At 51.1% G+C, this 142262-nt stretch overlaps 2 protein-coding genes and 3 long non-coding RNA genes across 10 annotated transcripts; 1 reads left to right on the top strand and 4 right to left on the bottom strand.

Moving 5' to 3' along the window:
* Positions 1-7802: 7802 nt before the first annotated feature.
* Positions 7803-8320, bottom strand: LOC101279930 (calmodulin-binding transcription activator 1-like). Its single transcript, XM_049706913.1, has one exon. It carries the CDS (start codon positions 8288-8290, stop codon positions 8048-8050), a length of 243 nt encoding a protein of 80 aa, XP_049562870.1. The 5' UTR covers positions 8291-8320; the 3' UTR covers positions 7803-8047.
* A 15884-nt stretch (positions 8321-24204) lies between these two features.
* On the bottom strand, positions 24205-119833 carry ACTN1 (actinin alpha 1). Of its 4 annotated transcripts, none has more exons than XM_033432442.2 (22): positions 119349-119833; positions 67098-67212; positions 62992-63111; positions 54990-55076; positions 53108-53195; positions 52496-52574; positions 48820-48901; positions 47509-47594; positions 40949-41041; positions 39377-39607; positions 37591-37738; positions 34511-34661; positions 33944-34052; positions 33324-33464; positions 32308-32490; positions 31882-32016; positions 30640-30819; positions 29750-29896; positions 28716-28796; positions 28178-28243; positions 26797-26955; positions 24205-24911 (listed from the first exon to the last, which is right to left on the bottom strand). In XM_033432442.2, the coding sequence occupies exons 1-22, from the start codon at positions 119451-119453 to the stop codon at positions 24753-24755; spliced, it is 2745 nt and encodes a 914-aa protein (XP_033288333.1). In that variant the 5' UTR covers positions 119454-119833; the 3' UTR covers positions 24205-24752. The 4 variants fall into 4 exon arrangements, with proteins under 4 accessions (XP_033288333.1, XP_033288534.1, XP_033288457.1 ...); XM_033432643.2 differs by lacking the exon at positions 119349-119833 and adding an exon at positions 104995-105015; XM_033432566.2 differs by lacking the exon at positions 28716-28796.
* On the bottom strand, positions 72568-86912 carry LOC117202340 (uncharacterized). The gene is made up of 2 exons (XR_004484641.2): positions 86417-86912; positions 72568-85735 (listed from the first exon to the last, which is right to left on the bottom strand). It is a non-coding gene; the product is annotated as an uncharacterized LOC117202340 (long non-coding RNA).
* On the top strand, positions 87193-90725 carry LOC117202344 (uncharacterized). 2 transcript variants are annotated; one of them, XR_004484651.2, is made up of 2 exons: positions 87193-87295; positions 90224-90725. It is a non-coding gene; the product is annotated as an uncharacterized LOC117202344 (long non-coding RNA). The 2 variants fall into 2 exon arrangements; XR_007476045.1 differs by lacking the exon at positions 90224-90725 and adding an exon at positions 89242-89891 and having other exon boundaries at positions 87204-87295.
* LOC125963691 (uncharacterized) lies at positions 87294-95308 on the bottom strand. 2 transcript variants are annotated; one of them, XR_007476043.1, is made up of 3 exons: positions 91007-95308; positions 90483-90586; positions 87294-88699 (listed from the first exon to the last, which is right to left on the bottom strand). It is a non-coding gene; the product is annotated as an uncharacterized LOC125963691 (long non-coding RNA). The 2 variants fall into 2 exon arrangements; XR_007476044.1 differs by having other exon boundaries at positions 92315-95304.
* Positions 119834-142262: the final 22429 nt, after the last annotated feature.

The raw sequence follows: 142262 nt of genomic DNA on the forward strand, positions 1-142262 counted from the left end.
GGGTGGGCTCATTGGTCCTCATCCACAGCTCATTACACTTTTACCTCCCATCTTCTGAGAACCCTGTGAGCTCAGCTCTGCCCCAGGAACTGCAGAGGGGACCCGAGAGATAGAAAACAGCTTCCCTGGCCTCAGGAGGGCTGCTCAGCCTCCTGAATGTCAAGATGGACATTCAAGGCAGCCAGAAACCACATGCATGCCCCAGACCCCCAAGAACAAGCCCTGGAAGGGCAGCACACGTGCACAGTTTGGAACGGAGAGTGTAGAGGGTCAGAAATGACCTCTCCAGTGGGGGTACTCAGGCGGGGAGAGGTTATAGCACCCTTCGAATACTCCAGAGGCAGAGAAACCTCAGATGAGAATCAAAAAGAACGACTACATTTCATCAATGCTAAGATGTACTTTTTTTTCATATTTTATTACCTCTGAAAGCTGAGTGTATCTCACAATTGCTGGCAGGTCAATTTATCTGGCAGGTTTTTTCTTTCTCCCTTTCCTTCTCTCTTTTCTCTTTCTTTCCTTCATTTCTTTCTTTGATGCCTCTTAAAAATTTTTTATTGAGGTATAATTGACAAATAAAGTTGTAAGATATTTAAAGTGTACAATAAGCACACATACATTATGAAAGGATTCCCCTCGAAAGATGCTTCTTAAAATTGATGGCATGTTAGACTCAATGAAATACGTTATTTACTGAGCCCTGAATATGTTGCAGGCACCATGTTGGTCAATTAGCATTCATTATCATACAACTTATTACAGATGAGGAAAGTGACTCAGAGAAGTTAAGTAACTTTCCCGAGGTCACACAGCTAGTAAGCAGCGAAGCAGGATTCACACTCAGGTTTGCTGCTCCCCAATGCCCCTGTGGTTCCCACCACATTGTCCCAGCCTCCCTCCTTCTAGATGAAACGAGGGGGTAAGGTCAAATCCAGGTTGTTATTTTTGTCTTGGATCTGTATGTCCTGGATGATTCTCCTGGGTAGGTTACTCCATCAGCTCTACTTGGATCCTTACTATTCAGCTCCAAGCTCAGAAGCTTAGGAAGCCCTAGCTCATGGCTCACAACTCACCTGGCTCTGGGGCAGCAGCACAGACATCCCTGGCCTGTCTCCACCTCCCGTCTTCCCCAGCTCTAATTTTGGGTTTCCTGTTGCCTTCCCAGGCTCACTGGGTGCTTTCCTGGCCAAGCCTACCCCCTGCTCCTCCGCCCACCCCAGATTCTGGGGAAAGAGGCTAAAGGAACTCCACACGGTGGAAGTTTGGGGAAAGACACTGTTGCTGGTTGTCTCAACAGACTGAAACTGACAGGATGACCAGGCCAGGGCTCCCACTTTCAAAACAGCCCATGACAGAAGAGGCCACTGGGAAGGCCTGCCTGGGTTCCAGCCCTGGGGGAGCCAGTAGGATTGGAGGTCAAACCAGGGTGAAGCGAGGGGACAAGTCCCAAAGAGTCTGAGGGACCCCTCTCCTTTCTCCTCCTCTATGCTGCAGCCACCCACGCCCCCAAGGACCTGACATCACCCCCCAGGCCCACGCCCCACACCTCGGGCTCCAGCTTTGCCTGTGTGTTCAATTTCCCCCTGCCAGGCCCTGAAGTTTATGTGGACCCGAAGTCGATGCTTTGGGTCTCAAATCTTTGCTGGAAGACTGCTGCCTCTAGGCAGCCTTCAGCCCTCCCAGGCCCACCGGTCCCCTTCCCCTCGGCCAGAACACACCTCGCTGACTAGTTCTCACCTGTACCACCATGTGGCTTTGTTACTCTCCTTGGCTTGTGGACAAAAAAAGCTGCCTGCCATTTCAGTAAACAGGCTGCCCGCCACCAAGCCACCAGCCACTGCAGCTGCCCCCAACAGGTGCACGCTGAGGGGAATTCGGGGGTCGGAGAGAAACAGGATACCGGCCCCAGATAGCTGAGGTGCATATCAAAGGAATGATTTCAGTGAGCCCAGACTCTTGCATCTTCCCCTACAGAGAAAATCTCTAAAATCATTAACTTGAGGTGCCTGCTTTTGCGATTAGCAGTAATCTTTTGATGTCTGACTACATGTTTGTTTGTTTGTTTTTCAGCAAAAACTGTATATCCCATCTCCTCCCTTACCTGTTTGGAACAGTTCCTCAGAGCCAGCTATCTGAGAGGCTGCATTCCGGGCTATAGACCTCAGTAGGGTCCCCGAATGAAACATAACTCTCAACTTTTAGTTTGTGCATTTTTTTTTAGTCAACAGGCTCAACAGATATTTGTACCTACAATAGGTGGACACTGTTCTAAGTGCTGAGGTGACCACAGAGGGGACGCGGAGCAGAAGCAGACACGGTGGAGGGCTGCACGCGGCAGCAGCGCTGCCAGGGAGCGGGCTCACACCGCCGGAGAGCAGCAGTGGGACCTCCGCTCTACCCTACGGTCTCAGTTGGAACTCAGCCCTGCTGGGAGGATTTACTCCATGGAAATCAGCAAACCAGGACTTTTTTTCCCCCTAAACAGCAAGTTGTTAAAGATGGACTTAGCAGGCCACTGTGGGAGGAGAATGATGAGGGCCATGGGCCTAGGGTGAGCCACTGGTTTGGGCTCCCCCTAAAAACACACCCTGAGACAAGGATTTAGGAAGAAGTGGTTTATTCCAAAAGTGATCTCAGGGGACAACAGCAGTGAGGCAGGGAAGGGAAGGAACTTATTTAAGGGGGTATTACAAGGCATTTTGCCGACATGGGCAACCAGAGCTCAATCCTGGGGACCACACAGTGAGGAGAGAACTCAGTCCCCCACCCGCCATGATGAAGCTGGGGCGTTTATTCACCCCGGTGAGTCTTTGGTCGGCACTGACTCCCTGGCTCCTTGGACCCAGCCTACTCCTGCCTTCCGGAGACGATAAATCCCCCAGGGCAGAGACTCTGCTATTCCGTCTACGGAGGTTCCTGAGACTCCTTCAGGGAATCCATGAAATCAAAACTATTTCTATAACAACACTAAGATGTTAGCATTGTGCCTTCTCATTCTCTCATGGGTCTGCGGTAGAATTTTCTAGAGGCTACATGACATGTAATATTGCAGTAGATTGAAAGCAGAAGCAAATGTGAGTGTCCAGCTGTTCTTCTAAGCCAGACATTAAAGAGATTTGTAAAATTGTAGAAAAAAATACTGATCTTCTCACTACTAACGTTTTTTGTTTGGGAAGATAAAATTATTTTTCTTAAAAAGTATTTCATAAATTGACAATATTTACATTCTTTGTTATTTTTAATCAATAAATTCTATTTTAAATTTTTCTTAGTTTTCAGTTATAATATGGTAAACACTGTTAAAAACAACAGAACAGGCCCAAAATGGAGTCACTTATACTAAGCCACATATCACCAAATTAAGACTTAAATACTTGGGACTTCCCTGGTGGCACAGTGGTTAAGAATCCGCCTGCCAATGCAGGGGACACGGGTTCGAGCCCTGGCCCGGGAAGATCTCACATGCCGCAGAGCAACTAAACCCGTGCGCCACAGCTACTGAGCCTGTGCTCTAGAGCCTGAGAGCCACAACTTCTGAGCCCACGTGCTGCAAGTACTGAAACCTGTGCACCTAGAGCCTGTGCTCCACAACAAGCAAAGCCACCGCAATGAGAAGCCCACGCACCACAACGAACAGTAGCCCCTGCTCGCCACAACTAGAGAAAGCCTGCGCACAGCAACGAAGACCCAACACAGCCAAAAATAAATAAATAAATTTATAAAATTTTTTTTAAAAGACTTAAATACTTAATTACTCTCCCAGAAATGGAATCTTAAACCAGTCAATCAGGAATCACCTCCTCACCACTAGGGAGGTGATGTGCCTGGTAGACCCCTGCCATCCCCTAGAGGAAAGTAACCTTGCTACAACCAATCCACTTTTTGCTAGTATAACTCCTTTGTCCTGCTCCCTTCTGCCTATAAAATGTTTCATCTTGTACAGCTCCTGATACATGGTCTGTTGCCCAATTCATGAATAATAAGATCTTTAAAATGTACTCAGTTGAATTTTGTTTAAACAACATTGGTAGATATAACCCATACAAACAAAAGCATTTGCGGGTTCACAATTCTTTAAGAGTGTAAACGAGCCCTGAGACCAAAAAGCTTGAGAACTGAGGAGTTACTGTCTAATGGATAAAGTTCCAGTTGGGGGAAGATGAGAAAGTTCTTGGAGGTGGATGGTGGTGATGGCTGTGCAATAATGCAAATGTACTTCGTGCTACAGCACTTTACACTTACACTTTAGGGCTTCCCTGGTGGCGCAGTGGTTAAGAATCCTCCTGCCAACGCAGGGGACACGGGTTCAAGCCCTGGTCAGGGAAGATCCCACATGCCGCGGAGCAACTAAGCCCGTGCGCCACAACGACTGAGCCTGTGCTCTACAGCCCGTGCTCCACAATGAGAGAAGCCACCGCAATGAGAAGCCCGTGCACCGCAACGAAGAGTCACCCCCGCTTGCCACAACTAGAGAAAGCCTGCGCTCAGCAGTAAAGATCCAACACAGCCAAAAATAAATAAAAATAAAAAATTTATAAACTTACACTTTAACATAATTTAAATGGTAAATTTTGTTATGTGTATTGAACCACAATTAAGAGAAAAAAGGGGGAAAAAAGTCTGAGAATCACTATAGGCTCAGCTCAAGGAACAAACTGCAGGTGTGTTGTGGTGACCATGAAGAGAAGGTTCTTTGGGGAGAATGAGGCCTGAAACTTTAAAAACTAGGAACATGCCAGATGATTGCTTCATGCATCATTATCTCCTCTTTCATCAACCCCATTTTATAGATGAGGAAACTGAGGCTCAGAGAGTTGGAAAGATTTGCCCAGGGTTAGTACCCTTGGGATTTGAGCCCAGGCAGGATGGTCTGACCCTACTGGATCCTCAGTCCCCCAGGTCACAGTCCACCTAGACCAGGAGCTCAGCTCCAACTGAGCAAGTCTTTGTCATGACAATATGTAACTTAACCCAAGGCAAACAGTCTCTATTTAAAAGGAAATACCCTGGGCTTCCCCGGTGGCGCAGTGGTTGAGAGTCCGCCTGCCGATGCAGGGGACATGGGTTCATGCCCCGGTCCGGGAAGATCCCACATGCCGTGGAGCGGCTGGGCCCGTGAGCCATGGCCGCTGAGCCTGTGCTCCACAACGGGAGAGGCCCATGTACGCAAAAAAAAAAAAAAAAAAAAAAAAAAAAGGAAATACCGCATTCCCACTACAAAGCTGTTTTGCAAGATGCTTTGTCATTTTCCCAGATCTTTGAGCCTTACCTCAAGTGCTTAACAAAGTCTCAGCAGGGGACCAGATTGGTTGCAATACAAAAACCCCATCACCAAGTTCTGGGGACAGAAGCCGAGCACACAGGTCAACAGAGACACTATGGCGGCAGCTTCTCTTATTGAGTCCAAGCTCACACTGCTCGTCTCACAACAGACCAATAAGTCAGGAGACAAGGTGCTGAGGCAAGGAATAGTGACTTTATTCAGAAAGCCGGCAGACCGAGAAGATGGCGGACTAGTGTCCCCAGGAAAACATCTTCTTGGGGTCTGGATGCCAATGTCATAAGATAGAGAGGCAGAGGAGGTGAGGAAGTAAAGTAAAAATGCCATTAGTTTTGCCTGGCTTGACCAGCATAGGGAGGGGATATGTTAATTTTTTCTTTTCTGCAGCCATTCACAGGCGGGCAGGGTCAGATTGTCTCCCTGCGAGCTGAACAAAGGCACTTTAGTTTAACATTCAGGCACAGGGGCAGGGTTCCCTGAGGCAGGCCATTATGTATGATTATAATAACAGAAGCAACAAAAAGCAAAGTTTAAAGCCAAAGAAACAGATCCAACGTGGAGTCAGATTTGCTCTTCCCTGTTACACGTGTACCTGCAGCTGTCAGCCCAGAGGAGCAAGCCAGGCTGCTGGGACTGTTAGCTGTTGATTCTACTTCAGAGGCAGCAAAAACTAAGAAAGGTACACTCTCTACTGCAGCCGTGGTGTCTGTTCCATCTCCACTAGAGGAATGTGACCAGGGCCGTGGGCCCAGGGAGACCACAGGGCTATGTGGCCAGGCTGAACTTGGTCCTCATCACTGTGCTTATAGATACTTTGATGAGATTTGAAAGGAAAGTTCATCACACAGTTAAAATCTGAGGCCCGTTATGAGACCATAGAACCTATGATAATTGAATTAAAATGCTAATTAATCCTGCAGTGATTTTGTGATGCATTCATTGGTTAAATGTAAACTCTTAAAATGTGGGCAATTTTGTAACCCCAGTTTCTTTCAGTCTCCCTCTCTCCATCTCTCTCTCCACATATGTGTGGGGATGTGTTTATAAATACACACATAAGTATACATGTATATACACACACATATATGTATATATGTTACACATTTATATATACGTCATAGCCTTCAGAATCTAGCTGACCCAAGGGGGTGGTCAGGAGAAGGGACAGTCCCAGGTGGCCCACCACCCCAGTGCCTTCTCCAGGCGGAATCCCAGCTTGCCAGCCTGGAACCCACAGACAGCAGGCCACACAATATACAAGAGCCTGCTAGAGGCCAGTGTTTCTGGTTTCCACCTAGGATTAGTCCTCTGGGGCTGCAAAGTTGGGTGTAAGCCCCCACTGTGAAGATGGGACCACCTCCCAGCCCAGCACACAGAAACTACCAGGGCCTCTGATCCCCTGCCTCTGGTCTAATGGAGAAAATTGCAAATAAATAGTGAAAACAGCGCCACATACAAGATTGTTTCACGTAGGTTATCTCACTTCATCCCCCCAGGAACCCCACTGAGGTATCGTTGAAACTGTGCAACCCAGATTGGGACTTGAACCCATGGTCTTTTAACTGAGATCACACACCAGGTCTCAGGACTTAATGAAGCTCAGGTTCTTGATGTCTCGTCACAGAAAGAATTCAGTGAGGGACAAAGTGATAGGTAAGAAGTGGATTGATTTAGAGAGAAACACACTCGACAGACAGAGTGTAGACCATCTCAGAAGGCCAGAGTGGCACCAGGGTATGGGGTTGTCAGTTTTTATAGGGTGGGTAATTTCATAGGCTAATGAGTGGGAGGAATATCCCAGCTATTTTGGGGAAGAGGCGGCGATTTCCAGAAATTGGGCCACCGCCCACTTTTTCACCTTTATATACTTGGCCTTGGAACTGTCATGGCGCCTGTGGGTGTGTCATTTAGCTTGCTGATGTGTTACAATGAAGGTATACCGAGCCTCAAGGTCTAGTGGAAGTTGACGCATCCTCCATCTTGGACCTATTTGGTTCTAATGGATTTATGTCATTCTTTTCAAGGTTGTGCCCCACCCCCTTCCCTCCTGTTTCACTGTTACACCACTATAGAGAAGAGATCAGGAAATGGGAAATTGAGAGAAAGTGTCAGAGCTGGGATTTGAGTCCAGACCGGGCTCTAAAACCCTCACCCTTACCTCTGAACCCAGCTGCTGCTCCACGTGAAGAACTGTACAAGTGACCCCTATTTAGGTGGCCTGCAATATTTTCTATTTCTTTCTGTGGGAAAGGCAATTGATTTTTTTCGGTTATTTTATTTTTATTTTATTTTTATTTTTAAAACTGAAATGAATTTTAATACAGAAAATGAAGACAGCGTTTTGCAAATTTATCGCTCACAGGGGTATCTCTATTTGAGGAAATCAGCGTGTTACACTTTGAGAGATGAAATGTTACAGCTTGTACACCAAAATCAAAAAATGAAATTAAATTTAAAAATGAAATGGTTACCAAGGTAATGCAGGTCAGGGGATCAAAGGTGAAGGGTCACACATCATTAAAAAGAAATCTAGGGCTTCCCTGGTGGCGCAGTGGTTGAGAGTCTGCCTGCCGATGCAGGGGACACGGGTTCGTGCCCCGGTCCGGGAAGATCGCACATGCCGCGGAGCGGCTGGGCCTGTGAGCCATGGCTGCTGAGCCTGCGCGTCCGGAGCCTGTGCTCCGCAACGGGAGAGGCCACAACAGTGAGAGGCCTGAGTATTGCAAAAAAAAAAAAAAAAAAAAGAAATCCAAAAGGACGGCTGCATCATGAGCCCTCACTAGTGTTCCAACGGTGCCTCTCTTTGGGAAAACTTGAACATTTCGGCAGACATTCAAGCAGTTTTTTCGGTAAAAAGATTTTTACATGACAACTACTGCTGTTCCCATGGCCATTTTCTATAGGTGGCACGGTGTTGAGGACACAGTAGGTGCTGGTTCCGCACAATACACTTTGGGAAACGCTCTTCCGGCTTGTTTTCGGCAGCCGTTTCCCCTCCGCCCGCCACATCCTCCTCCTCCTCACGACCGCGACCCCGAGCGCCCGGGTACCGCTGCTGCCGCCAGCCCGCCGACCCTGCTGCTGCCGCACACCCGCTCAGTTATTATTTTAAAAGGAGCCTTTTCTAATGGAGAAGTTGGAAAAGTATAAATAGTTATAGACAGCATGATACCAAAACCAAGCAGGACCCTAGGGGGCCCTCCCAGATACAAAAGCCTTTCTGGGCCCCCCTTTCTCATTTGCAGAAAAAGGCTTTGGTTTCCTAGACCTTACCTGAGTTCCAAAGAGCAGAATCAACCAGTACTAATTAGGGAAGTGAGGGAATGGAGAAACCAAGGAAAAACAGGCAAGAAACAATAGTGCAGAGATAAAATAGAGTCCTAGTTCCTCCTCAAGGGATGTACACAACAATCTAATACATATCTTTGGGTTGTTCTGCAGGAACTAAGGCCCCCACCCAGGAGGAGGATGGTAAGTACATGCTGAGACCCCAGACTGACTGGAACCAGAAGGCTGATGACTGAGATTCCTGGAACACTGCCCTGTTACCTCACCACCAACCAATCAGAAGAAAGTCACACACCTGCAGCCCTCACCCCAAATGTTGCCTTTAAAATCTCTTCCCTGGGGGAGGGGGGGATGAATTGGGAGATTGGGATTGACATATATACACTATTGATACTATGCATAAAATAGGTAACTAATGAGAACCTACTGTGTAGCACAGGGAACTCTACTCAGTGCTCTGTGGTGACCTAAATGAGAAGGAAATCCAAAAAAAGAGGGGATGTATGTATACGTATAGCTGATTCACTTTGCTGTACAGTATAAAGTAACACAATATTATAAAGCAACTATACTCCAATAAAAATTAAAAAAAAGAAAACTCTTCCCTGAAAACCCTCAGGGAGTTTAGGTCTTTTGAACACAAGCCTCCCATTCTCCTTGCTTGGCCCTTGAAATAAACATTTCTCTGCTTCAAACTCTGAGTTTTGGTTGTTTGGCCCCAGTGTGTGTGTTGGGCACACAAACTTGAGTTGGACAACAATACCACCACTCAGAAGTAAACACTGAACATTTGGGGTATGTTTCCTGTATATAGTCATTCACTGATGTATAAGGTCAATGTTGGGATAGAATGTATTTGCTCTTGTTAAAAAATGGACTGAGCTATTACAAATTTTATGAGTTTATCTGAGGAAAAATTGATTCAAACTGGGCAGCATCTCATCTAGCAGAGAGAAAGGAGCTCTGAGGAGCTGTACAAAGTGAGAATTCTATAGGCAGAAGGGAGCAGGGACAAGGAAGTTAAACCAGACAAAAAAAGCAGATTGGCTATTGCAAGGCCTCTTTCCTTTAGGGGATGGCAGGGGTCTGCCATGCAGATCACCTCCCTACTGCTGATCACGTGAGTCCTGATTGACTGGTTTAAAAGTCCATCTCTGGGAGAGGCCAAAACTATAATTAAGTCTCAGTTTGGTGACATGGGGCTTTGAAACAGGAGAGAAGGGGGCAGGGCACAACATTTAAAGAACGACATAACCATAGGACATGACAAAAACTGGTTAGAACTAACTAGATCCAAGATGGCGGAAGATCTGACTTCCAGTGAACCTTGAGCCTCACTGTACACTCACTGTAATGCATTAGCTAAATGACACACCTGCCAGCGCCGTGACAGTTCTGAGGCCGACCGCCAAAGATCAAAAAGGCCGACCGCCAAAGATCAATTCCTGGATATCTCTGCCCCCTTCCCCCAAATACTTGGAATAATCCTCCCCCTCATTAGCCTACAGAATTACCCAGCCCGTAAAACCTAACCACACCATATTTCAGGGCCTCTCACCTTCTGAGATGGCCCACTCCCTGTCTGTGGAGTGTGTTTCTCTCTAAATAAATGCACTTCTTACCTATCACTTTGTCTCTCACTGAATTCTTTCTGCGATGAGACATCAAGAACCTGAGCTTCATTAAGTCCTGAGACCAGGTGTGTGAGCTCAGTTAAAAGACCGTGAGTTCAAGTCCCAATCTGAGTTGCACCGTTTCAGCTTTGCATAAGTGACTCCACTTTGGGCCTGTTGTCTTGCTTTTAACAAACCCCATGAGGAAACGGAGGTTAAGAGAATTAATTAAGTTGCCCAAAGTCACACAGACAGGAAGGGACAGAGCCTGGGAGTTGAACATAAGCAGCTAGGCTCTGGAGCCTGTGCTTTCAAGTGACAGGGTTCAGGACATGCTACCCTTAAATACAGCATCTGGCATATTGAACATGCCAAGCTGAAGGATTTGAGAAATTGTACGTGCAGGAAGGACTTTCTGACCTTCCCCGGAAGCACGTGAAAAAAAAAAACCGTGTGAGAGGTGCCCTCCCTATGCCCAGAGGAAAAGAGCACCCTTATCTTTGAAGATGAAGGGACAGAGAGAGGAATCTGAAGGAACAGGCCTTGCTAAGTTTCCCCTAGTTTACTACACTTCCCTCATACTTTCTGTCCTTTCATATTTCTCCACAATTTTCCATTCATCAAACCTACTATAAAAGTGTTCAGGTTTAACCATTTCTTTAGGTCGTCATTTTGCTTACGAAGGCTCTCAGGTCACGTAAAATGTATATTAAATAAATGCATATACTTTTCTCTGGTTCATCTGTCTTTTGTTACATGGCCCCCAGCTCAGAGTCCAGAATTTAGAGGGGTAGAAGGAAAGGTATTTTTCCTCCCCTACATGACTCTACAATTTCCTTTATATCCTATTTTGCGCATTCCTCCATGCCATCATGCATTCTTCTCCGACATTTGTGTAATACTTTGTATTTCTTAGTGAGCAAGGTTTAACCACACCACCCAAAAAACAAACCAAAAGACAAAAAAAAACTCTCAGCATCAGTCTGACACCTGACTTCAGCCTTTCTCAAATCAGCGTCCTTAGACCTTCCCAAGTTCAGGAATCAGAAATCCTATGAGTATTTTTAAGTTTTGTGTTCGTTGTAATAAATAATCTTAAGATTTTTTTACAAGTTCTAAAGGTGAGGTTTTTATATCGATATTTCACAACTGAAAGACACTTAAAGTTGAATTAGCCCTTACATTTTCAAGTCAGAATTTCTCAAACTGGGTTCTGGGAGGTTTTCTTAAAAATCTGTGAGAACGTGTTCCTTTTAAATGAAATTATTGCTCCCGGTGAACTAGCCTGTTTTCCTGAGGATTGCCCAATATGTGCTTTCCCCCAGATGAAAAGTATTTTAACATATGTCATTGTAAAAATAACACTCGCTTCATATAAAAAAAAAAATCAGATAATACAAATGGTATAAAGAGGAAGTTGTAAGGGGGCACACCCTAAAGAAAGGAGAGCTATGGCGGGCGAGGGGGAGTGAGGGGAGCCCGAGGGGTCCTGGGGGTGGGGAGGAAGTCCTCCTGGTTATGAAAGCGAAGGCGGGGGTGGGGATCCTCTTGCAGGCAAGGCTCCTACTTAGGGACCCAGTGCCTGGGCAGGAACAGCCGGTTTGGCCACCACCCCCAGCCTCTGGTACACCAGGGCCAGGCGGCCCCAGAATTCACCCTCGGCTCCCAGTGTTACCAAACCCAAATCGGGTCCCACGTAAATCACATACACATTCTGGCAACTGCCAGAGGCCGGGCATCGGGTGAAGCAGAAGCCGAGAACCTACTGCTCCTGCCGCCAGCTCTGTCCTTCCGCAGGCCTCCCCTCCCGGCACGCACAGCTCACAGAAACTCCCGGGCCCTCTCTGGCTGGAGGGCCTGGACCCCTGGGGCGCAGACGAGGGGTGGGCACACATTGCCCCCTCGGGCCCTCAGGGCCCAGCCACGGAGGCAGCCCCTTCCCCACGCAGCCCTGTTCACAGAACCGGGTCGGAGGACTCACAGGCTCTGTCTTCTGCCCAGATAACTGAAGGTCTAGGCAGGGACCCCAAGACCCTTGAGGCCTTGAGCCTGGATGAACATCAGGCCTGTGGCCACAGCCCCAGAGGGCTTTCCCAACTCCCCGGGGCCCAAATTGAAAAGCTGGCCTCCCTGCTCCCAGCCTGCCTCGGAGTTTTCCTGCTGCTCCTGTGCTCCTGGGTTTACCTGGTGGGAGCTCTTCACTGCAGAGAGTGTGTCCTGATTTGACGGCACTTGTGGGCTCCCCTGAAAAGCAGCCCCACAGCGACCAGGACTTGGCTCCCAAAACGCTTGTTACAGCACCTCGTCTTCCCCTGTGAGTCCTTTCCCAGGGACTAGCTGCTCCAGATCCCAGGATTGATGCCACCCTAGTGACGCCTGGGGCAGCTGCTCTGCAGGCCCACCAAACGCTCACTCAAGCCTGCTCGCGGCAGGTGGGGTGAGTCAGCTCAACAATATTGAAAACCCAGTCCCCCAAAGCCGAGTTCCTCTGCTGAGTTTATGATTAACCTCTCTATGCAAAACTTTATTGCCTTTCTTGTCCCACCCCTGTACCCTCAGGATTGAGGAGTATCAAAGAAAACGGGGATTGAAACTGAGCAGGATCCTGTGAAGCCCTCCCAGGTACAAAAGCCCCCCTTTCTCATTTGCAGAAAAAGGCTTTTAGTCTCCTAGACCTTCCCTGAGTTCCAAAGAGCAGGTTCAGCCACTTACTAATTAGGGAAGTGAGGGGATGCAGAAACCAAGGGAAAGCAGGCGAGAAACAATAGTGCAGAGACAAAAGAGTCCTAGCTTCTCCTCAAGGGATGTACATAACAATCTGATATATATCTATGAGTTGTTCTGCGGGAACTAAGGCCCCTACCCATGTGGAGGATGGTAACTACATGCTGAGACCTCACCTGCAGCCCTCACCCCAAATGTCGCCTTTAAAAATGCTTCCCTGAAAACCCTCAGAGAGTTTGGGGTCTTTTGAGCATAAGCTGCCCATTCACCTTGCTTGGTCCTTGCGATAAACCTTTTTCTGCTCCAAACTCCGACACTTCGGTTTGTTTGGCCTCACTGTGTATCGGGCACACAAACTTGGGTTCAACAAGGATGCCGTCCTGTGCTTTCTCCGTGCCTCCTGCCAGACAACACAAAGGTCCCCAACAATGCCAAGGTGCTTGATTTCCATGGGGGTGCAGGGGAGGGGAAAAAATCTTTTTTTCCTCTACCCTTCTTAGGTTCATTGTACAGGGGCCCTGTATATTATACTAACAAAGGACAGACTAACAAGAGAAAAATAAACAAGTTTAACATGTGCACCCCACTTGCACATGGAAGCTCACAGAGTTGAGTAACTCAAAAGAGTGGTTAGAACTTGGGCTTGTGTAGCATCTTAACAAAAGAACAATAAATTTTTAGAGACCTGACATGCAGCTTGATATCAATAAAACAAACAACGCAATCCAAAATGGACAGAAGACCTAAACAGACATTTCTCCAAAGAAGATATACAGATTGCCAACAAACACACGAAAGGGTGCTCAACATCACTAACCATTAGAGAAATGCAAATCAAAACTACAATGAGGTATCACCTCACACCAGTCAGAATAGCCATCGTCAAAAAATCTACAAACAGTAAATGCTGGAGAGGGTGTGGAGAAGAGGGAACCCTCTTGCACTGTTGGTGGGAATGTAAATTGATACAGCCACTATGGAGAACAGTATGGAGGTTCCTTAAAAAATTAAAAATAGAACTACCATACGACCCAGCAATCCCAGTACTGGGCATATACCCTGAGAAAACCATAATTCAAAAACAATCATGTACCACAATGTTCATCGCAGCACTATTTACAATAGCCAGGACATGGAAGCAACCTAAGTGCCCATCGACAGATGAATGGATAAAGAAGATGTGGCGCATATGTACAATGGAATATCACTCAGCCGTAAAAAGAAACAAAACTGAGTTATTTGTAGTGAGGTGGATGGACCTAGAGTCTGTCATACAGAGTGAAGTAAGTCAGAAAGAGAAAAACAAATATCATATGCTAACACATATATATGGAATCTAAAAAAAAAAAAAAAGGTTCTGATGAACCTAGGGGCAGGACAGGAATAAAGATGCAGACATAGAGAATGTACTTGAGGACACGGGGAGGGGTAAGGGTAAGCTGGACGAAGTGAGAGAGTTGCACTGACATATATACACTACCAAATGTAAAATAGATAGCTAGTGGGAAGCAGCCGCATAGCACAGGGAGATCAGCTCCATGCTTTGTGACCACCTAGAGGGGTGGGTTAGGGAGGGTGGGAGGGAGATATGGGGATGTACATATATACATATATCTGATTCACTTTGTTATACAGCAGAAACTACACAACATTTTAAAGCAATTATACTCCAATAAAGATGTTAGGGGGGCTTCCCTGGTGGTGCAGTGGTTAAGAATCCACCTGCCAATGCAGGGGACACGGGTTTGAGCCCTGGGCTGGGAAGATCCCTCCTGCCGCAGAGCAACTAATCCCGTGCGCCACAACTACTGAGCCTGCGCTCTAGAGCCCATGAGCCACAGCTACTGAAGCCCGCGTGCCTAGAGCCCGTGCTCCGCAACAAGAGAAGCCACCGCAATGAGAAGCCCACGCACCGCAACGAAGTGTAGCCCCCGCTCACCGCAACTAGAGAAAGCCTGAACGCAGCAACAAAGACCCAGCACAGCCAAAAATAAATAAATAAATAAATTTATTTAAAAAAAAAAGATGTTAAAAAAATTTTTTTTAGAGAAGTGATAAGACACAGGAAAAGGACTGAGTTTCTAGGGTGGAAAATTGTGGGAAGGCAAATATATGGGGAAGCCAATGGTAGCTAAGAGCTAGTTTTAGCAAGGTTTGTGTGTAGATTCCTCTGATGCTGTCTCTGGGCTGCTGAGGGTCTAGGGTTGCAGCCAGTGATTAACTTCTGGACTTCCTGGTAGAGAGTAAAATTTACAAATGATACATACATTTACAAATTTATGTCCTGCTTTTAGGCACATAGGAGAAGGGAAGAGAGCTTTTCTTGTATCTTCTTCTCAATTGCCTTCAGTTCAAAATAATCCTTATGTCAAAGTGGCATATTTTGGAGTGGCATCAGGGACTACCCACCATGATGAGTGCCAATGAAAGGAGCCTCAAAATAGAAGAAAGGAGAGGAGGGATTTCTTCTCTCTTGGAAGTTCACACCTTGGCATCTTCATCTGCAAATTGGGGCCACCAACCTCCAAGAGTCACCAAGGACGGGAAATGAGATTGCGTCTGTGAGCACCTACCAAAATGCTTGGCATGTAGACATTAGTTTGAATTAGAATATATGACTATTATAAAGTTCTTTCTTATGTCCTGACAAATTATCCCTCCTATTAATGAGGAGATCTTAATCTAATGCTTCCCAAAGTGTGGCCCGTGACCCTGCTTGGACTACTTACTAGATTCTACCCATAATGTCCCGGGGACAGATTCCCAGTTGTCTTTGCTCCTCTTAGACCCACTCAATCACAATCTTAGGGGACAGAGCCCTGGATTCTGCATCTTTGACAAACTCCCTAAACAATTCTTGGGCATAGCAAAGTTTGAGTACCACTGGTAAAGTGAATGAAACATTGCTTCTGGAGACTAGAGAGACCTGGGTTCAAATCTCAGCTTGGCCACTAACTTAAGGTTTCTATGCCTTGGTTTCCTGATTTTTTAAATGGGGTAATAATAGTATGTGTGACGATTAAATGCGGAGAAATCGCTTAAGACTTGGGCCAGCACAAAGTAAGTGTCAAAAAGTGTTAGTCATTGTTTTTCTCCTGCTAAGTGTTGCTTCTGCTGTCCCTCTGTGGCACAGACCATGGCCCCCAACATCCCAGGAACAGCCCAGCTGGGACCCGCTGGGAGCAGTGCAAAAGAAAGCAAGGAGGATGTGAGGGCGCCTGCTCGGGTCTTGCTCCCTGCTCCTCTAAAACTGGGAAACGCTGTAAGGACACATCTGGCCACTGGAGGGCAGCATCCACCTAGCTAATTTTAAGAACAGCTTTCTCAAAAAGCAGCTTTCTGGTAGCGGTGTGGGGAAGGTGGAAGGAAGCCTTAATGGGGGCTTACTGGACACTGGATTAGTTGCTTCATTCTAGAATTTCATTTACACCCACCCTACTCTAGGCAACCCTTAGTGAATAGATGCATTCTAAAAGACAACCTATAAAGAGAAGTTTTACGTAAAGAACCCTATTTTCCCATTGCCTTGAACTATAAAATGAAAATTTTGATCCTAACTCTGGGCTCTCCCACAGGTGCCCAGTGACAGTCTTCTGAGTGCCCACATGCCTGACCACCAGGACTCCTCACACCTCCCCAAGGCATGCAGGAATCTCCCTATTTTCCAATCCTGCCAGCTGCTGGCTGCACATGAAGAAACACGTAGGCAGCCCAGAGAGAGGCGGCAGCCCCCTTCCCACACCCTTGGTGTTCCCTTCTCAACGCGGCAGCAAGGACAGTTTCTGCAGCCGGCAGGTCCAAGTGCTCTAGTACTGTGTGAGCACAAGGCATGGGGCCCCTGGGCGCCCATCTCAAGAGTCTCAGGTGAAGTCACTCTCCCAAGCATGTCCCCAAGAATGGTCTGTGTCTTAGTTTGGGTTACTTACCCCCAAGGAAAGCTCTAGACGATGGTGTGCTGTGAACTCACTGGACTGAAGCAGGACAGCATGTTTGAGAATGAAGTCCATCCAGAGAAACTAGGTCCTGCTGGCAGCATGTAAGCCCCTGCCTCAGGCATTACTTCCTGACACTTCAGTTATCCAGGCCAGTAAATCACCCTCGGCCTTACCAGCTTGGGTTGGGTTTTGTGGCTCTTGGTCTAGAAGGGTCCTAACCAAATACACAACCTAATATCATCCTCAAATGACGCTGGGTTGAGTACATGCATGAGATATTACATCTAATCATCTCAGGCTGATTGTGTATGAGACCAAAATATCCTTTTCTCTCTCTCCATCCCCCCTTTCTCCTCCCACCCACCTTGGCTCCAAGCTTGGCTGTTCTGGACAGAGCAGGAAAAGGAAAATGTGTCACGAGGTACCAGGATCCAGCTCATCTCACTCACAGGCTTGAGCTGACATGGGGCTAGGTCTCTCCCCCACTGCAGCATTGCTTCATTTTGTCTGTTAAAGACCAGCTTTCCATGCTTCTCCCGCAATTGGCAGAGAATGTGGGCACAAGCATCTTCTGAGTTTCCAAGCTATTGGTCCAGCCCAAGATCAATTTAACTCTTTGGAGCTGCTTCTCCATACTGTTCGCTCGTATTAAGTTGGGGATATTCTTGGTCTCCTTTCCAGGGTATCTCCCACATCCTGTTTATGTTTAGACCCACTTCCAGGGTTTTACATGCATTCCCATGAAATGTAACCTTATAAGATTACTCCCATCATTACTGCCTGTTGAGATCTTTTGAGATCCTAATTCTCTCATTTACCTTATAGGCTTCATAGCACCTGTGGGGTTGATGAGTCCAAGTCAGTAGGACTTAAACAAAACAGAACTAACAATCGGTCCTTACAGCCTATAGCAACCTCCCAGAAGTCATCAGATTCATAAGGCAGCACACTCTGGGCACGCTTTTTTTAACGCAGCCACTTAGCACTGCAGTGGGACTCTCTATCGTCCCCACCAGGAATAGAGGAGACGCTGCTTGTCTGAATTTCAGAGAGGACTGAGACATCTTTTTTTTTTTTTGCGGTACGCGGGCCTCTCACTGCTGTGGCCTCTCCCGTTGCGGAGCACAGGCTCCGGACGCGCAGGCTCAGCGGCCATGGCTCACGGGCCTAGCCGCTCTGCGGCATGTGGGATCTTCCCGGACCAGGGCACGAACCCACGTCCCCTGCATCGGCAGGTGGACTCTCAACCACTGCGCCACCAGGGAATCCCAGGACTGAGACATCTTTATATTGCTCTTTCTGAAGAGCCCAGTACCAACCCCAAAAGAAGACAATGTTAGTCAAGCAGCACCTGCTCTTCACGGAACCGGGCTGCACCCAGGGATGGCTGCATCCTTTTACAAGTGTTTACAAACCCTCTTTCAAATAGCTTGCTTTCAGAAGCCATCTTCCCAGGTATTAAGAGTTTGCAAAATCTCTCTTGCACTTTCTGTTGGAAAAGTAGGATTCAAGGAGATGTCTAAGAAAAACAGGATAATGAGAAATGGAAGATGCTAGAGAGGGGCGATTAGAGACCATCTGTTAAAGTAATCTGTGATAAGAACGGAGGTTTTACATTGGCTGAGAACCTCTTAGCTTGCCAAATTACAGAGAGTAGGTTTAGGATGAATCTTTCTTTTGTGCTCTCATCAAAAATAGAATCCAGAAGGTTGGGGAGTTGACAGGTAATCTAATCTGTTCCGTGGGCCATATTTCATTGAATCTAAACTATGGCCAGATTTAGAAGACGCTCCATTATTTTATAAACCATCAAGAAAGAAAATGTGTAACCAACGAAACTGTCATACAATGCTTTCTTATCATTCTTTTATTTTGTACTTATGTGCATTATGTACTTATTGAACGAGCTCTTTTAGACTTTAAACGTTTTTATCATCTGTCACTCTTGTGCAGAGATAAAAAAGAAAGTATGAGCAAAACAAATTTGCTAAAACTTCTCAAACGCAGAGTCCAACTCTTCTGAATTCCTTGTCACAGTCTTTAAGTGCATTTTCCACATGTCATTTCGATCCATAGCATTAAAAAGGCAGCTTTTCATAAGAGAGAGCTCCACTATGACCTCCAGATCGTCTTTCTGTATATCCATTCTGCAGGCTTTGATCCTGGTGCCTGATCTTACTAGAAGGTGTTAATGGAAGTTTGAGACAAAACCAGGACTCACTTTCCTACTTCAAAAGGGCAGGCAGTGACTCTAGGTCATGACTGCCACCTTGCCAACAGCAATGGTAGGATACCATTAATTCTAAGGTGAGATTGGTCATAAGCTACATCCCAATCTCAGAGATGTGAAAATTGATAATGAACTGAGGTAGCTCTTATAAGGCCGCCTTTTGAGTTATCTGTCCCACCCATCTCCTGACGGATGGCCTCAGCCTCATCCACGGGTAGGCATCACTGTGTCAGACCAGGCCAGGCTGGGCCAAGTGGGTCCTGCAATCTTGGAATTGGGACTAGCTTCTTGTGTAGAGGAAAACACTGGGGTACATGGGGTCAGCCTCTCCCACCACAGGGGTCACGACCAGAGAGAGCTGTGCCTGACAGAGGAGCGAACCTCCCACACAGAGAGGGGCCGAGATGAGACGGAGAGATGGCAGGCTCTTGGCTTCCCGAGGGCTTTCTGGGGGCTGTGGTCAGTCCCTGCCTGAAGCTGGGCTGCTGCCTAGGCCCTGGGCTCTGGAGACACCCTGAAGCCCATTTCCCCTTTGTCTCTAAGCCGGCGAGGTGGTCCAGTCACTAGCAAAGTGTCCCACTGCAGCACCTTAGCTGTGCCTGCTGAGACAGGGGCTGCCGCACCACTCTCGGGGCTCTGAAAGCCTCCACGGTCACAGAGTGGCTTCTAGGGCTATAGTTTAGCTGAAGGACCCTATCCCACCATGTCTGAGTGTCCTGTTATCTCTGGGCCCTCTCTGCCTCGACGTAGGCTTCCAGCTTTGATGTCCAGGTTTGCCCGGTGCTAGGTGAGAGGGGTGTCTGTCCAGTGCCATCCTCCAGGGCACTGCATGCAGACAAGGTTCTTCAATGGTTTTAGTGGCAGTGCTGGTGCTTAGTTACCTCTCTTCTGTCCCCCTAGGGGGTGAAGGAGCAGCCTATGACCTCGGGGCAGACTTGTCCGTGTGAGGTCATCTACCCCATCGGGGGTTAAGCCCACAGCCTTCATCCCCTCAGCCAGTGCCACTAACCAGGTGAGCTAATCAGCCTACCCACCTCCTGCTGGGCCTAATCATTCTGGCCCTTTTGGAGTTTCAGAGCTTTGAAGTTTCCATCTCCCTCCTCTGCAGACTGGCGATGTTAGGGTTAGGAGTTCTGGTCCAGTAGCTGTGACAGCCTCCCAGGGATGACGTTGCAAGTTCAGGCCTCTGAAGCTAGGGTGGTTTCTCCAAAGCCTCAAGCCTGTAACGTGGGTCACTGGCGTCAGGGAGGCAGCCAGGCTTCCCAGAGGCCTGGATAATGGAGCAAGTATTAGTGTCCTATTGTTGCTGTAACAAATTACCACAAATGTAGTGGCTTAAAATATGAATTTATTATCTTACAGTTCAGAAACCCAGAATGGGCCAGCAGGGTTGCATTCCCTCTGGAGGCTCTAGGGGAGAGTTCATCTCCTTGCCTGTTCCAGCTTCTAGAGGACAGTGCCTTCCTTGGCTTGTGGCCTCATGTCATTCCAACCTCCACCTCCATCATCACATCTTCTGACATTGCTGGCCTGGCTCCCTCTTAGTAAGAGCCCAACCAGATAATCCAGAATAACCTCCCCATTAAGTACCTTAACTCAATTACCCTCTGCGAAGTCCCATTTGCCATGTAAAGTAACATGGTCACAGGTCCCAGGGATTAGGACATGGACATCTTGTGGGGACCGTTATTCAGTCCACCACAGAGTTCAAAGACTAGAAGAGGACTCCTCTTTTGTTTAATTTTTTTTCCTTTTTTTTTAAAGATGTTGGGGGTAGGAGTTTATTAATTAATTAATTTATTTTTGCTGTGTTGGGTCTTCGTTTCTGTGCAAGGGCTTTCTCTAGTTGTGGCAAGCGGGGGCCACTCTTCATCGCGGTGCACGGGCCTCTCTTGTTGCGGAGCACAGGCTCCAGACACGCAGGCTCAGTAGTTGTGGCTCACGGGCCTAGTTGCTCCGCAGCATGTGGGATCCTCCCAGACCAGGGCTCGAACCCGTGTCCCCTACATTAGCAGGCAGATTCTCAACCACTGCGCCACCAGGGAAGCCCCTAGAAGAGGACTCCTCTTAATGGTATTTTCCTAGATGTACATGATATGTTATCACCTGAACCTTTGACCCCAAAAGCCAGCAATGAGTAGTAAAGGGACTTGAAATCGCCTATTTAGAAATAAGTAAACAGATGAAGTAAATCAAACTCTTAGTACTAATACTTTGGAGGTGTTCAGCAGTTTGTAAGCATCATGACAACCAGTGGGTTAATTTAAGGTGACTGAACACGGCAGAGAACCCGGCATATATTAGCTTTGTGGTTTTTCATCTGAAATGTATAATTGAAATGAGACGTGTGATTTTAATTCTGGAGGTGTAAGAGAATTGTTAGTAAACAGCTTTGAACTGCTCCAGAGAACGTGACTTACTACATTTATAATATTTCAACTGCTTTGTGCTGAGTGAAACTTTGCCGCTTGGATTTGAATCTTCCTGGGTTGGGAGTCTGATGTCCTGGAAAGAATTACTAAAACTTATAAATACATTTAAAATATTTAAAGGAATTTAATGAAATTTGCAAGTGGGGTTGTTTGGGGGGATTAAATCTGTTAAATGTATGAATGATTAGGACAAGAGCGTTTTTATTTTTACAGAAAAATTACATTATCAATAAAACAAGATGTCCATGATGACCTTAAAAGCTTAAGAAATCAATTTTTAAGATTTTACTTCTTTAACAGATTGAAAATTAATTTAATTATAGTCATTTGCACACATACAAGCACCCTTGAACACTGAGAAACTCAAACTCTTGAAGGCTGTGGAATAACTCTGTAAACACACTTCATTCAAATGACTCACACATTCTTTTAAAAATGGATCGTATCTCTGGAAATTGAAGCTTTTTTAAAAAAAAATATTTTGGCCACACCACATGGCATGTGGGATTGAACCCACATCCCCTGCAGTGGGAGCATGGAGTCTTAACCAGGAAGTCCCTGGAATTGAAGCTTATTAAAGAACTTACACCCTGAGTTTAGGAAACTTTCTGGTTGGAACAGTTTCACTCTCCTCAACTCCTATACCACCTTGCCCTTGGGTAGACTTGCATGTAAATACCTAGAACAACGTATCTTGCTTATCGGCCTCTCTCCAAAGACTTTGAGGGCAGGCTCTGGCCTTTTTCCACAGTTTTCCCCACAGAGCTGCAGTCAGAGCAGACCCACCTTGAGCATTTACTGGCTTACCAGCCAGTGGTAAAACCTGTAGGAATGTTTACCAAGGCAAAAGCCAACCTCTCTCCCCATGTCTTTTCTCCTGAGCAGTCTTGCCTCTTTCCCAGGGCAGGGGTGTTCCAGAAACTCATAGAACTAATTCCTAAACAAGAGGGCCTCACACTGAAGAACTTATCTTTGGCTCCAGTTCAGTAAGTTCTGATTTAGGCTTAGTCCTCTTATATGAGGGGACATACCACGTTGAGGGTTCTCTTTTTAAGAGATCCTTCAAGCGAATCCCTTGAAACTTAAAATAAGATTGACAGCTAACATTTATATGCACTAATATTTTAGGAGCTCTGTGTATTACAGCATCAACTTTCCAACAGCACTATTATTCCCTGTTAACAGATAAGGGAACTGTAGTGCACAGTTAACCATTTTGTAAATGGCAGTCATGAATTTAAACACTGGCAGTCAGACTCCACAGACCCAACTCCCTGTAACCACTACACCAAACTGTTTTGCTCCTAGACACAGCCAGAACTGGAACACAGACCTTTAGCTTCCATTGCTAAGTTACATTTCTGTAAATCACTGCACTGTTACTATTACTGGTACCATTATCGGCAGTCTTCATTGCCTGATAACCTCGAGGAGGAAACACAGGTAAGGGGAAAAAACAGGAGAAGCTACAGAAGTGCAAACAGATGTCCCAGGGACCTTGTTATAAGGCAGATTCTGATTCAGGAAGGTCTGGGGTGGGGCCTGAGAGCCTGCATTTCCAACAAGCTCCAGGTGATGCTGGACAGCGGCCGTCTGCGGAACAGTCTGAATAGCAAGGGACGAGATGCCTCTGAGAATGTGTCCCCTGTGACAAAAATAAAAGGAAGGGGGGCATATAGATGTTACAGAGCTGTTTGATGCTGTGGGAGACAAATGAAGGTAGAGTCTACTTTTAACTCATAGGAGCCTCGTGAGGAAACGACCTTCTCCTTTTAAAAACGAAACTGAAGTGTAAGAAGATGGAATGCGCCAAGGTCAAGAGCATATTAGGGGTGGTCCAGGTGCCCCCACACCATCGACCCCACACACACTTCTGTAAAACAGTAAGCAAGGAGCAAGCAAAGAGCTGACATGGGAGTGCTGTTGCTTTAATATGGTGTGTGCCAAGCAGCATCAAAGTGGTCCAAGCTTGCCAATTTTCTCCTGACCGTTTTTTTTTTAGTGTTGCTTTTTAAAAATAATTAATTAATTTATTTTATTTTTGGCCGCGAGGGTCTTGGGTCTTCGTTGCTGCGTGCGGGCTTTCTCTAGTTGCGGCGAGCGGGGGCTACTCTTTGCTGCGGTGCGCGGGCTTCTCATTGCAGTGGCTTCTCTTATTGCGGAGCAGGGGTTCTAGGCGTGCGGGCATCAGTAGTTGTGGCTCGGGGGCTCTAGAGCGCAGGCTCAGTAGTTGTGGCGCACGGGCTTAGCTGCTCTGCGGCCTGTGGGATCTTCCCCAACCAGGGATCGAACCGTGTCCCCTGTATTGGCAGGCGGATTCTTAATCACTGCCCCATCAGGGAAGCCCCTGTCCTGACCTTTTTTTTTTTTTTTTTTTTGCGGTACGCGGGCCTCTCACTGTTGTGGCCTCTCCCGTCGTGGAGCACAGGCTCCGGACGCGCAGGCTCCGCGGCCATGGCTCACGGGCCCAGCCGCTCCACGGCATGTGGGATCCTCCCGGACCAGGGCACGAACCCGTGTCCCCTGCATCGGCAGGCGGACTCTCAACCACTGCGCCACCAGGGAAGCCCCTGACCATTTTTAATGAGCAATATTAAAAAAAAAAAAAAAAAGTGTGTGCTTATAAATAGGCTAATTACACCTCTGGACTTAAAAATGAGAAGACAAGCCACATAAATTCTCTTCCTTAAAAAAACAGCCATTTCAAAAGATTTTCTTTAATATCATAAAATATTTTCATGGACAGGTGAGCTAGCAAACACACATGCACCAATGTGCCTTTGACAAGATTATCCCCTACCCTCACCCCCCCACTCCACATCAAGGTGGACATGAGATTGGAGAAATGAATACAGCAGATGGTACAGATAGAAAAAAAAAATCGATAAAAAGGATGGATATAACATTGTGCTTGGTTATTTTCCTATGTCACAACAAAACAAAACATTTCGGTGCAAATAGTTAATTTTTCCTCTTTTCCATTTAAGTCTGGTGGAGAAAAAAATACTTTTTCTATAATAAAATATGTGGTTTTTTACTTTTTCTAATGTAACTTTTTTTCTTTTTTGCAGAAAATAATTTTGTAAACTGTCACTTCGCGGTCTGGGAGGCTCGATGCCACTTGGGTCCAGCTCGCCCCTTTGGAGGCGGAGCGCAAACCAAACCTGGGCGGGAGAGGGGGGACAGCTGAGGCGCAGGGCTGGGCGCGCATGGCGGACGGGGGCAAGGGCGTGGGCCGGCAGGAGGGGGTTAGAGGTCACTCTCGCCGTACAGCGCCGTGGAGAAGGACATGTAGTCCAGAGCACCTGGCACGGCGTCGGGGCCGGTGTAGGGGGCCATTCGCGCGATGCAGTACTCAGCCTGGTCAGGCGGCAGCTCACGGCGCAGCTCGTCCACAGTGATGTAGTTCTGCGGAGAGAGCGCGGTCAGGACGGCGGGTCAGGGCGGCCATAAAGCAAAGCGGCCGCAAAGGCCAGAGGCCGTAAACCTCACTCGTGACATTAGGTACCCTGTTCCATCCCCGTTCTGGCCCTGTCCTCATACTTCTGGATATAGAAATACGTGTGTGTGTGTTGTGTATAAACACACACGCACACGTGTATTACACATTCATATGTATGTATATATGTGTATGTATATAAATATATACGATATACATACATATACACAAATATAACCATATACATGTGTAATAAATATATACGATATATATGCATATACACATATATAACCGTATACATGTGTATATAAATACGTATGCTATATATACATATACACATATATAACCGTATACATGTGTGTATATAAATATATGATATATATACATATATAACCATATACATATGTGTGTATATAAATATGTACGATATATACATATAACGTGTGTACACACATGTATATTGCACATATATATGTATGTGTGTGTATATAAATACATATGATATATATACATATACACATATATAACCATGCACGTGTGTGTGTGTGTGCGTGTGTGTGTATTTAAGTCCCCTTATAAGTTTTCCACTTCTATAACTACTTGAGGCGGTTTCCAAGCTAACTGGAAGTGCTAACTGCACCTGTAATCTTTCCACGTATCGCTCTAGCCCGCCCCGGCCACAGGCAGGATCAGCAGCACCGTATCTGGTGGGACAGAGTAGGGCCCCCCACACCCACTCAGCTGGGCTCCAAGGACATCACCCAACTCCTGCAAATTACATGAGCATCAATCATCATCAGATAGCATCATCGCCACAGACAGCTATCCGAACCGTGTTTGCGAAATTTGGACCTGACCCCACCTGGCCTGGCTCCCAGTCTGGGTCTCTGCTTTCTCCCCGCCTTGGGCTCGCCCATGAAAGGCTACTTGGAAGCTACTTCTTTTGGGAGCTTGAGGCTCCACAGGAGCTCAGGGGCTCTGACCCACAAGGCGGGACCCCGTCCTATGCCCTACTTCTGCCAGAGCCCCCAGGAGCCAGTCTGAAGGAGGGAGGGGCTGGCCCTCAGGTCACTTCAAAAGTCAGAAGACCAGGTCCCTTTCTGGGCCCCGGAGACCTCCTCTACAAAATGAGTCCCTTCAAGGAGGCGGCTTCTCAGGGTCCTTCCAGCTCCAAAGTGCTGACTCTAACACGCTGTCCTCGAACTTAAGTCAGACCTTTAGGAACCACTTTGTGGGTTGAGTCTTTATTTCCATATAGATTAAAACATTGCAGAAACTATACTCCCTATTGGCTAAGGAAGGATGGCATAAGGATTATCCTGTGAATTTTTCAGAAAGGGAATCTGGCCTCTAGATGTCTCTGCCCCCAAATTCCCCTGGATGCTCCCACGTTTCCACTGTCAAGCAGTGCACTGCAGGGAACTTGGGAGATTTGGAAAATTGAAGCTGACTGCTGCTCAGGGTAGAAAAATGAGACACACGCTTCCTTCCTGCTCCCTACCTATATGCCATACCTTGTGCCCAGAATGATATAGGGGCGAAGTCCAAGTTCCCAGATGGACCTTCCATCACCCACTCACACACTCCACCTGACTGGACTGCCCTCCACCACCCATCATTTCGTCACCAGTATCTCATCACAAGTATGACATGCAGTGTCCCTGGCAGGGGACCCCCTTAAGCTAATGCTGTGTCCTAATGCCTTAGCTGATCCCAAGACATTACAGAAATGGGTAGAGGTGACAGCAAGGAGGCCCGGGGGTGGGGGGGGGAAGGAGGAGCAGTGGAGGTGCTCACGACCACCCCTCCAGGTCAGTCCGCCCCAGCATGGTGCCCACACCACAGCAGACCCACCTTATCCCCGGCCAGGATCTTGAAGGAAGCCATGACTTGGTCTGCTGTATCTGTGTCAGCCGTCTCACGGGACATAAAGTCGATGAAGGCCTGGAACGTCACTACCCCTAGGCGGTTGGGGTCCACAATGCTCATGATGCGGGCAAATTCTGCCTCTCCCTGGAGGGAAGAGCCAATCCCAGGCCTGTCATCCTCTCAGCCACGGTCTCCTCTCTCTATGGACCTCAAGCCCCTGCGGGCTCGGAGTAGCCTGAGGCTATTAGAGAGGGCAAAGCAGACCCCTGACCTAACCTGGGTTGTCTTGAGAGCATGATAGGAACATAATACCCAATAGTGAAGATCCAGTTCAGGCTTCCCACCCTCTACGGATGCCCTGATTCCTCTTGGAGCAAAAATGATAACGCTGATAATAATTAATGACAGCAACGGCTAACACTCCCATAGCATATACTATATACCAGGCACTATTCTAAGTGCTGTGTATAATTCATTTAACCCTCCTCACAACCATATGAGGTAGGTATTTATTTTATTATTTCCATCAGGTTCCCAGATGAGAAACCTAAGGCCCAGATAGGCTTAGTGACTTGCCCAAGGTCACACAGCCAGTAGGTAGAAGAGCTGAGACTTGAACTTGGGTGGTCTGCCTCCACCACACTGTACTTTCTATGTGTCAGACATGGGCACAGCACTCACGTGAGTTCCTTCACTTAACCATTACAACAGTAGGGCAGGGCTCCCCTCACCTTATCCGGGCCCCCAAGCTGGTGATGGCAGAGCTGGGATTTATTCCTGGGTTCCCTGTTTCTAAAGCCTGTGCCCCTGCCCCTCTGCTGGGCAGCCCATGGGCTCTGCACTCTGCACCACAGCCCAGGCGTCGCCGGGCTGCCTGGCTGAGGCCCCTGTCCCGCTCAGAAGGCCGGCACGAGGGCTGGCAGCTGAGAAGGTTGGGGAGGGGCTTGAGGAAACGGCAAAGGGGCAGCAGGCCTTGCTGGAGCCATCACACGGGCAGAGGTGGAAATCTCCACGCCTCATGCGAGATGAAGCAGGACCAAGCCCCACCCAGAGTGCCCACCACCAGTCCTTCCTGGCAGCCTTGGGGTCAGCCCCACCATCCACAGTGGGAGAGAAAAGGCCCACGTCCACTGTAAATATCAAAAGATAAACCAGCAGAGAGAGGCGAGAAGGCCAGGTCTCTGGGACACACACAGGCCCTGCGGCTGGGCTCAGCCTTCAGGGCACCATCTTCCCCATGGACCAGAATCTTGAGGCCCCTCTGGGGAGGGCACCCTGAGCCTGAGGGCCTCCAGCCCGCCACGGCCAGGACTCGGCCTCTCGAGTCAGCTGGCTGCCCCTGGCCAGAGAGTGGGGTTTACATTACCATGTTGTAACCCATGGAGATAAGGCAGGCGCGGAAATCATCCGTGTCCATCATGCCTGTCTTCTTCTGTGGGGCCAGTGGCACCGAGACACAAGGAGGAAGGGCCGGCCGAGGGCCAGGAAGACATGGCCCAGGTGGCCAGAGGGGAGGTCGAGGTGTACGGTTTGGGGGTCAGGAAGGGGACAGGAACGTAGGAGGAGCAGATGCAAATACACATCCGGGGGAAAAGTCCACAGGAAGGAGGAAGACAGAGCAGGGAGATGCAAAAATCCGTCCACAGGATGGAGAGCGGCGAGGAGAGAGGAAGGTGGGCACCGAGCAGGTTCCCACGAAAGACAACCGAGGGCAGAGGTCGGAGTAGTGGGGGGAGGAGCCCGACACGGGCCAGGGGGGGGACAGCAGGAGAAGACGAGCCCCGCGGCCCACAGGGAAGGGGAGACAGGGAGATCCAGACAGAGAGAGAAAAGAAAAAGGAGAAACGCGTTATTTCTCGCCCCGGACGCCACCCCTGAGCGTGCTCCATGCAGGAGGCGAGTACCTGGGGGTCGTTGCCAATATCATAACCCAAGCTGATGAGGCAGGCTTTGAACTCCTCGGGACCCAGCGTGCCGGAGTGATCCTGGGGCCGCCGTGCGCCAGCCAGCGAGCCATGCGGTGCCAGGGAGGTGGAGGCCGTGAGGGGAGGGGTGGGCCATGCCCCGGTGGAGGGTAGCGAGTGTGGGGAGACACAGGGACAAAGGCATGCGGATGGGGAGGGCGGAGGGTGGAGGGTCGGGGGAGGAGGGGAAATAAAAGTGCACACGGTTAGACACACAGACGAGGCCCAGGGGCCCTCTCCCTGGCACACTCAGCCCTGCTCCGGAAGGCAGGCCACAGGGGAGCACGGTGAGCCACAGGGGTAAGCAGCTGCCTCACAAGTGCCCAGCCCACCTTCGGCCCTGCTGCCCAGACCGGGGTTTCCAGGAGGGTTCCACCCACCCAGGTGCCTGGAGGGCAGTGAAGCAGGCAGGGGGGGTGGGCAGCACCTAAGACCATGCTCCCACCCCCTGTGGCCACCGCAAAGCCCCAGGGCACTGGGAGGGGCAGCCCACGCAGAACTGTCCTGTCCCAGAGCGAGGAGGAGAACCCAGGACTGACAGCTCTGACAGCCCCGCAGAGTGTCCCAAAGGCTACACCGGGGCGGGGGGGCGGGAGCCCCTGCTCTGTCCTGAGGCAGAAGCAAGGGATGGTCCCCACAGCCAGGGGACAGCAGGCCTTCCTTTGAGGCGATGGCAGCCTGGCTCCCGGGGGTTGACTCCTGGTCGCAGGAGACCAAGGGTCAGGGGTCAAAGGCTCTCTCCTTAGCTCACAGTGCGAGCACTCTCTCCAGGAAAGCGGGGAAGCTCATGGGACACCAGGACAGCTTCGAAGACTTGCGGCGCAGAGTCAGGGCAGGCTGACAGCAGTTCCTCCCGGCCACCCACCTCCCCTACTTGCCCAGGAAGCAGGGCCACGTGCTGGGCAGTGCCCTCCAGGGCCCTGGGGCAGGAGGGGCTGGGGCTGCCCTAAGCGAGTGCAGGGGGCGGGGCTCACCCGGTCAAAGTGGTTGAAGGAAGCCCGGAACTCGTTCATCTGCTCCTGGCTGATGCCCTTGGCATCCCTGGTCAGGATCTGGTTCTCCACCTCGTTGATGGTCCTGGCGATGGTGGTGAGCAGCTGCTCCCAGCCCACGCGGATGTGCTGGGGGTGGGCAGGGCCTGTCAGCAAAGGGGTCCCAGGCCTGGGCCACCCCTGCCTGCTCCTTCCCCTGACCATCAAAATGGCCAAAGCAATCGAACCAGGCCTTCTGTCCAGATTTACAGTGTCACCAGAGGGCAGGGGAGCCAGGACAAGGACAACCACCAGGACAGAGGACCCTGATGATGAAGGGGGAAGCACAGGAGGGTGGCGGCCCCTGCTCGGGATGGCAGAGACCAGAAGGACCAGTGTGGTCAGGTCAGGAAGGAGGGCGAAGTTGGCAGCAGGAAAAACTAAAGGACAAAAAAGTGGGTAATTCCCTGCATATCCAACTCCATAACCTCACACACATGCCTTCACGGTCAAAACAAGTAGGTCATTTAGAAAGCAGATGGCAAGCCAGTGTTTGGAGACCACCAGTCTCAGAATCACCAGGCTGTCTGTTAAAAATTTAGATTCCTGAGCCCCATTCCAGACCTAGTGAATCAAATTCTGGAGACGGGGCCTGGAAATCTGCATTCTCAACAAGCTCCTCGGGAAATTCAGAAGGCACTGAGGACGGAAGACCCAGAGCTCCAGGAGTGAGGAGAAGCGAGTAGCCCCTCACTTAAAAGCCAGAGTTTATCCTACTATGGCCAGTTTGCTTGGATGATGGGTAACCCCCCACCACTACCCCAGCCCAGGATGGTGAAACAGAAGGGGATCTGGGGGTCCCTCTCTGGAGAAGCAAGGCTGGTGCCACCCACCTCCATGGTGTAGTTGGTGTGCTTGTTGTCGAAGATGAGTGCTTCCTGGATGAGCTGGTGGTCGCCCTCCAGCTGGTCGATCTTGGGCTTGTAGTTGACGATGCTCTTCTCGTATTGCCGCAGGTGGCTGAGCTGGTCCTCCAGGGTCCCATGCATCTCAATGGAGATCCTCCCAATCTCCTGCTCACCCGGGAAGGAGGCCCTTGTCAGACCGCCCCACTCTGGGCCCCTGGGGTGGAGATTGGGGCCCCCAGGTCATTGACCAACCCCTCAGATGATTCTTGGCATGGAAACAGCATCATAAAGGATAATGTTATCACCGGCTGAATATCTCCTGTCTCTCGGGCACTTCTGAGCCTCAGGAAGGGGATGCGAGGTCAGTTGCTAACGTAAATGTTCACTCCTCTGCTCCAACTCCCTTTTCAAGCCTAATCCCGGCTACCGTCCATCTCAGGCGCTCTCCCACTGAGCTGGGTCCCTCACAGACTCAGCGCACCTCACCTACCTTCTCAATGGCCGTGCTCCTGCTGTTCTGTTCCTAGGATGCCTGCCTTGCCCACCTCAATCCCACCTGTCCCCGTGGTCCAGGACTAGTCCCCGTTTCTGGCAGTCTTTCATCCATGTAAGCACACCTTGCTTGTAAAAGCACCTTCTGTGCGCTCAGTTCAACTCAGCAAATATATCCCGAGCACCTACTACGCACAATGTGCTAATAAAGCAGGTGGGGGTGGGATGCAGGGAAGACACGAACATGAACTCGACGTGGTCTCCGCCCTCAGGGAGCTCAGAGGGACACCATGCTCTAACCCACACAGTGTCCCTTCCTTATCTACATCACCCCCATACCTGGCCCCACAATTCAGCAAAAAATTCCACGCTTGCCCAAAGCTTGGTTCTCTCTCTGGGGAGATCACCCTGTCTGACCAAGCTCACGACTCAGGAGGAAGGGAGACCTGGTCAGCCACATAAGCCAGAGGGCAAGCAGAGTCAGTCGCCTAGGCACCGCTCCTTCTGTGGGAAGGACTTAGTGGTGTCCCTGTGTGGGTCTTTGCTCTCAAACCAGACACCGGAATCACCCCACAGGCCTTCCTCGCATAGACTCCACCCCCACCCACAGGGCAGCAGACCAGACTCCACAGTCCCCACAGGTCCCATCCCAGAGAAGACAGGGCAAGCCTGAATGGCTGGGATGGTGCTGGGAAGGGTGGAAACCCTCTCCCTGCTTCCCACGATGGGCCCCACCTCCATCTTGGTCTGGATCCAGGGCCCGATGACGTTGGCCTGGGCCGCAAACTGCTTGCGTAGCCTCTCGTTGTGCTGCTGGCGGGCGTGCTCCTCCATCAGAGCCTGGTCCCTCCGAGGCACCAGCTGCCGTACCTGGGGCAGGAACAATCATGGGACACTGGGATGGGCCGGCCATCTGCCCCCACTTCAGAAGAGGAAATGGAAGAGCCGTGAAGGGAAGGGGCCAGTCAGTAATAGAGTGAACACATTGACCTGTTCTAGAAATTCAGCCATTCATTCACTTGACAGATACTGAGCACTTACTATGTGACAATGAAATCAATGAAAAGTCAGTGAAAATCAACAACACACACAGACAAACATCCCCGCCCCTCTGAAACTTACAGTGGCTCCGCCAACACCCCAGCCAGCCCTTGGACTCACGTGGTCCCATTTGCCGTTGATCTCCTGAGGCGTGATGGTTGTGTAGGGGTTGGTGCCCGCCATGTTGACGTGGTAGGTCTGGACAATCTTGGACACCTCGTTGTGGATGCCTAGGATGGCCAGGCGCTCCTTGTCAGCATCGGGGAGGGTGGCCTTGAACTGCTCATGGGCTGTGGTCAGTCCCTGGACATAGACGGGCATGCAGGAGAAGCAGTGACTGGGAGGGAAGTCCTTCCCACTCACTGGTGCCTCCCGTGGGCAAGAGGAGACCAGGGAGACCTGCAGGCCCCAGGGTAGAGGTGGGTGGAGGGGCCACCGGAGGCCGGCCGCACACCAGCTGGGAGGCGCAGCGGTATCAAGCCAGGGCTCTCGCGGCGGAGCCCCAGGACGGCCGGGCTGGCCATGGGAAGGTGCCGACAGCTTCACGCTCAGGACTGGTGAAGTCAGCAGCAACCCCCCGGGGGGCGCTCACCACCCCACAGTCAGGTCAGGGACAAGGGGTGCTCCAGGTCTGCTCCTCGGGTGACCTCCCCCAACACACGTTCCTCAGCACTTTGCAAAACCTTTTTCGTCTGACACTCTGCAGCTGTACAAAAGAACAGCTTATTGCTATGAAATGGGCTCCTAGATAATTGTTAGGTTAAAAATATAAGGCTCAGGATACAGTACAGAATAAACTTTTTGCATTAAAAAAGGGGTGTGGAGAAGAACATGTTAATAAATAAATGTGCTTGCCTATGCAGAGACCATGTGGTCATACTGCTCACCTCTGGGGAGGGGCACTCGGGGCTGGGGGACAAGGAAGGGAACTCATTGCTTAGCCTTTTTAGCTTTTAGATTTTATACCATGTGCATATATGACTGAGTCAAAATAAATAAAATGCAAAGCTTTCGAATCTATAACATCCTGGGGATGCTAGCCTCAGTCCTCTCCTCACAGGGGCAGTCCTGCAGGAGTGTGGGCCGTGGGCAGCTGGGGAGCCGGCCTCTGGGGGCGAGGGGGGGCGGCAGCACACCTGGATCTCCTCGATAGTGTGCACGATGAAGGTGTCCTGCAGGTCCTCCATGGCCCCCTCCATCCAGTTGTTGAAGGGTGCGGCCCGCTTGGCATATTCCAAGTACAGCTGGTCAATGGTCTCCAGCAGTTTTTCTGTCCGCTGGGAGTGCCAATGGCATGGAGGTGGGGAGGTGTTTAGCAAAGTCATGTCCAGAATCACCGCGTCCCCCCACCCCTATTCCCAACAGCCTTCGAGATCCTCCCGGCCAGCCCAAAGGGGTTCAGGTCTGGAAGCACAAGACTAACTCAGACAGAAAGAACAGGCTCTCTCTGAGGTGCTGGTTCTTAATATGGGGTGTACGGACCACCCCCAAACTGAGTCACCCAGCCTGGGCCCCAGAGAGTATGGTTTGGAGAACAAGAAGGTTCTCAGCCGGGGTGGGGCTGAGTACACTAAACCGGGAGGATGGGATATGATTAGGACATCTCCATCAGGGCAAAGGTCAAGTCCAGGGTCAATGTGAGCCTTCCAGAGGCAGGCCAGGCCTGGGGAAGGTCCGGGGAACCCAGTGGAGCCTCTCAGCCCAGAGCAAAGAGAGTTGCTGAAGGCAGGCCTCCGCCTCCCTCCGGGGCCCTCACCTCCAGAGCTTCCCTCCGCTTCTGGGTTAGGGCCCCCAGATTGTCCCACTGGTCACAGATCCTTTGGCACCGGGCGTTGACACTGGGTGAGTCGTAATAGTCCAGCTCACTGGGAGGGAGGAGACAGGAGGAGTCAGATGACCCAGGTGACTTCCGTGGCCTGCTCTCCTCTCCCTGGGGCTGGGGCGCTGCTGGCACTGGAAGGCCAGGTGTGCTCGCTTCATGAAGGCCTTCCAGGACTCCCCTCCCACTCTCAACTCCTTGGCTTTCAGGAGACCACTGGCAGGAGACCAGCGAAGGCCAGTTCTCCTCTGCAAGGGCCCCCACCCCAACCCTGCAAAAATGCCCAACGACAGGAAGCCACTAAGGCCAGCCGAGAGCTCAGAGCCAAGACTTGGTCATCCTCTGGTCCCACACCAGTCACAGGTGAGGACCGAAGGCCTGGGACAGGACGCTCACAGGCTATTCCCCACCTGGGGGGAACGTCCTTAGCCTTCTGTACTGATGACTTTTCAGGCCACGCTCCCACCTCCCACAGCGCCCCTGTGCCCGCTGGGCCGGGCCTACTTGAGCTCCTGCGCAATGGCGGCGATCTGCTCCACGCGGTCCTGGTGGGCGGCCAGGTCGCTCTCGAAGGCCTCGTGCTTCTTGAGCAGGGCCTTGATCTCCGAGAGGGTGGCCGTCTCGTAATCCTTCTGTCGCAGCATGGCCTCTTTGCCTGGAGTCACAGACAGGGCACGAGGCTGGGCGGGAGCCGGGAGGTCCCACCTTCTTGACCCCAACTACCCACCCCTCAGGGCCCGGGAGCTCCACTTCCGGTACATCCCGAGGAGGCGTGCCCTATGCGATGATCAATTATCTGCAGTCCGAGAAAGCAGATGTGCAACCGGAACACCCATCCACGATGGGGCAGGGGCGGGAAAGTCACTACTTTCCATGGAGTATGTCAGGGCCATCGGGCGTGGTGATGTACAAAGGCTATGCCGGACCAGGAGGGGAAGTTAGGGCATAACATGAACTTTATAAACAGCAGGAAACGATGATCTATGCCTGTGGTATAACCAGGGAAAAACAAGCCAAGCCCCTCAAGGATACTCCATCTTTAGTTTCTCCAGTTATAGTTGCTGGTCCCCAGCAGCCCAGCAGGGACCCCTCCCCTCAGTTACGCTCAGTGTGGGTAGCATGTCCAGTGCACTCTGCACATAAGCCATCAGTGGCCAGAACCTTCTCCCATCATCAGGTGCACTGCCCCCCCTTTTTAGGGGCAAGGCACACTTGGATTTCTTGGAGTTTTGTTTCCCAGGAGAAAAAGGGGATGAGAAATGACCTCCCAGACTGTTGTTAGACAATGGTTATCAGCTACCCTGGGAAGCAGCTGCTGCAGGGCAGGGGCTGACCTGGCCTTGCCTGCACTCCCACCTCCTGTGTTTGCACCCATCAGGGACGCTCAGCCCCTCTCAGTAAACAAAGGCTGGGCTGTGAGGCGAGGGCTTCTTTCCTTCTCTTTACTCTTTTTTCTTTGTCAGAATAATAATATGACAAGTTTAGGGAAAAAATATCACAGATGAGCCTACTTATCTACTCCTTTTCAGTCCTGCCTTATATGGATGTTGTGTTAAAACCATCAGGTGTATATAAATAAGGTTTCCTGCTTTTAAAATACTCAGCAGCACGTCATCAGTTTCTACTCTGGCTCCAGCGGCTTTTACATGAGCCACTCTGACGGCTGCATAACATTCTGTCGCGTGGCCGAACCGTCACTGGCGTAACCACTCATTGCCCTACCGTGGGGCGTTCAGGGCCCTCAGCTTGCACTACTGTAGATGGTCTCATCGCAAACATCCCAGACACGTGACTTCGGCCATGCTTAGGGTTAATTTTTTAGACAGTCTCAAGAAATGGAATTCCCGGGTAAGCGGGCAATAACGCTGTCGAGCGTGAGTACGTGTAGCTAGACTGCTGTGCCCAGCAGCTGTGCCGGCATCTACAGGCATGCCAGCACCTCTCATGACCTTGCTGGTGGCTGGCAAGCTGGCGGGGCCAATCCTTGCTCTGTACCTTTTGGCAAGCTGTTCCTGGGCTCCGGAGAGGACACGATAGGAGCATGTGGGTGAACAGGTGCAATTTCCACCATCCCCCTTCTACTCCGCACATCCACGCTTGGATAAACAGCTCCGTACATGCACAGTGGAATGTGGGGCAGCAACCTCATATCACTGTATACACAGCTCAGCAAACCCCCTCTGCGGAGCCAGGCACGTTCCTATCCCCAACCAAGCCGCGCTACCCCCAAGTGGCCGTCCCTACTCGTCTCCAGCCTAATGTCTGACGATCACAACAGAGCTGGGTGGGGGTGTCTTAGGGCACTGAGCTCCACTGGCCAGTTGGTCTGCCCCAGGGTCTCCAGCTGAAAAGGCTGCATGGCCCTAGGAGATCGGCGGCATGGCCCCCTCTCCAGCCCCAGCCCAGGTTCTGAGGAAAAGACCATTCCAGGTATGATCTTCTCTCTTTGGAGTTAACCTTAGCTACCAACAAGCAGACATCAGACATGGCCCCAAGAACCTCCAGGTCAGAGTGATGGAGACACACAGGTGCTAAGGCCAGGGCTCCAGGGTACTACAATGGGAGGCCAGAAACAGGAAAAGGGCAGGCATTGGAGGGAAGATATCAAGGGCTACCATTTACTGAGCGTGTTACATGGGCCAGGCACTTGACTAAGCATAAAATGCACTTACGATGTGTAAGCATACAACAACCCCATGAGGAGGTATGCTGAGTTGAATAGTGTCCCCCCAAAACGCATGTCCAACCCAGAACCTCAGAATCTGACCTTATTTGGAAATAGGGTCTTTGCAGATGTAATTAGTTAAGATGAGGTCATACTGGATTAGGGTGGGCCCTAAATGCAATGACTGGTGTCTTTAGTAGAAAACTGAAAGGCAGACTGAGTCACAGAGACCCAGAGAGAAGCAGCCACGTGGTGATGGAGGCAGAGATTGGAGTGATGCTGCCACCAGGCAAGGAACACCGAGGACTGCCAGCAACCACCAGACGTGGGGAGGAAGCATTGGACAACCTCCCCCTCAAACCCTCCAGAAGGAGCCAACCCTGATGACAATTCACTTTAGGACTTCTCGTCTCCTGAATTGTGAGAGAACGCATTTCTGTCCTGTTCAACCACCCAGTTGATGGTAAATTGCAGCCCTAGGAAACTAATCCGGGAGGGTACATCATCACCTGCATGTAACAGACAAGGAAACAAGACCACTGGTCCAAGTTACACTGCTTCAAGGTGGCAATGTCGGGGTTTGAACCCCAACCTAATTCAGGGAAGAAGAAATCATTATAGTGACAAGAATAATTAACACATATATAGCATTGTACTATGCCGGGAACTCTTTTCCGTGCATCTAATGTATTAAGTCATTTAACCCTCATAAACCTATGAGGTTGGTACTATTATTGTCCCCACTTTACAAATGAGAAAACTGAGGCAACCAAAAGGCTGATGAACTTGCCTAATGTCAAGGAACTAGCAAGAGACAAAACAAAACAAATAAAAAACAAGAAAAAAAGGAGTTGTGGCTGGTGGTTCAGCATGAAAGCCAGACCCTTGGAGTCGGGGGCAGGGGCTAGGCTGGCCTTACCATCCGTCCAGGCCTCGTGGATGGAGGCCTTCTGCCGGAACTTCTCTGCCAGGTGGTCGAGCCGCTCCAGCCTCCGGATCTCATTCAGCAGCCACTCCTCATAGCCCTTCTCTGCCTGCTCCAGGCAACCCCATGCGTTGTTGATGTCCTGTTAAGGATGGGAGGCACAGGGTCAGCCCGCCTGGCCCCCCGAGACCCCAGAGCTGCTCCGTGCCTTCCAGGAGGAGCCTCCTCCCCATCTCAGCCATCCCCGTCCAGCCTGCACGGTGTTTCCCAGGGCTCCCGGGCACCAGGCCTCCTGGACAGAGAGTGGGGCTGCCCAGCTACGGGGTGTTGGGTGTGTAGCTCAGTGGGCAGAAAGCCCAAGGCCCTCTGTGCTCCAGGACTGGCTTCTGACAGGATTCTGAGCAATCACAGAGCTCACAGGGCCAGCCAGGGAGACAGAGCAACAGACTGAACGAGGCAGACAGGTGTGGGAGCCTCCCAGCCTTCCCACATTTCTGGGTCCACTCATGGGCCCCAGCCTCCAGGCCCTGGGCAATAATAGCCTGGAGCCTGTAGGGACCCTGGCCTGGGTGAGCCAGCCAGGAGCTGCCCAGAGATAGTGACAGGTACTGAGCATAAACCCACAGGCCTTCAGACAGGGAGCCACTGCCAGGGCCATCCCCTACAGTTAGCACAAGGGCACCCCTGGGCAGTGATGGCTGACCCAGCTCAAGTGCCACCCAGGTCCCTGCCATGTGGCAGGGGCCACACTGCATCCACCCAGAGGAGGGGCTTTAAAGCACAGAGCACCCTCCAGATAGCAGCAGCTCTGGCCATCTAAAAACTGCTGATTCATCCTGTAAAAGGATGCTGTTTTCCAAACTGCATGTACAACGTCACAGCCTTTTCCCTGTCCCCCAGAGTCCCCCCAGGATCCTGCTTCCTTTTCCAATGCTGTCTGCATGCTTCTCCCCGTCCCTTCCATTCCTGCCTTATGTGCTCATGTCTCCTCATCAACTCTCCATTGCAAAGGGCAAAAGCTCTACCCTGTTGAATTTTAAATTTTCTTTTACATGTTTCCCTGGCTCATAAAATTTCTCACGTTCTGCGGAGACGGTAAAGAGGGAAAAATAACAAAAAGTGACATAAATGAAGAAAACTTTATGACATGGAAACCTGGTCACAATATATTGTTGTTGCTTTTAAAGCAGCTTATTAATTAAAACATGCTTTAGGATTCCCTTAAAAATTATATTTACAGAGACTAAAAGAATCTCTTTCCCCCCCAACATCTTTTAAGTTGATCCTGGGTAGTAAGATTATGAATAATTTCTATTTTCTGAATTTTGCTTATTTATACCTTTGAAATATCCTACCAAAAAAATTACTTAAGGTAATAAAAACAATTTTTAAGTAAGATTCCATTAAAGTGAAAATTAACCTTATTGCTATTATACCCTATTTGGTTCAACATGTCAAGAGGGATTTTGTTTGCAAAGATGATTTTTCTGAGGGGTAGGGAGGAAGGTGCTGGGGGCAGATCCAAGTGGATGTTCAGGGGTCTGGAAGGGCAAGTCTGACCCGGAATGGTGAGGAGAGAAGGGGCTCTGTTCCTGGGGAGGGAGGGAACCCCACATGGCTGAGTGTGGGCTGGAGCCTGGGCGGTCACCTGGAAGGGAGAACTGGTCTCTGGAGCAGGGTGGGCAGGTAGAGAGCACGCGCCCCCGCCCTGCCCCACTCACGATGCGGCATTTGATGGTGAGCCGGCACAGCTCAGGGTGGGGGCAGCCCGGGTGCTCACCGAGACCATCCTGCCCTCGGAGGGCATGAAGGCGGGCCGGTTGCTGAGCCGCAGCTTGGTCTGCAGCGTGTTGAAGTTGATCTCCAGCTGGCACTTCTCCTGCACCTTGGGCGGCTTGTGCAGGCGCCGGTAGTCCCGGAAGTCCTCCAGCTTCTGCTGCATGGCGTGCATGGTGTTCTCGGGTACCCGGTTCTCCAGCCACGGGATGGTGCGGCGGATCCACTCCAGCAGCTGGAGGTAGCGGGGGAGGATGCTGGGATGGGGGCAAGGACTGGCCTCCCTCTCCTCCTGATGCTGGGGGGGCATCTCTCCTGACGGCACGCTCTTTCCCAACTACCCCCCCAGGCCACTCGGCCAGGTTCCAGGGCATTCCCTCTGAGAATCAAAGGCCTCATGAAGCCTGGCCGCTAGGGTATGTTAACTCACAGCCAGCATCACTCAACCTCCCTGCTCTGCCAAGGGGAGACCTGGGGGCAAGATGGCTCAGCTAAGAGCAGGAGACCCGAGTTCTATTTCTAGGTCTACTACCTGGCTGGGCCTCAGTTGCCTCATCTTATCATGAAGGTGTGAACACTCATTCCCTGAGGCCCCTGCCACCTGACCTTCTAGGATTCTAGAATGTGGGTCCCTGACTCAAAAAGGAAGAGGCTGGCCTCTGGGGCACAGGCAGGGATTGTTTTCCTCGATGAGGTGATGGAAGAGGAGTGGAAGTGATGAGAGGAAAGACGTGATCCCCTGCAGGGTACCGGGCACGTGGCCTGAACTAACTCATCTGAATGATGGCGAGAGCTACGTTGTCATGGGGTTAAGTACTGTGATCCTGCCTCAGGTGGCGGAGGAGGTAACCAAGGCACTGTGAGGTTCTGTGACTTGCCAAGGTGGCCAAGGTGGAATGGTAGCACAGGGATTAAACCCAGGCACCTGGGCACCAGAACTTGGGTTGTCAGTACGCTGGATGGCAGATCTGATCTACCGAGAGGCCGGGCTGAGCTGCTCAGGGGCTGAATTCCTCTAAGGAAGAAGCAAGTGGAGCTCTAACCCAAACGCAGCCGAGGGCAGAACAGCAGATCCAGTCCTGTCCCCTCCTGCCCCCTGGGTGGGCCCAGCTGCTAAGCTAGCCTGAGCCAGCACTGATTTCTCCCCCGTTCATATCCTCTCAGAACCGCATACTCCTTTTCTAGTCCAAGCGAAACCCCCAGCACAACAGTACACTCACTGGTCTCGAAAGGCCTCCGAGGTCCCTTAGCACAGCTCTCACTTGTTAAGTGAAAAAAAAAACAAGACCCAGAGAGGGGAAGGGATTTCCCAGGCTTACTCTCGGTGACAGAAAAAGCCTGGAACTCGGCTCTCCAAAGCCCAGATTGGCCCCGGACCCACCCTCTGCTTTCTGGGAGAGCAGAAGCAGAGCCGAAGCCGCCCTAGGAGGACTGCTGGGGATGAGGGATGACACCCAGCCTGGGACTGTGCCTGGGCACAGATGTGGAGGTACGGGTTCTGGGGCCCCCTCGTCTCTCAGGGCAGGGTGGCGGGGCCTTGCTGGGGCCAGGCCGGGAGAACCCAGAGGGAACCCACATCGCTGGCCAGCTTTTCGTAGTCTTCCATGAGGCGCTCATTCTCCTGGTTGACGGCCAGCACCTTGCAGATGCGATTGGCGGCTGTCTCGGCCTGGCAACAAGACAGAGAGGGACACGGTCAGCCTCACGACAGCGGGAGCGCCTGGCACACGCCTGCGGTGACAACGTCTCCCCCCGCCCCTGCAGATCACGCGGTTGGAAGGCACCTCCCAAGACTCTGAATTCACAGGCTCCTCGCCATCCTCTCTGCCAGCCCGGGCCGGTCCCACAGATCAAGTGAGCCCAGACGGAGATCTTAGCGGCTGAACTGGGGGCCCCTGAAGAAGAGCCTAAGTTTGAGATCCAACATGTATGTTGGAAAGAAACTAATCCAATGACTGGTAGAATCGAAATACTCAGCTCAGGTGGAGGGGTGAGAAAATCCATGCCCATCCTGGAATTCCAAACTGGAGACCCTGGGACTCCCAAGGCTCAGGCTTTCAGACTGGCTTTGCCAGCATCTTGGAGATGCAGGAATTCCAATCTGGGAGTCCTAGAATAAGGTGCTGATAAGGAGCGGGGCCTCTCAGGACCCCTGCAGAATCTCTCTAGGCTCCTGGCCCAAAGCCCAAAGAACTTTAAGAGAAGCTGCAGGAATTAAGGATCAACCCAGCATAGGCAGGATGTCCAGAAAGCAGGCACGGGCACCTCTGGGAAAGCTAAGCACACACTCCACACCGAGTGCTGGGCCAGCAGACACCCGATGTGGGCCTTGGTGGCAAGAGGAACTAACTAGGACTGAACAGCAATCAGATACAAAAGGCCCAGCAACCCCAGGGGGCACTGCTTCTCCCGCTTACAGGGCACTGTGCACCCGACACCGGCAGGGGCCAGGCGCTCCTAAACCCACTTCGCTCAGGTGATCTTTGAATGCAGTTCTTGTGCACATCCTAACCCAGCTGCAAGGGGAGGGGAACCCGAAGCCATTGTGGGGGTCCTGTGATAGGAAGATGGCCTAAGGGTGGCAGCAGATAATGCCAATGAGCAAACAGACAAGCATCCTGGGGCCCTGGAGAAGGGTGACCCTGCAGATGGCAAAGGTTTAAGGCGGAGAAAGATGGGACCTTGCGCCCGGTTGATGAACAAGACAAAACGGGTTTCACGGGTTTCAACTGCAGCAAGAGAAACTGAGGCCAGGCATCAAGAAGTTCCTGAGAATGACGGTGCTTTGACTTGGGAAGGAACAACGGAGAAGATGTAAATGCTTTTTCATTGCAGAACTCTGCAAATAGAACACACGCCCACCCAATCATGTGATGCGTGGGTGACTGCCAGGTGTGTGTGCGAGGGGGCAGGATGAGATCACCATAAAGGTTCTTCCAAGCTCCAAGCGAAGACACTGCACCCTCCAGGGCGAGGTTTCAGGGCGGGTGGGCCTCCAGTGGGAGAGCTGTGGGCGTGGCCAGAGGGGGAGCTGAGAGTCCCAGGTCTCAAGAAACTGAGACAAGCAGTCAATCCTTAGATCCTCACCCACTGCGCCCCAACCTAACTCTGTCCTGGAGATGCCAAGGCCACTTCTCATAGGACCATCAGGAACTCCTGACAAATCGTCCTTCCTCTAAGGAACCAACAAGCAACCATGGGGGATCCCAAGAGGCCACAAGGAGAGAAATTCCTTCCTGGAGCCCGTCCCAGAAGATGTGGGGCCCCGGAACGAACAGGGTCATGGGAACTGGGCTGATGTCCCCATGAAGCTGCCCCAGGAATCTGCCTGGAGTCACCGGGGCCACTTCCCTTGAAGGCTGGGGAGGGGACCCGGGGGAGGCCAGTGCTCTCCCGTGTGCTGACATGTATGTAAGACTGTGGGGTGGCTGCAAAGCCCCCAGCCCAACGTGCTGACCAAGCAAGTAAGGATCACAGGTAGCCCCTACTCGTCGGCAAGACGCAGCTGCCACTGTGATGGCAAATGGATCAAGCCCACCTTCATCGTGTTCTCCTCCTGAGTCATCTTGAGATCCTGGGCTCAGAGGCCGTAAGCTTTGATTTGTGTGTCAATCTGTGAACTTGGTGGACTGAGTGAGGCCTGTGCTCATGGGATTCTGGAAGGCATGTCCCGCGGGCCTTAAGGGCCTTGGCCGTCCCTCAGAGGCCCCAGGGTCAAAGGGGGCTCCTTTTGGATGAAGTCTAGGGGAGTTCCCGGGTGGGCCTCCTGGGGACTTTTTATAAAGATCATCAAATGGGCTGAGAAAATATTTTATAGAAACAGGCCAAAGGATGACTTCCAAGTGCCAAAGGAAAAGATTACTAGAAATTTGTGTTGACCCTTCCATGGTTTGTTTTTTTGTTTTTTATGACCCACTTTAAGGTGTATTGTTATACATTGTAACACAAAACGTGCTTAGTTTTATATTAGTTATTTGTTTCTAAGTTACGGATTATTAGCCCCGGAGCGCTTAGCTATCCTCAAATGAAACCCTCAGCTATTCCAGGCCAAACTGCCACTCTACTAATCAGCATCAAATTAGCTGGTACAGGTACAGTCTGGAGAGGAAGCAGCCTCCATGCCGGTGACATCCAACAGCCACATGAGGCCAAATGACGCGCCACGGCGCTGCCACCCACCACCTACAGTCATGCGAGTGCCACGAAGATCTCATCTGTGACATTTTTCGTCAAAAATTTCCCAAATCTAGCTAGAATTGCCCATTTCCTTCCTCCCACAGCTTCCCACTGCCTCGTCTTTCTCCATGTCCCAAGTCAGCTCCCTGCCCTGGTGTCCCTGCCAGCGAGGCCCCCAGACACAAGGGAGCCAACCCCGCGGCGCTCAGCCCTGACCCCAGCGACCGACTCTGGCTTTGCCTCCAATCCTCACTCCAGGCAGCGGGACGGACGTGCTCTCCTCTGGAGGCTGCACCGTCACACCATGGAGCGTCGCACAAGCTGTGACCACCTTCCTCCACCTTCCCTGAGCCTTTCAGTTGCAGATCCCCACCACTCAACCCTTAAGAGACTCAGGCTCCAGTGTCTCCTGCTCGAGAAAGCCTCCACGCCCCGCAGCCCTGCAGCGCCCCTCCCCTGCTCAGCTCTGCAGCAGAGCAGGGATTAGGCCACAGCATCACGAGCTTGTTTATTAAGAGCTTTCCCGGATGGACCATGAATCCCTTGAGGGCAGGAACGGGGTTTCTTTCCCTTAGAAGATTCACAGCTGGTGACAAATGGAAGGCTGCGAACAGCATCATCTACTCCTAAAAGCATCCAGAACCCCCTACAGCAAATCCGGTTCGTGCCCCAAAAGGCCGTTTCTCAGAAACAGTTCCCAACAGGCCATGAATGTTAAAGCAACAAAGTACACAAACAAACGCTGGTTGCCACAAGCCATTCTAAACCCCTCCAGGGGAAGAGGAGGGGAGAGGAAAGCTGAGAAAGAATGAGAACCAAAACCAACGCGTCAGACAGGAGTTGGTCCTCGTCTGACTAGGCACGTCCATCACACACGCTGGCATCCGTACAAGTGCAGTACCCACACAGCACACAAACACGTGTACACCTGCACGCACGCGTGTATTAGACTCGGCTGTCTTTCTAATTCCACCGCCCAAGGCTTGATAAGAGAAAGACAGTGAAGAGGATGCAGGGCACTGGGCGTGGGTTTCAAGGACACTTTCCCCCACTGGCTCCAGACACGGAGACAGTCAAGACAAGAAGAGTCTATGAGTCTGAAAGACTCCTCCTTCTTCCACGGGAGAGGGGCAAGATTCCCCTCCCACCAGCCTGCTGAGCTGTAAGCAGTTGCCTGACTCCTTCGATGTGGGATGGGAGGGGCAGCTCTGGGTGAGGCTCCTGACCCAGGACGTGAGAGGAACACACCCCCATCCCCACCCCCCCACCCCATCCCCCCAGCTGGTGACCTTGTCCTCATGTATGGACAAAAGGAGCATGAAATGATTGCAACAAGGATGAGTGAGAGGGAATAGGGCATGGGGGGAGGTGGTATGAGATTTGGGAGGGAGAAAAGCAGGCTGCTTCACACACTCACACACACGCACGCACGCGCACATGCACACACACGCGCGCACACACACACACACACGCGCGCGCACACACACGCTCCCTTCCGAGCATCACCAGCCAGGACACAGGGAAGGCTTCAGAGACAGGGAAGGCCAGTGTCAACGGGCATGAAGCCCAGGAGAGAACCCTGCAGGAGCAGGGGAGGAGGAAGGAGAGCTGGAAAGAGGGGAAAGACCACGGCCGAGAGCTCAGCCTAGCCCTGGGTGCAGGCAAGACTCTGTGCGGTTCTCAGGGCTAGAGGCCCAGTGAGGCAAGTAGATAGATGGTGCGCACATCCTGCCTAAAAGGTGGGGTATAAGAGGGGCCAGAAGAAGCTGACAAGAAAGAGCAGCAGCAGAGGTGGGACAAAGAGAAAGAAGCAGCAAGAGGCAGGCCAGAGAAGAGGCTGAAAGGGCTGGGCCTCCTGGGGAGGCTGGGACACCCAGGATGGGGAGCCTCCAGGCGGGGCTGTTTCCTGTCGGGCAGTACCCATGAGGCCTGGAAGGAAAGTGAGGAAGGTCTTGGGTGCCCATCCAGGCAGGGCATGGGGCGCCTCTATTGCAAAACTGTCATACTTATTCTGTTAGAAGACATTTTTACTGCCATTTGCAAGATTATTTTTGTAAAAAATATTCAAATCTTCATGGTCGATGGTGCACACAGGGCACCCCTGGGTAGTATGCAACCTGCACCACTGTCCCTGGCAGGCCTGGTTGGGAAGGATCAGGCAGGACTCTGAGCCTCTGGACTGGACACCGGGGGGAAGGCAGAAGACTTCACCCTGCCCTGGCTGCTGGGTAATGTGAGAGGGTAGCCTTGCTTAAGTAGATGGAGGGAGAGAGAGAGACGTGAGGAGGTGCTGGATATTTAAGAGAATAGGCAGGAAGCAGAGCCAAGAACTGTGCCGCCTGGGATAAGGGCTCTCAGCTCAGTCCAGGGGAGGAGCCGAGACCGCAAGCTTCTCTCCCGTTTGTGGCACCTATTATGCCAGCGTGTAGGGACAGAGATGCAGGCCATCCAGAGGCTGGCGTTCTCAGGCATCTTTAAGTGTCCTGGCCAAAGCTCAGAGAGCATCTTGCCCTCCTACAAGGGGCTGGGGTTGCGGTAAGGGGAGGGGGGCTTTTCTAATCCCGCCTTTCATTCCACGGGCTGCAGTTCCAAGGGGCTGCGGCTGGAGTATCCAGGGCGGATGGAAGAGATGGGCAAAAGGGCGCTGGGAGAGAGGGCGAGGCAGAGGGAGAGCTCACCTTCTGCGCACCGAGAAGGCGTGGCAGTGACATGAAACATTAGGTCACATGGCCTTCCCATCCGGCCTTAGCGTGCCTACACATCTGCACAGAGAAGGAGAAGAGGTTGAGAGAAGAAAGTAGGCAGCAGCGGCGCAGAACAAACCCAAACAGCCATGGTGGACAGAGCACACAAGACAGACAGACAATGAGGGAATGGGCAGAAAGAGAAAATGAGATGATGGGAGGAGAAAGGGGCTGGGGTGGGAGAGAGATAGGGAAGAGGTGGGGAAAAAGGGGTGGGGAGAGGGGGGCTGGGGAAGGCTGAGCAGAGGGTTGGGGAGGCAGGAGCATCGCCCCATCATGCATTTCAAAACAGGCCACTCAGACTCCATGCAGAGGGTGGGAAATTTGCCTGAGTATGTGGCAGCTCCAAGGCCCAGAGCTGAGAGGGCCAAGCCTGTGGTCTGTCGTCATAGCGACCTGGATGTTGTGCTTCTAGGGTCCTGCCTGTGAGGGGACCTGGGGGAGGGGCGCCTGCCACCCGAGCTAAGCCTGCTAATGAAAATATTCAAATCTTCAGTGTCTGCAGTGTGAATGATGCCTTTGTGGAGTGAAGAACCTGCACAACTGGACTTTAACCTCAGGCCTCCCTGGGCAAACCTGGGTCAGGACACGTGAAGTGTTCACCGCAGCCCACCCTTTCCCATCGTCTCCCCAAGGGGTTGTGCAGAATGACCCCGCACGGGGGCCCCAAGCAAGATATAGAAGGCACCAAGGCCCAACAGGGCTGTGGACAGATTTGCTAAACCACGCCTGTGAGCGGGAGAAAGGCGGGGGCTTCGTGACGCCTCTGCAGAACAGGTCGGTGAAGACAGGCGGCGCCTCCCCAGATCTGCCTCTGTAAGGGACGCCTGCTGCTCTGTTAAAGCTAAAGCCTCAACAGCAGTGGGCACAGAGGGGCTGCTGCCCACAGCGCTTCCAGACCTCCAGAACCACCCCTGGCTGATCTCACCAATGCCGCCCTTCCTGCTGAAGCCCGCCATCCGGGTCCCAGAAGGTGAGCGCTTTCCCAGTGTTCTCCAAGGCAGTAGAGGAAGATGAGAGAAAGCAGAGGGGCGGGTGGGAGAGGAGTTGAGCAAGAATAACATGCCACGTTGGCACCGGGGGCTGCCGCTACCGAAGAGACAGACCATCGGACCCTGTCGACAAGGAGAGGTGGGGAGAGGAGGGGCGGGAGGGCATGGCTTGGGGTCTGGCATGAGGTGTGCTGGGCAAGGAAGGAGCAGGGGGCCCTGGGTACCTTCTGGGCTCCAGAGAAGGCGTGGTAGAAGCTGGACACGTAAGTCATGATGGCTTTCTCATCCGGGCGGGCTGTTCCGACGATGTCTGTCAAGAAAAATCTGGAGTTAAAGCCAGCTGGTGAACACATGATACGCTTCCTGATGTGATGGGGAAAGCAGCTCTCAGAACCACCAAGTCTTCTTGCCAAGACGCTGAGCCTGCATCTAACCAGCCATCTGGCATCAGCTTCCACTTACGGGAATGCGAGAGGTAGAGGAAGGAGTGAAATGGTACCCGAGGAAGGAAACAGACAAACCAGAGTAAGGGGTACTCGGGACAGCTGGTCTGGGTTCTACAACAAGTTCAATGCCAGGAATGAAAGGGGTCGGAGGGAAGAGAAAAGTGCGACAGATTAGAAAAGACACAAGAAATAGAACAACGAAATGCCACGTGCAGACTCTGTTTGCATCTGGATCAAAACAAAGCAACTAAAAAGAAATAATGGGGAAATTCGATTCTGAACCAGGCAGCAGATGTATCAAGAATTATTGTCAATTTGCTTGATGTGAAAATTATTTTATGATTGCATAAGAAAATATTGCTATTTTTAAGGTATGTAATCTGAAGTATGTAGTAGTGAGATGCTGTGATGTCTGAGACTTGCTTTAAAATTTCAACAAAGAAAACAAAAGTGAAAAAAAAAGGAAGTGTGACAAAACCTCAGTAACTGTTCTATCTGGATGGTGGGTACAGGGAAGCTAATTATATTATTCTCCCTGCTTTTGCATGTTTGAAATTGGCCTTACAACTTGACAGACATTGTCACAAACTATCATATCTTCCATCTGTTCTCCTAAGGGCCCATCCATCTTTCCAAAAAGTCATTTGTATTTCCACAAGTGCCCTCTCTCCCACTCCCTTTCCCCTGTGAAGTCAGGTATGTATATAGACCCCAAACTCAAGTCACCCCTTTGAGTTACTCATCACTGCAAGCTCCCATGTGTGTCCATGATGCACATGATAATAAACTTTTTTTCCCTCCCCTACAACCACAAAGGACCACTGCACTCCACCCCGGCACCCCCTACCCCGACTCCAAGGCCAAGCTGAGGACCATGCTCGGGCCGCCCTTTTCGACACCAGCTACCACTTCTCCCTCCAAACCTCAGGGAATCTGTCTGTGGAATCCCTGAGAAACAACTGACCCCCTGGCTCCCCAGATGAAGACCAAGCCTTCTCCCTTCTGGCCTCAGGTGCGGGGCCCGCCCTTCCTGGCCGCTGGCCGCAGCCGGGAGAAGAGCCGAAGGCCCAGAAGGAAAGCGCCTTTCACCTTCTGCATCCAACATCTTGGGGATGTCCAGGTACTTCTCCGCCACATCGAAGGCCGTGTTCAGGTTTGTAAGTGGGTCGTCCTAGGGGGAGAAGAAGAAGAAGGCGGGTGAGAGGCACAAGAAGTCTCTGGCTACCCCCATCTCGATGATCACCAAGACTGGGGACTGCCACATGCCGCGGAGCAACGGAGAGCGCCACAACTACTGAACCTGTGCTCTACAGCCCGCGAGCCACAACTGCTGAGCCTGAGTGCTGCAACTACTGAAGCCCGCGCACCTAGAGCCCGTGCTCCAGAGCAAGAGAAGCCACCACAGTGAGATGCCCAAGCACTGCAACAAAGAGTAGCCCCTGCTTGCCTCAACTAGAGAAGAGAAAGGAAAGGAAAGGAAAAAGGAAAAAGGAAAAAGGAAAGGAAAGGAAAAAGGAAAGGAAAAAGGAAAGGAAAGGAAAGGAAAAAGGAAAGGAAAGGAAAGGAAGAAGGAAGGAAGGAAGGAAGGAAGGAAAGAAAGAAAGAAAGAAGGAAAGAAGGAAAGAAAGAAAGAAAGAAATGCAAGCTAAGACCAGGCACTGGCCTGGGAGCCATCAGTCTTGGCTTCTGGTTTCAGCTCCACCACCAGCCAGCTAGCTGGACTGGTAAGTAACCTAACCTCAGTGTCCCCACCGGTTACTCAAGAGTTGGCCTAGGAGCTCTCAAGCCCCTTTGGCGCTCATATGAAATGTGGGGCTCCTTCAAACAGCTACAGTCTTCTGACTACATTCTGGCTCTGCTATCTTCTCAAGAAAACTTATTGGGGATCGGTGAGGAGGTGGAGTAATCGGAACCCTCGTGCACTGTTGGTGGGATTGTAAAATGGTGCAGCTGCTGTGGAAAACAGTATGGAGGTTCCTCAAAAAGTTAAACAAAGAACTACTATATGACTCAGCAATTCCACTCCTGGGTCTATACCCCAAAGGATTGAAAGCAGGGACTCAAATAATTTGTACACCCACATTCACAGCAGCATTATACACAATAGCCAAAAGGTGGAAATAACTCAAACGTCCACTGACAGATAAATAGATATGGAATATTATTCTGCCGTAAAAAGAAAAGAGATCCTGAGACGGGCATACTACAACATAGACAACCTGGAAAACATTATGCTAAGTGAACTAAGTCAGAATCAAAGGGACAAATATTATATGATGCCACTTATATAGGCACCTACAAGAGTGGTCAAATTCAGATACAGAAAGTAGAGTGCCAGGGACTGGCGGAAGGGGGAGTGGAGAAGGATGGCTTAAAGGGTTCAGAATTTTAGTCTTGCAAGATGAAGAGTTCTGGAGTTGGGTGGTGGTGACGGGTGCACACCGGTGTGAATGTACTTAATGCCACTGAACTGTGCACTTAAAAATGGTTCAAGTGGTACTTTAAAAATTATGTATATTTTACCAAATAAAAAAAAAATTTTAATGTGGAAAAAAACCCATAACTTAGTCGGGGGAGTTCCTCGCTGGACCTCCCACTCGATTCTTGGTTCCCAGACTAACCCAAAGCAAATGGCTTTGTCAGCCTACCACTCAGCTTCCGCGTTTGCCAAGGTGAGAGTCACAGGGTACAAAAGGATAAATCCATTCATCTGGGACGTGTTCAGGAAGAAACTGCTCAAAATAGAGAAGGTGGAGTCCTTCTGGGAAAGTCTCTGACAGCTTCCAGAATAATAAAAAACCACTGTCAAGCAGCAACAGTCATTTCCGTCCAGGCCCTCGGCCATCCTCAGGCCCCGGGTGCACACCCACCTGCCCCCCTCGATTCCCAGGGACCGCCAGGCCCCCCACGCCCACCTAGAGCGGGTGCCGGAAGGAAGTGCTTCCCGGTCACAGCCCTTGGCTCTCCCCTGTTCCCAAGCACCAGAGGCTCTGGCAACCTCTGTGCTTTCTGGAAAGAATCCATGGTTCAGTGGGAACAGGTCTGTGCTGTTTCTGGATTGTACTGTTGCTACTGAATTAAAGAGAAGGGGAGACAGACACAGAGAGACAGGGAGAAATGAAAAGACAAAGAGAGGGACAGAGGGTGGGGAGAGGCTGGCCGGGAATGAGACAAAGGCCCCTGGACTCTCACCTCCCAAAAGGCTGAGGCTCCTGGAGTCGGGGGGTGGGGCGGGGGCCGAGACTGAAAAGCCACAGTCAGCACGGACCCCACTTTATATGGGGGTGAGGAACAGCTGTGCACTGGCTGGCTGCTGCCCACCCCGGCCCCCCAAGCAGGGACACAGGCACATGCACACCTGTCACCACAGGGCATCGGCTGACCGCTAGGGTGGTACGTGATGATGATACCTTTAAAGAAAGTGTCCGCCTCTAGGATTCCCCCACCTTGGCCCCTGTCTGGTTTGGCCACACAGCTTTCAGGTGGGTCAGGGGCGTTCCCAAATCGATATTTTTTCTCTTTGCAAAGTGGCTGAGTTAGAGGGCTGGGACCCCCCCCATCCCCCAAGAGGTCAGCTGGACCCTCGTCCACATACACCTGGATACCGCCACGCACAGGGCCAGGCAGCGGGGCTCTCTCCTTTGGCAGGTGGGCTTTTCCAGGTGGGCAGAGGCCCAGCCTCAAGTTTCAGGCCCAGCTTGGGGTTTCTGGAGGGGATAGAAAACTACTCCTTTCCTCCCTCACAAATCCTTTTTGGCGGTTCACCCCACCACACACACCCCAAAAGGAGGTTCAGATGCCACAGAGCTGCTGCTGCACCAGCAACATGAAGCCTTGCTTGGCCACAGAGGCAAGGTGGGGGACTTCACTGAACACTGAGCTCTCCAAGTGTCAAGGTCAAGGAGACAAATACCAGAACGGTCATTCCTAGAAGCCCTTTGCCAAGAGATTCAAGGACCAACAGGTGACATTCCAACCCGAGCTCCAGACCATATACCGGGGGCACAAGGAGGGCTCCATGGGTGGCCTCTCCCAGGATGTCTGCACCACAGGGCCTCCTGGTGCTGGGATGGGCTGAGACGGAGGATGCCGAGTACAGTCACGGTGTCCCAGACAGACCTCTCCCAGGTCAGGCCAGCAGCTTTAACCAGCCCGGACACTAAGAACCATCACGAGGCTAGACACACAGCTCCCACCTCCCGGTCTGTTCCTCGACATCTTGTGGCTCAAGAAAAGCCCCAGCAACTTCACACCAAAAGCACAGATGAATCAAGCAGCCCTAAAATCCCCAGCCAAACGTCAGCGATGGGGGAAAGCAAATCATGGCGGGAAGCTGCCCAGGACTGTAGAGCAAGTCTCGGACAAGGCTGGGACAGATGTCTCTAAAAATACGCAATATCTTAAATGATGGAAGTAACATATGCACCCTGCACAACCCAGAAAAACAGAAGGGGAAAAGGCCACTTGGTATCCCTTCATCCTAACAATTGCTTTCGTGGTTCTGATATTTCTCCTGGCAGGTTGGGCACATCAGCAAGTACCTATGTGCTATGCACATACATACTCAGGCAGCCCTGATAGAGCAGGTGTTTTACTCTTACTTCTAGAAGGGTTGTCTCCTCAGCTCGTCTAAGGAGACTTCACACTGGGCCATGGGCTCTCAGAACAGGGGGCCCAGTCCTGCCCATCCCCCACCCACCCAAGGGGGACCAGTCGGTAGGAGCTGCTGGGGGAGGGGGCAGGAGGGTCAGGTGAGCACACGAACCTTCCGCAGCTTCCCGTAGTCAATCAGCTCAGGCCGGTGTCGGTGAATCAAGGCACAGAAGCCGAGGCCGTCCTTCCAGCTACCCGGGGGAGAGAAGGGGGGGCAAGCTGGTGAGTCGGGCCAAGCGGTAGGGGCAAAGCACTAAGCAGGGGTCTTCTTTTTTCCAGAGATGAGTACATAACCCTTCAGAGCAGGAGCTGGGAGAAGATACCATGGGAAGGAACTGTCTTCCTGCCACGATCCCAGGCACTGGGGTACAACACTGTGGGGCTTGGTAAGTTGAGACACACCTGCCACATCCAACCCTACCCGCCCCCAAGGTCCAGGGCCCTCGTCTGCTCTGTTCCAGAGCCCCAGGCTAGAACTTCCCAGACACGCTCCTTGGGGGTCTCCAAGGGCATCAACAAAAGGTGTATCAGGCAGTAGCTAGGAGGGACAGGGCTCCTCTCCAGGAGGAAGGGGGCATCAAACGGCGACACTCCCTTCCCAGAAAAGCGACTTCTTCCCCAAGTGTCTTTGTTCTGTTCTAGAGCTAAGACTGACCCAGCCAAGGGGGTCCTTGGGGGAAGCAGCCCAGGTTCTGCAAGGGTCCCTCAGACCCCAGCCACTCACCTTATGTGGAAGTTCTGGATGTTGACGTTTTTGTAAGGGGCTGTCTTTCTCTGACACCACAAGAGCAGCCCTTCCTTCGCTGAAGTCTCTGTGGGGAAGAGAATGACGGGCAGAGAGGTCAATGGCTGGCTTGGTGGAGGGAGGGGCGTGGGCTCATGGAGGTCCCACTGTGACCACAGGGTCCATGCTCTTTCACACAGGGGGTCCACACAAAGACCCCTAGATTTCAACCCTGCTGCTACCAGGCCAAAATTCTACTTCCTTGACAAAGTTCGAGAACTTATTTGAGAAACATAGAAGTAAGCTAGGAAGCGTTTCATAACTGGCCACCTTACACATTTAAATACTGAGAAAATGGCTTTTCAAACTTTCAGAATATCTCCCCGTCACTCCCTTTTATGCAAAGAAATGGCAACAATACAAAATAAGCTGGCAACTTATGTCAGGTGGCCACTTTGGGGAGGAAGGTTTGATTGGTCTGTGAAATCTGAAATTCATGAATCTTCAGATAGGGGCCCCATGTACCCTGTGGAGGGCACACAGCCATGTGGGAAGAAAGCATTAGGACTTCCGGTTGCATTTAGTGTTCATCTAAAAAAAAAATGGTTTCCTTATATTTAATGCATGGATCAACACTGTTGCTGTGTGTAAAGCAGACATGTATCAGTAAGATAGGGCAGGTATCTGAGAGGACCCCAGAGGCTCCCAGCCCAGGAGGGCTGCAAACTGCACCGCCCCCATGTGTTCATGGCTGTGAATTGCGGGTTATAGTACTCAGTAAAGTGGGTTTGTGGATGATCTCATTTACTTTCGATTCACAAAATGGACTTTAAAATGATGTTAAACAATTCCTGCAAAGATAATATAATAATTCAAGCACAAGAAAACGATTAAAAAATCAGCAAAGCTAACGCTTCTGCTTTTAGTTCAAGCTCTTTGTCAGTCACATGACAAGATGAAAAAACGATTTAATCAGAACTGACAAGATGTCTACCCAAAAGAATAAACTCATCAAGAAAGCTATTTGAAAACCAGATTTATATCTATTATCACTAACAAGCACCATGCCCTAAGTGACTCCTGAGGGTATCTTTTTAACCACTTCAGCCCTAAATACCAGGTATCTATAAACCAAACTTAGAATTTCACATTGCTGTATCACCAAGTGTCAAACCAAGATTTCCATAACAAAGCAATTTAATCCACATTGTTCTCATTAAAAATTATTTTGAACAAAAATCTTTTCAAGATTTGATTTCTAGGCCATTAAAATGAATTAAAAATATTTTTAAAATATCTCCACCTCATCTTTAAAAAAATTTGGTTTGGTGTGTTTTATAATATGCATAGAAATACATGCATATAATTTAGTGCAAAATAAATACACACGTATCAGACATAAAGCTCAAAAACTGCTGGAGTGTGAAATCAAAAGTTTAGAGAGATCACTGCCCCAGACCATGGTGGCCCCTTGCAGATCTACAAGGTGGCCACCAGAGGGTGCTATGGGAGCAAAGTGGAGGACCTGGTGTCCGCTCACCCTCCTGTCACTCCCTCCTGACTGCTATTCCCCTACCCTTTCAGATTTAACAACCCAAGAGCCAAGTGGGGTGTCTCCAATACACTTCCCCACAGCAACCTTGGGCTTTCTAAGTGAGGGGTTTCTCTGGGGCCAACACATCTATGGGGACCAGCACTCCAAACAGTTCTTACTTCCCTGTAGACTAGGAGAGCGCACAGATGCCAGCGATGGGTAAGCGGCCCAGGATGTGGCCCATGATCAAGGCCCTGTTGCCCCGGGGATCAGGGAGGAAGACGTGATGGTGAAGGCACGGGAGAGGTGAAAGCCTGGGGATGGCACGGAACAGAGCAGAAGGCCTACCTTCCACGGAGATGTCCTGGATGGCAAAGCGGAGGATGATGGTCCAGATCATGCCCAGGGTCATTTTCACATTCCCATCCACGATTTCTACAGACACAGCAGTAGGACACATTAAGAGGAGTCTCAGCAGGAACAGAGTCCACACTCCCTGAGTGCCCATGTCACTCCGTGAGCCACTTAGGACGTCAATGACCACAAACTCCACTTCTAGAGGGAAGTCTAAAAATTAGTGCAATTACATGTCACAGGTGTCAGGAAGGAAGTCTACTTGGGGGTGTCTTGGGGGCACCAGGAGAGTGGTCAATTCGACTGGGTACAACAGGAAAGGCAACAGAGAAGGGGGTGTCTTAAACCCTGAGTGGTGCCCACCAGCCTAACAGAGAAGAGGGACAGAATTTCTATACCATCACAAATGTCCTGGCACCTCTGTGAGCTGAGGACCTCTGGGCAAGCACAGCTCTCAGAACAGGCATCCACAGCTGGAAAGCCAGTGCAGGCAACAGAAATTAACCAACCCGACAAAGGTTTATAAACTGCCACTGGAAGGATCCACTAACTCACAAATCAAGTTCACGATGCCACTAGCTGGGTATTTTTTAATAAAAAACAAACAACAGCTTCAAGATCACAATTAAGAGGTACCCCACTATGGGTTTCCCTGGTGGCACAGTGGTTAAGAATCCACCTGCCAATGCAAGGGACACGGGTTCGAGCCCTGGTCCGGGAAGATCCCACATGCCACGGAGCAACTAAGCCCGTGCGCCACAACTACTGAGCCTGCGCTCTAGAGCCCGCGAGCCACAATTACTAAAGCCCGCGTGCCTAGAGCCTGTGCCCCGCAACAAGAGAAGCCACCTCAATGAGAAGCCCACGCACCGCAACGAAGAGGAGCCCCCGCTCACTGCAGCTAGAGAAAGCCTGCTCACAGCAATGAAGACCCAACGCAGCTAAAAATTTTTTTAAAATGAATAAAATCTATCTTTAAAAAAAAAGAGATACCCCACTAAATTCAGTCTAAGCAGCACTTTCTAGACTTTTTAAAAAATGTTATAAATTCTATGAAGTAATTTTTTTTTTTTCTGTACCAGACTCAAAGGCAGGGAATACAAAGATATATAAGCCCTGTCTGCAAGGAGCCTAAGACATGGAGTCATTTATAGTCTTGGGGGTTGAGAAGGGTAACAATCAAATGCAGACTCCTTACCCTCACCTGCTTCCAGGCCAGAAGATGGTAACCTGGCCCCATGGCGAGGTGCTCTCAGTTAAGACTCAGGCATACAAAGAATATCTCGTTTTTTCCTACCTGCAACACTAGTTTTAGGGGAGACCCAACAAAACCATAAGAAGGGGCAACTTCCAGGGACTCCTAATCCCCTGAGCCCACATCCATTTGGGTTTGCTTCCCACAAAACAAACCCCTTAAACAAGAGTGGATTCCACTAAGGAAATTAAGATCTCATCCCCTTCCTCAAAAGGGAGGGCAAAATTGCATGCAAGGTGAAGGCACTGAGCAGTGATGCCTGGCCACAGCAGCTTCTGGTGGGGACAGTGGGTAAGTCTGCTGAACCTGCATCAGGGTGCTGAGTAAAGGAAGCACAGTGTCCACTTCAGACTTGGGACAGGATGTGACTCTTCCTGTAAAGAAGGGGGTTTGAATGCCCCTCCCAGAACCCTAGGCATCCGCAGGACAATGATCCAAGTCAGAGAACCTGAGTTAGAGAGACAGAGAGACGTAGCAGCATACGACCATCCTCCTTAATAACTAAAACAGCCAGCTGCACTTTGCAGAGCAGGCTTGCGGGGAGCGGGAGTAGAGTCAGTTAATCAGTCAAGAATCAGTTCCTTGGGGCTTCCCTGGTGGCGCAGTGGTTGAGAGTCTGCCTGCCGATGCAGGGGACACGGGTTCATGCCCCGGTCTGGGAAGATCCCACATGCCGCAGAGCAGCTGGGCCCGTGAGCCATGGCCGCTGAGCCTGCGCATCCGGAGCTTGTGCTCTGCAACGGGAGAGGCCACAGCAGTGAGAGGCCCTCGTAACGCAAAAAAAAAAAAAAAAAGAATCAGTTCCTTGTAAAGCAACTATACTCCAAGGAAAATTGAAAAAAAAAAAAAGAACCAGTTCCTAAAAGTTTGATATTTTTAAAATGCCCTTTCATTTGTGACTCCCAATGGTTTTGCATCTGTAATGTTCAAAGTGTTTATATAAATTGATAAAAGTCTAAACTCATAATACATAAGTAGGCAAAAGACATGAATACACTTCACAAAACACGAAATACAAATAACCCATTTGTAAGAATGTCAATCTCGCTTGGAATTAAAGTTATAAGATACCATTTCCCAGTTATTAAATTAGCAAAGTTGAAAAACAGCAAACACACACCAGGGTGGTAATAAGGCTACCATACTGTGGCTAGAAGTTTTTAAAAAAACAAAAAACACCTTTCTGGGAAATAACGTGGCAATAGGGAGCAAGCATCTTGAAGTTGCTCAACTTTTTGAGAAAAAAATTCTCTCTCTAGCCCAAGCCAGTGGAGTGAAATACAGAGTAAGGTTGCTGTGAAGGCCCTTGCTGCCAGGGTATTTATCATGACCACACACTGGAAACCCTGTGGAGGTGCAAAGTACGAGGCATGACTGAGCAAATCCCCAGACTTGTCACCTCTCTGCTCAAAACCTCCACTCGGAGCCAAAGGCAGTGGCTGGTGGGGCCTCTGGGACCCCTCCTCCCTCTACCCCTCCAGTCACACGGCCTCCCTGCAGCTCTCCCTGGTCCTGGGATACCCCTCACCTCCCTCCTGTTTCCACTCACCCTTCATCTTCTCACTGAGACCTTCCTGGACCTCCCATTTTACTTTTCTACAACCGACATATATATTTTCTTCTCCCTCTTCTAGAACGTAAGCTCCCTGAGGGTAAAGATTTTTTGTTTTGCATCACTGCTTAAGAGCCCAGCATTGTCCCTGACACAGAAAAGGCCCTCCATCGACATTTGTTGAATGAATGAACACATGAATGAATGAATGAATAGGACACTAGAGGACACTAACCACAGGTGGGCGAGCGGGCAGAGAACATAAGAGCACTTGGGCTCCTCCAGGACTGCACCCAGGTCTGGAACAGAGCACAGCTGTGCTCACCAAATACACAATTAGAACATAATTAAAAATGATGTTCACAAGTTTTTAATGACTTGGGGCCAGTGTCCCCACCCCCAGCTGCCCCATGTGTGAAGATCAAAATATCCCAGCCGGGCTTCCCTGGAGGCGCAGTGGTTGAGAGTTTGCCTGCCGATGCAGGGGACACGGGTTCATGCCCCGGTCTGGGAGGATCCCACATGCCGCAGAGCGGCTGGGCCCGTGAGCCATGGCCGCTGAGCCTGTGCGTCCGGAGCCTGTGCTCCGCAATGGGAGAGGCCACAACAGTGAGAGGCCCACATACTGCAAAAAAAAAAAAAAAATCCCAGCCTCCTGCTGACCTTGAGCTCAGTGTCCTCCCAGCACCAAGGAAGACAAGGCAGCTTCTTCTCTGGGTCTTGCCTACTTACGTCTCTCCTCCTTCCACAGAAACACCCAAGCCCTGGGGGTGTTGCTTACTGAATTCTAACTCCTACCAAAGAAGCAGTTTCACTCCAGAAAAAAGAGGGGCCAAGGACAGGCAAAGAGAGTGGTGTGTGTACAGTTAACAGCCCATGTACCACCCATCCCCAGGGCCCACCTGCTTCCCCACACACCCTCAGAGTGTAACCCTCCCCAGAGGGCTCTCCTGCCCTGGTCCCGAGAACGGTAGATCCTTTCCCCAGGCATCTCTGTTTGGAGTAAGGCTGCCCATCTCATAGGCATCTATATGGCCTGAAATGCTGGGTCCAAAAGAAGGGTTCCAAGGCCACAACTGGGCCCCTGGGGGAAAAACCACGACACTAGATTAACAATGTCTGGGACTTCCCTGGCGGTCCAGTGGTTAAGACTTTGCCTTCCAATGCAGAGGGTGTGGGTTCGATCCCTGGTTGGGGAGCTAAGATCCCACGTGGCTTGTGGCAAAAAACCAAAACATAAAACAGAAGCAATATTGTAACAAATTCAATAAGGACTTTAAAAATGGCCCACATCAAAACAATCTTTAAAAAACCAAGCCAAACCAAAAAAGCAGTGTCGCTGTGGCTGTGGGAAGAAGCCATTCCTAGACCACAGCTACCTGTGAAGCTGTTCACATCCTGATTTTACTCAGAACCTGCCTGGCCCCTGGCCCCAGTCCGGGGAGGCAGTCACTGAGCAGTATTCAGACGGTGGAATGAATGATGCCGAAGGAACTCCACGTGATAGAAACTAGAACCCTGGGGGTCACCACCTCCCAAGACCATTGGGTTTAGCTACTGCACCCGCCGCCCCCTCCATCCTAAGGACAGATGCTAAATCTTCGAGCCCACCCCCAAGCTCTAGCGCCCAAAGCCATCAAGCTTTCCCTGCCTCAAGATCTTCAAAGGAAAAATCCTTCTCAGGTGCCCTCACCTGGTTAAATCCCACCACTCACCCACGTCAAGTCCCAACCCCGTGAAGTCTAGACATTCTAGAATCAAGTATCACACAAGAAATCCCAAGGATCTATTCTAACCCCTGCCGCGGTGTGGATGCTTCTTGCCCCTGGCCTCCATCTTTGGGGGCAGGGAGCCCGTACCTTTCCCAGAGCACCCACTGCATCCCCTGAGGTTCTGTATGTTATCCACAGTCAGCCTGCCCACAGGGTCTCCCTTCCGGGCCTGGTTCTGCATGTCAGAGTCAGTCAGAGTCGAGACCTTGCCCACGTGATAACCCTTCAAAGGTCTGGGGCCTTTCACCTGGGCTGGGCCTGGTCCCCAGGGCACCCCAGCCAGAACAACCGGCAACATCTCCCCCACCCCAACCCCAAGAGGGCTCCTTCCAGGTGATCCATTCCACTGCCTTTTATAGTCTACAGCAGTAAGCTTCACTTCATTAAAATAAACAAAGCCCATTCAGGGCCTCATCCAGTTTCCTGGCTCAGCAGAGCGGCCGTCCTGGCATGATCTTGGTGCTCAGCTTTTTTTTGTTTTCTTTTTTTAAATTTATTGGAGTGTAGTTGACTTACAATGTTGCGTTAGTTTCAGGTGTACCCCAAAGTGATTCAGTTATACATGTACATATATTCATTCTCTTTCAGATTCTTTTCCTATATAGGTTATCATTTCAGCTTGAAACGGGAGGGAGGATCTCAGAGGGAAGGCTTGGCCTGAAGGCAGCGAGAAGGTAGGGAATGGCTCATTTTAAGGAGGCTTTAGAAATCTTTTGAGAAGCGAGGCTGGTGCCGAAGGAGCTAGAGAACTCTGGCCAGCTAGGTTAGGTGACTCCCCAGAGATCAGAGGGGGGTCGTGAGCGTTCACACCCATGTCAGTCTTTGCTCCTTACCCCTCTGTCGAGACAACACAGCCAGCTTGACCTGCCACTTCAGAGCTGAGGAAAATCAGACATGAAATTTCTGTCCTGGGCCCCTGCAGAGGAGGCAGCAAAGCCTTGGGGTGATGGGAGAGCTTCAGACCTCAGCTCCAGAGCCCAAACCCCCAGGGTTTACTGGCTCTGCCATATGGAAGCAGTCTGGCCCAGAGCCTGTACTACACACTTCCATTCCATCAGCTTCTTCGAGCCTCAGTTTCCTTGACTGCAGAATGTGGCTGGTGACATGACAAGCCTGTTAAAGTATCCTGTCTAGTCAGCCACAGATCTGGAACTCAGCAAGTGCTATTCTCGCCCATCTTCTCCTTTCTTCCTCCCCTTTGGTATTCAGAGTCTTTACAAATATATTTTTTTAGGTAGTTGTTAAATGTTCCTTTCTAAAAATCTGGATTTCTGGCTTCTTTTGAAAAATTGGAAGATCTAGCAATGCTTGAAGAGTATTCCAACACAGCAACAACTGACCAGATCTACATGGCAGCTGCCCTGCTTAGAAGGGCATGTTCTCCCCTCTTCTCCCCACTCATCCCTATCGCTCACCCCAGCCCACATCATACGTCCTCTACTTCCCTGTTCCACTGAGCATCTGAGCTTGCACCAGACGACCTGAGTGGCAATTTCTTTGGCTTCCCATACCTGCTTGGTTGAAACTTTTTCTGCCAAGTCTTTTATTTTTTTATTTATTTATTTATTTTTTTTGCGGTACGCGGGCCTCTCACTGTTGTGGCCTCTCCCGTTGCGGAGCACGGGCTCCGGACGCACAGGCTCAGCGGCCACGGCTCACGGGCCCAGCCGCTCCGCGGCATGTGGGATCTTCCCGGACCGGGGCACAAACCCGTGTCCCCTGCATCGGCAGGCAGACTCTCAACCACTGCGCCACCAGGGAAGCCCATTCTGCCAAGTCTTGATTCCTCCCTAAGAGAACAAACTATTCTTTTCTTCTTAAGAGGCAGCGATTATTTTCCCACTCACAGAGCGAAGTATCCTGCTACGCACAAGCCCTTCGAACGTTTACTGAGCACTGACTGTGCGCATCACGCTGCTAGGAGCTGGGGCCACAAGGATGTAGAAGACGTGATCCCTGCCTCACAGCTGAGGGGTGGGATGCATAAGGCACCACCTGTGATGGCCTCAAGTACTAGCCTGAGTCCCTGGTAAGGCAGGGGTCAGCAAGCTTTTCCTGTAAAGGGCCTGATAGGAAATATTTTCGGCTTTGCAGGCCATATGGTCTCTGTCGCAACTATTCAATTCCGCCTGTAGCAGGAAAGCAGCCAATGATATGTAAACAAATGGGTATGGCCGTGTTCCCCTAGTTACAAAAACCCAGGTCAGCCAGGTTGGACCCCGTGGACTGCAGTCTGCCAACCGCTGTGCTCCAATTTCTCAGTTTGATGTTGATATATCAAATCCCTCAATTTCTAGAAAAAAAGAGGACTTTAAAGTCATCAACCGGAGAAGAGATCAGCTCCTACGGATTTACTGAAGCAAGACCCTCCAACCTCTGCAAGGAAAGGCCACCCTCTGGGGTATTTCTCTGGAGTCACTCAGACCTGAATTTGAGTTCTGGCTTTACCACTTGCTGATGATGGGACTTGGGACAAGTTAATCTTGTCAGGCATGTATTTTCCTTTTGTAAAATGGGGATAATAATTAGAGCCACCTCATAGGTGAGGGTGAAATGAGATCACTGGTGCAAAGGGCTTCAGCACAGTACCTGCTGCAGAGCAAGTGATCAGTAATCACAGCCAGGCTTGTATCTACAGTGAAGAAGTGAATGAATGGAGATGGTGTCTCACTCACCTTCTGATCTCTGGCACCATACAGCAGATGCCCAATGCATTGCAGAATCCCTAGGACACAGTTCTGACGGGGCCTAGTTATGGTATTTTATTCTCATCACCTCACGACCCTCCCTAAATCCTTCAGAACCATCACAGCGCACACAAGAAATTGTGCAACCTCCTTTTAACCATTAAGAACATGCTAATAATGGTTTAGACAATTTTTTTAAATTGAAGTAAAGTTGATTTACAATCTTGTGTTGGTTTCAGGTGTATAAAGAATTTTTTTGTAAGTAAAGGGCAGAGAGTCAAGAAGCTGCTCTACAGGGAAATGATATTAGAAATGTTCCTAAAGGCGTGTAGACAGCCATCCTGCAGGGGGCTGCCTCCACCCAGCCAGTGTCTGCACGCTCTCCCCAGACCGCAGAACTCTCTGCTTGGGACAGTGCAGTGCAGCCAGGCCTGTGGAAGAGGGAGGTGGCATTCCACATAGGTATATCCCACAGCGCTAGGATTCCGCGGAGGGGTTGCCAAGGTGCTGAGATTGGATGGAAAGTGCTGTTTTTACATGAAGGATCCACGGGGTCGACCAGATGGAGGTGCTGGGAGCCCTACTTCCAAATGCCCCCAGGGATGTCTAGAAGTGGGTGGGACATAAGAGTGGGTCTACGAGTCAGGCTGGAAAAGGCCAAAAGAAGCAGGAAGTTGTGGGGTGGGGAGAATCCCACTCCGGGGGGCAGCCAGGGGCAGGCCTTACTCACCTTCAGCTCCTATGGACACCAGCTTGACCCCCTTGCTGGCTATGAAGTCCAGGGCCTTGTTGACATTGGAGATCTTGTGCACCCTCATTTTGCCTCTCTCCGGCTTGGCCAAGCGTTCACCTGAACACAGACCGAGAGGGAGGGACAGGAAGTGAGATGCTATTCTCCGACTTCTCAGGTCTAAACTGCTTGCAGCCACTCAACAAGTCTGTATCAAGCCCCTAACATATGCCAAAGACTTGGCTGTGTGCTGGGAATGCGGGGGTGCACAGAACAGTTTGCTGCCTTCATACACTTATGGTCCAGGAGGAGAGACAGATCTTCATCAGAGAAACACATAAATGAACAAGCAGCCAGAGAGTAAATGCTTAAAATAAATGCTTTAAAAGAGACACAGCAGAGGAGGGCAGGCAGGAGGGCGAAAGAATTGTGAGGTGGTCAGGGGAGGCCTCTGAGTGGGAGGCAGCCAGGCCCAGACTGCAGGGAATGGTGACCAAGGCAGAAGGAACAGCATATGCAAAGGCCCCGAACTCCTAGCCTAGATTGTTCTGGCCTGGGGGAGCGTCTGGGTCACTCTAGAGTATTCTGGAAAAGTTCCCTGTGCTCTGCCAGAGTCCTCTCTCATTTGAGCACCACTGCTCTTGTCCGGTTACTGCCTCCCAGGGGTACCCTCGGCTCAGCTCTGAGTCAACCCCCCACCGTCACTCCACAGCCACTCCCCCACCCCACCCCACCCCTCCAGCTTCCCCAGGGGAGCCCCTGCTGCTCAGGCTTTTCGGTCAGAAGCTGCCGGGAAACAGGTGTTGAGGAGCAGGTTCTCCAAACACCCTGTTAAGAGCATAGACCAGAGGTGTCCAGGGACCTCCTGAAACCATCTGAAAAATGCATATGTACAACATGTGTGCCCATATCTGGGGAAGGGGCGCACAGCGTTCAGAGTCTCTAAGAGGTCAGGGACCCTAAAAGGCTGAGAACCACCATCCTAGGACCTGAAATTCAGGACCTTGCACCTGCCACGGTCTCCAGCCCAGCCCAGCAGTGCCCTCCCCGCTCCCTTCCGAGCACATCGACAGTCTGGCTGAGAGATCTCGAGGGGCAGGGTGGCCCTGATGCTGGGCCATGCCCACCCTGTCAGAGCGGCATTTCTCTGGGGGGCCTCCCAACTCCCCAGGGGGCCCCCCAGCTTCTAGAGAACAGAATTCCTGCCACAGATGTCATTTGGCCGAGCAGCTCCCAGGGAAGCACAGCTGGGTTTTTATTATTAAATCAAGACTTTCCGCTCACGGCTTTCCCAAGGCTGTGGCCATTGCCCCCGTCTCTGGCAAGGAACCCTACCGCCCTCCTGAGCAGATGAGATGCCGCAGGGCTCCCCTCCGATAGGATGGATGGAGGCAGCACCTCGTGCCCCCTAGAGCCCCAGCCCTTAGGTCCTGCTAAGCCTGAGTTCGCCAGCCAGCCCACCAGCCACGTACACTGGCTGGAACGGGGCTTCTCCAAGACAGTGGAGGCAGCAAGGATAGTGGTTCTGGGACTTCAATCAGCACAGAACCACCAGGAGGACCTGCTAACCGCAGACATCCAGTCCCCTTCCCCTGCTTCCTGAGTTTCTGATTTAGGAGGTCTGGGGTGTGGGCTGGGAACCTGCATGTGGCCAAGCAGTCCTGCTGATTCTGCTGGGTGGTCCAGGGACCACACTCAGAGGACCTCTGCAGGGAGCACCCTCTTCCTTTCTCCTGTTATCCTACCCATCTCCAGAAACGCTCAAGGAGGAAAAGGCAACATCTCGGTGACTCAATCTCTCCCCGCCCCACAGATGTGCACAGGCCGGCCCGTTCAGTGAGAGCATCTGGTGGGTATGCAGAAAAGTCCAGCGGGCAGTCAGTCACTCTAATATTTGTTGAGCATCACCTACGTGCCAAGTACAGGTCTAAGCACTTGGGATACAGATGAGACTGTCCCCACCCTAAGGGGCTCAGTGCGCAGTGGGGAGAAAACACATGAGCCAAAAATGATCCTGCTGCATGGCAAATGACACACTAGAGGAATCAACAGCCTGTTCTAGGAGCCCAGAGGAGGGCAGCCACTCAAAGCACGAGTGGGGGTGGGGGGTGGGGGGCGGTGGTAGTCAGGGAAGCCTTCCTGGAGGAAACGCCTAAGCTGAGTTTTGAAGAATGAAAAAGAACAATGCCAGGTTTGTTTAAACTAAGAAATGTTGGAAGAGAGGTCGGGAAAGACACTCTAAAAAGCAGAGGAGAACATATGGCAGTTCCTAAAAAAATTAAATATAGAATTACTCAAGGACCCAGCAATTCCACTTCTGGGTACATACGCAAGAGAACTGAAAGCACAGACTTGAACAGATATCTGTACACCATGTTCTTAGCGGCATTATTCACAATAGCCAAAAGGTGGGAACAACTCAAGTGTGAATTGACAGATGACTGAATAAACAAAATGTGGGATATGTATACACGATGGAATATTATTTGGCCTTAAAAAGGAAGGAAATTCTCATACATGCTACTTCATGGAGGAACTATGAGGACATTATGCTAAATGAAATAAGCCAGTCACAAAAGGACACATACTATGATTCCACTAATACGAGGAACCTAGAACAGAATCTGTGAATCAAGTTCACAGAGACAGAAAGCAGGATGGTGGTGGGCAGGGCTGCGGCAGGGAGAAGGGAACGGGCAGCTGGCATTGAATCGTATGGGGCCACAGTGTGGAATGCTGAAAAAGTCTGGAGATGGGTGGTGGTGACGGTTGCCCAACAATGTGAATGTACTTAATGCCTCTGTGTACATTTTAAAACGATCAAAATGGTAAATTTTATGTTATGTATATCTTACCACACACACACACACCCCACCCCACCCCACAGATTTCACCTGCAATGAAAATATTTTCAAGTATTGGGGAGTGGGGGAAGGCAGTCGGAGCTTGTGCAAAAGCACAGAAAACAGAGAGCGTGCCGTCTGGGGAGGACTGCGTGTGCCCCCAGTGTGGCAGAGGGTCTGAAGTCTGACACATTGTGGGGAATAGTTAGTTGAAAACACAGCAGGTGCCAGCTCATGAAGGATCCTGCTAGCTATGCTAAGGAATGTGGGCTGCAGGCGCAAAGCCCCAGAGAGGCAATGAAAAGTTTCAAGCAGGGAACAGCGCGACCATATTTGGGCCGTTGGACGGACCCTCTGGCTGCGTGTGGGTAACGGAGGGCGGTGGGAAGGGAGAAGCTGGGAGGAGGGGTCAAAGGCCTCTGGACATTATCTAGGTGACAGCTGACGCAGGCGCACTGACACCGTGAGGTAGCAGAGGTAAAAGAAGGATGATAGAAGGAAACAGAATGAATGAAACTTGAATGCCAAAGAGCAAAGGCATTGAACCCTGGGGCACATGTGGGGGAAGATGCCCAGTGCGACGCAGTGTTTAAAAGGAGGCTCCAGGGAGAAGGCTGGCCTGAGACTAGCCTAGGACCGGCGGCAAGGTGGAAGGTAAAGTGGAGAAAGCAGCCAAGATCCTCCAGTGCACAAGCTAGAATCTCGGGCCCTCCAACCTTTAAGGGATGGTGGAGGACAGGTATTCATAAGAAAGAGGAGATATGCATTGGAGAGGAGCTGTCCCTCCGGATATCTGGACACCCAAATTCCAAGCTGGGGGCTGGATAAGGGACTGGAATCACCTGGATACAGGTAGCCGTGGAGCCAGTGTTTGGAGATGGTCAGCCATGGTTGCTTTCCTGACCACAGAGTCCCAGCATTTGGAGAAGAGACCTCAGAGACCATCCTTCAAACCCCTCTTTATGCAAATGAGGATGCTGAGGCAGAAAGGCGGTGACTTGTCCGAGGGCACACAGGTAGTTGGCAGCAGGGCCAGGACCAAACTCAGTCTCCTTGTCTGAATTCACACGTCACCCCCAACTTTTTTCAAGACACCCAAAGCTACCATAGCCAAGGACAGAGCAGACGCGGAGGTGTCAGGGCAGCATTCCCAAAGTGGCAGAACCCAGGGGGCGGTGCCTGATCCTGGGCCACGGAGGCCCCACGCCTCTGGCATCACCGCACCTCTGCTCTGGCTCTCCCAAGGCCAGTGGTCCAGCTCACCTGAGATGACCTCCAGCAGTAGCATTAGCTTCAGGCCATCCCGGAAGTCCTCCTCGATGTTCTCGATCTGCGTCCCTGCCTTCCGGAGGTGGGAGTTGCACCATGCTGTAAACGTCTGCGCAAAGGAAAGAAGAGCAAGTGGTCAGTCTCTCCCACAAGCCACATGGTCTCTGAGGCCCTTAGGACCCGTCTGTCTCACGCCCTTTTTCCAGTTGTTCTGTATAAGGTGTTGGGCAGGCTGGTGTTGTCATCCTTGTTGGTCAAGACATCTAACCATAAAGGGTGAGAAACCCACACAGCAGAGCCCATAAAACCTCTCAGCGTGGTTGTTCCGCAGTCTCCTTCACCTCACCGCAGGGCAACAGCTGACGGGCCGCCCTGCAGGGCCAGTGGCATGGGTGGGCACCTTCCTTTAACAGCTCCCCTCCCAACCTTCCTCCCAAAACATCATCCCCAACCACACTGAGAAGTGGCACAATTCCATTCTTAGCAGTTCACCTCTTAGATTATAAGGCGTAGTTTCGATCTTCACAGTTACAAGGTCGAGGACCCCAGGGGTAAAGTATTAAGCCTCATTAACACCTTAGGGTAAGTGAGTTTATTAAATCCTTGTCCATCTGGCAGCTAGCTAAAGGAAAATTAATCAGTTTTGTTGGGGACAGAGTTCAGAGGGGCAGTGTCAGAATAAAGAGAGAGAAGTAAGTACCCCCATGGTGTATGTGTGTGTATTTGGGGTGGGAGGTGGAGGCATCTTAAGGTGCAAAAGTAAGAGCAAGAATTTCAAAAAGGGACCGTCACAAGACTAAATGGAAGACCACCAGCGCTGTAATTTTCTGATCTGTGGGGAGAGAGCAGCCACCTTGAAGCTTCTGTATTAGCCGACCATCAGGCAGGCCAAGCTATCCTGCGCCAACAGCACCCTCTGGTGGCTCACACAAGGAACAGCGTGACTCAACAAACGTGAGAAATAAACAGCATGCACTTCCATTTCGCTCGCCCATCCAAACAGAACTTGGGCAAGTGTCTCTCCCCAGCTGTCACAAACAGAGAGAAGAGCTCTCTTACTTTAGATCCAATCTATTCCTTGGCAACTCAAGACTCCTCTGCACCAAATGGTACTCTCAGCTACATAGGGGCTCAAAAGCCAACCTTCAGTCCCCCACAGCAGGGCCAGCCAGCTCTCTCCCCACCTGTCCTGCAAAGTGGCAATGGTGACAGTGTTATTTCTCGTAACAGCAAGCAACCACCCTGGAAATACTCCCCCTCTTCGGAAAGGTCACCAGACTCGTGACCCGACCACCACGTCCTCTTGCCCTGGGGAACTCCAAAGTGAAGTGGCAATACATGGGCAGGAGAAGTGCGCAGTGCCACAGCAGTGAGTACTGGGGAGAAGAGATGGCCGCGTAGGCTTATAAACCAACAGTTGACGAGCCTGTGGGCAAGAAGGCGAGCCAGCAGCCCACACGAGGTGGAGACAGGGGGCCGCACTATGACACCCCTCCAACACTGGGCCTCATTCTTAAATCATATCTCACTAGAGACTCAGCAACACAGGGTACTTCCCTCTCCCTGCAAACACTGCTCCACTCTAGGCCAGCCCACACCCATGATAGACAAGAGGGATGTGCGTGTGCTGTCCCAAAGCTTTCGTAAGCCTGGCACACAGCTTGGGGGTGGGCAGGGGACAGACACTGATCCCTCAGCCTGGAGTGTCCTTTATGTCATGCTTGGCTAACTCACACTCTTCTTCTAAGACTGGGCTAAGATATCACCTCCTCCAGAAAGCTTTCCTGATAGCCACCCGCCACATTGGGCTGATGTGTGAGCCCACGGCACCCTGCAACCCCTCTTTATCATTGCCCGTATCCCACTGCATGGTGGCCACCGGTCAGCTTCACACCTGGACTCACCCTAAAGTCTCGGGGCACAGAGTCACAGATGCAGCAGTGAACAAAATAACACAATTCCTTGCCCTGTGCAACGGACATTCTAGTGGATATAAAAGTGAGAACGGATGCAAAGTGGGAGGGTCCTGGAAGATCCAACCACACCTGGATGGTATCAGTGCAGGAGGGTGATGGGCCAAGCAGCGCTCTCAGAGACCCTCTGGAAGAGGAAGACAGCTCAGAGGAAAGGGGATGAAGCAGGGCAAGAGAGAGTATCTACCAGGTCCCCCTCCTCTCGTGTTGGCATTGCAAACCTAGCAGGGGATGAGAGCCTACTTAGTTTTTATTTTCACTGTGCTGTCAATTTTTTGATGTAAAAAATATTAAAGAATTTTTAAATCTTTAAAATAAATATGAATTTGTTTGTAGTTCCTTATTCTCTCCCAGCTGTCATGTGCCTGTATATGCACTTCTACCAGGGTGTCATCACACTGTACGTTGATGGAGGGGGGTGGTCATTTACCACCATCTTGCATTTCCACAGCACGTTACTCTCATCTCCCTCCCAGGCCCACACGTAGCTTCTGCCTGGGGTTTTCTGCTGACTTGGCAGGAAGTGGGTCACCCCAGCAGCTCAAAGGGATAGTTTTCAGGTCCAGTGGGGCCGGGGTCCTGGTGGGAATCCCCAGACCCCCGCAGCTGGAGGGGCTGTGAAATCTGTTTACCACCCAGTCGTGGAGAGGGGATGGGGTGAGAGAAAGGAGGAAGAGGCCACGTGGGTAAAAAGGTACCACTTTTGCAAGAGGAAAAGTGCTGTTGAAAGCAGCCAGCCCCATTTCCTGGAGAAGCCAGTCCCAGAGCCCTGGAGGCTGACACCACCTGTGTTTGCTCAGACACCCACACAAAGCCCTGCCTCTGAGGCCTCAGGGGCTGCACTTGGTTAAAACCCCAAGCTCCCTTCCCGGCCCCTACAGGTGGCTGCTATGAAGGGGCCTCTGCCACCTCCCCAGCAAGCAGCTCGAAGCTCAGGTCATGGAGGAAAGGGTAACTCAGTGATTAAGAACATGCACTTGGGGGGGCACCAGATCCGGTTCAGCGCTCAGACCCACTCTTTACCAGTCTGCAGGTGAGACCTGCAGACTCACCTCCCTAAACCTCGGGTCCCTTAGCAGCAAAACAGGGATAGTAACAGCACGCTATAAAAGTCAGGCAGATTAACTAGAAAATATTTATAAAGTGCCTACCACGTAACACGAGCTCCATAAATGGTAGGAGGGAGGAGAAAAGCTAGCTCCCCTGGAAGCTCCGGGGGAAGGGGCTCAGAGGACTCGGCCCCCCATGCTCCCAGCCCACACCCTTCCCCCAGCCTCCAGCCACTAAACTCCGTCCTGGGTTCCACCCTGGCAAGTGCTGCGCTGTGTCCCCAAGATCACAGCTTGTGTCTGGGGACTCTTTTTCTTTGAACAGGTGCTGATGTGTTATGCGGAGGGGGCTCAAGTTGCGGTATGGGGGCAGAAAGCTTGTGACTTTGACCGTGGCCTCGTGGATCCCCAGCAGAGGAGGCTGACGGGGCCTGAGAGGGGAGACAGCAGGGTCAGGAGCGAGGTCCTCCACGTACACCGCACAGCCACGCTCTCTCCTCCGGCACAGGCAGGCCCTAGACTTGAAGCCTGAGCTCCCACATTATGACAGAGGGGGACACCTGCCCCTTAGCAGGAGGAAAAGCAAACAGCCACAAGGGATGCCCATGGCTAGAGACCCTGGCCCCATGGCCTCCAGCCCAGATGCCCCAGCATGGTGGGCAGTGCTACCCCAGCAGGGTTACGGTCCAGCCTCATTCAAATAAAGGGCAGGTGGCATCTTGTTGCCTCACTCCCAACCAGGCCCTGCCCTATCCGACCTTCCGCTTGCCCCAAGAGCCCCGTCAGGGGATCCTAAGGAGATAGGAGGAACTGATGGGCTTTCTGTGGACCCACTCTTGCAGAATGAGCTCGGGTGTGAAGACAGGTCTCAGGAAAAAGGGCCTGGGCACCATGCTGGAAATGCTCCCAGAGCTACAGTGAGGGCTAGCTTAGGTCTCTTCTCAGCGCCTCTCTCCGCACTTCACCTACCTCCAGCTCCACTGCACAGCCTCGGAAGGCCCTGGACAGAGAGGGAGGGGCTGGCAGAGAACCCAGACTCCTGTTCAACTTCTCACTGACCTTGAAGCATCTACCCATGTTTAATCTGGCATAAAGGTGATTTTAAGGAGACACAGTTTAACTATCCAGTACTGTAGCCCAAGGTTACAAATGGGCCAGGCCAGGCTCCAACCCAACAGGGGGTGAGGGAGTACAGGACACTTGAGCTGGGCCAAGGCCCATGGAGTTGATGGAGAGAGAAGCATCTTTGTCTACCTTCTCTGTGGGTCTCACAGTCCTGCTTTCACACAGAATCCTCTAAGGGCTTTCCATTACCATTATATCTTTAACAAGTATCCTATCCATATATTTCCTTTTTTTTTTTTTTTTTTTTTTGGCTGCCGCAAGTGGCTTACAGGATCTTAGTTCCCCAACCAGAGATCAAACCCAGGCCCCAGGCAGTGGAAGCACCGAATCCTAACCACTGGACCACCAGGGAATTCCCTATATTTCCTTTAAAATGTGTTGAGAAGGCAAGTGGCTTTTGAGAACATGTTCTCCCTGCTCCCCAGCTCATATGCACTAGAGCGCGACTTCAGCCACACAGGCCTCTTTGAGCCTCAGTTTTCACACTGTAAACTAGAGACAACAGCACCTGCCAGGTAGGACTGCAATGAAGATTAAATAATAATATAGTGTATTTTACCACAACCGAAAAAACTAGGAAAAATGTTAACATATTAATATTGTTAATTTATATTAATAACGATAATATAATATTAATGTGTTTGAAATACATTGTGTAAGAAGTAGTCACTACCGTCATCATTATTATCTAAATTTTAGATTCTAAAAGGTGTCTGAATAATCGCACTCAGCTGGGATCTGGGGTACAGAGGACTACTCCATAAGCATGACGCAGGTGCTGAGCTTTTGAAGTCAAGTGGCATTCAGAGCCTTGACCTTGGTGGGAGGAGGGAGTGGTTAAAACACAAGATGCTGAGCACAGGAAGATCACAGGACTTGCTTAAGATCAGTCCACAGAGGGAATTCCCCGGCAGTCCAGTGGTTAGGACTCCGTGCTTTCACTGCTAAGGGCGTGAGTTCAATCCCTGGTTGGGGAACTAAGATCCCACAAGCCGCAAGGTGGCCAAAATCGTTTTTTTTATTTTTTTAATTTAAAAATAAAAATCACTCCACAGAGCAAGAATCCAAAAGCCTGAAAGGATTCAATCACTCTGAAGAAGACAAGGCAAACCCCAGTCCATCAGCTTCTAGCCAGGTGGTAACCTTGGGCAAGTGAGTCAACATGGCTCCGCCTCAAGGCACAGTCTGTAAAATGGGGTAATGACAGCATGGGGTTGGTGGAGAATTCAATAAGATAACCCACTTAAAACACGGAAAAGAAGGTCTGGAACACAGTGACTGCTCCATAATTACCTATCATTACTGGTACCACAATAATTAGAGATATTACAAGTTCATGCTGTCCAACACATGTCATCAAAGAATGTTAGAGCTGGAAGAGATGCTTGGCACACCTGAGCCAAAACCCTCAGTGAGCCAAAACCCTCACTTTACAACTGAGGACACATGGACCAGAGAGGGTGAGTGACTTTTCCCAGGCCACACAGCTGGGTATGTTCACAACCTGGCCTCCTTACTCCCAGTCCCATATACTTTTCTGCTCCACCAGGATGACGTGGATTTCAGGTGCAGGTGTGCGTGGGGTGCTGGAAGGGAACAGCAGAACCAAGGGCAGACAGGTGGGCTGAATCTTGTGGCATGTCGCTGAAAAACAGGTCACTGTGAAGTGAAAACACCACCCAGAGGGAACCTCGGTGACTCCGGTCAGCACTGGCACAGAGAGCCTTGAGTTGATGGACCATCAACTGGCATGGGATGGGCATGGGATGGGCAGCTTCTCTGGGGGCAGCGTGATGGAGAGAGGCAAAGGGAGCATAGCCCCAAGGCAGGTAGCTGGTTGTCCAGAGGTGGGAGATCGTTCTGGATGGTAAGCAGATCAGAAACATGTCTTTGAGGAGAATTCTGGGAACTGGGGCTCTTTGACCAGGAAGAGAGAAGAGTGGACTCAGGGACTCATCCTAAATATTTGAAAGATCCTCCCATGGACGAGCGAATAAACTTGTTGAGTGAAGCCCCAGGCAGAACAAGGCAGGCAGTAATGGTGAGGAACGTGGATTCTAGAGCAAGACTCACCTGGATCTAATCCCATCTCTGGCCCTGAGTAAACTTGGGCAAGTGATGTCACTTCTCCAACCCTCAATCTCCACATCTGTAAAATGGGTATAATAATAGAACCTGCCTCGAAGGGTGGTGTGGATCAGCGCAGCAACACATGGCAAGTGCTAAGTACAATCACCCACACATAAGGCTCAATAAATGGTAGCTACTATTATTAGGATCAAGGATAGGAAGCTGCAGGGAAGACTAGAGTTCAATGTAATAAAGAACAGACCAAACACTGGGTATACAGTGCATTACCCACCAAAGGCATGTGTTTGGTGAGGGTGCTGGGAGAGGATTCAAGCTCCCCCTGGGGGCTGAGCTAAGTTATAATGCTGATTCTTCGAGAGCCCAAGGTAGCCCTTGAAAAGCTGGGTTAGAGATGTGTTTGAAGAGTTCAGTTAGACCAAGAGTCACACACTCAAATGTCCGAGCAGGGTTTCTCAACCTCAATACCATTGATACTTTGGGTTAGTTACTTCTTTGTTAAGGGTTTGGGGCCTATCTTATGCATCACAGATAGGATGGTTAGCAGCATTCCTGGACCCTACCCACTAAATGCAGGTAACATCCTCCACCTCAAGTTGTGACAACCAAAAATCACCCCTGGTTGAGAATCTAGTCTGGAGAAGACAAGCACACATGCCATTAATAATAATCATAATAATAACAGCAGTTGCTCTTGCTAGACCCTCTTCTGAGTGCTTTACCCCCCGTAACTCCATCTTCAAAACAACATTACAAGGCAGGTGCTATTATTTTCCCCATTTTACAGATGAGAAAACTAAGCCACAAGAGGTTTAATAAAAGGCCAAAGGGGAAAGTGTACGGAAAGTGGGACTGGCGAGCGCCCTTGCATCCATGTGCGCTCATGGATTTCTCTTGAAACAGTGGCCCTCTCGGGCTTATCCTTTGGGTTTCCACTCAGGAGAGCAACATGGGCACAGAGAACTGGTCCCGAGCATACACGGTGATAATGGCAGTTAGGACACAATCTCGGTATCAGGGCAGGTGTGGTGAGGGGACAGAAGGCGTCTCTCCTTGGCTCATATGGGAACGTGCGTCCTCAGGTGCCAGACCTCCAATGAAGGGGAGCCAGAAATCTGGACTTTCATGTGAGTCTTCTCATTTGTAAATGCTGGTCCAACTTAAAAATAAGACATCCCACAGCCCCTCAAAAGATAGGGGCAGGATAAATCTGAATTAAGACTGACAGGGTCTCTGGTTCCACAGTGGGAACACGTGAAAACTTTCTAAGTCTCCTAACAAAAGAGTCACCACACAGGAACGAATGGTGTGTTAACGTGAGCAGACAGCTGTGCCCAGCACGGTTCACACTCCTCGCAGACCACCACCGGCGTCTGCCATCGGGGAATCTGCTAGCAAAAACTGAGAGAATGTTCCGTGAGGGGCCACAGGAGCTCTCCTTGCTTGGGCTGATCAAGGACCCACACCTGTCACCAGGGACGGCAACCAGATGTGCGTCCCCCCCCATACACACACACACGTGCACACACACCACCATGTTTTGTGAGTTCAAACGAAGGTACCAATTTTCATTTATTACATCTGCAAAAATAAGTTTCTGCTAATTCCCATCAAAGGGTGGGTACAGTGGCCAAGCCGCAACACGTCACAGCAGGCTGGCTGGTTCGGTACAACTCCAGTGGAAGGCAACTCGCCGAGGGGAGCTAAAACGGGCATAACCTTTAGCCCAATGCTGGGACACTATCCTGGGTAAATATCGCTCAAGAAAGAGAAGGGTCATGGGCACAAAGACATCCTCGCCAGCATTACTGGAGAGGAAACAATTAGAAATAGCCCCAAATTCTATTAATAAAGAATTAGTTAAATAAATTATGATTCATCCACTTAATGGAACACTAGACGGCCAAAATGATGGGTTCTGAAACTATATATTATTATGGGAAAAGGCTGATATGTAATTACCAAGAACGCAGGATACAAAACTGTATGTACCACAGGCTTAAAACCATGTGAGCGATCACAGGAACGAGAGAAAACGATGGAAACAAAACCCATCCTGACGCAAGCAGTGCCTGTGCTCCTGTAACTGAATTGCAATGACTTTCTTTCCTTGCCCAGCCGGCTGCAAATGTGATTGGCAATCCCCATCTCCTCCCTGCCCTTCTCCCTGCTAGCACTCCTCGGTGACGCGTACTCCCCTCAGCGCACAATCCAGGCCATCCGCACCTGGCTGACCTCTCCATTGGTCCTGAGTAAACAAGACAACCCACCTGCAGCCAAAATGAGGCCGGCTCAGCGGGTGGAGGGAACAGCACTGCCACCTCGCTGGCCACCAGGCCCCAGGCTCGCGGGCCGACCACACCTCTCCCAGGCACATCCTCCTGCTCCCCTGGGATCCTGACACTCGACACCAGCCCCGGTTCACTCCAGGGGAGTTACTGTTCAGAGCACAGGGGTCAGGAAACCTGGGCTCTGCCCTGGCTCAGCCAGGCATGCGTGTGACCTCGTATGTATCAGCTCAACCCCTTCCAGCTGTGTAACCCCAAATGAGGCCCGGACCCTGCAGGTCAGAGCCCAGCAACTCGTCCCATCATAACGTGCAAAAGTAAAAGACACGGCCAAGTAGAGCACCCAGGGTCAATCTTCAGCTCCCATGTAGGGCTGATTGCGATGGATGGGCTCTGCTCCTTGTCAGAGGCCAATAAATCCCACAGGGGCAGTTTCACCTCAACGGCTCAACGCATGATCAGGGTTTCGGTCTCAAGACCGCCTGCCCCTCACCAAAAGACACCTGTTATTAGTTTGCTGGACAGTCCATAAAAGCTTTATGCCAGCATATCCCTGGAAGGACACACAGGACTTGGCACGGTGGCTGCCTCCAGGGAGGGGATCTAGGAGGCTCCTGACAGGGGAGGGTGGGGCGTTTTCTTGTCACAGAATACCCTTCTGTTTCCTTGGAATTTTATACCATGTGCAGTCATTATCTGTTAAAACAAACAAACAAAAAGCCATGCAAATCTAAGAAAAGTCTGTGTATATGTTTATCTGCTGAGTCAGACCTCTGGATGAGATAGAGGGAACTTCCCATTTCTCTGGGATTACTTGGGATTGGGGGGTCAGGGCCCATGAATTCTCGGGGGGGAAAAAACAAATGTTTTCAAATTTTAAAAGAATAGGAAGAGATGAAAAAGGAAAAATTCTTCCATCTATTTAAAAGAATTAGTAATAGAAGAATATATCATATAGAGAAAGGGTTGTGAAAAACTTTGAAGTGCCTTATCAGTGTAAACTATTATAAGCAAAGTCATAATTAGGGACCAGGACATGAAGATAAAGCAGCAATTACACCCACATGTCCACCCCAACAGACAGCAAACTGCTAACTGCGGGGGGAGATGAAGGGCAGTACCCCCTGGCCCAGTGGCCCAGAAAAACCCAAGCAAGTTTCTAAGCCTCTTGAAGGTGGTACAGGGCTTCCTGTACAAGCTGGCTTCTCATCGGATGACTTCCCCTCCCTGGAGTACAGCAACCAGGACCCTGGTCCTGGTCTAGGCTCATCAACTGAGAAATCAGTTCAGCGGCCCTGCGATCTCCACACCCTTCTGGGCAGGCGCCCTGCCATGGCTGTCAGTCACAGCCCACCCTCCTCTGCCACTCTTGGCCACCATGCGCAAGCGTCAGGCCAGGGCCCCTTGAGAGCTCAGGGCCAAGGTCTCTGCAGCATTTGCTGGCCCGGGGGAGGTCACTGTGGACCAGCCAGGGAGCACTCTCTCTCCCTCAGGCCACCGTGGAGTCCCTCTGACCCCCGCACGTGGCCAGCCTGGCCAGGGCGTGGGCACTGGGTGGTTTGTCTAAGCAAAGGCCTGCCAGCAGTGATCTCAGATGCCCAGTGTTCCGGTAACGTAAATAGAAGTATCTGGTTAACTTATCAAGGGCTGGCTGCCAGCCTTTCAAAGCAAGCAGTCAGCTGGTTCACTCACAGATGAAAAGCAGAGTCCTGAAGAACATCTCCACCCAGATCTGTTTACTTTCCACCCCTGGGAGTGGTGCTGAACCACCAGGCGGTTTCCTCTGCTCTGAAAGGGCACCTCTCTAACCGCTGGCCCCCAAAACCATGCGAATGTTGGGGCCCTGGAAACTCAGAGGCAGGTGGCTGGAGGCTCCCAAAAGAGCTGGACTTTGTAACTGTTAAGAGCTGGGCCCCCGGCCTACACCTCTCGTTAGCTCTGTCTCTTTGTACAGGATTCTCAATCTCAGCCTCAGGATGCCCATCTGTAAAATGGGGATAACAAGACCTATGACGGCACAGCATTGAAGAGGACCAAATCAGATCTCATGTACTTAGAGACGGGCTGGTGCTCTGTTCACAACAGATGCTTAAAAAACGTTAATCCAGCCGGCCTTTGTCACTCAGTGGCTGTGTGGCTTTCATGAACCTGTCTAGGCCTCAATTACTTCATCTGACAAATGGGGATACATAATATCACAAGTTTGTGGGGTTGTTGTCAGAATGAGGGTGATGGAAGCAAAATAGCCAGCCGTCAGAAAAGGGCAGGAGCCTCATAACTGTTCTCTGTCCTACTGCTCTCACTTCCTATTCCCTTTCTATTCAAAGTTAATCATTCCCAGAGCTCTACAGGTGGGAAGAAAGAGGTCTGTTATTTCTCTCCTACTGACTGATGAGGAAACCCTGAGACCAGCCCCTGGCCAGGGTGAGAACAGGAGTGGGAGGAACAGGGGCCTGTGTTTCCGGTTCATGTCCACCTGCAGCCCATTTCAGGAGACACAGCACCAGATGCCCGGAGGGTCACCAAGGCCACAAGGCCAAAGCACAGGTGGCCAAACGGCTCATTCTAGGAGGTGATTTGACCTAATGACCACACCCTAGTGGGAGAGAGGAGAGCTGCCAGCCCCTCCGCGAGGCCCAGGCACCCCTTCTCACCAAGGCCCTTGGGAAGCACCCCAGTGCCTTCCCGCAGGTGCAGGCAGAACCTGGAGCTCCTGAGAGAATTCAGGGCTGTTTTAAAAGTCAGGTGGCGCCAGACTCCAGTGAAGAAACAAGGACTGTCCTCTCAGCTCCTGGCCAAGGAGCATCAGCTGCCCCCGCCAGTCTGCCACCATCCACAGCCTGGCCTCTCCTGGGGACCGAAGAGCCACAGCCATGGTCCAGCCCGCGGCCGGCTCTGTCGCTATGGACTTTGGGATCCTGGACTCGCTGAGCCTCAGTCTCCACATCAGTAAGACAAAGACAGAAAAGAGTGTCTACCCCGTGCGGCTATCCTGAGGGAGGGTTGTGTGAGCTAAAACAGAAGGCTTAGCCCAGTGCCACATGCAGACTAAGTGCTCACTGGATGTTAAAACCCAAACATGTATCTACAGAGGCAGAAATAGAGTAGTGGTAGCTTAGGGCTGGCGGGGGCGTGATAGCTAAGGGGGATGGGGTTTCTTTTAGAAGTGATGAAAATGATCTAAAATTGACTGCGGTAATGGCCGCACACGTCTGTGACTATGCTAAAAACTTTACATTGTACACTTTAAATGGGTGAATTGTACAGTACGTGAATTATATCTCAATAAAGCTATTATTAAAAAAAAAAAACTGAAATATTCCAGAACCCCACTAAGTCTTTTATCAAGGGGTTTTTGTTTTGTTTTGTTTATCCATTTGGCCCACTGGCAAGAAACCAGGCTCAAAGGCAGGCCCCAGACCCTCGCTCTCTCCAGGTACTGAGGTAACTGAGACTAAGATTCCAAGGTGGGAGGTCTGGTCTCATCTTCGGGCATATGTAGCACTCGAGCCAGGCCTGCACTGTGTGGGCTTCAGGTGCCACTGGCCTTGTCGATGCCTCCCCAGGGAGTGGTTACTCTGAAGAGCAGGTCCCGCCCCAGGACATCTGCTTAACCATCAAAGGCCTGTTGGCTCCTCCTAGGCACACTTGACACTACTTACGGAGGCCAGTTGGGCCTGCCTCTGACACCTCCCCCATGTCTGGAGTCGGATCCTGGCCCTTGTGGGTCTGACAGCACAGAGGTCTTGTGGGCTGCAGCTCACAGGAATGGCCCACACATTCCTTCCCCAAAGAAGGAAAAGTCATTCACATGTGAGGTCATCTGGTTTCTCTGGCACGATGCTGAGAGCCGTGGGCCACTCAACCCCACAGAGAACTTCCCCGCATGACAAGAATCTGGCCCAGCCTGGTATTCATAACATATGGGGAGCTGTGGTCTGGCTGCCTTGAGCATCTAACCTGACTCCTCTGTATGGTTGAGCTGTGACCCTCAACTTCACAGCCTGAAGCCTCGATGGTCTCATCTGCGAAATGGGAATAATCAATCTGCCCCCCCCCCCCGGGTTATGGTAAGAATCAAATAGCACGATACCTGACTGACAGTGGGGGCTCAAGAAGTTAAATCGAGTGCAGCTAGCACCCCTCCTCCTGCCAGGGTCATTTCTACTGAGCGTGATTTGCTGACTGGGAACAAGGCTCCAAGCCCCCCATGTGGCCTCTCCAGAGGCCAAACCATTATTGCAAATTTGCAAGAAGGAAAGAGACACTGCTTGGATAAAGAATATTTCCAGGTCTCTTCTCTGTGTCCCTGAATAACCTGCTGGACTGGAGCTTCTGTTCTGGCCCGTCCCACAGTCCACTGCTGGGACCCCTGCCCTCTCGAGGCATCTCCTCTGGCACAGTGCTGGGAACTCTGACCCCCGTGGTGGCCACTGTCGCCAGGCTTGCAGCTGGAGGCAGCGGAGATATCAGCTCTATCAAATGCTTTCAGGGACTTGGGAGGGGTTCCTGGAGGCCCCAGACCCAGTAGGGACAGACACTGTACCTCTCAGAGTGGGCATGAAACCCATGAAGAGAAGCCAAGGCCCAAAGTCTGTGCTTACACGGACTGGCCCAATGACACAAGCGCAGGGCAGAAAAAATAAAGGAGAAAAAGGAGAGCAGAATAGCTCCATGTGGTAGTTCTCAGACTTGAAGGTGCATCAAAATCACCTGGAGGGCTCGTTAAAACTGATTTATGAATCCCCCCGGATTTCTGATTCCATAGTTCTGGACAGGCAGAGAAATTGCATTTCCCACAAGAATCCAGGTGGTACAGATGCTGCTGGTCCAGAGATCCCACTGAGGACCACGGGCTTGACGGTTACGAGGATGGGATTAGGCGCAGATGACTTGGATGTGATCTGGGTCTGCCACTTAGTAACACTGGGACCTGAGCAAGTTCTTGACCTTTCTGAACCTCAGTCTTCTCATCTGTAAAAGGGGTTAATACCTTTCTCACTGGGGTATTAAGGGGTTTCAATGAGCTAACATTTGCAAAAAGCCAAGCAGATGGTAAGTTGTTAATAATATCTAGAGTTCATTATTAAAATACAAGAAAGAAATGAAAAAGGATGTTCACAGAAAGGAGTGAGAGAGAACTACTCGGGGCCCATGGAATTGCCCATGTGTACTAAGTGGTCACCTGGCACCATCCTGGGGTTACAGAGGTCGCCTTCATCCCCAGTGTGTGCTTGAGTCTGGGCCAGCATGCACCAGCCGGCACTGTGCTCCAGCATTCCCTGGCCCTAGGCTCCTTGACCCAAGCAAGGACATAAGCTCAGTAAGACGACCTCAGCCCAGACCCCATGCCAGTGCTATGATGTCATCCACCTCCCTCCCGAGGGACCACCACATGACCTCACACCGGAATGCAGGCAGACTCGCAGCCTCCCAAGGGAAAGGTCAAAGCTCCAGAGAACGCAGAGCCTTCAGGATGCCAGAGCGGAAGCAGAAAGCAGGCGGCAGGGGGCACAACCTCAGAACCCAGCAGCTGTGTAAGCATCACCAGGCGCAAGGAATCCCACGAGTGATGTGCACTCTGGGTGGGGGTGGGGAGGTTGGGGCATTAACAGACTCCCTCTAAACCGCCACTCCCTGGGGAGTGGGGGGCTTTCTGCAGAGAACCTCCATGACTCTCAGCCATGACAGCAAGCACCCCATGCCTAAGAGGAAGTTTCTGCTTCCAGGAACTCTGAACGGAGGAAGGGAACAGAGAGGCTGGGCACTTTAAGAGTTCCTCCTTAGTTGCATATAAAACAATAATTTGGGGCTTCCCTGGTGGCGCAGTGGTTGAGAGTCCGTCTGCCGATGCAGGGGACACGCGTTCATGCCCCGGTCCGGGAAGATCCCACATGCCGTGGAGTGGCTGGGCCCATGAGCCACGGCCGCTGAGCCTGCGCGTCCGGAGCCTGTGCTCTGCAACGGGAGAGGCCACAACAGTGAGAGGCCTGCGTACCGCAAAAAACAAAAACAAAAAAAAACAATAATTTGTCCTTTACGCCTAAGAGACTGGTAAACAATTAGAGAGGTGATTACCCCAAATGTCGCTGTGGCTGAGGAATCCAGCAGCCCTCATGCCTGACTGGAAGTGTGGGCTGTGCAGTCATGCTGGAGAGCAAGCCAGCACTACATCAGGAAATTCATCACGTACCTGCCCAACAAGCCACCCGGGAAATCTCCTCTCAAAGAAATCCTCACATGGTGAACCCGGGGGTCCATGGGAGAATGTTCATCGTTCCGTTAGCTGTGTTGGCAGGGAAGGGGTTGGGGACCCCCTACGTGCCCATCGTAGCGAGACTGCGGGGTGAAACGTGATGGACGCACAGTGGCCTCACGTGGGTGGACCCACAAGTGGGCCATGAGCTGAGGGGCCTCATTAAGCCAATTCTCTTCACCTGAGGTCCAGGAAAATAAAGTTTCTTCTCCCCAAATACAGACACAGATCAGCACATTATAAAGCGGCACAGAAACCCCAAAACCCTTTTCTGAAGAAATCACAGGCAACCTGTGGGCCATGAAGATCCCCACCCAGGCCCAGGCGGACGTGGCCCAACACCGTCCCTGCACTCCCAGCCTCCACTAAGACCCATCAGCGACCTGGGGCGTCGGCAGCCCAGCGCAGCGGGCCTGCTGGCCAGGTGGCTGACCAACACCTCAGCACGGCCAGCCCGGCTCAAGGGACAGGGCACCAGGGGAATCAGGAGCAGGGAGCAGAGGCTAAGGAATAGAAACATGTCTATGGAAACTTCCTCATTTCCAGAAGGATGGGAAGAAGTGCAGCTGTAGGCAGATCTGGCCAACTAACTGCTGGGATGGGGTGGGACACGGGGCTCCTGTCTGTGGGTGTGTTCACAGTCTCCTGGGAGCTTGGAGATCCACACCCGTTCTGTCTCCCAGCACCGGGCTTAAACTCAGAAAGTGTGCAGTGAGTGGGAGAGGGGGCCGCAGAGAACACTGGCTGCCCAAGGGCACCGCAGCCTCCCCCTAACCTTGTTCCAGAGGAAGGTACCGTGTTAAGCCCTCAACTCCAAGATGGGGACACGGAAGGCAAAGTGGACCTCTGGGAGCCCCAAGGGGAGGGGAAGAGAGAAGGAATAAGATCTTGGAGTTGCTCAAAGACGTGGGCTGTTAGTTCCACTGGGTGAGGCATGCACCATCTCAGCAAATCCACTCAACAATCCTGCGTTAGGGGAGGAAAGCGAGGGTTAGAGGAAGCAACCTTCCTAGCCACACAGCTAGTGAGAGGCAGAGCTGAGATCTGAACTGGGGTCCACAGGATGCCAATGTGTGGGCCCTTTCCACTATGCTGGGGGCTGCGGCTCTTCCAGGTAAGCCTTCCACCTTTGCTCAGGCTGGAGAATAATGAGGAATCGGCCAGCACCAGTCCCAGGTCTGCCGAGAACCACATGGGGATGTGTGCGGCTAGCTGTCCCCAAGCAGTCCCTGGGCCTGGACCGGGGAGGGCAGCCCAGGACACTGGGTGAGAATCATGCCAGCACTCACATCCAGCCATGCGAGAAGGTCCTGGACCTTGTGGCTCCCTAGAGATTCAGAATGGGCCCGGCAACTCTTTCTCCTAAGTCTCAGTTTTGGGGAGGTGGAAAGAGGGTTTGAACTCCTGTCTCTTTTGGCTTTCCAAACACAAAGCCCGTTGAGAGAGGTCATGAATAATTATAGGGGCAGCCAAGTGAGGGGGTGTGTATGCCAGGGCGTGGGCAACCGGCTTGTTTGGGCTTGGATTGGCCCGATGGCAGCAGCTTCCCTCAAGGCAGGCCACTGCCCATGCTCCTGACCCACGCAGGCTCCAGGCTCCCCCTGCCAGTAAGCAGGAGAAGGTAAATTCATTCATTCGTTCATTCACTCACTGATGAGCACTGACTGTGTCAGGAACTGGGATCACATTTTGGGCAAGTAAAGACACAGTCCCTTATTTATTAATTTTTTTAAAATTTATTTTATTTATTCTTTTTTTGGCTGTGTTGGGTCTTTGCCGCTGCGTGTGGGCTTTCTCTAGTTGAGGTGAGCAGGGGCTACTCTTCATTGTGGTGCGCAGGCTTCTCACTGCGGTGGCTTCTCTTGCTGTGGGGCACGGGTTCCAGGCACATAGGCTTCAGTAGTTGTAGCACATGGGATCAGTAGTTGTGGCTCACGGGCTCTAGAGCACAGGCTCAGCAGTTGTGGCGCACGGGCTTAGTTGCTCCGCGGCATGTGGGATCTTCCCGGACCAGGGCTCGAACCCATGTCCCCTGCATTGGCAGGTGGATTCTTAACCACTGCGCCACCAGGGAAGCCCAAGACATAGTCCCTTAAATCAAGGACCCTGTGGTCTAACAAGGATGACAAATGTTAATCAAAAACTCGTATCAGTAAGTATATATTTGCAAGCCGAGCTTCACTGCATACAGGAAAAGTTCTGAAGGCATGAGGCTAAAACGGGTCCCTAACCTGGTCCAGGGTGTATGTCCGACCACTACCTTGAGGAAGTCAGTGAATTTTTAAAGCTGAGGAATTTTAATTAGATGAAGAGATTGTAAATGTGAAAGGGGGACCACTAAGTTTATCATCCAAACTGGGGCACTCGTAAATAAAGGTAGGCGCTGTTAATAAATACATCAGAACAACAGGTGCAAACCGAGATGGACGGTACCCAACGCACGTGTGTGGGGTCCGGGATGGTCGGGAGGGTGGTGCCACCCAAGCAGAGGGGTCAGGGACGAAGGCCTGCTCAAGCCACTGGAAAATGGCCACTGGGGCTGGTGCAGGAGGAGAAGAGAGGGGTGCCAGAGGTCAGCATTACCGCAGGGGCATGGGGTCCCATAGGATGTTAGGACGGTGTCTCCTGAGAACAATGGGAGAGGTTTTATTTGATTTCAGCTGAGGGTTGAGGGGTGGGGGTAGGGTGGATGCAGGAATCAGGTACTAGTTTACACATAATTACACCTGCATCTTGGAAAGAGACTCCTAATTGCACCGTGACGAGCAGATCCGAGATGGGCCAAAATGTCAGCGGAGACCAGTCAGAGGGCCGCGCAAAGGTCCAAGCAAGAGACGAAGGTGGCTCAGACCAGGGAGGTGGTGGCGGGGACAGGGAAGTGGGTGGGCCCAAGAGATACTCAGGGAGGGACGGAGGGAGGGATCAGAGGCCACACCCAGGTTTTGGACCCGAGCCAAGCGAGGAAGGCGGTATGGGTGAGGGTGCCATGCACTGAAACGCGGCTCCCTGCCGACACCTCCAGCACTCACCAGTTACAGAAGGCCCCCGGTCCTCAGCCTGACAATCTGATTAGAAGGTCAGCGGCCAGGGATGCCCTCCCCAGCTCACTGTCCCAAGTGCTCTGTCAGTATTAACACAATTAACCCCCCAGCCACCTTATGAGGTAGGTGCTATCATTAATCCCATTCTACAGAGGAGAAAACTGAGACAGAGAGATGCTCACAAGGTCACCTCAAACAGTAGCAAGAGGAGCCAGAGAGCCGGGCGCAGAGCCCAGGCTCCTAACCCCGGGCTCAGTCAGCCTGGCTCTCCTCCCTCGGGCCCCTCCCACGGGCCCAGCAGCAAGTCACATCACGTGCACCGGCCCGGGGCGGGGCTCTTCCTCTCACACTGCGCACCAGCCCGCCTCACCCCAGCCCAGTCGGATCACCCTCCGGGGGTGCGCCCAGGCAGAAGCAGCTCCCGAAGCCCCCAGGTAGAAAAGGGACGCTGCTGTGCGGTCAGGGCAGCCCACCTCAGCCTGGAACGCCCTAACGGAGCAATTCCAGTGCCTCCCACCCACCCTCCCCAAGCCTCTCCACCAGTACTGGGAGAAAATCAGCCTGAAAGCATCATTAAGAGCCACTTAAGGGGAAACTGGAAAGGGGGGTGGTATACAGAGGACCTAAACTAGTTTTCCTTTAATGGACCAGGCCAACCTTGGGAATAAGGAAGCAGGGAGACAGTGGGCCCCTGTACCTGGCACGGCCAGCTGGCCTTGGCCACGCCCGTTCCTCTCTCCCCGCACACGCCGCCTTCCACCATCTGAGCAGGGGAGCCAGCCCTGCCTGGGCTTCTAGAAGGCTTCCCAGACCTAATCATAAAAGGAGGGGAAAGGAGGGAGAAGGAGACCTACCTGCACAAAGGACTTCCAGGACTCCGCCAACAGCCCCGGGAAGGTGCTCGGGCACCTGGCCCAGGCCACCCCCTAACCTCCTTATACCTGCTGACTCCCAGTGGCTCTGGGACAAAGCCCATGCTCACCTGGGCCCTGATTTTCAGAAGGCACACCTGGGGAAGTATCTCAGTGGGGGAAGGGCTCCAGCCCAACACCCTACACCCCTGTCCCTGTGGCTGGTCTCTGCAGGCCTGCCACAACCGGCAGCAGAAGGGCACCTCTGGTGCCCCTCTGCCACCACTGCAGCCTTGTTACTCACCTCTTTCCAGTCACCCCATTTCTCTCCATCCCCCACCCTTTCCGTGCTTTGCTAGAATGTCTGCAGGCACAATGGACACACGGCACTGGGAGATCTGAGTTCTAATTCTGTTTCCACCATGAGGGAACCAGTGGCTCAGACCACCACCACCTCGGGTCTGTCCCTTAAACTTCACCATCTCACCTAGAAATCTCCCATTTTGCGTGCAGCCACACCTGCCTCAGACCCGCCTCAGTGGCCTCTTGTGAAGATCAGATGATACAGCCACCGGAGGGCAATCTGAGGGAGGCGAGTTTTCCCAAGTTGGCCTACTGATAAAACAGGATGAAAATACAGACCCCAACCCGACAAGCGCCATTCTGGTTCAGAAGTTCTGGGGCGGCGGCCGAGAATCGGTATTTAACAAGTAACAGGTACTCGGGTGAATCCTAGAATCAGGCGAGTTTGGGCAACTCTGGGCTGTGGAAATGAACAGGAAGTCGTTACCACCTTGCCTTCTGGGTAGAGAAGGGGAAGAAGAGTTTGTGAAAGGGCTCCTTGGCTTTGGGCTCGCTTCCAAAATAACAAGCCCTGCCCCCGCGTAGGGAGCCCACCAGGTACAGGACACCATCATCTCCTTTAGTCCTGGCAGGGATCCCGCAAGACAGACTGCCTTCTTTTTTTTGCGGTACGCGGGCCTCTCACTGCTGTGGCCTCTCCCGTTGCGGAGCACAGGCTCCGGACGCGCAGGCTCAGCGGCCATGGCTCACGGGCCCAGGCGCTCCACGGCATGTGCGATCTTCGCGGACCAGGGCACGAACCCGCGTCCCCTGCATCGGCAGGCGGACTCTCAACCACTGCCAGGGAAGCCCTGCCTTCTTTTTATAGATGAGGAAACTGAGGCTCAGAAGGAGGACCTGTTCAAGGACACAGCTAGTAAGATGGCAGAGCTTCCCTCACCCCAGAACTGGCAGCTCCGAGGCCGGGCTTTTCCCAACACCCTGAAGCCTCTGCAGAATGAACTCTCCTGCAGGGAGGGGCAGAAAGGAGCCAGCAGCTCCAAGCGGGATTCGCAATCCTGTTCCCTCCCCAGAGCCTAGACACGACCCATGCATGGGTGGTCCCAACCATCCTATCCTGCAGGAGAAAGGAAAGCTCTACTGCACGGCGGTGAGGCTTCTATTTCCTGTCCTCAAATATGAGGGAGACAGGGGTCCTGGAGCCTGCAATCTACAAAGGTAGGTAGGACCCCCCCTAAGAAACAGTCATACAGCAACCACGGCAGGGGCAGTTCCGAGCCAGACCTCCTGGTGCCAGGGAGCGGGGCTCCAAGAAGGCCTGGCAGGGAAGGGTGCTGAGATCAGAAGACATGTCACATCTGGAACGAAGCCCAAGGCACCCCGGACCCCTTCTTCCCCCCAACACACAATCCCTGCTCAGCGAGCAGCAGCCGGCCCCACGAGGGCTCCGAGCAGCTGCGGACTCCCTGGAGAGGAAGCAGTTTCCTCCTGCAGAGGAGACTGCCACCACCCAGCCAGACAGCATCACACAGCCCCTTCCTCTCTCACCCAGTCTCTCCAGGGACCAGACACCCGAGAAGCAGAGGGAGAGCGCCATAGCCTAAAACCTCGCCTTCCTGCAGAGTCCTCCCCCAGGCCTGGCGGCTGGTAACGTCTCTCCCACTTAGAGGGCACAACAATGACACAGCTGACATTTAGTGACACTTACCAAGCACTTTGTATTGATTATCACATTTACTCTTCACAACAAGAGGTAGATTTTTTTTTTTTTTTTTTTTGGCTGTGTTGGGTCTTCGTTGCTGCACGCCGGCTTTCTCTAGTTGCAGAGAGCAGGGGCTACTCTTCGTTGAGGTGCACAGGCTTCTCATCGCGGTGGCTTCTCGTTGTGGAGCACAGGCTCTAGGCACGCAGGCTTCAGTAGTTGTGGAGCACAGGCTTAGTTGCTCCACGGCATGTGGGATCTTCCCGGATCAGGGCTCGAACCCATGTCCCCCGCATTGGCAGGTGGATTCTTAACCACTGCGCCATCAGGGAAGCCCTAAGAGCTAGATTTTGATCCCCCATTTTAGAGATGGAAAAACTGAGGCTCAGGAATGTTAAGTAACTCAGCTGGCAAAGAACAGGCCTCAAACCCCAAACCAGGAGTTCCCTAACCAAATTCCAAATTCTTTCCACTTTCTCTTTCTCTCACTGAGCATCCACTAAGTATAGGGCACTAGACCAGTGACTACTAGAACGAGAGAGGGCCCAGCTCTCAGGAAGCCATGGTCAAGCTGACAGATAACTACACACCCCACCAGTGAGACACAGACTGAGCACCCAGGGGAACGATACACAGATCCCTGCAGGGGGCAGGTCGGCGGCACGTGGTGGAGGTCCATTCCAGACAGCAGGCAGCAACCAGTCTGCTCTGCGGTGTGAGCGTATTTGGGGGCCTGACTTGAGATAGTGGTCGACTGTGGGTAGAGCAGGGAGCAGGAGAGGAGAGCCTGCTCTGTTAGCAAGAAATAGACCTTTTCTCCAAAGGAGCTAGGAAGCGTTGCATTAGTCTCTGGAACTCCTCGGCCAGCAATCGTTCACAGGCTAACCCTCTGGGAGAGAAATGGCCTGGGGCAGAAAGAACTGGGGGTTGGGGGGGGAACAAAAAAGCGAATGGGGAGAGTGGGGCCAGTTGGCTCTGGGGTCCCCGTTCCACCCCAGGGCACCCAGAAGACTACAGCCCCCTTCCCCAGATCTGCAGCAGGAGAAGGGATAGGAACCTGGCCCAAAAAGGCCCTTCTTCACCGGGAGATGCCGGAGCTTCACACTAGCTCAGCAGCTCCAAACCTCCCTGGAGCTGTGCTGCAGCCAGCCCCGGACACGGTACACAAAGGAGACCCAGCTGGCCAGCCCGCCCACCTGCCCACCTCTGCCGACAGCTACCACAGCAGACCAGCGGGCCAGGGACCCAGCCCTGGGGGAAAAGAAAGGAGGGCGGGGGCGGGGGGGGGGAGGGCGGGTGGCCAGCGTGCTGTGCTGACCTATCAACCCTGCCACAGGTGCTCAAAGAGCCTGAGAGTCGCAAACAGTAAATACATAAAATTTAGCAATTCCATTTCTGGGTATATACAGAAAAGAAATGAAAGCAAGGACTTGAACAGGTATTTGCACACCCATGTTCACAGCAGCGTGATTCACGATAGCCAAAGGTGGAAGCACCCCAAACGCTCAGCAGCAGATGCACGGGTAAACAAGATGCGGCGTGTACATGCAACGGAATATTAGTCAGCCTTAAAGAGGAAGGAAATGTTGACACACACCACAGCGGGGATGAACATTACAGACTTTATGCTGAGTGAAGTAAGCCAGACATGAAAGGACAAATGCTCTCTGACTTCACTTTAATGAGGTCTCCAAAGCAGTCAAGTTCACAGAGAAGAAAGCAGAATGGTGGGGGCCAGGGGCTGGGGGAGGAACAATGGGGAGCTACTGTTTGATGGGTACTGAGTTTCAGTTTTGCAAAATGAAAAAGTTCTGGAGATGGATGGTGGTGACGGTTACACAACAACATGAATGTAACTATTGCCACTGAACTGTCCACTTAAAGGTGGTCAGAATGGTAAATGTTATGTATATTTTACCACAATTAAATAATATATAAATTAAATACAAAATCTTACGTGTGGCATAGAAGAATAACCATGTCACCTGTGGGGAATTGTTTTTTTTTGTTTGTTTTTTGGGTTTTTTTTTTTTAACATGAGCATGTTTTACTTTCATAATAAAACCAAAAAAGAGATTGAGACTTATAAGGCAAAAACATTTCTAATCACGACGCATGGGGGGGTTTAACAACTCCCAGTTCTTAGAATGGGACAATGCTGTCACCGGACTCCTCCCCTTACTGCCACCACAAGCCTGCCCTGCAGAGGACCACAAGAAACGCCCTCCCAAAGGCAGTAAGGCAGACTTGGGGTGGGGGACAGCGGTACTGTTGCCCGGCCCTCCTCCACCCTTCATGAGACCAGCAGGAGGGGAGTGCCGCTGACCCAGGGCCAGAGGCGGTGAGAGGGTTGGGGGCCCCTCCCTGGGCTCTGACTCCAGGGTGACTCCAGCTGTTGTTTCCCCGCAAGGAAATGAGCCCGCCCGCCCTTTTCCCCCTTCTAGGACAGCACAAGGGAATGACGTGGCCCATCCCTGCATGCCCCGGCCTCTCCCCAGTCGGCTCTGGTGAAACCACCCTCCGCAGTGGGGAGCAAGCTAGAGCGAAGAGGGTGGCAGATGAAATGGCTCATCCGCCCGACTGAGGAAGACGGGGGATGGGGAGGACAGCGGACCCTCAACTCCCTGCACGAACACACCAGGCTCGGGCTCCAGTCCTGTGTTCCCACTGACCAGCCGTGTGGCCTTGCCTCAGTTTCCTTACCTGTAACTTGCAGGGGATGGACCCTTTGCTATCGAAGGCTCCTTTCGGCTCTGAAACTCTAGACTTCCCTGAAAGCTGGGTGATGTGCCGGAACTGAGCCAGGGCTGGAGAAGACAAGACCCAGCCTTGGAACAGGACAGCTTCCGAACAGATGCTCAGAAGGAAGCACAATGATTCTAACTGGAACACCAGCACCTCCACCCTCAGGCCAAGCCACCCACTCATCCATTCATTGAATTTTTTCGGAGCTCTTCTTCCCCTGAGCCAGGGACCATGCCGGGGCTGGAAAACGGCGGTGAGTCAGCCAGCCTTCGAGGCGCTCACAGCCTTGTGAATGTTGCCACCAAATTTCAAGACTGGCCATCACGAGCTCTGTCCCCAAAGCCGGCCCTTTGAGGAAGCAGAGCCTGGAAGAGTAACAGCAGGCAGAAGGGGAAGCCATACGGGGCCCTGAAAAGAGCACTGAACCAAACTGGGAGTCAGGAAAGTCTGGTTCGAATCCCGAGTCTACTGCCGACTCTGACCTTGGACAAGCTTCTTCAGCCCTCTGGGCCTCCAGTTCCTTATCTGTCAAGAAGGGACTGGATGTGGTCTTTGCAGGACCTTCCAGCTCTGACAACCTGGGCCTCCTGGACGCAAGCCCTCAATCCCGGAATCACGGCTGGGAGGCCTGCGGGAGCCAGCAGCACTGCTGACCCATCCGGGACCCTCAGACGCCAGACAAGCCAGGCTGACAGCCGGCCAACTCTGCGAACTCTGCAGCTCTGCCTGCAAAGCCCAGCTGCTGGAAGCAAATGCCTGCTTTAACCTCAGGGGTAAAATGGATGTGGAAGTTTTCTCAAAGTTGGAACCATTTATCTTGGGATGGGGTCGGAGGACCCGAAGGAAGCTCTGTGCATTCCCTGTGCCCCACTGCCTAGTACGGGAAAGTGGAGCCCCTCTCGCCCCATCTCTGCCGGATTTGAACCATAAACACAGCCCTTTTCTGAAGGGAAGGACTTAACACAAACCAGATGCAGTAGGGACTTTCCCCCACCCCCTCCTGGCCCTAAAATTAAACATTCAGTGTCCCTTCTGCCAAAATTCACTTGAAGGCCAAGCCTTAAGGAGCCAGCACCTCCGGTTCTCACCCTCACACGCTCTCAATCACACCCCCTCTTAAACAAAATGTCAAGGTCTCCAAATGGAAAATGGGGATGGGCGGCCTCCCAGCAGTGCCCAGCACCCCTGCAGGCCAGGGAAAGATCTAAAAGGAGAGATCACTGGGGAAGGAACACTGATCCCCCACTGCCAACCCAAAAGGAACCAAAGGGCAGCCTCCCAGGAGTGGATCCTGAGCAGGGGATTTGCCCCTGGGGAGGGCACGCGTGGGGCTTGCAGACGGGGCACAGCCAACACGCCGGGAGCGGGCCTGTGCAACAGCCCTGTCCCAGGGGACTCCGGAGATTACTGGAAGAGTTCGCTTCCTGGACTTCAGTTCCCAGTCTCTAGAAATGGGGTGAATCACAGGCATTTATTTAAATAACTCTGATCTCAGTCAAAGCGGCGAGGACCTGGATAGAACCCATCTCAGGAGAACTGGACTCTTCTTGCTGGGTTTTGCAGGCTTCCCAGCTGCCAGGCTGGTTGCTCCCTGGTCCTACAGATCCTTCCAACTCCCGGCTGAAGGCCCAGACCATCCACCCACCTGCCCCCTCCCCTCCCCACGGTCCCTGGCCGTGCTAGGGCCAAGCCTCAGCACCCAGCACTAATCAGCTTGCCCAGCACATCGTGTCTCCCCAGGGAGAAGAAACCTCCCCCTGAGCTCTCAGGCTCAGGGGACCATGTCTTACCCCCTCTGTGTGCTCCACGGGGCTCAGCAGTGCACAGCACACACCAAAGCGCTCAGAACAGACAGTCAGATCTCACTGAGCTGCCATTCCTCAAGAAAAAGGACAGGTGATAGCAGAAAAACATCTGAAGCAGGATGTTGCCTCAGATAGCAATTCTCTGACTTGCTATAAAATTTGAGTACTATTTTTTTTAAGTATTTAATCCTACAACTTCAACACAGCCATTTTCACTTTTGTACGTAATCTTCCTGTTTACGTGGGTTTTACAGTTGCAACCGATTATAATGCTCCATAAAGTTCTCCTACTTTCAACCGTCTGTTGAACATTTCATTCCTGTGTAATCTTCCTAAATGTCATTTAAAGGCTGAAAATATGCTCCACCACTATCACGTGTCAGGACGGTTTGTAAAATTCCTCCCCTGACGTTAGTGAGACACAGAAGCCTTCCTTCTGCTCCTATGGAGAGCAGAGAATATTCTGAAGCATTACTTTGTTTTAGTTGGACAGTTTCCTCAGGACACTATCCTGGGGGTAGAATTATCCAGCCCAAGGGTAAGAACATTTCCATAGTTTTTGCTACATAAACGAACCAGATGCTAACCCAGGCTGCACCAATCCTCAAGGCCTTCAGAAAAGAGCGCAAGCATTTATTCGACTAGAAACTTGCCCTGATCGGATTTTATTTTTACCTTTTTAAAGTTACGTTGTACTGACTGGAAGAGTTCATCTTCTCTGGGCCTCCAGGTTCAGCGCTCTGGAGATCCTTTTTCTAAAATCTCACCCCCTCTATACCCATCCTTCTTGTAACCCTAGTCCACTCTGACAACAGCAGACCTGTTGTGGCTCCCTTGACGGCTTCCCTACCAGACTCAATGCCCTCCCATTTCTGAAGCCCCTGATCCACTTCAACGCCATGACCTCCACAGCGCCACATCTCCCCTGCAGAACTCCCACTAGGCAGAGAGGCTGCCAGAGGGTTTCTGGACCTAGAACCCCCGAGAGGACCCCTAGTGGTGTGGAGTCATTGGGGAATTGCCTGTTGAGCTCAGTCCTACAGGCCTTCTAGCTTCCTGCTGCTGGGACCCCTGTCTCAAGGGGGCAGTTTGAGCCCGTGCCAGCAGAACACACTGCTGCTGGCAGACCCTCAGGCTGAAACAATCGAGGGCCATAACTGAGGAGGCGTTCACACAGTTTAGGGCCAACCCAAACTCCTCTTGTCACGCTGTCTGGATGAAAGCTAGAACCCAGACAACAGCCCACAGTCAGGATTTGGCTCAACTGAGTGCAGAGGACCAGAGGTCACTAAGGTGGGACAGGGAGAGGAGCCAGGCGAGGCAGGATACACAACACTGGAAAGCCCTCCCTCCACAGGAAACCAAACAACAGAGCGGGCAGGTCACTGCAGGACACAGATGTTTGTGCTCAGTGGCGAGGCGGGCCCTCAGCAGGCCCGGAGGGACTGGAGGGCAGGATGGGCCGCCTGATACAGACACCCCTCCGCATGCCCGGGATGAGAAAAGTGGCTTCCACCATTATCACTGCAATACTGCTTCAACACAGCCTTGCAGACAGTCGACGGGCCCACCTGCTCCAAAGCCAAAAACAATCACAGTCAGAGAAGCAAGAGGAGATTTGCTTTCCTTTCTTTCCTTTCCTCTATTCATATTCCCCCTCTGGGTCTGGGGTCCAAAAGAGATGCTTGGCTCACATCTTGGAGAGCTAGTGAATTTGCGGTCTAAGCCTAACAAAGGAGACGAAGCATCAGCAGGACGTCCCAGAGGAGGAGTGAATGGGAATGAAGGAGTTGAGTTTGTTTAGCTGAACTCCTGCCGTTCAGGCTGAAGCAACAATATTCCCAGGTAATCCTTCGCAGAGGTCTCTGGTGTTACCTAAAAATTAAGGCGGGAGCTTGCTAGAAATGCAGGTTCCTGGGCTCTGAGCCCAGTGTACTTGGTTCAGCCGGTCTAGGCAAGGCCCAGGAAGCTACAATTTTTACATGAACTCTAGGTGGTCCGTGGACCACCCTTTAAGGATTACAGCCTTGGAGTGAAACTCTCCACTTGGGTGGCAGAGGGTGGATGTGCCCTCGGGAACCAGGATGCCTACAGGGAAGCCGTGGTCACCTGGAGTTGGTGGTCATTTAATAAGGTGTAAGGAGGAGGCCCTTAATTGCTACTTGCCTCGACTCCTCACAGCAAAGAAACCTCTCCTTCACAGAGCAAAAGCACAAGTCACTGCCTCCTCAGGAGTCCCTCTCTCCCTCCAATTACCATGAATTGTAATTGGACCCGCCTTGACAGTTCATGTGGTTTCCTGGGTGGGGAGAGGCAAAGAGGGTAGAGTGTCTCACAAACCAGACAGAATTAATCAATCCCAGCCTTTCCACATGGCCGCAAGCTGGAGCGCCTTACAAGGCTCCAACAGGGAGCTCTTTACCCAAACAACCAGAACAGTAGCTGAGACATTCTGATGGCTTCCCCCTTCAGGGCCCCCAAGGAAATGTCCCAACACGCAGATTCTCTGTGGTGAATCCCATGGTTCCAAAGTTCTGATCATCCACAGCCTCCGGACCTTGGAAAACGGTCCCCAGCTGTGTCAGATGGGCTGGCCATAGGACAGACAGCACTAGGGACATCAAGCCTCCTCTAGGTGCACCTCCTAGAGCCCTGAGAGTCCCACACGTGGGTAACTCTAAGATGCCATCATTTGAGCATCACTTCTTCCTCCCCCAAGAGACATCTATGAGCCTCCAGCTACGGTCCCTGCCCAAATCCCACCCAACTCAAGGGGACGGCCAGAGTTGTAGGCAAAAGGAAGCTTCCGTGCACCACCTCCTCCATACTGAAGATAACACAACCATCCAGGTGTGTCCTACTGTACGCACTGCACCAGGCACCCCCCGTATAATCACCCCTTTTGGCATCTGAAGCCACCTAAGAAATCATTAGTCAGCTCTTAGAGCTCTTAGGGACTGAGGCCTCCGTCCCTACTTGAAGTCAAGTCATATCATGAACAGACCTTCTTCGTCCTCTCACTCCAGCATCTGGGAAATTCAGAGCAGATGCGTAACTGCTCGGGTGGCAGAAGTATCACTGTGGGTTGGAGGTGTCAGCAAGCCTCAGCCCAGCACCGGCACCCTAACCAAGAGTTCAGCAAGGGCCCATCCAGATCAGGAAGTGGTCTCCCCTGCCTGGAGGCTTCCTCTTGAAGACAAGCGGTAGAGGAGAGGGTCACCTGGACCACGGGATGCTCGGTTCAGAGGAGTGAGAACCAGCACAGAGATGACAGGCGTAGGTTCTCACTTACGACTCGTCCTACTTCCCTTCAATTTCACCGAACACCCTGGCTCTTCTGACAAGCCTCACAGACAGACAGGAACTTGGGGAATGCGGTCAGGAGCCAGGGCTGGGCAGAATTTTCTCAGACACAGATTCTTCTTTTTTTTTTTTTTGCCTGCGCTGGGTCTTCATTGCTGCACGCGGGCTTTCTCTAGTTGTGGTGATCGGGGGCTACTCTTGCTGTGGAGCACGGGCTTTAGGTGTACTGGCTTCCGTAGTTGTGGCTCGCAGACTCTAGAGCCCAGGCTCAGTAGTTGTGGCACAGGGGCTTAGCAGCTCCACAGCATGTGGGGTCTTCCCGGAGCAGGGCCAGAAGCCATGTCCCTTGCATTGGCAGGCAGATTCTTAACCACTACGCCACCAGGGAAGCCCTCAGATTCTACTTCTTGACCGCCTGTCCCACCAGCACTCATCAGCCACCCCCGGCCCTTAGATCTCACCTGGTATGTGGTAGCTACTGAGGACTCTGCTAAGTTGCCACTAGGTGATAATATTTCACACTCTCCATCCAAATATCTAAACCCTGAGTTTCCAAGCCAACTTCTTATGTATCTAGCACTAGATGAAAATGTTATGAAGGTCTTTAGAACCTTAGAAATGTAAGTCCACAAGCCAGACAGGCCAATGGCTGAAAAGATATTTTGGGTCAGAGGAAAATCAGGCACCCCCCTGCCAGGTAGGGGCACCTAGGGACAGCCATTAAAGGAGGGACTGTCCCAGCTCAAACTCCTGCCTGACGAGAGGCAACAGGTTCACCACAGCAGACCATCAAAAGACACACCTCCATGCTCTCAGGTGGTAGAACTTCAGGCAATCCTTATTTTCTTCTTTGTATTTTGCTGTATTTTCCAAATCTGTCACAATAAAAATTACTTTCCTTTTTAATTAGTTTTAAAAAAATAGGTTGAGTGTGCAATCTATAAAAATTTTAAATCGCTATGTTGTACACCTGAAACTAATATAATATTGTAAATCAACTATACTTCAATAAAAAATAGGTTGTGTGTTGCTGGTGACACACTATGCTAGTCTGCCTTTTATTTTTTTTTAATTTTTATTAGTCTGCCTTGTAAAGGCAACTGATTAATATGTAAAAGGACGTATAGAAACGATCACCTCCTTTGACTGATTAACTCAGCTCGTAGATATTATCCTAAAATGCAGGAAAATGTCCACATGAAAGAAATATTTATAGAGGAACTATCTATGAGAGCTCAAAACTGGAAACCATGGGGCTTCCCTGGTGGTGCAGTGATTAAGAATCCTCCTGCCAATGCAGGGGACATGGGTTTGAGCCCTGGACCGGGAAGATCCCATATGCCATGGCACGACTAAGCCCGTGCGCCACAACTACTGAGCCTGCGCTCTGGAGCCCGCAAGCCACAACTACTGAAGCCCGCGCACCTAGAGCCCGTGCTCTGCAACAAGAGAAGCCACTGCAGTGAGAAGCCCATGCACAGCAATGAAGACCCAACACAGCCAAAAATAAATAATTAATTAATTTAAAAAAAAAAAACTGGAAACCATGAAAATGTCCAATAATGGGAGAATTAAGAGAAGTATGGCTGAGGAGTGGGGCAGCCAGTAGAGGTCCACGCCCAGGCCCAGGCCCAGCCCCGACTGGACGGCCTCATCCCTCCTCTGTGGCAAAGAGCCTGGGGCCAGGAGCACCCTGTTGAGATGTACAGCAGACCCCCAAGTGCTTCCAGAGGACAGCTCTGGCCTTGACAGTTTTCCTGTGAAGAGGTGATATAGGCCAAACTCTCATTTTCCTAAGGAAATAGCAGCTTTGGCCCTCATGTGCCCAGCACTGAAAGCAAAAGTTCTCATCTCAGTAAAGGCCTCAGAAAACCTCTGAACACAGGAGTCCACACAGACCGCCCTCCGGCTCCTGTCAGACAACTGCATGTAAGTCTCCAGGAAACACTGGCAAGCATCTCCAAGGACTGGGGCCTCGCTCAGGCTGCACCTCCAGAAACAATAGAATAAGATTTCATTCTTCAGCTCCCCACAGAAACGCCTTCACACCAATGTGATTTAACATCATGCCTTTGGCTCTACTGGGGTTGATTTAAGAACCAGTATACAAAAAAGGTCTCTATGTTCCATGAAACTAACACCGATGGCATCATCCACCACACTGCTCTCCTAAAATGGAAGAGCCCTGGGTGTTCAGTGCTTACACAGAGAGGCAAAGCGTCTCTTTCCAATGAACTGGTACACTTCCCTTTACTAGGAAATAACAGATGTGAATTCTAATTTCTTGTTTTGTTTTGGCTGCCGGGAAGCTCAAAACTAGGGTCAGTGCTGACTTACAAAAACAAACCTTTTCTTTTTTTTAATATTCATTTATTTAGCCGCATCGGGTCTTAGCTGCGGCGCGCAGGCTCTAGAGCGCGTAGGTTTGGTTGCCCCATGGCATGTGGGATCTTAGTTCCCCGACCAGGGATCAAACCTGCGTTCCCTGCATTGGAAGGCGGATTCTTAACCACTGGACCACCGGGGAAGTCCCAAGACAAACCTCTTCTAACACTATTTTCTCAATTAGCTCACCCCACCACCATCACCCTGACAAAGCTCTGGGTCGTCTAACTTTAATTTAAAACTCTGTTTTACATGAGCCTTTTAACGTGTCTCCTCAAACGTTTTTTGGAAAGAGACAGGAAAATACAAATAAATATTTATTCATGAAAAAATCCCTACACTTTCTCCAGGGAAGGAACGTAAAGGCTATGAGGCTATATAAGAAAAAACATCTTTGATAAAATGCCAAGTGGGGAAATATAAAAGCAAACTAAATTGTAGGTCCACTGTGATTACCACTATCAAAATAATACAGGCATGAGGATAAAAAAAAAATAGGTTTTTGAAAATATAAGTAGTTGTGTTTAGGTGAAAGGGTTAAAACTTAAAACGGGCATTTCCTCAAACCTCCAAAGTTGTTTATCTTCTCAAAAGGAAACAGAGGCCCACGTTGGTGAAACAAGTAGCCAAGCCAGAAACTAGAAAAGCAGAGTTCCCCTGGCCTGTCCAATGTCATCCCCGGTCTGCCACACCAGGAGGGAGAGAACAGGTTAGGGCCCTCATCTGGCTCCTTAGGGACTGGAACCCAGGGGATGATGGTCTATGATTTCATAGGGTCTCGAGGAAGATGCTTGGTGCCCTGAAATCACAGTTGTTTGAGGTTCTGGCCATCCCCTGGCAGTCAGTGGACACGCTCTGCGCACTCCCTCACAGGAACAACAAATCGCACACGTGGTGGGTGGGGAGGAAGGAGATGAGCCACAACCCCGGACCTCTAAATACCTAGGACTTGATTGGCAAACTAGTGACCCCTCAGCCTTCCAGTGTCAGATCAAATGCCACTCCCTCCCGGAAGTTTTCCTCATCCACCCTCAGAAACCAGCCCACACCTAACCAATGCACATTCATGAACAGTCTGAACTTCTTCAAAACCCTCAGCACACCTGAAATCACAGCATCCATCCAGCCTACGGGACTGCAGGCCCCAGGCCCAGCACAGGTGTAGTTGTTGCCCCATCGATGTGAGCTGAGTGGCCTGCAGATAGCATAGTTCAGCCCTGCTGAGCGCCGTGGTTTGGCCAACTGGACTAGAGGCTTCCTCCTGCCTCTACCGGAGGCTCCCCAGGGCCACCAGAATGGCGGGTGGCTTCCTCTACTGCCCCCATCTCGTCTCTAATGACAACAGCCCACATCAGGCAGAGGAGTATCAGTGGTCCGACGAGGGGCAGAGGCAGGGTCTGCCGCTCAACTTCTTGCCCAGCCCTGGATAGCACGCAGGACTTCAGAACAGGCTGACTCATCACCTTGCAGGTGGAGTGAGCTCATTCCCTTCCAGGGCATCCCTGGAACTGGAAACCCAGAGCAGAGATGGTTCCTATGGCAACAGGCCAGCACCTCCTCCATGGCTGCCTTCTTTGGAGCACCATTCGCCTGTGCCCACGGGTCACTTAACCCACTCTCCCCCAGCTTATATTCTCAGAACCCAGAATGAGGAGGGTCCTTGAAGGCCCAGCACCCCCCCTCCCTCCACGCCCCTCCCATCTCATTTCTTTGTGGGTTAGCTGAATACCTCAACTACAAGGTTTTGTACATTTTGTTTTGTCTTTTTGTTTTCTGGCTGCACCGCACGGCTTGCAGGATCTTAGCTCCCTGACCAGGGACTGAACCCAGGCCCTTGGCAATGAAAGCGCAGAGTCCTAATCACTGGACCACCGGGGAATTCCCCCACTGCCGTTTCAATCTCTCAGGTCTACCTAAACACATTTAAGACCAGGAAACTCCCAACCTAACAGTTCATTCCTTCTTTGGAAAGCCTGACTATTAGAAATTCTGAGCTAGACTCCATTTCCACTCAACCTCCCCCAAGGCCTGCTTCTCCGAGCCCTTGGGGCCCCTGAACATAGCAAGTCCAGCACAGCCACTCTTCCAGCCTGGAGCTTCTCTCAACCAGGTTCCTTCAAATATTCCTCTGCCGTAGTTCCCACCCTTCCCCAGACTCCACAGGGGATTATGTTGGTCTCTAATCCTCTCAGTGTGCAGTGTGCAGTTCAGACAGGCCCAGAGCCTGCTACTGCCCCACAGTCCAACTCCCCCTGTACTCACTGTCACCCACCCTCGGGCCTCTTCCTCTCCGCCCCTCCCCTCACCTCCTTCACACTCATCCCCGGCCCCTCCCTTCCCAGAACTTGACACTCACTGTCTCAAGCCTTTGGTCACACACGGCCTGGCCCGCCTGGCCCACTCTTTGCCACCACCCCCTTGCCTGACTCACTCTTACATACTCTAGATTTAAATGTTAGCTCACATTATCACCTCCTCCAGGAGGTCTTACACCAGTCTCCTCCAAGGTGGCCTGGGGCCTTCCTTGGGCTCCCTTCACTATATGGGCTGTGACATCTTTGAACATGACAGGGAAATGCTAGTTCATGGGTCTCTCCCCCACTGGCCTCTTCAGAGGCAGACATCCTGCATCATCTGGCCCTAATCTGAGAAGAGTGAGTGCTTAATATTTCTTCAATCTGGGTGGCAAGCGCCTGGGTATTTGTTTTACTATTCTGTACTTTTTAAACATTTGAATGTTTAAAAGAGATCCACAATAAATGGGAACTGAGTGGATGAACTATCGTTGGCTGCAGTGCCTTTAGCCCCAGCGTACGTGTTTGAGCATCTCATGGATCTGCTGAATTCATCCTTCAGAAACTTTCCTCCCATCCTGGGGCTGGAGTCCAATGCCACCTGGTCCAGTTATCAAGTGCAGTCAGGTCAAACCTTCAAATAAGCACCTGCAGCGTACCTGGCACAGCGGCATCACAAGGGCACCATTTCATCTCCATTTGTCCCTTCCCACTTGAGAAGGTCTTAGCAGTTCATCCTAGCATGCTAATCTCACTGTAAAGTATCCCAGATGGCTACATACGACAGGTTCCGCTGCTAATCGTTGAAGCCGGGTAATGGGTATATGGGGATTCATTATACTACTCTCTACTCCTGTGCTTGAATTTTCCATATAAGGGTTTTTTTTTAATTCATTCATTCATGCAACTAACATTCCTTAAGTGCCTACCACATGCCAGGCATCATGGATAAAGAGAAATAAGAAACAACCCCTGCCCCCCACTTGTATGACTTGATAACTTTATTAAATTCTAAATTATTTGCTATCTTATCCCTCCCTGGGAGTTAAACACCTAATGTCACTTATGACAGGAAGACAGGAGAGACCTCCCCAAAGGAACAAATAGCTAATGAGGGGCTTCTAGGCCCCGTGCCTCCTGGGTTTTTCTTCCCAGGCTTGCCGACTCCATCTGCACTTGAAGTCTCCCCATACACAGCGCTCCCCCCATTCAGTACGTGGCTGCAGGAGCCCCAGGGTGGGCCTCAGGGCTGCTGCCCATCTTACACCCCCATAGGAGCCCATGCCAAGATCCCTGCAACTTGGGCTTCCCTGACGGCGCAATGGTTGAGAGTCCGCCTGCCGATGCAGCGGACGCGGGTTCATGCCCCGGTCCATGCCCCGGTCCGTGCCCTGGTCCGGGAAGATCCCACATGCCGCGGAGCGGCTAGGCCCATGAGCCATGGCCGCTGAGCCTGCGCGTCCGGAGCCTGTGCTCCGCAACAGGAGAGGCCACAACAGTGAGAGGTCCGCGTACTGTAAAAAAAAAAAAAAAAAAAAAAAGATCCCTGCAACTTAAAGGCAACTTCCTCTCAAAGGGCAGGATGCAAATGCCCTACATTCTATCATTGCAACTTTTCCTAGAGCCCACTCAGTATCCGGTGCTAGGCCAGCTTTGGGGATAGAAATAAAAGCCATAAGGAGGTCCCTGACCTCCAAGGAATCATGCGTGGTCTTACTGACTGAAAATCCTTGGATTCAAATCCTAGTTCTGCCACTGGCTAGCCGTAGGGCCTTGGGTGAATAACTAACCCTCTCTGGGCCTCAGTTTTCCAATCTGTAAAATGGGGATACTAATGCCCACCTCACAGGGTTGTTGTGAGGAATATATGGGTTAGTATACGGAAAGTCCTTGTCCCAGTGCTTACATGTAAAAAGTTAAGGACAGTGCCAGGCACACAGCATTAGAAGAGTCAGTGCATACAGCTCTTACAGTATTATTATTATTATTCACCAGGCTCCCATAGCCCCTATTAACAGGTCCTGATGACAATGGGCACTGAAACTCTCTGAAAAGAAGGAATCACAGAACAAGGCCAGACACAAAGGACAGGCTCTGACTGGCTTCTGGCTGCCCTTGCATCATGTATTCTCTTGAATGAGCTTTTCCGAGCAATGCCCCAGCCACAGCTTAGTGAGTAAGAGGTGCCCACGAGCCTGTAAATGCTTTCCATCTGCCCTCTTCTCTCAGAGGAGGCCAGCAAGGTGCCTTCATCAGGGAGATACCCCAGCCCACCTGGACCCAGGATGCTAGAGCCGGGCTGGGAAGTGTTTTGCTGTTGTTTGGGGGGGATTCTGTTCAGTGGCCACTTTCTGCTCACACTGGGCTATAGCAGATGTGGGCACTTTGGCCCACAGACCTGGGCATTAACCTCAATCTGCCGTATACTAGCTTCAGCGCATTCTCTGAGTTGGCGGGGTTTTGATTCCCTCACCTGCAAATAGGGCTGATACCTCCTACCTTGTTGTGGGGAGGAAATATGATCGAGGATGAGAAACAGCCAGTACAGGGGAAACACAAGCGCGGCTATTTCAGAGGGTGGTTGCCTGGAGCACCTCTACGGACACAGGAGCAGCCCAACCCTGACACAGCCAAGAAGGTGCCCCGCTCTGGGGCAGCCAGTGAAGGCAACCAGCACCCTGCGCCCCACAGGAAGGCAAAGAAAGCCACCCCCACCCCCCCAGCGGTGAGGCCTGGCCAAGCCTCACCTCCCAAGGCCATCCTCAGGGGTGGCCAGTGTCTGGGGTGCCACTGTGGGGCAGGAGGGAAAGAGAACAGACAAGGAGAAGAAAGCAGGAGGGCAAAGGAGTATGGAGGGGACATAAAAAGCCCCCATCTGGCCCTGAGCCCCCCCAGACACCTGCACTGCTTGACACAGTGCTGGGACCTGCAGCGTCGGGGACCAGAGAGACGGCCACTTCCTGGTTCCTCAGGAATGCGCAGGAATGTGTGTGTCAGGAGAGAGGTATTTGGGGCCCAGGGAGGGTGGAGACCCAGCTCCTTCTCTGGCGAGGGGCTTCCCTTCTCCAGTCAGGGCTGACTTGCCATCAGGCAGCTTGTCCTGGCAGTGAGGAGACAGCCAGGGCGCTGGGTAGGAGTGCAGGCTCTGGCCCAGCAGCCCTGGGTTCATAGGCCAGAGCCCAGGAGTTGGTGGCTTGGGGCAAATTATTTAATCGCGATAATGCTCAAGCGCTTCTGTAAAGTGAAGATGAAAATGTATGAGGACCTAGATTTTATGGGGTGGTTATGATGATTCATGATTCATTGATATAATACGTGTAACGGGCTTAGCACAGGGCTGGGCATGCAGTACTAAGTGTTAATATCAGGACCAGGACCACTAGTGCCACCAGCACCACCAGCACCTGTCCCTCTGACTCCTTTCTTGCTCCCCTCCTTAACGGCAAAATCAGAAGCCAGTGCCAGGAACATCTGAGTGTAAGGGCGGCCATGCACAGGGCCCACCCGTCTGTCCATCACCCCCTCCAGCCTGGCAGAGCACAGCTGCCAAGCATGTGTGAAATTCACCTGAAGTTGACCACCCACACACCAGCCAGAACTCCAGCAGCTCCATCTGCCTTCAGAGCACAGAGGCTCACCCCGCCTATCTGTCAGCAGGTGTTCTGGAGCCCACCGGCAAGGATGACTTCAGAAGATGATTTATATGTTCCCAGAATAAATTCTTTACTAAAACCAGCCCCGCAAGGAATGAACTCCTGGCAGTGTGTCCTTGGACAAGTCAGATCACCACTATGGACCTCAGTCTCTTCATCTAATGGGGGGAAGGTCAGGTAACAGTATAGGTCCCTTCTGGTCAGGCATTCCATGAATTGATTTCTTCAAACTGCTACAAGGGAAAGGATAGAGCCAGGTTCTGGGAGTAAACAAAGTGAAAAACAAGGCTGCCCATTGACACCAGTCCCTTGGGCAGATACCCTTGCTCCGGCAGGAGTTTCTCCTACCCACTGAACCCACAGGCAGGCCGCCTCTCTCACACCAGGCAGTGGGTCAGCCAAGCCTACACAAAGGACTGATTATGAACCATCCACCTTGCAGTGGGCAGAGATGCTCTCCCCATCCCTCCAGAGCCACCCCCAGTATCCCCACCCCCAGACCACACCTGGAGCATCCAGGCTACAAGGCAAAGCTAAGGGGCCCATCGCCAACCCAAACAGGGCTCCCCACTCTCCCCTCCCCAGGCACCTGGCTTTCCACTCGGCCACACCCCAAGCAGGCATTTCCAGAGTAAGAGAGTCCATGCAGGGCCCAAGACACAGAGCATTGTGGGTCCATAAGGGAAGCTCATTCACCTGGCCCCGCCCATGCCCTCCCTAGAGGGTGGGAACAAATTACTGAAAGCTGAGAACATATAAGACTCGGAAAGATAAGAGACTGTGTATTAGCAGGTTATCTTCAGGGCCAGACTGGGAAGCCCAGGGATCAACCTCAAGGTCACCTCAAGAAGTGCTAGACTCTGCTGAGTAATCCCCCCAGAGAGGACGACAACACAGAATAGTGGCACCGACCCAGACCCCGGAGATCATCTCCATGTGATAATCCAAGCAAGACATTTACAGCAGAGCACCACCGGCATCCTAGAACCCAGCCCCCTCATTCTGTAGGTAACGATCGGGTGTGACTTACCAGCATCATACAGTAGCCACAGGAAGCCCTAAGAGGAGACCTCAGGTCTCCCAAGGCCTCGGTACATCACGTACAACCGTGCTCCCTGTTCCGAGGAAAGAGGGCAGGGTCCTCCCAAGCAGCTCTCTGGCCTAACGGTGCAAAACAAGGGACAGTCTCTCCATACCTATTCCTCTCCTAGATGTCACCCACCAAGGTCCCCACTGAGAGGGAGCACAAGGCGGGTGGACCAAGGTCTTGCTGAACCCCATATCCTGGTGAGCTGGAGAGCCCAGGGTTCTGTCTGCTTCCACACCCCCAGGAGGTCGAGCCCAAAGACAGCAGGCTGCTGATGTCCAATAATTGAGAGAACCCTTGGCTCTGGGCCCGGAAGGAGAAGGAAAACTGAGGCCCAGATTTTACTTCCTTTGAGGCCCACAAACCCACACATCAGGACCGGAAACTCCCTAAGAATTTCTGAAGTACAGGCCTCGGCCAGATGCGATAGGGCAGGGAGTGGAGGGATGTGTCAGCAAGGCCAGCTCCTCGGGAGGGGAATCCAAAGGGGGCCGCTGGCCAAAAGAGGAAGAAAGGCAGCTGGACCACCTAACAGGGAGCCGGAGCCCTGCGCTGGTTCCCGCCTCCCCGCAACAGGACACCCGGGGAGGGGGTGCCAAGCAGCAGTGTGGCAGTCTCAGACCCCATCCCGAGCAAAAGGCCGCTTCCCCAGCTCGGGCCTCCTCTTGACCCCAGGGCACACTTCCGAGTCCTGGGAGCCAGCCCTGCTCTGCGCCCTGCTTCAGCCCCATCACTGGAGTGACCCTTGGTGACGTGGGAGGTCATCACACCCAGCACCTCGGCATCTGCAGACGTCTCCTGCTGGACTGTGGCTACCGCACCCCCTTGAAATGTACCCACTGTCACCGTCCATCCAATATTTGGTGAGTACCTACTATGTGCCGGCAGGAGGCTCCTGAAGAGTCACCCTTTCTTGGGGTGCAGAAGCACATCTCCCTCCCCAAGCCTGGGCCTCCCAGAGAAAGACATGGTTTTTAGTTTGGGGGAAGGGAGAGGAGACGCTAGGTAGAAATTATCAGCAAAGTCACAATCTGGTTCAAGACCTCTACAGTAGATTGCAAAAACAGCGCCAATTCTTCACCCCTGCCTACATCTACCCCCTCTGCCAGTAACTTTAGAGTGTCATCTCACTTGTTAAAAATGCAAATTCTCAGGCCCCACCCCAGCCCCACTGAATGACCAACACTGAGGATGGGGCCCTGCGACCTCCAGGTGATTCTCATGCACATTCAAGTTTGAGCACCACTGCTCTACTCCACAAACCACCCCTATCCTTCCAGGCTTCAAGGCTCTGGGATGAGGTGCCATGAGTGTCTGGATCCCAGCGGCACAGCCTTCAGGAGCCCCAAGTAATGGACCCCTTACTAGGAGGCCCCACGAGACCCCACAAACCCACCTTCACTCACCCAAGGAGTCCCAAGTCAGTCACAGATGAATGACATCCCCTGAGAACCCTCCAAATGTCCTCAGAGCCAAGAGTTTCACAACAGGGCCCTACGCAAGTGCGGTGAGGGCTGCCAACACGGCTGTCCTTTCCAGCTCTCTCCAGCCCATCCTCTACCTAGGCGCTAAGTGAGCAATGCAAGGGCTGAGTGGCTGAGAGCCACGGGATTAGGAAGAAAGGGCCGGAGCCAGGAAACCAAGCGGAGACAGGGAGACATAACTGGAATCCCACTGGCTGCCCCTGGGATCCAGGCAAGACGCGCTCAGCCACGGCTTCCCACCTCCCGCCTCTTCCAAAACTCTATGTGCAGAGAACAACTAACTTCCAAATGTTGCAAGAAGCCACTGTGAGACATACAGCACACATTCATCTAGAAGCATTCCCAAATTCACAGTCGCTTTCTGTCATTGCATATTTGCTTCATCAAGGAACAATAGAAGCAGAAGGGCTCTCTCCTGGGAGGAGAAAAGAATGGCAATGTGGTGGGAGTCCCTAAGAACCTGACTCTCGAGCCCTAGGAAGAGGGCAGCAGACAAGGGTACAAGTGCCCCAGGGGACGAGAACCAGGTGTCAAAAGCACATGTGGGAGGAAAGAAAATAAGAAACAGACTGACTGCTCCTGCCCTCCCTCACCAAATTCCAGTGAGTCTTTGAACTCCGATGGGGCCAGGAGCTGCAGGTGAACACAAAGAGCCACCCGCAGAGGCAAGAAGCCCAGCTTCCGGTCCCACCTGCCACCTGTAAGCGGCTGTGTGACCCGCGCAAATCCCCCAAGTCCTCCAGCCCCTCCGGGCGTCAGCCGTCTCATCCACGCCAGAGGGGTCGGAGCTCCTGCCATGTGGGGTGCGGGACAAATGAGAGCAGAAGGGGAGGTGTGCATGGCGACACGTTGTGTGTGACACCATCTGTCACACAGACAACTACACAGGCGAGAAGTATACAAACAGATGTTTAGGAATGAAAACACCAAACTGGATAGCGGTCAATTCCACTGAGGGACAGGAATGGGACTGGGGAGAAAAGCACCGTGACCTCAAATCTGGAATGTTCATCATCTTTGTGAACTGGCCTCAGAGCAGAAAATGTAGAAATCACGGCTGTAACCACCTGAGCCTTTGCAGTCCTTTCTAAATGTCCTTACCCCCAGCCAAACCATCTCACAGGTGTTGTGAGGATGAAACGAATTAATATCTGTGAAACACTCAGAGACGTGCCTGGCCCACAGCACAGCACCAGCTAGCCTCATGCTTGGGGGAGGGGTAGATGGTCCGCTGTATATAATTCCAGACATACTCCCTGGGCCACAAGGTGGGCCTAAGCTGGCTTTGTCCTAAACCAGAAGCTTCCATGGAAAGGGACTGGGGGCAGGTCCCCTAGCCAGGCACCCCTGGGCCCCAATGTGGCCTCACTGCCTGCACCAAGCAGCCCATTAAGGGGGTTCCAGACAGGCCCAGAAAAGTGAAACCCCAATGTGGAATTCCTTAATTTTTAAAAAGCTGATTATATACAATGAAACTCAATTTACCACTGCATAACTTAGCAAAAAAAAAAAAAATATATATATATATATAGGTAGCTTTCTTTGGGGCTAGAGTTTGGGGTGTCCTCAGGACTTCATGCATGCAAAGATACCTCCAAACAGCCCCGGCCAGCACAGCATCCAGGAGGAAGGGCAGGAAACCAGGGGTCTGGCCCCCACTTCCCTTACCTCCTCCACCTCCCAGCTCCCGGGGCCAAGTCTGGAAAAGCACTTTGGGTTCCTGGAAAGAAAGGCCTTTCCGAAGTATCGGGAACTCTCCTGGAAAGTGTCATTATATATTATCTGGAGGATGTGTGTGGTGTTTGAAAGGGGGCCACTCCCCTGCCAAAGCCAAGGCAGGGGCCAAAAACAACAGCGGGACTTCTCAGAGCCAGACACACACACACACACACACACACACACACACACACACACACGTGTGCCTGCATTCACGCTGCCATGCACATCCTTGCTCACTCACTCACAGTACTAGAGGTCAAAACAGACACGGGACCTCAAAGCCACTGGCCCTGTCCCCACCAGACCCTCCCACTGGGGGAGGAGGCAGTGATCCCATTTCCTGGTCTTGGGACTTAGAAGAATTAAAAGCCCCACTCCTCTCTCCATCCTCAAACCACAGGCTTGACATGTGCACATTTCCACATGGGACATGAGGAGAAAGAGTCTGACAGTAACAAGTCCCTTCCCACTCACGTGCAGGACCTGCCACCCCTCTTCCAAGATGGAAAGCCAAGTTCCATTAGGAGACCTGCCTGAAGGGGGCCACCCACCTCAGCGCTCCCTCCCCTCGTGTCATTTCACCTACAGATGATTTGAAAATAGAGCCCAACACTGCTCCGTCCGTTATAATCAGCTTTGCCGATGGCTTTTAAAAAATAAAATTTCAGGGCTTCCCTGGTGGCGCAGTGGTTGAGAGTCCGCCTGCCAGTGCAGGGGACACGGGTTCGTGCCCCGGTCCGGGAAGATCCCACGTGCCGCGGAGCGGCTGGGCCCGTGAGCCATGGCCGCTGAGCCTGCGCGTCCGGAGCCTGTGCTCCGCAACGGGAGAGGCCACAACAGTGAGAGGCCCGCGTACCGCAAAAAAAATTAAAAAATTAAAAAATTAAATTTCAGGCCCATAAAAAACGGTCCCCTGTAAGCCCTGGCCTCCAATCACAGGCCTGCGACCACCTCCACAGCACCAACCACCACGGAACAGTAAACACAAGGTAGAGGAGGCGCCCTTCCCTTCCCCACCCCCATCACTTTTCTGCCCTCAGCTGAACCATTCAGGGCCTTTGATTTAGACGCTTAGCTGCAAGGTTCAGAGGGAAGAGGGGGCAGGAAGGGCACTGTCCTCCCCCCAGGGCTGCCCTCTGGCCTGGCCCGCGGCGCTGAAAGCCAAAACTGCTTACCCCAGCCTAAGCCCCCAGACTTTCCCTCATCAGCTTTCTGAAGAGCCTCAAAGCTCAAACCAGAACCTCCACCTTTGTGTTTCACAAGCACAGGCTTCTCAAACCAAAATAAACACTGAGCCTCAGCTACCTGGTTCAAAGGGTGCTAGGTTCCCCTGGCGACCAAACAAAGGGGCCGGCAGGAGCAGGTGAACCTGAAGGAACCCAAGCAGCAGAGGAGGGGACGTGGTTGAATTTCATAGCGGGGGAGGCAGTCCCCAAAGCTGGGAGCAGCTCCAGGAGAGGCCACCGGGGACCTGAGTCCATTCCTGACAGCTACTCCTACTGAAAAGTGGGGAGAAATACAACTAGAATCCTCCACTACCTTTCCAACCGAGAAAGGGAATTTCGGAAAGGCCCACACCCACCCCTTTAGCCTCACAGACCCTCAAAGACCTGGATTCAGAACCAACTCTACCCCATTCAGGTTGCGAGAGGTAAAAGCACTCCCCCTTTCTGAGCCTCACTTGCTCTGTCTATAAAATGGGGATGAATGGAGAGAAAATGGAGAGAAAAACCATATGTGAAAGCGTAAGTGTTAAAAATCATGAACCATATGATGAGTACTTGGTTATATTCCATCTTGACTTGTTCCTTATTTCATTTATATCAGCCATGTATCAATTAAAACGTAACCTCCAAAATAACAAAGGGTGAGCCTGTACTTATGGTTAAGGGTGGAGTTCCAAGGTCAACCTGCCTGGGTGCATTCATAACCTGGCTTATTACCTGGTCGATCTTGGGCAAGTCACTTAACCTCTCTGAGCCTCAATCTCCTTATCTGTAGTAACAAGGGAAATAAAGGTACCTTTCTCACAGGGGTTTTTGACAGATTGAGATAATCCAAACCATGCAACCTTCAATCCATGTGAACTATCCGTCTTTTTACTTATTTGGGGAACCAAGACTTTCTTAATAAATACTATTGGCTGGTTGTTGGATATAAAACAGACAACTCTCCTTTCCAGCCTTCCTTCTCTCATCTTCTCTTCCCTTCCCTGAAGGTGGATAGTGTTTACATTACCTCCCACATCCTGGGCATGTGAAATGCTTTAAACCAAAATGAAAGGTTTGTTTTAAGCACCGAGGGCACCAGCACCTTCATTCCCAGGCCCTCTCCCTGTGAGCCTTCTGGTGTGAGCCTGTTATTTTGTATCTCTAAGCTCAGGATCTTCATCTATCAAGTGTGATCATCCCACATGCCTTACAAGGCTGTTGTGAATGTTAAATGAGACCGCAGAGAACACATCCACCACAGAGGCCATGTGCAAGAGGGGTTTCTCTACATCCCCCTCCCTGACACTGTGGGTGACAAGCCTGGAGAGGACCCCACGACCTCTCAGTGAAGAGTGGATCCCAGCCCAGAAGCTGCCCGCTGTATCCAAGGACCAAACAGGCGGTTTCCAGGGTAACCGCATCCTCTGCAACTACTCCCAATTTCTATCCTCAGCTGCCTTTTATTCTCCTCCCGCCTCTGTAGTGGGCTAAGTCACCTGTTCCCATTATTGCTAGGCAACCTCTGAGAATGGGCAGCTGCCTCCTGGGGTAGGACCCTGGCCCTGCCCTCCCCTCTTCATGCCTCAGGCCCTGGGGAAAGCTGCCCCACTTGGACCCCCCCGTTAACCCTGGGGATGGCACAAGGTGAGAAGCAATCCCAGGCCAACAAGGCAGGTGCCATGGGACTCGGCCTTGGAGAAATGAGGAAGGTCACCCGTCCTCCCCCCAGCCCAGCCTTCTGTTCGCCTGTTCTTATCGGTGATCTGTTCTTAAGCAGTTTCCAAGAAAAAGGCCACATGATGCTTTTTATGAAAGCCACCCTTCTTGATTATTTTCCTCTTCTCTTCTCCCACTCACTCACCATGAGCTTGTATCCCTGACCTTAGCGTGGGCTCCCAAGTGAGAGGAGGAGGGGTAAGGATGGAGAGAGCTTTCCTCTAGGAGGTGGGATGACAGGCAACTGTCATTCTCTTCTTATATTAGCATTTTCTGAGGGTTTTTAAAAATTGAGATATAATTCTTATACCATCAAAGTCACCCATTTAAAGCCTACGGTTCAGCGGGTTTTAGTATATTCACGAGGCTGTGCAACCACCACTGCTATCTAATTCCAGAACGTTTTCATCACTGGGTTTTGTTTTGTATATGTTTGGCTTTGGTTAAATTGTTCCTAGATTCGCAAGCATTTGCTTTATAAGCAGGAGAGCACAGTTTGAGCAGGCAAATCGGGAACCACACTGCCCGGCTACGGACCCCTGCTCCACCTCTCGCTCGCTGTAGGACCTTGGAAAAGTCATGTGGCTGCTCCAAGGCGGTTCCGTCATCTGTAAAACAGGGTAACAGTATCCCCCTCGCATGATTAGATGTGTTAATGCACGTAGACTCCTTAGCACAGGGCCGGATACTTAGCACATGTTCCAAAAGGGTGAGCCACCGTGATCATTATGAGAAAAAGAATTTCTTCAACTTAAAAAAAAAAAGAAAAAAATCCAGTCCTGTTCCTGGCTCTGCTCTCGGGCTGCCGGGACGGCCACTTTCTGCTCATTTGTCTGGGAGGGGCTGGAGCTGAACGAAGGCCTTGCACCATTTGGGGCGGCTGAACAGGGCTCGAGGCGGGGGCAGGTGGGGGTCCTGAGTGCTGCCTGCGCGGCTTTGAGGCCAAAGTGTCACTACCCGGGACTCACTGCCCTGCACGGCAAGATCCTGCAGGTAATCCCCAGCCAGGACGTGATGGGGGGTGAAGGAAGAACTGGAAAGACAATCAGGAGAGTGCCTGACCAGCCCTCTCCCCGCCGTTACCCTCCACCCGCTGAGGTGGGAGGATTCTCCGGCCCGATGCTCGGCCTGAGAACCAGCGAGCAATCTTGGCCATGTGTTAAGAGGAAGGTGGGCTCCCATCGTGGCTCTGAGGGTCTCCTGTGCCCGCCACTCCCCAGGTGCCTGGCGTCGCCACTTTGGGCAATTAGAACTTAGCAGGACCCTGCCTTGGCCGATGGAGACAGCACCCGGGGCTGAATCCCGAGTCCCAGCAGGGTGACCCTGTCTGACCAGGACTAAGGAACCAGGCTACGGGGGCTCCTCTGCCTGCCGCCTCTTAGCCGAGACTCCTCTGGGGAGCTCCAGACTGGACTGGGCTTCCAGCACCCCAGGTGAGTAACTCAGCCCAGCTCCTGCGGCCCTTCCTGCAGCGATGTGGGCCCACTGACCACACTCCGAGGGGATAAAAGCAAGGCCCTGGGAAGGCTCCCCGACACCACGGCCCTGGGCCGCATGCACACCAGGTCCCAGGAGAACCTTGGGCGGGTCGCACATGGGGGCAGCTCAGGTGGCGTTGGTCCCAACTAACACCACACCTGCGCAGAGGTGTGGGGCTCCAGAGCCCAACCTGTGAGCCGTACAAACAGCCTGGCCTCTCAGGAAGGCGACAGGTCAGCTCCGGGAGGGGCACAGAGAATGGGGAGAGGAGGAGGACAAGGACGGAAGACAACGGCAGGGTGTTCCCGGCCTGCAGGAGGCCCCACAGGACGACTCACTGCTGCCTGGGCTCCTTCCAGCCGTCTCCCTCTCCCCTAGTACACACACACAGACACACACACACAGACACACACACACAGACACACACACACACACACACACAACCTAACTGCCAGGGAAAGGGGAGGCTTCCCAGCAAGACCTTTCCTGTCACCTCAGGCAGCAGTGGCGGCTCCTGCTCTACAGTGGCCAATGCCACGCCCCCGGCCGTGACTGGCGTGGCCTGGTGGGATTTTCTGTCTTTCTGGTTCCCTCTGCACCTAAACTGTCATTTCCACAACCCCACATGGGTGGAGCATCTGATACCTAACAGGGGTTCGATCAGCGCTCACTGATTGACTCCACAGGAGAAATGGTCCATGTTCTCACACTGTGATGGGGCTAGAAGGTAAGGAGCAGAGACACAGCTCTTCCCTAGGGACACACAGTAGCAGGTCTGTGGCTGGGTCCTGTCTCAGGCCGCCCTACCCTGGCAGGGCAGGAGGCACCAGGTCTCATGTGACAAGTCCTCCAGCCAGGTTTGTGGTTTGTGGCCACTGGCCAGGCGCCCAGCCCCAGGCCTTCCTCGAGAAGCTGGAAAAAGGAGGCCCAAATCCCAACCACAAATCCCAAACGACAGGACGCCCATTTGGTTTGACCTCCTCACACGGAAGGTCCCAGAGGTGAGGGCCTCTCGCAGCCCCGTCCCACTGAGCACAGCCTTGGCAGCCTTCCTCAAGAAGTCAGACTTCAGGAAATGAGTTTCCTCCTTTTCCCTTTGAAAAGGCTGGATCCTACAAGCCCATCTCGAGTGACCAGCAGGCCCTCAACGTCTCATCATTCCTCAGAACTGGAAAGTCTGGTTTCCCCTGTGCTCCGGGCACTCTCACATCTATCTGTCCAGGGCAGGGAAGGTGGCAGCCTCCACCCACAGCCCTGATGCTCTAGGCCTCATCCATCTCTCCTATCTCTCTTTCGGGCTCTGTCAATCACTTCACCAACCAGTGGGGCACCTGTGCTCAGCGCACCCATGTGGGACAGGTTTCAGAGAGGAAGCAGCTGTAACCGGTCCTGGAGCAAAGCAGGGCTGGGTAAGCAGCTGGGGGTGTGGGCCGGACCCAAAGAACGGCCTCAGCTAATTATCAGAGGGGGCTGAAGACATTCTAGAATTGTCTCTTATAGAGGAAATCCATTCTCTGAGGTCATTTTACCTGTATTACAACCAGCTGACAAAGTTTTTAAGCACTTCAGCATTCATCTCTTCATCCTGGATACCCAGGGAAGTAGGGAAAGGGTAGGCAAAGGGATGCTATACCATTCTATAGGTAAAGGTACTGAGCAACCAGAGAGGTCAGGTGACACTGAATGAGCCAGAGCTGACTTCGGGGTCAAAGGTCAAGGACAACACAACTCCCACACCCTTCCGGTCAACCTGGTCTCCTGCTGAAATGGGTTTATATACTACATCTTATCTCAGAGCATCATGGGTAAAGGCCATAGCAAATCTGGTTCCTCAAAATAGTTAACGTTTATTGAGCACTCACTATATGCTAGGTGCTATGCTAAATTCCCTACATACATTACTTGGTTTAAACCTCTATGCAGCTATTTCAAGTGGGAACAACTATTATCCCCATTTCCCCCTTGGCATCAAGAGGCACAGAGCAGGTAAGTGATTGACCCAGGATCACACCACTAGTCAGTGGAGGGGCCAAGACTTGGACCCAGTGTGCCCAAGAGCATGTCAACCTGCAGAGGTTGGAGCCGGGGTCCAGCCCCAGGATGGGGTGTTTTATCTGGAATGTAAAGCATTTCATCCCAATCTCCACCCCCCTGGCCCGGAGTTGGGAGCCACGCATGATGCCATTTATCCAATTGTTCGCATCATTTCTGGACCATGTACAACAGGCCTGACTCTCTGCCAGGCAGAGCACAGGACAGGCTGGGTCCCTGCTCCCATGGACACTGGCACGGGAGTGAAGCAGGAAGGAGTGGAGAACACTGGGGCTATGAGGATGGAGACGATGGCCAATTCTCTCCTCTTATCTCCACCAGGCATCACTCTGGCTTTAGAAGTCCTAACCTCCTGCCTTCAGGGTAAGCAGACGTCCCACTCCTCCCCAGGTAAACCCACCCACTTTGCAGTCCTCCATCTTGATCGGTGGCCTTGGTAGCTCCTGGGATGATGGTCTCACAGTCCAGAAGCAAGTGTAAACAAAGTGGCCTCTCTTCCTGCCACATCCCCTGACGACCTGGCTTGACGTGGGTACAGAATCAGCATCTGGACCTATTTACAACCACCTTCTTTCACCTGCCAGGGCCGCCTCTCTGTTTGAACTTCCATCAGCTCAACAAATATTATTTAAGGTCCTACATGTTAAAAAAAAAAAAAAAACAGGGGTTGGCACCTGTGGGAATACACATTAAACCAGAGCCTCTAGGATTTACGAGGGAAGAGAGAATAAAACTGAACAGCAGGGGGTCTTCCCTGGTGACGCAGTGGTTAAGAATCCGCCTGCCAACGCAGGGGACCACGGGTTCGAGCCCTGGTCTGGGAAGATCCCACATGCCACAGAGCAACTAAGCCCGTGCACCACAACTACTGAGCCTGCACTCTAGAGCCCGCGAGCCACAACTACTGAAGCCCACGCACCTAGAGCCTGTGCTCCGCAACAAGAGAAGCCACTGCAATGAGAAGCCCGCGCACAGTGACAGAGTAGCCCCTGCTCGCCGCAACTAGAGAAAGCCCGCGCACAGCAACAAAGACCCAACACAGCCAAAAATAAAAGTTCATTAATTAATTTAAAAAAATTGAACAGGAAGCTGCCATTTTACATATTCTCTGCTGTCAGCCCAGCAGGGGGGTATTAGCTCCTTTTTATAAATAAGAAATAAGAGGCTGAGAGAGGTTAAGTTAACTTGCCCAGGGCCACAAGCCTAAAAGTGTAAAGCCAGGATGCTACTCAAAATCTATGCCCTCTCCAGCCCACCTGACCCCGGGCACGCATGCGAGTGCGCACACAAGGACGTGGGTGAGATCCACATGAGGGAATAAAGTGGGGACTATGGTCATCCCCCCAAAATGGGCATTCAAACCTGGGGTCCCTAGAAAAGGTGACTTTGGCGCTCAGCCTCCAAGATCAGAAAGACTGTGAACGCCAGTAAACTTCCCCAATCCACTGCACTTTGTGTCTGGAGGCAGGGAGTCCAGCATGATGAACTCTGCACTGAAACATTCTTTGAAGGGACAAGCCGTGGCCAACCTGAGGCAGGTTCTTGAGTCATGCCTGCTGCCTGCACGAACTTCTACCTACATCTGCATCAGCCTTACCGTTTCCCCATGAAGTCATTTAATCTGATGCCTGTTAAGAGCCCCGAGGGGTAGGCAGGGCAGGCACACGGCCAGAGGAGGAAATAGAATGGAAGGGCCACAAGGACAGGGACCTCATCTGTCTAGTTCACTGCTCTACCCTCAGCACCTGGAACTGGGCCTGGCCCAGAGCAGGTGCTCCAAAAGTATGTGCTGAAGTTTCTAATAACAGCTCAGAGAAGTGAAAATGACTTGCCCGAAGTCTCACACATAGCACGGATTGTACCAGGGCTAAAAACAGGGCCTTCAACCTCCCACCCAGTGGCCTGTGTATCCCACGGCACTGTGTCTTCCTCCTCCCCACCCTCACCCCCAGACTCACTCTCCGGCCTGCATCTGTAATGGTCGGCCTCTGTCCACTCGTTAACTCCAGTCCCACTCAACCCTCACCTCCCATGGTCAGCAGGGAGGGTGTCAAAAGCACCAAGTTACTTTAAGTCTGATCCTCCACTCGTTGTACCACTTTATATCCCCACCAGCCCTCTGAGAACTAGGGGAAACATGCAGAAACTGAGAGGTAATAATTAATGGCAGGAAAAAAACAAACCCACCAAAGCAGGTGTTGGCTCCTCTCGGGCGAGATCTTTGCAGGGTTGGATGCCAGACCCAGCTTTCCGGCCTCTCTCACCAACAAGGAACAAGTGAGGGGAAGCTGACTGCCCAGAACACGGCGGCATCCCAGCCCCACCATGCACCCGTCAGGACGCTGGGCTGGTTACTTCCCCCTCTGCCCCTTATTTCTTCATCCTCATGTGTGCCCAGCTCACAGAGCTGTTGGCAGTAACAATTGAAACAATATATATGATTAGAAGAGTGCCTGGCACACATCAGCCAATGCCAGCTCTTGGAACTGTTGAGTCTGTCCCTAGATAACCAACTTTCCCAGGTGACCCTGTTCCCACCTGGCTGCCCAAAAGCCTGGTGCACACCCACTACCACCCAGGTCAGGGTTTTTGAGTGTGAGTGTGTGTGTGTGTGTGTGTGTGTGTGTGTGTGTGTGTGTGTGTGGAGAGAAAGAGACTTATATAATTTTTCTCCCCAACTACGTTTAATATATTCATTCATTCATTTGATAATAATGAGTACTGTGTGCAGGTCCAGGGCCCGGTGCTTGGTCCCACAGTCCTTAAAAGGACCTAATTCCTAACTCTTGGGCAGTCCTGTCACTCCTGCCCCACCAGGCACACAGTAGGTATTAGGCAAACAGGAATTTTTCCTCTTCTACTGCGCATGGAAGATCCCAAGATATCCACCACATCCTAATCCCTAATTCCACCCCTCACATCCAATTTAAAATCTATTCTCAAGAAAGCTGCACCTTGGGGGGAAAAAAAAAGAGCCCCACCCTTTCCCGCATAGGAATCTCCAAATCACTCCCTTCTCGATTTCACCAACAGCCCAACTGACCCAGGAGATAAACCGGGTGAGGGAGGACTCACCTCTCCCCCAGCTCTCCCAGAGGGGCCGACAGGAAGAGGGGGAGGGGTGTTTAAGCAACTGCCACATGGCAAAGAAGTCAGCTCGAAGCCCGGGAACCCTCGGATGCGGCCACAGAGGGCTGAGTCCAGGAGAAGCCAAGACCCTGGAGCTCAGGTCGCCCGGCTTCGGGAAGCCCTTTGTGCGCGTGTTTTAAATTACCTCTTCTTGTCTGATGAAGTGAGTAAAAGGGCGCCGTTTCAGGGCTTAGGATTCCTGAGTGAGCTAATACAGGATGCCTCTGGCTGAAAAAAAACTTCAGTCGGCTCCCTAAACTCCCCCCCCTTTTAAGTTTAAAAAAGGGAATGAATGTTACCATTTTTGGACATGAGCTTTCTCCCTCAAGCCCAGCCCTAACCGCACTATCCACAGGGACGCGCCATCCTGTCCCCCCCCATTCCCTGATCAGCAGAGGGGTGGAGGTGGGGGGTTGGGGGGTAAGGAGGGACCGGATGGGAGCGGGGGAGGAGGAGGGGGTGTTCAGGGTACGTGGCCGCCTGGGGCAAGAGCTCACCGCGCAGGCAGGAAACAGGGACAGGGCTGGGGCGCCCTCTCCCCCACAACAAGAGTGGGTTGTGAACTCTTCCTGCCACCGGCCACTGTGCCCGGGTCCCATCGCCAGCTCCGAGCCCAGCGCCGGTGGCGGAGCGCGCCCTCGCACGCGGCGCCTGGGACGCGCCTCGCTGGCTAAGCATGGAGCCCCAGTGACTGACCCCAAATATCCCCGGAGACAATGCCTTGCCCTACAGCCCCTCGACTCAGATCAAGTTGCCCAAATTCGCGATCTCCCGGGAATGAGCGGGGGTCGGAGAGGCAGGACGCAGACGCAAGTCCATCTCCGCTCGCAGCTACCAACCACTGAGTTAAGCAATAAAACGGTTTGCCGTCCTGACCCCGCCCCCCCCAGGGCCCGCTGGGGAGCTCGCGTTTGCCCCCGGGTTCTCTCGGCCCCAACCCCATTCTGGCAGGTCCAACTCCAGGCAGACCCAGAGGAGGCTGCCAATCCCGCCGGCGCCCGCTTCCCCCTCGGCCTGCGGGCAGGGGCTGGGAGGACCCGTGCGGCATGTCCCCTCCAGGTACCAAGGCGACCCAGGAAGCGCGCTGCCACCGCACGCCATACGGAAAGGCGGTCAAGGGGCGGGGAAGGGAAGGGAAAATCGATCCGGAGCTAACAGCCACCGAGCCGGGGACTCAGCCCCAGCCTCCCGAGCACCGCCCCTGCGCCTTGCCCTCCCGGGGCTGGTGCGATTGTATAGCCGGGTGGCCTGGATAGCCCGCCCCAACGCGACCTGCCCGCCCGCGGCCCCACCTCCCCGCGCTTGGCCTCGGCGTTCGCGGGCTCTGGGACCCGGGCGCTCCCCCTTCCGCCCCGCGCCTGTAACCCAACACCCCTCCTCGCTGCGGCCGCGCATCCCCCGCCCCCGCTCGTGCGCGCCTGGAACCGGTTCGCAGCCGGGAGCCCAGAGCCCTGCGGGCGGAGTGGCCCGGGGCTGGGGGCTGCGGTGGGCTGGGGCGGTTGCTGACCTTTCTCTGCTGCTTCTCCCAGGCTGGGTCCAGGAGCAGGTCTCGATCCCAGTCCTCCTCGGGCTGCATGTAGTCATTGGTTTGCTGGGAATCATAATGGTCCATGATGGTGAGCGCGTGCTAGGGGCTGGATTTCTTCCTCCACCTTCTCTCCCGGCGGCGGCTGCTGCGGCTTGCTGCCCCGGCGTGGGGAGGGAGTCGGGGATGGGCTGAGCTGGGCTGGGCTGGCGGGGCCGGGCTAGCTCCCCTGCGCCCGGTTCCGCCGCGGCGCTGCTCGCGAAGGCGGCTGCTAGGGGCGGCGGCGGCGGCGGCGGCGGCGGGTCGAGCTCGCTGACTGCCTGCCTCAGGCGGCCGCTCAGACCTAATCTCCACGCACACTGAGCTAGGCGGACACACTGGCGCTGCGGGAGCAGAGGCGGGCGGGGGCGAGGGGAAGGGGCAGAGCCCTCCCGAGGTTCTCCATTGGCCAGGCCGAGTTGCCCAAACTTCCCCCCATCGCCTCTCATTGGGAATTCCTGGCATCCGTCAGCCGGGCCGCGGCGCATATAGGTGGACTGGGCGGCCCCCTCCTGGCGCGCACGCCCCCGCCCACTCCCCGGGTTCCCACTCCCCCGCGGCTCATGTGACACCAGCTTAAGCTGAACGGGACCGAAGCCGGGGGACGCCTCCCCGAGCTCGGGGACCGAGCGGGCGCGCGCTCGGGAGCCCCAGGAGCCGCCGGGGGATTGGACACTCTCCCCGCCGACACGAAGGCCCCGAACTCCGGCGCGCCGGCGTCCTGTGATCCCGCGCGCGCTCCAAACCCCAGAGTGCCAGGAGCTGGAGGACAGATGCTAGGAAACCCGAAAAGCATTCCATTTTCTCTTTCCCAGGGTCCGAAGAGGTCGGCACCCAAGGAAGGGGAGCGGGAAGTGCCGGAATGGAAAGGAATTTCCTGGGAATTTCCTGATTCTGCCGCCCCGCCCCGCGCGACCCCGCAGACCCCTGCCCTCCCGGAGCCAGGTTTCTTGCCAGCCAACTGCGCTCAGAGGCCACACAGCTTTCCCGCCTCGCCGCGGGGTCCTTTGCCGCCCGCCCTGGGGCTCAGGGGCTATGTCGCTCAGCTTTCCGGGATCCCCTGCGAGTCCCCGCGGGCTGGCAGAGCTCGAGCTACCCTCATATACACCTCAGCAGCATCCCGGTAATTCCGAGTGACCTACCTACGCCACGTCCCTCCAACACACACCCCTGACTGATGGAGAAACTGAGGTTCAAAGAGCTGAGCTTAAAAAGGGTTTATCAGGTTCTCTGGACTCCACAGGCCAACCCTGTAATCTTATGCCTGACAAACAAAGCCATATTGTTATTGGAGAAGGAGGGAGGGCAAGATTGACGAAACACCTTTAACTTCTTGGTGCCTGCCTGGGCTTCCTTCCTCAGGCCTAGTAAGAGGGAGGTCTACCCAGTGGGCTCCAGCAGTGAGAGACACCAAGAAGAGGCAGGCCTCACACCCTGGTGGGCTCCTCTGAGGGGTAGCAAGAAGGCCTCTGATAGCTTGTGCACAGAGTAGTGCTTCGTCTATATTTGTTCCCCTGAGGGATGACTGGGTCTTCTGCAGAAACGCAAGTGTGTCAGTCCGGAGGTGAGTGAAGAAGTTAGAAAGGGCCGTGAACTAGGATACCTGAAAGGCCACAGATGGAAAAGGTGAAGAAACTGCCTGTGACTCCCAGGAGAGCCAGCTGATGCTGTTGTAAGCAGATACGGGTAGTGCAGATGTGGGTGGTGCTGTCGCTCCCTGCATCATTAGTCAATCTCGCACGTTTATGCAAGTGTCACTGGTCAGCACTGTGCCTGCCACAAGTCCCTGGCTGAGGAAGCAGTGCTTCAGAACCACGGAGACAGCAGATTTGTGGACTATTTTATATCCACTTCTAAACTGTGGCTCTAAACCTGACATAGAGGGTAATGATGGCGCCGTATCCGTTCATTCACTCAAATATTTGCTGAGTACCATCCGTGTGTCAGGGGATGTGCTGGATGTTAAGTATCTAGAGATGAAAAAGACACACTCCCTGCCCCTATGCAGCCCTGCAGAGACAGACAGAGAAACAAAAATATACTGCAAGGAGAAAGATAGTTCCCCGGCCAGGGGGTGCAGAGTGGGGCACAGAGGACAAGCTTTGAGCCCAGCATAGGAAAGGAGGCTCCAGGTATCACCTTTTGGAGGAGGTGAAATTGAAATGAGCCTTAAAGAACAAGAGTCAGCCAGACAAAGAAGAGAGTGGGAGGTTATTCCCAGCAGAAGTAACAGTGTGAGCTAATACATGGGGGCAGGAAACCATGGTATAAAAGGCATGCCTAGCATTTCAGCTTGGCTAGACTAGAAACTCAAGGCAAGGAGGGGCAAGAGGTGGGGCTGGAGAGGTGGGCAGCAGCCAGAACATGAAGGCCTCCTGTGCCTTGTGAAGTGTGGCCCTGAGGGGAACAAGGCTGGCTGGAAGCTGTGACAACCAGTTGCAAAGGGATTGCAATAATCCAGATAGGAATGGTGTCTTAGTGCATTTGGGCTACTATAACAGAATACTGTAGATCACATGATTTAAACAAGAACATTTATCTCTCCCAGTTTTGGAGGCTGGAGAAAGTCCATGATCAGATTTGGTGTCTGGGGAGAGCATGCTTCCTGGTTTAAAACCAGCCATCTTCTCACTGTGCCTCACATGGTGGAAGGGGCAGGGAGCTCCCTATGGTCTCGTTTATAAGGGCACTAATCCCACTCATGAGGGCTCTGCCCTCGTGACCAAATCATCCTCCTCATACCATAATATTGGGGGTTAGGATTTCAACATATGAATTTGGTTGGGAGGGACATAAACACTGAGTATTTAGTGAATGGAGAAGAGTGGATAGACAAGAAATACTTGATAAAGCTGAGAGACCTAGGAGTTTGGATGTGAGCAGGAGAGAGAGAAGCAGGAGAGAGAGAGGAGTCTTTGCTGCTCTCAACAAATGTTTTTGTTTGGTTGTTTTTGTTATGTTTTGTTTGGCCATGCGGCTTGCAGGATCTTAGTTCCCCGACCAGGGATTGAACCTGCACCCTCAGCAGTGAAAACGCAGAGTCCTAACCCCTGGACTGCCAGGGAATTCCCTCAACAAATGTTTGATATGGGACAGACCATGCACTTTACCTATATTATTTCAGCTCCACCTGTGATGTGAGAATGTCTGCATCTTACAGAGAAAACCGACTGATGCTCAGAGAGGTAGCTAACTAGTCCAAAGTTATGTGTGACTCCTAAAACCATGCCTTTAACCCTGGGATAGTTACACACACGCGCGCGCACGCGATATCTGGCAATGTCTGGAGACATTTTTGGTTGTCACAATTGGTGGATTACTATTAGCATCCAGTAGATAAAGGCCAGGGATACTGCTAAACATCCCACAGTGGACAGGACCGTCTCCCTACAACAAAGAATGATCCAGCCCAAGATATCAGCCATACCTAGGTTAAGAACCAGTGTTTTAGCCGTAGATTTCTAGTTTAGAGGATCTGGTGAATGGTGGAAGTACAATCGATTGAGATAAAGAATTTTAGGTTTGGGAGCAGAATCATGGATGGTGTTTGAACCCACTGAACTGGAAGTGCTCTGAGAATGTCCAGAGTCAGCTGTCCAGCAAGCAGGTGACGGCACAGCCCTGACCTGAGGGGAAACAGTGTCTGAAAGTCATCTGACTACAGATAGTATGGGCACCAAGAGAGCTCTTCTGCTGAGAAGAGCGCCCAGCAGAACCCAGAGGATCGGGACTTAGAAAGGAAGTGTAAAGAACAAGGACCCCTGAAAAGAGAGGAAGTGGTCGGCAGGAGCGCAGGACAACATGGTGTCACAAAAATCCAGAGTGAAGCTTCAAAGGGAGCAACGTCAGATATGGCAGAGAAGCCGGGAAAGGAAGGCCTGAAAAGTTGTTTTTAGACTCATACAGTATGCACACTTTGGTTTCTGAATTTTTCACTCAGCTTAATGTCTGTGAGATTTGTTTATGTTGTGGTTTGTATCAGTAGTTGATTTTTATCTTTGTTTTTCGTTTTCTATTTTTTCCTCCTGTGTAGTATTCCATTGTATAAGCATATGCTAAGTAACTTATCGACTCTCCTGTCAATGCATTTGCATTGTTTCCAATTCGAAACTATGAATAAAGCTGCTATGAACAGTTTTATATTTTTATGTGTGTTTTTGATGAACATATGCATTAATTCCTCTTGGGTGTATATGTACCTAGGAAGGGAGTTGTTGCATCATAGAGTAGATACATGTTTCATTTTAGTGGATATTGCCAGTTTTTCAAACTGGCTGTAACAATTTACTCTCCAAGCAGCAGGATGTGAGAAGTTCAGTTGCTCCACATTCTCCCACCACTTGGTGTTATCAAAAAAAAAAAAAAAATTTTTTTTTAAAATTTTAGCCATGAAGATGAGTGAGTAGTGGTCTCTTCTTATGGGTTTAATCTGTTCATATGCTTATTGACCATTTGAATCAATAACTGTCATTCCCACTGCCATTGATAATAGCAATTGATTTTTTTAGCTGCTTGAGATAGATGATGACATGCATATTTTATTAATTTCCCCAAATTTAATTCACTCATTCATTCATTCAACAAATATTTATCAAGCAACTGCTCTATGCACAGCACTGGGCTGGAGAGTAAAGATACAAAAGCAAACAAGAAAGATGTGGTCCTGTCTCTCTTAAAATAGGTAATAGATGCTTAGTAAATATTCAGTGAATGCTTGTCTGGGGAGGCTGTTTGGCCCCTGATGGGAGCTGTTTTGGTTTCCATTGGAGCAGGTCCATTATGACTTTTCAATAAAAGAAGGTTAAGAAAAACAGCTCCAAAAAAAAAAAAAAAAAATCCCCAGGGTCACATGGGCAGCCCAAGTAAGATAAGATCATAAAGGAAAATGAGAGGGTTCATCTGGGGAACCACCCTGACTCCTTTCTTCCCAGAGGCTCAGCCTTTCTTGCCCCTTTTCCATCCATCCTTTGGATTTCTCTGGATGCGATGACAAAGGAACCAAGATTGTGGGCAGAGGTCTTGCCATTCTACAGGCCAGTGGGTGTGAATCAAGACTGAAGGTGTCTGCTCAAGTCAGTGGCCGGGAAGCGAATACTCAGGTCCTTTCCACCAGCTGGGGCTTTCTCTGGAGCTGCTCAAAGAATGGAACTCCCGGCTCAACAGCAGCAGGTTCTGGGACGCTAGCCCAGTCCATTACCAGCACTCCAGGCAGCCCCAATCCAGGGGGTGATGAATCACCCAGAAAGCCAGAAGTGCTTTGCTGCTGAAAGAACCTACCTCTGGAATAGATGACCCAGCTTCCCTTAGAAAGAGGGAGGAATTATGATGTCTTTGAGTTCTGGGAGTACTTACCAAGCACCTGCTTTGTGCCAGGCAGAATACTAGGAGACTCAAAGAAGAGCCCTGGTCCTCCCAAACCTCCAGGTCTAGCTGGGACCAAACCATGGGCTTCCTCCCCTAGAATTCATCCATCCAACGGATAGTTACTGACGGCACAGTCTGAGGGTAAAAATGAACTGGATTGACATATGCAGGGACATAAACAATGCAGAGTGCCACAGCCACTCCAATGCTCCTCAGGCCCTTCTTCTTACCCCGCCATGAGTAATTGACCACACGAGGTCCTGTGGGGAAACACAGACATGTAGGATCTGCAAGATTCTGGAAACTAAAAGCCCAGAGATCTGGGGGTTTCCTTCATTGTGTCCTGAACATCTGACCTTACAGCCTAGGGCTCCTTCTGGGCTCTTCCTAAGAGCTAAGGACGTGGTTGTATTTGTAGAAGGCTAGAAGAAGAGGGGAAATCACTATGGTTTCTTGGGTTTCTAGCTCAGGAGGTGAGAGGCCTCAGTTTTTTCCAGTCCCAGTAGCAATCTAATTCATTAACTCACTTTCCCCTGAGCTCCCACAGGACACCGTTTGTAACTGAGATCGCATTTGTTGCTTTATTGTAGTTCTTTGCCCACATTTCATCTCCTACTGTTCCTATGCAGTCTTACCCCTCTACTGGCCCCCACATAGCCTACTACAGGGCCTAACACACAAAAGGTGCTCCAGTTCAATCTTTGCTGAAAGAAAAATGGCCCGAGTCAAATGCCATCTCTGTGCCTCCTTTTCCCCCATCAACCTGTGGGAGGCTCTGGGAAGACAGTCTTCTGCCACAGTCCATGTAAGCATTTCACCAGTCCCCTGACCTCCCAAGAAACCAGTGCTGGAGAAAGTGACTAGGCCATCACCCTCCCGCGCCCCAGCCAGCAGCTCTCAGACCTCAGGCCTAAGTCCTCAGCCACCGGTACCAGTTCCTGCGCCTCCCACCACAGGCCCATCAGGGGAGGAAAGAAGACAATTAACAGTGTCCCTCCTGCAGAATCTTTACTAAAAGACTGGCCTGGAGCAGGCAGAAAACTTTCTTTGGTTCTCATGCTCTGCCCAGCTCTCAGGTCTTAGACCTCAGGTGATGGAACACCTGGCCTCTCTGGTACCCTCTTTTCCATCTTTTCTGCATATATCTCTCCCCCAGAGTCCAGGGGTCAATCCAAGCAGAAGCCTCAGAAACCTCCCCCTCAGACAGCCATCCTGAGGTCAACTCTGTGAGCAGGAGGTAGTCGTGCCTGGTGACTGCCCAACCTGAGCCCTCCAAGGAGAGCGGGGAGCTCTCCCCCAGCTACCTCTAGTTCCCAGCAAATACTGGAGCAAAACACCCAAATGACAGCTGGGAAGTTCCTGGTGAGTAGTATACCCCAACCTCCACCCCCTTGGGAGGTGGCAAGGGAGTGAGTTCCATGGGAGTCTGATCAACCCCAGCTTCCCCCGCTTAGCAACTGGGTCCCACTGGTCTTCCACAGAAGCTCAACCCTAGAGACCTTCTACGGTCACTCCATGGAAATAAAGGGATAGCTTTTTGGAAGCAGGTGTCCTTAACTGGGCGCAGGAGCGGGTGAGGGTATCAGAAGACATGAGCTCCTCAGTTTATTCACCTGCAAATTGAGAGAGCTGGACTCACTGCCTGGTCTTTAAGCTCTGAGCTCTGTTCTAAGAATATTCTCCTTAGGCTCCTCCTTCAGATCTCCAACGACAAGAGGGTTTGAGTCTTTGGAAACAGTGTTTCTCAATCTGGAGTACTCAATTCTTTTATAAAGGATACAAATTTTCACAAAGTTACTTAATTTTTGTTTTAATGTTCCTTAAACGTGCACAAACATAAAACTAGGCACAAGCTCTTTTCTTTTTGGTCACATCACACTGCATGCAGAACTTCCCCAACCAGGGATGGAACTCATGCCCCTGCAGTGGAAGCGCAGAGTCTTAACCACTGGACCACCAGGGAAGTCCTAGGCACAAACTTCGTAAGGTTGACGATTGAGATAAAATCAAAACAAGCTTACAAATTGTATTTAACAGAAACTATAAAACCAGTAAGACTCAAACAAGCCATATTAATTTAAATGTGACTGTTGCCATTTGCTGAAATTAAACTACAACTCCCAGCATGATGTAAGTTCTGACTGTGGTAGAGCAGGTGCTTCTTTTGCATTCAGGATACCTGTATCACCACGCGCCAGGCAATGACTCAATTCTCCTATTACTTTCTCTATTTGAACCACCACATCAGGGCATCATTTAACCTTCATTTGGTAGGAACACACTGTCATGCACTAAGTTCTCCTCTGCTGTTTTCTCATTAGCACTCCACAATTAAAGTTTTAAAAATCCTTTTTAATCTTTTGCCAATGGGAGCCTTCTCTCAGGTTTCAATGTCCTTACCTCTAACAGAAGGAGAATCACCTTCATCCCACCTACTTCCCAGGATGGCTGTGAAAAATCATTCATTTATCCAACCATTATGTATTGAGTACCTACTCTGGGCCAGATACAGTTCTAGACGCAGAGGGTATAGCAGAGACCAGAAGAGACAAAAATCCCTGCCCTATGGAATCACATTCCAATGGGAGAGACCGAGAGTAAGATAAATGAGGAAAATAATATGATAGTATTCAGGAAAAAATTAAGCAGGGAAGGGGTAAATAGAGGGTGTGGGTGTTCCAACAATACCATGCAATTCTTCACCACCAGCTGGGTGTCCTACACATAATTTAACTCAGTTCTGACACCATCTACCTGGAGACAGTGTCAGATCTCACAGGTCAAGCCTCAGTCTATGGGACTTCAAATGCCAATCGACAGGCAGGGTTGCCACCTGTGCTTCTGACCCACCAGCTATAGAGTCTGAGGTTCTCACGTCTGCCTCCCTGGGTTTGATTAATTTGCTAGAGTGGCTCAGAGAACTCAGAGAAACATTTTACTTACTAGATTACCGGTTTATTATAAAAGGATATAAGTCAGGAAGAACCAGATGGAGGAATGGCATAGGGCAAGATGTGGTGCTTTGTTTTTGGTTTTGGTTTTTTGGCTGTGCTGTGTGGCATGTGGGATCTTAGTTTCCTGACCAGGGATTGAACGTGCACTCCCTGTATTGGAAGGCAGATTCTTAACCACTGGACCACCAGGGAAGTCCCGGGGTGGAGTTTTTATGTCCTCTCTGGGCACACCATCTCCCCAAATCACCGTGTGTTCACCAACCCAGAAACTCTCTGGAAACACCCTCCAACCCCAACCCTGTCCTTGTAGGGTTTTTATGGAGGCTTCATTACATAGGCATGATTGATTAAATCATTGGCCACTGGTGACTGATTCAACCTCCAACTGCTCTCATTTCCCTGGAGGTCTCAGGAGTGGGGCTGAAAGTTCCAACCCTCCAATAACACAGTCGGTTCCCCTGGCAACCAGCCCCCATCCTTAGGTGCTTTCCAAAAGTCATCTCATTAACATAAACTCTGATGTGGTTGAAAGGGGTTTGTCATGAATTTCAAGACATCTTTATTGCTCTTACCACTTAGGAAATTTTGAGGGTTTTAGGAGCTCTGTGCCATAAACAGGACAAAGAGAAAATATATGTTTCTTATTATAAATCACAATATCACAGAAGAGAAGTAAAGGGAGATTACTTCTTTAAATGGGGTATTCGGGGAAGGTTTCATTGAGTAGGGAACATTTAAGACCTAAGTGACATGAAGAAGGAAAAGCATTTGAGGAACAGCCAGGAGGCTAGTGTGGAATAATGCACATGAGACACATATGGAAAAGTACAGGGCAAATGTGGGCATAATAGATATTCATTGTTTCACTGTCCAGAAACCATTTCCTCTTCTGGCAACTGTACCTTGACTTTCCTCTAGGGAGGCACTTCCCCTACCCCAGTCCCTGCGCTGCAGGTAGAGTTGACCCCACCCCTAAACACCAGGGCTGGGCAATGATGGGCCTGGGCAATCAATCACAATGATTGGTTTAGGACTGCGCACGGGGACCCAGTCAGAATGAATGACACGCAATGAGACTCTTGCTGGCACTCCTGGGAGAGAGGCTCACGGTCTCTTCCCCTGGAGATCCCAGCAGTAAGCATGATAGGAGCCTGGAGCTTTCAGGAGCTACCACATGGAATCTAAGGGAAAAAGCCAGGGCAGAGGAAGACAGTTCTAAGAGGTGAAGAAAAACTGAGTCCTGGTGACATCTTTTGAGTCCCTGCATGAAGTTGTGCCACTTCTGGAATTCTCAGTTATGTGCATCAATTTATTAAGTTTTTAAAGTTGGTGTGTTATTCATTTTAATATTTGAGAATAAAACCAGAACACTATAGGATACGGCAGATAAATTCAGTAAGATTGTCTTAAAGACTTTATACACTTTTACCCATGGAAAAATTACAGGGTTTTTGTTGCATCTATAGTCACATGTTTTCATTTATTTCTTAATATGTTTCCTTTTTAAAGGATTTTTGTTAATCTAACTCTGGTGACGTGTTCTCTTTCTCTCCTATCTTTTTTATTTTTTTTAATTTTTAAAATTTATTTTACTTTTATTTGCTTAAGCTGGTATATCAGATTAGTTATTTATTGATGCATAATAAAGTACTGCAAAACTTAGTGGCTGAAAAGAGCAAACATTAATTATCTCACTATTTCTGTAGGTCAAGGTTTGGGAGTGGTGAAAGCTGAATGATCCTGGTTCAGTGTCTCTCACTGGATCTCAGTCTGGGTGATCGCAAGGACCCTGAAGGCCTGACTGGGCTTTCATGATGGTTCACCCATGTGGCTGTTGGCAGGAGGGCTCATTTCCTGGTCATTGAGCTCTCTGTAGGCTGATTGAGTGTCCTTACAACATGGCAGCTGACTTCCTCTGGAATGAGTCATCCAAAAGAGCAAGTGAGGGGGGCCTTTTATGACCTCGACTCTGAAGTGCACATTGTCGCTGCCACTTGTTCTGTTTGTTAGAAGTGAGTTACTAAGTCCAGCCTACAGTCAAAGGGAGGGAATCAGTCTCTACCTCTTGAAGGCATGAAGACCAAAGAATTTGTGAACATATTTTAAAACCACCACACCTGGTTTGAGTTTGGTATTCTGTCACTTGCAACCAATAGACTTCTGATTGATAGATATTCAGGAGTTTAGTACTATTGTATTAGTGGTGTTATAATGTGGCTTGTGGTAAAACAAACAAACAAAAAACCAGTAGCCAAGAAAGTGGCAACAAACCTTATCTTATAAATGCCAACTTGATCCTGTCCTGCCTAAGCTCAAAAACCTCCAATGGCCCTCATTATCCAAAAGTCCAAAATTCTTTACATCAGGCACAAAGCCCACCATGGCCTGGTCCCTGTGTCCTCACTCCCACTCTCCCACAAACTCCCTGCTTCAGAATCTCCAAGCTGCTTGCTCTCCTCTGAATAAGCCATATTTCCACGTGTCCATGCCTTCGTCCATGCTGTTCAAACTTCTCCCCGTAGATCTCTGCTCATCTCTCAAACTCAACTCAGATGTCACTTCTCCTGTGAAGATTTCTCTGACTTCACCCTCAAAAATGATGATACTACTATACTGATGTCTATTGAGTGTCAGGTGCTTCATATTTGTTATGTCCAATTCTTAAATCCATAACCCTGAATTTATGTGCTATTTCTGTTATCCCGTTTTACAAATAAGAAGATTCAGGTTCCTCCAGAGAGGATGAGAAATGTGTTTATGGTCATCCAGCTGGTAAGTGGCAGGACAAATATTGGTATACCCTAGATAGTTAGTTAGTTAGTTAGTTAGTTAGTTAGTTATTCCTTCCTTTGCTCCTAAACCACCATGTTCATACACCCTGAGTATAGTTACAGGTGAATCTGGCTCCCCTGAGGACCATGAACTTCTTGGGGGCCTGGACCCCCTGTCTTGTATAGCTGCCCTTCATAGAGCATTTCACCGCATGTGTTAGACACAGGGATTAATGTTGTCCATTTTCCAGATGAGGAAATCAAGCCTCAGAGGAATTAAATGGTCAAGGTCTGACTCTAGATTTCCTGCCCTTACATGTAATGGTGCACGAGGCATAGCAAGGACTTGGTGTGCACTCATTGGAAGGCACAGCTGGGGTGAAGGAGCGAATGAGAACCGGGTGGCCCCAGGTGCCCATCCCCCACCATCTCCAGCTGGGGGCTGGGGGGGCTGCTGTTTACCTGCTTCTGGTTGAATGGGGGTTGGAGGGGTCGGGGACCCACAGACAAGAAAAGTGGAAATAATCCAACTGGAAGCCAAGGGTCGGTTTCTGGTACTGGCTCAGCTTCCATCCAGCTGGGTGACTTTGGGTCGGTCTTTCCACCCCTTGGGGCCTCCTTTTCTAATGTCACATGAAGGGGAAGTGCTAAGATCCCACCAAGTAATGCCAGGTGGGATGTGAGATGACCCCACACAGAAAGGGGCAGCCCAGACCCTTGTGGGGTCCAGCAGCTCCTCAGGAGGCCAGGGCCCAGGGCTCCTCTACAACTGGCACGCTGCTTGCTCTGGTGACCAAGGTGGGCCTCTGGCCTGGACTGAGTGAGTGCCCACTCCCTGTGGGTCACCCCAGCTTCTCGGCACTCCACTCAGAGTCCTCCGTCTCATGTGAGAAGCTGAGATGAGCTTCCACCCCATGTGCCTTACCTTGAATGTGTTCAAGTTAAATTTTAGCTGCCATCCTTGCCTGGGACCCCAGAGGACATGAATTCCATCTGGAGTTTCTCACAGGCTTCAAACCGCCTTGGCTAGCCAAACCGTGTTTGGATCAACAGCAACTTCATCAACTCATCTCCAACCCCAACCCTTACTAAATGCATTGGCGCAGCAAGAGCCCCAGGGTTGACCTTTGTGGCATCCATTGTTATGGCTGTTATACAGACACAAACAAGAGCCGGGGTAATAATTCACAGTGAAGTGGTTCTTCAACCAGAGGGCTGGAGGACTCTGGGAATCATGACCTCCTGACCTGCCTGGCAGCCTCCCACTAGCCTTTTCTTCAAGTCCCTCTCCCAGGCTCTGCCTTCTGGGAAGCCCTCCTCCACATTCTCTCTAACTCTATTTTGGCTCCAGCTTAAGACCATGTTCCCAGGTTCCAGCCTGGAGGAGAAGCCTCATAAGGGACAATGTCCAGGCCTCAAAGATCTTCCTGTCTCCCACTTGCTCCATCATATTGAGTAAATCCCTTCACTGACCTGTTTCTCTAGATGCTCAGAAGGAAGAATTATTAACACTGAATGTGTTGAAGTGTTTTCAAATACTTAGGATGGAAAAAGAACCTGGGTAAATATAATCTTAAACCTGGTATATGGCTCACTGTGGTTGTTGGTGCCCCCTGCTCCTGGCTGGCCCAAGGTAAAGTACAAGCTGTCCTTAGAGAATTATTATGGTTACGTTCATATAAACTTAGCTGTTGGACGTTGCTATTGATGTCTTTCTTATTTTCTTTCCTTTCCTTTGTTCTTCCTCCTTTCCTTTCTTTCTACCATCTGAAAGTCAGAATACATTTGCCATCACACCAAAACTACCCAGCTTATGGCCAAGAAGAAGCTAACCTACCCCCTAGATCTCTCCAAAATATTTTGGGAACCACAGCAGGTCAAAATGTGTGAGCCAGTCAAACACCTTTCCTTGAATTATTTTGGAAGTAGACCTGCAGGCAGAAGGAGACTATCTGGAGTGAGAAAGGAATGTGCAAAATGGTAGGGAAAGAAATGGAGATTAGAGAGACAGGGTCTCCAGCAAATACAGCCTTCTCTACAAAACAATGGTGTGGCTGGACAACCAAAGCAATAATGTGGGTTCTGAGATATTTTCAAGTGTTCAAAAAAAGAAGTGACTGCAGAATCAGGGAAGGCCAGTGTGTGTATTTAACTCCCCCATAAATATCGATTTGTCCAACTCCCTGTAAAGAACCAGGGAAAGAATCACAGCTCTTAGATCGAGGTACATGCTGGCCCAGATGGGGATGGGGGATGGAGATGGAGCTGCAGAAGGGACAGAGACATGGGGAGGAAGGAGGGAAGGAGGCGAGCAGAGCTGGAGTGCGCAGGATCCAGAGAGGGCAGGGCAGCGCACATCGGAGTGGGTGATGGTGGCCTGACTCTGAAACATTTTCTCCATCTGCAAAATGGGGATATTGGCAATGTCTCTGAGGCAAGATGATGATTAGTCAGGGTTCTCCAGAGAAACAGAACCAGTGGGATGTATATAAATAGAAAAAGAAGTTTATTATAAGGAATTGGCTCATGTGATTAAGGACGTGGGCGAGTCCCAAGATCTGAAGGCCAGCAGCTCAGGACCCAGGAAAGGCTGATGTTTCAGTTTGAATCCAAGGGCAGAAAAAAAGCCAACATCCCAGTTTGAAGGCCATCAGGCAGGAAGAATTCTCTCCTACTCAGAGGACGGTCAGGCTTTTTTGTTCTATTTAGGCCTTCGACTGATTGGATGAGGCCCACTCACATTAAAGAGGGCAACCTGCTCCACTCCGTCTACTGCTTTAAATGCTAATCTCATCTAAAAACACCCTCACAGACACCTCCAGAATAATGTTTGACAAAATATCTGGGCACCTGTGGCCCAGTCAAGTTGACCCATAAAATTATCCGTCACGCAAGGTTATGTTGAGGATGGACAAAATGAACTTGCGTCTGTGGAATCAATATATTTGTATCCATGTGTATAGATGGTAGTCAATTGAGTTAATCACTACAACTGTGCCTTTTTCTTGGCCTGAAATTCCCTCCTGTTGCTTTCTAGGTAAAGTGTGTCCTGGAGCTGAGGGAAGGGGGTAGGGACAGCCATGGAAGGGAAAGGTAAGGGGAGTAACAACCAGATAAATATTTCTGTTAGTGGCAGAAGGGTAATGGAGAGCCAGGACCACAGCATCTGGGGCTTAAGAAAAAGAGACATCTAGAGAAGCTTAAATATAGGGTTACAGGGAGAGGGACTGAGGCTAGCCCCTGGCGAGTCGGTGGACTCTCCCCTGGGGAGCCACAGTGGAGACAATCCCTGCCTTGGCTCCTTCAGGCCTGTTATTCCTATCAGTCTCAGTGCCAGGGCAGGAGGGCAACCCATCCTCATGTCCCCAGCTACAGGTTATATAAAACATATGCTTTTTGGGTTTTTTTGGCCCACGCCACACTGCATGTGAGATCTTAGTTCCCCAACCAGGGATCAAACCCATGCCCCTGAAGTGGAAACGCAGAGTCTTAACCACTGGACCACAAGGGAAGTCCCAAAACATCAGCATTATACGTACACAGTACCTATAAGGTCAGAAATTAAATTAGACGAGGATTCAAAATCTTTGTTCTTGGGCTTCCCTGGTGGTGCAGTGGTTGAGAGTCCACCTGCCGATGCAGGGGACACGGGTTCGTGCCCCGGTCCGGGAAGATCCCACATGCCGCGGAGCGGCTGGGCCCGTAAGCCATGGCCGCTGAGCCTGGGCGTCTGGAGCCTGTGCTCCGCAACGGGAGAGGGCACAACAGTGAGAGGCCCGCGTGCCGCAAAAATAAAATAAAATAAAATAAATAAATCTTTGTTCTTATCAGAAATAAGACAGCAATAGAGGCGGCCTCGCTCCACAGGCTTCCTCTGGCCCTCAGAATTCTGAAGGAGGTACCTCTCAATGCCTGGGAGGTAAGATCTCTTGGAAAGTTGGATATCTTATTCCATTATAGTAGGGCTGGCGTCATGGTTCCAGAAGTATGTACTTCTAACCATCTAAGTGCAAGTCGAGAGAATGTCCACAGACACGGGCCTCTCATGGTTCTGGACCCGACTCCACACCCCCAAGTCCATGTCCTCATGTGGGAGCTGAGCAGAGTGGCACTCGGGGCATCACCTGCGCCGAGCTCTCCAGCATTCCTTTTGTCACAAGAAATCAAACATTACTGTGGGTGATGAGCAACACTTTCAGAACTGGGCAGATTGCAGAGACCATCATTCCCCTGCTGTCCCTGCCAGGACCCCACAGTCAGGGGACCCATTTGGGTCAAGTAGGGTGGGCATGTCCAGAGGAACCAAGGGGCAGGTGGACAGTGGCCTAACGCCCAGCTCTAGAATATGGTTCCTGGGCTAGTTACCCAGACTCTCCGGGTTTAATTTCTCCTCTCTTCTGAACACAGCAGTTCTCAACCCTGGCTAAACTCACTTAAGGAACTTCAAAAAGACAACCACACCTGGGCCCTAACCCAGGCTGATAAAATTAGACCCTCTGGGGGTAGAACCTGGGAACTGGTACGTTGGAATCATTTCAGGTGATTCTAACGTCCATGTCCCTTTGTTTTTATTTTGCAGTCTCTAATCTGCTGGGTTGGCATCCGGAAAACTACGCTTGTGAGATGGAGTGGAGGGTGGAGAGAGGTAGCAATGAGGCCGATTTTATGTGGCTGCGGGATTCGAACTGGAGTCACAGGAGCAGATTACAAGGAGGCAGATTTTAGTTCAGACTCGGAAGAAATTTCTGACCATTCCTGAAACACCAGCCTATGAACCACACCAGATGATCCGTTGTGTGTAAATTTATACTGAGCGCGCCTAATTTTGCAGAGAGATACATTAACTAGTTGAGTAGACTTTACTCCAAATAGCTTTTGGCTATTCCCAAGAGCCATCACAGTGTCACTTACCGCAAGGTCCTTACCCTCTCTGAGAGTCCAGGGCTCCCTCCCTAAGACGGTTGTGAGCTCAGCCACATGCCTCCCTGTGGTAAGATTTCAGTGAAATACGGAAGGAAGGTGAAAGCTCCAGATTCCACTGACGGAACCTAAAGGAAGGTGAGTCCTCAGGCCATCAGTGAAGATCTGAAAAGACGGCATTTATTCCTAGTTCTGAAAGTAGCTTTAAGCCTGGAGTGGAGAGGTCTGGGCTTGGGTTGGACTCCATCTTCCCCACCCAGTAGTGACGTGACTTGATCTCTCTGAACCTCAGTTTCCTCCTCTATTAACGGGACTGGGAGGGTCAAATGGGAAACACTCACACAGATCTTAGCAGAGAGCCTAACGTTTGGCAAATGCTCCATACGTGCTGATACCTTGTTAACTATTATCACCCTTGAAGTGAACCCAGAGCCTACCTGGGTGAAGGGGATATGCCCGTGTGGATGTGTAAGTCTGGAACGTTGGTTAGGACACCCCACCCCACCTCTCTGTGGTCGCAGCTCCTGGAGAGTCTGTTGACTTCCATGCAAGTCCCAGGCCTTTGGCTCAGGAGCTCTACTCCTGTAGAGCGTGTCTGGGCGTGAGAACAGAAGCCAAGGCAAGTGTTTGTTTTGGAGCAAAGAAGGGACAAGGATGGATTTCTGGAGGCGCTGGCCATTTCCGAGGAAGGAGTCATCTGTTTCTCATAAGATGGAGAGGTGGGGTGGAATCCATTTTCCTGAACTGTCTCGTACAGCTCCTGTGGGTCAGGAGAGGGACTGAGGGAGGAGTAGGCCCGTCCACAGCCAGGCCTAGACTTTGAAAGTGGACTTGTCTTTCTTTTGTGTCTTCCAAGGCTAGGCGAAAAGCATTTCTGAGTTGCGTGCTCCCATCTTCTCCATAACTGGATGAGGGTGTGTGTGTGTGTGTGTGTGTGTCTGTATGTGTGTGTGTGTGGAGAGACAGTGTGTGTGCAGGGGAAATATTGCTGGGAAAGGTGTCTAGGTGAGCAATCCTGAGTCACTGGCTCTGGAAAATACCACCAGAGCCCTGATTTAAATTTCTAAGGGCTCTTTAACTTCTCTCCCTCACTGTGGGGTTCAAGAAACTGCTTTCCTGGATTTCCCTGGTGGCGCAGTGGTTAAGAATCCGCCTGCCAATGCAGAGGACACAGGTTCGAGCCCTGGTCCAGAAAGATTCCCACATGCTGCGGAGCAACTAAGCCCGTGCGCCACAACTACTGAGCCTGCGCTCTAGAGCCCGCAAGCCACAACTACTGAGCCCACGTGCCACAACTACTGAGTTCACATGCTGCAACTACTGAAGCCCGTGTGCCACAGCTACTGAAGCCTGCATGCCTAGAGCTCGTGCTCCACAACAAGAGAAGCCACCGCAATAAGAAGCCCGCGCACCACAATGAAGAGTAGCCCCCGTTCGCCACAACTAGAGAAAGCCCGCGTGCAGCAACAAAGACCCAACGCAGCCAAAAATAAATAAATAAAATGCATAAGTTTAAAAAAAAAAGAAAGAAAGAAACTGCTTTCCTGATGTAGCTAAAAGTGTCAGCCTGTCTGCACAAACCCCCTCACAGAACCGCCCTCAGACACACCCAGCCGTCATTAACAAGGGGAAGGGGATTTTTCACAGGGGTTTTGTTCCTCCCCATCCAGCGTTCAGGTTCATGTTTTGCTTTAGCACCACCAACATTTCATTAAACCTTACTCAAAAAAAAAAAAAAAAGGCACGCACAGCTCAGAATTTGTTTTGAATTAATAATTTTATTTTTATTATTTTGTTGTTGTTAAAGAGTCGAGGGATGGACCGGGAGGGGCAATGGTAGCTCCCTCCCAACTCCCAACCATTCAGCAGCCCCACCCCTGCCCCCTGCTGTGGATGGAAGCCGATGGTAGCAGTGGTGCAGGGAAAGCGGAGTTGTCACAGCTTGTTGTAAACAGGTGTCAGGGGCTGTCAGTGCCATATCTCTCAACAAATCCAAATTACAACCCCAGGATTTCCACAGAAATAACTGGGAAGTGTGGAGAGACAGAACTCATAATACCTGCAGCTTAATAAGGATGGCATGCCTGCTTCCATGAGGAACTACTGATCTCATAGCTATGCTCCAGAGGTCCATGGGAAGGTCTGGTCGGGTGGCCTTGTGTGACTTTACCAAGAATGACCATCTTGCTAGGGGTGGGCAAGAATTAAACATTTAGTGAGTCCCTTCTATGAGTCAACATTGAGCTAACAGCTTGACACATATTCTCTATTATATCTTCACCACAGCCATGTGAAGTAGGGGAGGGGAAACTGAGACTCAGGTTGTGTGTCAGTCAGGATAGGCAAGGTTGTGCTGTAGTAACAAACAGTCCTAAGAATCTCAGTGGTTTTATACAATTAGTGTGTATTTGCCACTCACAGCAGCCTTCCATGCAGTGACTCCAAGATCCTGGCTGCTTTGATCTCTTGGCCCACCATGTAAACTCAAGGCCTCTGCCACAATTGCCCTGGCAGGGGAAGAGAGAGACTGGAGAATCATGCATGAGTTTCTTTTTTTTTTTTTTCTTTTGCGGTACACAGTCATCTCACTGTTGTGGCCTCTCCCGTTGCGGAGCACAGGCTCCGGACGCGCAGGCCCAGCGGCCATGGCTCTGGGGCCCAGCTGCTCCACGGCATGTGGGATCTTCCCGGACCAGGGCACGAACCCATGTCCCCTGCATCGGCAGGCGGACTCTCAACCACTGCGCCACCAGGGAAGCCCATGAGTGTCTTCTTCAGCCTGGAAGTGAACTTCTGCTGTCATTTCAGTTGCCAGAACTAGTCCTATGGCCCCACCCGCCTACAAGTGGGCTGAGTCTTCCATGTGCCAGGAAGGGGAGAAGCACAGGATATTGGTGAGCATAGGTGACATTGAACACAGGGAGGTTTAATAACTAGCAGGTAGTGGTTGGCAGAACGAAGGTGTAAACTGAGTTCTGCCTAGAATCAAAGCTCAAGGTCTGTCCACGACACTTGGAGCCAGGGAGAGAACCCCTTCCCTCCGACCTCGGTCAGCAGGCCTTGTGTGAGCATCCTTGTGTGACCCGCTGGGCACAAAGGCAGTCATTAAATAGCAACAATAGACCCTTGTATTTCTACAAAGCCTCCCCTTTTCAAGGCTTCTTAAAGTACGTTGCTTTACCAAATCCCTAAAACACCATAAGGAAACAGAAAGGGAAAATTTCGTAGCCCCGCTTCTTGAGCTCCACATCTCAAGAAGCCAAAACCAGAAAGGTGAAGAGACCGGACACACTCACAGCTAGTTTTTGAAAAACCCAGACTAGAACCTAATTCTGATAAAACCTCATTTGAAACTCTTCCCAACCCATCCCACTCTCTGTAACTTTAGTATTGGGAAAGACCACCCTTTCCCCCCAAATTATCTCCTCTCCTCTAAACTGCCACCCTCAGGACACCATGCCTTCGCTGGACCCTCCTCTGGGGGATGTCATCATCAATGCATGCAAAACAATTAATGTGTCACACGGTAAAGCCTTAGGTTTAAGAACATCTGAGACAGAATGTAGATAATGGACAGAACGGGGTAAATGAGAGAGTGCAGGAAGGCTGACCTGAGAAGCCACTGGCCTTGGTGAGATGTGGATAAAGGGGGAGTCCATTCCAGGTGGAAATTCCTTCCTAATTCTCTCTTTCCTCTGTTCTAGTCTATTGCATTTAAAATTTTACTAAGTGCCTTTCCACATACTATTTTATTAAATTTCCTGAAAAATTCTGTTAGGGAATTGAGAGCTTGGTCAGATCTTTCTTCTCATTGGACAAAAAACTGAAACCTACAGACGATAGAGTGATCTGTCTAGCACCAGAGCAAACTAGAGCCTGAACCCAATTAAAGAGGCAAAAATGTTAAAGAGTAATAATCGTCGATCCTTGTGCATATGTGGTGAAACTGTCACATTTAGAGCTACCTGGTAGCGTATAAATTAATACATTTTATAAAAAATCAAGCTTTTAGTATGAAATATTTCATACATATAATGGATTTATATATGTATGTGTGATATTTAGAACAATAAAACACTATATCTATCACCCTGCTTATTACCAGTGTTCTAAAACATTAGGTCACTTTAAATTATAAAAATGATGTATACTCTCGGCACAAAATTCAAATCATGCAGAAGATAGAAACTTTAAAGTCTCTTTTCTCATCCTGTGGACCACTGAATCCCACTTTCCAGGATAACCACTGTTAACAATTGAACACAAGATCTTAATTAAGTTCATTTTGGAAACAATCCAGAGAGATATATATGTACACACACATATATATAAAGAGTCTAAAAATGTCTATAACTTTTGGTCCCGTCACCCCATTGTGGGAATTTATCCCAGGAAAAGACCTCCTAGGATTCCTTCCTTTCCTAGAAATGGCCAAGCTCATTCCCACACAAGTCCTTCCCCTTGTCGTTTCCTCTGTCTGGAAACCTGTTCCGCCAGATTTGCTCACGGCTGGAAGTCCACTCAAGTCTAAGCTCAGATGTCACCACCCCTGAGAGGTTGCCATGGTCACCTGTCTAGACTGGCTCCCTCTCCCCACAAAACCACCTGGCACAGAGTAGGAACGTACATCTGAGTTAAGAGGATAAATGTCCACTCATGAAACCACCATCTGGTCTACTTAGATAAGGGATATTATTTGACTCACCTTGGAACCCAGGCAGCTACTACTGCGAAGAAACAGTTCTTGCTGGCTTTCAAGACTCTAAGGACCTGGCAGTGTGGAAAGTCACCAGCCAGAGGCCATCCCGACTGTCCTTTCTTCCAGCAGAAAGGCTGCCTTTCAGATGTAGATACTGCAAGGTGGGCTGCCTTCCCTTTCAACCCTTTTCATTCTTGACTCCTAAAACAAACAAGAGGTAAAGAAAATCGATGGGTGAGAGTCTCTATCGAAACAACACCTAGTCCTACTTAACTAAGCTGAATAATTTGAACACTCTCAAGTCAGACAATGGAAACATTGAGAGTTTCCACCAAAACAGAAACTTGGCCAAGTGGGAGGGGTATCCAGAAGCCTCCACGGCATTCTGAGTTGGCAGGGGAAGTCTTCTTGCTTAGCCTGGGGGTAGGGAGAAGGGCTGAGAAAGGGAAGCCTAGGTCCTAATCAGAGCTCCACAAACCCTCTCTAACTTTTTTTTTCCTTATAGCAAAATAAAACATGTTTACAAAATAAATTACATAAGGAAAAAATCAAAACCTCACATAATCCTGCCATCCAGAGAGGCAATATTCTGTGGTGTGTCCTTGCAGTGTTTTTTTTTCATAGCATAATTATGTTTAAAAAAATTAAAATGAGATTATACTGTATACTTATTGCCTCATAAACTGCTTTTTTCACTTAATGATATATTGCAGACATCTTCGCTTGCCATTAAATACTACTCAATGCTGTCAATTTTTTTTTATAGCTGTTTAGTATCTCATTGTATGGCTGTATCATCTAACAAACACCCAGTCATTGGAGATTTAAGTTGTCCCCAGTTTTTATAAGCAGCTTGTCAATGGCTGTTTCTGAAATGCATTCATGATTATTTCCTTAGGACTAATTTGCGGAAGTGGAATTTCTGTGGTAAAGGGTATTAAAATTCTAAGGGTTTTTTTATGCAGCTGTTGTGGCCAGCACATTTATATGTTTGAAGAGCATTAATAGACGTGGTTGACTACCTTATTCTTGGTCTCTTCACCTATATTTTTACTGAGTGTAGTGACACAGAGCTAGGAACAGTACATTCAGATGGGAACTTCTGCCTTCAAAGAAGCTTGTAATTTTTTAAAATTTTTATTTAATTTTTTTGGCTGCGCTGGGTCTTCGTTGCTGCATGCGGGCTTTTCTCTAGTTGCGGCGAGCAGGGGCTACTCTTCGTTGTGGTGCGCAGGCTTCTCTCTGCGGTGACTTCTCTTGTTGCGGAGCATGGGCTGTAGGCGCACAGGCTTCAGTAGTTGTAGCACGCGGGCTCAGTAGTTGTGGCTCACAGGCTCTAGAGCTCAGGCTCAGTAGTTATGATGCACGGGGACTTAGTTGCTCCACGGCATGTAAGGTCTTCCCGGACAAGGGCTCGAACCCATGACCCCTGCATTGGCAGGCGGATTCTTAACCACTGTGCCACTGGGGAAGTTCAGAAGCTTGTATTTTAAACAAAATCTTTTGATTTTTGATCTGGACAAACATAAAGCAAATCAATCAAACAGAAAAAAAATGATCTATTAATTGATCAAATCAGTTAAAGACAAAATTAATGGGAGACCCTGATCTCCTTTGTTTTCTATCATTAAATAATTACTTAACTAATTACTGAATTACTTAATGCGTTAAGTTTGCCATATGTGCATTTATGGTTCACGTTTGCCTTTTATGGCACGCACTGATGACTGGCTGCCTAGTAGCCTTTTCCCATCTCCTCCATATTCTGCTTCCTATTATGGACAATGAAAAGCCAGAAATTCACTTTCCCAGATGCCCTAGCAGGTGAGGGTGGCAAGTCTTTGCCCAATTAGAACCAAGGAGACATTTCTTGCAGGGCTCTGGGAAAGTTTTTTCCCGTTTGACAAAAGGAGAGAGTTCACAAAACAAGCTCTTATCACCTTGGCCCTTCACCCCATTCCCAGGCTTTGAACCTTGTCATATCAGTGCATGATTCCAGGAGCTGTGGCAACCGTCTTATAATCATGAGGCAATAAGCATCAGGATTAAAAAAAAAACAAACCCTCTGATAATTGTTAGTCCTCAATTACATCAGGAGGGCTGCCGAATCTACCCTGGATTCTAGCTCCCAAAGTAAACATCTTTATGG

The sequence above is a fragment of the Orcinus orca genome, chromosome 2 (assembly GCF_937001465.1).
Source record: "Orcinus orca chromosome 2, mOrcOrc1.1, whole genome shotgun sequence".
In the NCBI taxonomy this organism is placed as follows: Eukaryota; Metazoa; Chordata; class Mammalia; order Artiodactyla; family Delphinidae; genus Orcinus; species Orcinus orca.

What these genes read in the sequence shown, in the direction of transcription:
- ACTN1 (XM_033432442.2), bottom strand. Translation starts at nt 119,453, where the DNA reads ATGGACCATTATGATTCCCAGCAAACCAATGACTACATGCAGCCCGAG. An exon ending in ACACTATCGAGGAGATCCAG is followed by an intron (nt 32,491 to 33,323) that starts GTGTGCTGCCGC and finishes GTCTATGTCCAG; the next exon opens with GGACTGACCACAGCCCATGA. An exon ending in AGATCCTGGCCGGGGATAAG is followed by an intron (nt 24,912 to 26,796) that starts GTGGGTCTGCTG and finishes CTCTCTCCGCAG; the next exon opens with AACTACATCACTGTGGACGA.
- LOC101279930 (XM_049706913.1), bottom strand. Translation starts at nt 8,290, where the DNA reads ATGTGGCGGGCGGAGGGGAAACGGCTGCCGAAAACAAGCCGGAAGAGC.